Genomic DNA, 144,179 nt, shown 5'->3' on the forward strand with positions numbered 1-144,179 from the left:
ATCAATAAATATATAAATAGGGATCAGATAATTGGAAGAAGGCAAAGTACACTGAGCTAGAGGATGAATTACAAAGCAACAGGTGGCTAGCGAGGTGTGAGCCCATTGATGGGATGCAGAGGGTTCACAGCAGTCTGTGTGGGGCCTACAACATGCACAGGGCCATCAAGTTGGCCACCAATGAAGAAGTTGCATCAAGGTGCCTGTGGTTCAGGAGAGGAGAGCTGTGGGTGGCGTTGTGCTACCTGGACACAAGCTGGGGTTTGATCAACCCTGGCTGGGTCGCCTGGGCAACGGTGTCTGATTGTTGAAAGACCCGAAATACCTAATGAGCCCAGGTAACATCGCTGATGATGTGTCAGCTGCATCACAAGATAAAGTATGTCACAAGTAGATTTAGATTTGAAATTTAGCATTTAACACATATATTTAACACTGAAAAAGTTTATTTATTGCTGTAAATCTGTAAAGTAACTTTTCACATGAATTCACACTACTTTTTGAAATCTTGTTTGAAGGTTGAAGCTAAATGCTGCAAAATGTTGTTAATAGGGATGTCCGATATTATCGGCCCTCCGATATTATCGGCCGATATTCACTTAAAAATGTAATATCGGGAAGTATCTGTATCGGGTTTTAATAACCGATATTGTTCTGTAGGCTTCAGCATTTCCGAGCCTGCATGAACGCAGCATGGGACGTTTACCGGCGCACGCTTGATGACGTATAACAACAACGACACACTAGACACAACAGTAGGAGATATGTTATGTTGTTACCTAATAGTTTTGGTGTAAAAAGCCTGCATATATCGGTATCGGGTGATATCGGTATCGGAAATTAAGAATTGGACAATATCGGAATATCGGATATCGGGAGAAAAGTCAATATCGAGCATCCCTAGTTGTTAATATCAGCATGTGCCATTTCATAGACAGACTGCATCTGGACTGCTCACATGTGACACCTTGTAGTTGGTCTACTCCTGAATTAGTTATTACACCCCCCCTTTACTTCTACCAAGGATTACTACGGTATTACTGCAGTTATCATCTTAATTGAAACTAGTGACATCTGTGTATTAAGACAGACTTGGAATATTTCAAATTGCTCATGAACAATTATGGCCTTACTTGTGTTCTTCTTGCTCTACAAGACAAGAAATTATACACAAAGCTTAGCATTAAATGGAGAAATGATGTGAATCTCAAAGACAATATTAAGGTTTGATGCTGCTGCAAAAACCAACAGTGAAACCACTGTGAGTTGGTAAATGTGGAGAATGGAGCTCCTGCCAGCTGTTGTATACAAATCAAAAATGAACAGCGAGGGTCCCACAGAGAGAGAAAAGCCTGCTGACACAGTAAACCTGACAGAGACATGTACTACAGTGAGCTGTCTTCCACTTCTGTTCCCTCCTCTTCTGCACAGGCCACTGTGTGATTATGCATGTTCCCTCTTCAGGAAAATGAATAGTAATGCGCTGCCCAAAAATGTGAAAGTGCTCTTCTGTCAGGCCTGATGGAAACATAAGCAGCCATGTGAAAAATATTTGGGCCTGCTGCTAAAACGTGTGGACAAACAGCAGCAGCGAGGATGTTTCAGTAAGCACTTGGATGAGACGTCCCTGTCCGTAATTTAATAATGCAAACTAATATGACACATTCCTTTCATTACTGCTGACAGCCACCTACAAAATGCAACACAAGAAAATGAATGTGTTAATGAACAACACATGCTGCTTGTCACAAGGTTTAATTTAAGAAATGATGAAATGCACTGTGTTAATGTTTTAAAATTGATATGCCAATGTCCCATGTTCATAAAGAGATAATGTTGATTAAGTGAATAAAATCATGATTATTGGGAAAAGTAAATAGATATCAAAGACTTCAAATGCTTATTAAAATTGTTGGCATATGTGGCACTGGATCTTTCATCAAAAGCCCCAGATCTTTTTTAAGCTTTATTTTTTTAAATTATTATTATTATTTTTTATTTGTATTATTATTATTACTTGTAAATCATCCTCAGACCGATTAATGGCTCAGGAACATATAGCCTATTAAAGGGGAAATAAGCTATCCATCAATCACACCCCTATTTTAAAGAAAACCAAAAGAACAAATGAAATTTGCCACACTGAACAAAACTGCACCGCCAACTAAACAGGTAGTCTGATTGAATACAAACGTTTACATCGAGCCTAGCAGCGCCGCCTAACATCAGTCTGCTGTAGCTTAAAGTAGCCGTATGTAAGAAATATATTCCAAGTAATCATAAAATGGCCCTGATATGTCACCTGACATTAAGGAATCATGTTAATTTCAAACACTGATATCACTGACAGTAGTAGTCCAGCCAGAATATTCACATTTGAAAAGCTAAGTGGCAGCCCACAAGTAATGTTTATGTTGTCATTTTGTGTTTTGGCCTGATGCGCCACCCACCACCTATCTACCAATCACCAAGTCAGTAGCGTTTCAGCATCCAAATTGCCAGTTGCCACTGAAGTGCAGCTAGGAACAGTGCAGATAATGTCTGATGTTACAAAACCAAAAAAGCTTCGCTATGACTCTCAAATACGTCGTGACAATTTGAGAAACAAAACAAAAGGGGTATGTATAGGAGATGCCTTTGAAAGATGGAGACGGCTGAAAATGCAGTCAGACAACTCTACACCGCTGTCTCTGTCACACAGCACTCAGCTGCACCCGCTGATACGGAGGAGAGGAGCAGCTAACTCACTGTGTGTGTGTGTGTGTGTGTGTGTGTGTGTGTGTGTGTGTGTGTGTGTGTGTGTGTGTGTGTGTGTGTGTGTGTGACGGTGACGCTCTCCTTTGCCCTCAGACAGTCTGTTCAATGAAGGAATACTACTACTTTATTACGCCTCCCTGTTATTTATAAAAGTTCAAAACACTGAATGGAGGACAGAGTTGCTCCCTCAGAGAGCGGCTACAAGACAATGCTGCCCTTTGTCACCGATCCTGTTCATAATCTTTATGGACAGGATTTCTAGGCGCAGCCAGGGCGTTGAGGGGGTCCGGTTTGGGGACCTCAGGATTGGGTCACTGCTTTTTGCGGATGATGTGGTCCTGTTGGCTTCATCAGACTGTGACCTCCAACTCTCACTGGATCGGTTCGCTGTCGAGTGTGAAGCGGCCGGGATGAGAATCAGCTGCTCCAAATCCGAGTCCTGAGATCCTGCCCCAAGTGGAGGAGTTCAAGTACCCCGGGGTCTTGTTCACGAGTGAGGGAAGGATGGAGCAGAAGATCGACAGGCGGATTGGTGCAGCGTCTGCAGTAATGCGGACTCTGCACAGATCCGTCGTGGTGAAGAGAGAGCTGAGCCGAAAGGCAAAGCTCTCGATTTACCAGTCGATCTTCGTTCCTACCCTCACCTATGGTCATGAGCTTTGGGTAGTGACCGAAAGAACATGATCGCGGGTACAAGCGGCCGAAATGAGCTTCCTCCGTAGGGCGGCTGGGCTCTCCCTTAGAGATAGGGTGAGAAGCTCGTTCATCCAGGAGGAGCTCGGAGTAGACCCGCTGCTCCTCCGCGTTGAGAGGAGCCAGATGAGGGGGCTTGGGCATCTAGTTAGGATGCCTCCCGGACGCCTCCCTGGTGAGGTATTCAGGGCACGTCCCACCGGTAGGAGACCCCGGGGAAGACCCAGAACACGCTGGAGAGACTATGTCTCTCGGCTGGCCTGGGAATGCCTCGGGATCCCCCGGGAAGAGCTGGACGAAGTGGCTGGGGAAAGGGAAGTCTGCTTAGGCTGCTGCCCCCACAACCCGACCCCGGATAAGGGGTATTATAACTCTGTGTTTCTGCTTATTAGACCGATCGCACCCCCCGCCCCCGGACAGACACCTAGTGTAACTGTGTAGTGTAAATGACTTTCTGCAGGTTGGGATGTCTGACTGTGGGTCGCGTCCTCACTCCGCATTGTGTATGTTGCGCTCGTCACGCACAAGCAGATTCACGTCCAAAAACTGACAACCCGCGTGAATGTCAACTCTGGGAGGAAGTGGCGAGGAGTGACAGCTCTCTCCAGTGTTTTGAACGTGGGCTGCAGTACCATTTCTAAACGCTTGGTGTCAGAGGTACATACTTGAACTTTAAGTCACTGTCTGATCTTTCTCAGTCATTGAGTGCTCATCAGTCAGAATGGACATAAGAACGTTTTTCAAGAAAACTCGATCCAGCCATGTCGTGTTACCAACCGCTGCTGCAGCATCATCCAGTGATCTGCCAAATGCTGTTTCAGGTTGGTGGTAATGTAAAGCTAATTTTAGAGCCTAGCCTGGCTGCCGTCGCATAGGCTAACACTAACGCTATAGCCAAAATTATTATGGGATGTATTAAATATCTCTTGCAGTGAAAATAAAACCTTATTTAGCAACATTGGATCATAGGCTACCAATCTTGATTATAACCATTATAATGTCAAAGAAGTCATCATTATGGTCCACTGTCTGGCATAGTGATGTGTAAAAAGATAAAGTGTTTAGTTATGACAGTCAACAGGCTATAATATTTTCAATTTTTATAGTGAAGTGATTTGAGTGAGAGTTTGTCACCATTCACTCATTTTGTCCAAGATGGAGCAGAGCTGTGATGTAGCAAGAATATCTTTTTCAAAGATTCAAGATTCAAAGATATTCAAAGATATTGTTTAGTTAACAATAATATATTTTATGGTGTGGTGATTTGAGTGACAGTATGTAATCATTGTTCTTTCACTCAATTTGTTCAATATGACGCAAAGAGCTGTGATGTAGCAAGAATACCTTTTCATAAATTGCATCTTTTACTCTTTTCATTAAATAATTTTGCTTCTCATACTTCTATTTAATGATGATTGATTAACATGACAAAACAACAGTAACAGTAGTCATCATAATCATTTAGTGAATGAAGACAACATGAAACTGAACAGGGATGTTGAAGAGTAACCTTGAAGGTGTTTTAGACTGTATATAAGAGCTATGGTAGCTAAAGGTACCTGAAATAGAACTACATGAGTGCTTTCAGTTCCAGTGAGCCACCTATTGACCTTTATTAGGCATAAGCCCTTAATTGATTATACAATAACTTGAATTTATTATATTTTAAGTCTAAAATTTGCCATTATAAGTCTCTTAAAAGTCCCCTAAAGCCACTATTTAAAGGGGTTGTTGTTCAAATTGTTCTCCAGGGGGAGCATACCCCTGGACCCCCCAAGTAAGCCCCAATGCTTAAGCCCCGGATGTCTACATTGTCTGGCACCACCCCTGATTGTTGGGTTTAGTTATCACTTCCTCTTCTTGAAAGTGTCTCACAGCAGTCATTGAGTTTCTGTTTAATTTAGCAAACTTTGTCACCTGATTTAAAATATGTTTTGTTACTCGTCCTTCTTTATCTGATTTCTTAACTCAACAAACTTTAAAAAGGTTCTTTCTTTTTAATAGGTCAGTTGTGCCAGCAGATGGTGCTGTGGGAACATTTGTCTCTATGGAACAAGTCTGTCAGCAGTTGTTGTTATTATTTAATAAGCAATCAATCTGTCCATAGTCAAATTGGGAGGGCAGAAAGAAAAGCAGGAGAAAAGAAAAAAATCAAGCTGAAAAAGAAGAAAGAAATAGAACATAAGAGGAGGTCATCTATGTGCCATTTTTTTTTCATCATCTAAACTCCAATATTAACCAAGTATATGCTTTTTTCTCAGTAACCACATATATAATATACTACTGGAGCAAATCATAATATCATGCCACAGAGTTCAGGGTCCACATAAACCCAGAAGATAGGAAGAGCAAAACGAAAGTAAAGGGAAATAAAAACATACCAGCTCAACTCATTACCTTTCAATCCTTTAAAGACCAGCCGATAGAGTTATCATCTTCTAGTGAACTCCATCGCTACATCCCATGCAAAGGCCTGTGAGGTGTTGGTGTCAATTGTCATTTTCAATAGTGTCCTGAACTTCATCTGCAGTGGGGAAAGGCTTCCTAACAGGCCTGTGTCTCTACTTGCCCTAGAAGATCTTCTTCCTACTCGTTGCATTGAGGATGACTTGATGGTGTGGGAACCAATGAAAACAGCCAATAATTGGCCTACAGTGGTGGAATTCACCACCAACACTAGACTCCTGCCTGAGATTACTGAGTTTCAGATCCTCACCATGAATAACTAATGTCCATACTGGTTCAAATTAATTATTTGTTTTGTTTCTCCCTATATTCAACAAAATTGGCATTATTATGCCTGGATTAGTCTTCTGCGATAGTGGGTCAGCCCTAATATGAATAATTATGGATTTTAAATGCACCTCTGGGGTTGTCAAAAAAAATGTCATTATGCTGTTTAATGACACTGAAGAGCTTGGACTTGAACTAAACGTTGTAGCAACATGTTCAAGTGACCTTATCTGATTCTCTCCTCAACTTCTGTCATATGAGACTCAAATGAAGACATTTTCTTGTCTACAGAACATATAATCAATCTTAGTCATAGTTCTCAACAATCACAAATTTTTCCATTTTCTTCTACAGCATACACTGCCAAATCTATGACTTGTTGTGCTGTTGAGGAAGTGAGGCTACCCACATTATCATCCATCTTTTTCTTTTTTTTTAACTTGAATTCAAGTAATTGTTTACATACATCAATAACTACTGATTAACTGAGAATGAAACTGTTGCCAGTTTTTATTTACTTTCCATTATCGTGATTATCTTTATATTCAATCAGCCCACATCTAAAATGTTCTTCTTATTCAGTCTCAACACACCGTTAGGAACTGCAAGCCTGTGCTCAGTATTCAGGCTCGCTTTTATTTAGACAGTTACCAAACCCCATCAGCAGAAGCTCTCTCTGTCTTCAAAAATGATAAGTAGTAAGTAATATTGTGACATTAATAAGTGAATGGCCTGATTAGGTAGCATGATTCATATTTTCAAAATATCATGGACTACTATCAGTATAATACCCTCCAAATTACATGACTGTTTTGGAAGTTACCAGATTATAGTGCTGAACTTCCTCCTCCTTTATGTTCCACACATTCCCTTTTGTTTTAAGGTAATGCTGTAAAAATTCTTCTTTTAACGCTATGATTTGTTAACTGGAGACAGACCTGATAATTTGTGTAATAGCAATGAGTCAGTGCAGCAAACTGAGTAATTATATACAGTGCCTATAAAAAAGTATTCATCCCCTTGGATGTTTTCCCATTTTATTGCTATTATAAATGGAAACATGGTCAATATAATTTGGCTTTAAAAAATAAAGGATTTACAAAAAAAACAACTCTTTAATGTCAAAATGAAAACGATTAATTAAAAATATATAGTGTAAAATAAGTGATTGCATAAATATTCACCCCCTTTAAAGTGACTGACCTAATTAAATAGAGGTCCAGCCAATTGATGCTAGTAGTCTCACAAATAGTGAAATGGAAACACCTGAGTACAGTGAATGTGTCTCAAGTGATTGTAGTATAAAGACACCTGTGTCTGGAAGGTCCAGTCACTGGTTCATCTGTATTCCTGCTACAATTACATCATGAAGACAGAACACTCCAAGAAAAGGTTATTGAAAAGTAGAAGTGAGGGGATGGATACAACTGAACATCCCCTAGAGTTCAGTTAAATCCATCATTTAGAAATGAAGGAATATAGCATAAATGTGCCTAGAGCAGGCCGTCCTCACAAACTGAGTGACTGTGCAAGAAGGAGACTGGTGAGGGAGGCCACCAACACACCTACGATTACTCTGAAGGAGTTCAAAGCTTCAGCAGCTGAGATGGGACAGACTCTGCATACAACAACTGTTACTTTATGGGAGAGTGGCAAAGAGAAAACCACTGTTTAAGAAAACTCATTTTAAATCTTGATTAGAGTTCACCCAAAGTCATGTAGGAGACTCCAAGGCCAACTGGAAGGTTCTTTGGTCTGGTGACACCAAAATGGAGCTTTTTGGCCATCAGACTAGACGCTATGTTTGGCAGACACCAAACACTACACATCACCACAGACACACAATCCCCACCATGAAGCATGGTGGTGGCAGCATCATGCTGTGGGGAAGCTTCACAGCCGCAGGCCCTGGAAGGCTTGTAAAGGTAGAACGTAAAATGAATACAGCAAAATATAGAGTCTGATCTGATTCAGTCTGCAAGAGAACTGTGGCATGGGAGAAGATTTATGTTCCAGCAAGACAATGACCTGAAGCATTCAGTGAAAACTTCACAGAAATGGTTTAAAGACAACAAGGTGAATGTTCTAGAGCAGCCGAGACAGAGCCAGACCTCAATCCATTGGAGAATTTGACTGGACTTGAAAAAAGTTGCTCATGCCTGATCCTCTTGGAACCTGACAGAGTTTGAGCAGTTTTGCAAAGAATAATGGAGTAAAATTGCAGTGTCCAGATGTGCAAGCCTGACTGAGACCTATCCACACAAACTCAGTGCTGTGATTGTGGCGAAATGGGCATCTATTAGATACTGACTTGAAGGTGTGAATATTTATACAATCACTCATTTTTTATTAATTGATATTTCTTTGGAGAAATCTGTTTTCACTTGGACCTTAAACTGTTGTTTTTTGTAAATTATTAAAAAAAAAAATTGTTTTTATTTTTTTTAAAGCCAAATTAAATTGACCATGTTTCAATTTATAAAAGGCAATACATCCAAGGGGGTAAATACTATTTATAGGCACTGTTTTTCTATATATTGGTGCTGTTGAAGCATGAAGAAGAGAGAAGCAAGAATTATATGCTTCAAATATATATATTTTACTCATCAAATTTCAGAGCAAAGGCTTTAAAACATGTTCATACATGTTTTTATCATGTTATTATTGTGCAAAAGAGTACACCTTTTTATGTCATATATCTTATGAAAGCATAGGTATGCATTTTGCAGCGCTGATTCATAATTATAACACAAAAACTACCATGTGGGTTTCCAGGTAATCACTGTGCCTGTTCGTGTTATATTAATATAATATCAATATGAAATTAGGTAGAAATATTAAGCATTTTAAAGGTGTTTCTGCTAAATGTCTGTATTACTCTGTTAAAACAAACTACCTACTACTTGCCTAGTTATACTTACCTAGTTATACATTACTTACCTAGTTTTGCTAGTTATGTTAATACCAAGCTATTAATTATCATTCTATTATATTATTGTTACCTCTTTACTGTCAAAATATCACCCGGTTATTAGATTATTATTTGCAAACTAGAATGTAAAGTGCTACTGACCTATAATAATAGTAATATACTTATGAGCAGAATATGCTTATTGTCCAACCCTTTTAGGAAAAAAATAAGTTTTCTGCTCGACGGATGTTGTTAATGTAAGCCTCTACAAGCCAGTGGCACTTCAGGTGTAACATTGAACTGAATGTTCAGATATTTATTCTTGAGGGCTTCTCCTTGATCTGTTGTAGCTTGTTTTGTTCCAAATGTTTATGTCACTTTGGTCAAAAATGTCTGCCTTATGTATTAATGGAAATGGAAAACGTGGATATCCTAGGCGCAAACACACACACACACACACACACACACACACACACACACACACACACACACACACACACACACACACACACACACACACACACACACACACACACACACACACACACACACGCACAAACAATTTCATTATAAACAGATGTGTCATGTGATGAGTTATGGCTATGTTACATCAGAAGCAGTTCCCTTTGTGTGAGCAGCTGTGTAAATATGCAATGACTGTGATGTTTGACACTTTTTATTTAAGTAGGAAAAACACAAAAATGAGTCCTCTTTACCTGTTTAAAAGTGCAGTACAAAATCACGTAAGTATCACTTTTAATTATACATGTACAGGTTTGTGGTGGAAACACAAAAAATGAGGACATTAAGCTGATCCCAACAAAACAGAACAATCTGTGGCATCTCGTCCTTTTCAGCATCTTCACCCCCCCATTCCCATTTTCTATTTCTCCAGCCTCACACAGCTCACCTCTTTTTTCATCTGCACTCTTACTAATCTTCTGTATATGCAGTAGGAAAAAAACATTTTTTTTTATCTTTAAAAAATATTTTTCTTCATTTCAGCATATTTAATTATAGTATATAAGACATTTCTTTCTGCTGCCTTCATTAACAGCTTCTTCATAAGTATAATGAAATTAATTATATGGAATGATTGAATTTCATACTCTCTCTCATTTACAAAATAGCAATTCTCTCTCTTTATTTCCATCATCCTTACATTCCCCGAATATAGTCTTTTTTCACCTTCAGTTTATGTCCATGATGTCTGCAGGAGGCCTGAGCAGGAAAAAAATGAGACAATGGGCCTGGGGAGTTCTCACAACTAACTGGTCAGATTAGTTCAAACCCCAAAGAGGTTTCCTCTATTAGAGCTGTTGTACACCAAGTCAACAGCTAAACACAGTTTCATGTTTAGTCCATTGTGTTTACACAGCAATTCCAAAACTATCTCCAATTAGGAGTGTACCTCAGGATAAATAAAAATATATAAATTAGAAGTGGGTGTGTTAAAGGGTGTGACAACAGTGGCCACATCACATTCATTACCTTCATCCCCTCTGAACATCAGGCTCTCTCCATCATGATGTGCTGACAGCTTGGGAAGCCTGTTATTATTCGAATGATTTATCAAGGTCTGGGATGGAATTAAAAGTATGAATATAGCAGCTCAGTTATGCTGCCAAGAGCACTTTTAAAGTTGCATTCATGTTTCTGGACATGCTGATGGAGAGGCAGTCACCATGTGTACTTCACATAAACTATACATAGTGTGTGTGGTTTTAGGTGGCATCGTGCTGCATCATTTCCTGTGAATCCCTTGTTTGTGTAAAGGCAATTTGAATCCTGTACGCGAATGGCAGACTACACAACTCATAATGGAAACTACTATAGAGGGAGTTAATGGTAGAATGTTCATACATTAAATTACTATTGCTGGATAATGGCATAAATACTTTCAAAATTGGGGTTAATAGAAAATCTTCCGAATTATGACTGAAAATACTAAAGTAATGCAATTAATACAATACAACTAAAAGTAAAATTGGGTCAAAGTGTATATTGAAGCCTATTTCCTATGTTATGTATTCTTGTAAAAAGTTTAATTCAAATAATTGTTTACGAGCAATGATTACTGAATAACTGAGAATGAAACTGTTGCTAGTTTATTCATTTACTTTGCAACATACACTGGCAATTATTCTATAATGATCCTGTTTACAATCCACAAATGAGTTGGTTTCTGGATACACCACTATAAAGCAGTCCAGCAGTCTGGATACTGCTGGACTGGCCCTGTACGGCACCTCTTCTCCTACTGCGATACACAGAGTTAGCATAATCCCACAGTGTCTCAGGAGAGGAAAAATACTGTCGCCAGTGCAGAGGAGCAATTCATGCTGCCCACAGGTATGATAATAGAGCCCTATGCATTCTTGGTTCTGTCATGTGAATGTATCACAAATGTTTAAAAGTAGCCTTCAAAGTGATTCTGCGGCTCTAATACCAGCTCAGGAAACGTTCTCAGCAACCAGAGGGCTTCATTTTGTCAGATTGCAGGTTTTTAAAAAATCCTACAAAAAGTTCTGAGTTGGTCTGTTAACAGCTTTAGATGGTTTGTTTTACAACTGGGACAGAGGTTTTTCAATACATCTTCCAACCAACCCTGGAGTATCAGGGAGGATGTGATCTATCTTTGCACTGCACAAACCTTAACCTCCTACTTTCTATACAAAGAAGCAAATGGATGTACCCATTTTGTCGATAAATGAAATGTTTTTACTTGTTCTTTCTGTTGATTTGGGTTGCTGCACCGACAAGGCACGGACCATGAGAGAGACTCGGGGTTTGTTGACCCCTTAACATGAACATAGTGAAGTGTCATCCAGTCAGATGTATTCTGTCTACGTTGGGTCTTGTTGCCATCCCCGTCGTTGTGGCACATATTTGCAATCAGCCCATGTCAATTATATCGCCTCAGTGCGATATCAGGAAGTTACTTGTGACTTGGGATTTCCTCCTTCCTGAGGTCTGAACATCTGCGGCTTCCACAGTTTCCAGTGTCTGATTTTGAAAGTATCATTTTCCAATGCACTGCTATATTTCCAACATGATTTTGGATGGATTGAGACGTGTGCGTGTGTGCGCTCTCCTTGTGTCACGCAGAACTGAGGCTGTCGAAACCACAGAATTTCCACCGTTTCTCCAGAGTTGCACCGACACCACTCAGCTCCTGCTTAAACATACTGGGTAGACGGACCATCAGGCGCTCCAGCTCTCCTGCTGATACCTGAGAGAGGATGTGAGGGATGGCAGACATAGAGAGATAGAGAGCAACAGAGTAAAGGAGATGAAAATGTTATTGTACCAAACTAAAAGCAGTACATTTTGAAGTGGGCATTTATTGACCATGCTTTTAGAGAAACTTTTAATAAACCAAGCAAGCAACTATTTGAGTTTGTTGTATTTGTTTCATTCAACATAGTGCTTTTTCACCAAATCTGGTGAATCAGGGAATCTGGTGAACAATCAGCAGTTCTTGTGCTTTTTCTCATTCTTCTGTTTACTTGGAATATAATTATATAAACACATCAAGCTGTGGTTATCACAGGAAGGTATATATAATATAATAGCATAACAATCCTTGGATGCTTTAGGGACATTAAATCATGGTGAAAATCAATTTAAGTCAGTCTACTCCTTTAAAACAAAACAATGTATCAATCAATTAGAAAAAAAAACAAACAATCAGCCTACATTTGCACATTAAGGGTCTGATTTACTAAAGGTCTGCGTGTGTAGAAACGTGTGCAAACTTGACATCACCCGCAAAAAATGTGCAAGCTGATCTATTAACGCAGCGCACTGAGGTTTGCGTCTTTCAACTGTGCAAAATAATATGCGCTGTCCATTTAGTACGTTTGCCATAATGAATGTAATATGAGACGTTTCAACCCCAGTGTGCAAAATACAGGGAGGAGAAAATGTAAATATGTTATTTAGTACACGCATTGTGATTTATCAAACCTGAAGGTAATTTTGGTGATGATAACTGTGTCTATAAATAATATCTTTGAAGGGCAGGTATTTACCAGCTGTTACTATGGAGACGGAGGCACAATGACAGAATAAGCACAGGACAGATTTTTTCCACCTGTGTTAATATCTTGGAGTGGAATATTTGTGGTTTTACTAACAGCATTGACTTCATCACTAATACTCTCCATATGTCGTTTTTTCTGGTAATATTTGTTTTTGTTATAACTCAATATATTTGTTAACCTCTTCCACTAGAACCTGATCACATTTCATTTTGCACTTGCAGCTTTCTGCTCGTCCAAACTCTCCATTAAGACACAAAACCCTCATTTAAATACTGCTGTCTCCACCCTGTTGCACCTGTTTTCATTTACGCAATTATTCTTAGTAGATCACCCGCAAAACACACACAAACTAAACGCGCAATCTATTGCACTGTGCACGCAATTGAGTACCCTTTATTTGGGATCTTAGTAAATCAGGCCCAAAGTATGGTAAGTTTGTAGCAGCAGGGGCTTGAATTAACTAATATTGGTGAAGGTGAGCCTGATATTGGTGTGTTTCAGCTTGCAGTGCTGTGCAGAGGCCACCTGTGAAATCAGTGAGCAGCAGCCCTATGGACTAATGTTTCTTCCTAAACCTTTATAAATATTTTCTATATATTGTATCAAGCATATTAGTGGCATAGCTTTATGGCTACAATGTTGTTGGCTCTGTCAGTCACCAACTTTGATCCAGATGGAAGCTACTGGATTGATTGTCGTGAAATTTGGTATACACATTCAGGATGAACTGTAATAACTTCAAGTCTTCCAAGTCTATTAATCGTCTCTGCTAGTGTCTCAGAGTCCTGTTGTAGCTTGAAAGACTGGAGCCTTGTGTCATTCATGCTGACATGCACAATAATAATGAAGGCGGTCAGGTGGCAATGAGAGCAGAGGGGAGTTCAACAGTGTCCACACCAGGTAGACAGTAGTTGGTGTGTAACACAAAGTTTACAGTTCAGTATGTTTTTGGTACAGCAGAAAAAAAGGGTAGAAAATAACATTTAGTTTTTTATTTTCGAAAATTTAAACCCCTCCCTGAGCTACTACCTTATCGTGGTTGAGGGGTTTGCGTGTCCCAATGACCCTAGGAGCTCAGTTGTTGGGGTCTTTATGCCCCTGGTAGGGTCACCCATGGCAAACAGGTCCTGGGGGATGGATCCTGACTGTTGTTTGTGCCTATGGTCCAAACAGCAACTCAAAGTATCCACCCTTCTTGGACTCCTTGGAGGGGGTGCTGGAGAGTGCTTCCTCTGGAGATTCCCTCGTTCTGCTGGGAGACTTCACTGCTCAAGTTGGCAACAACAGTGAGACCTGGGGGGGATGTGATTGGGAAGAACGCCCCCCCCCGATCTGAATCCGAGCGGTCTTCTCTTATTGGACTTCTGTGCTCGTCACAGATTGTCCATAACGAACACCATGTTCAAGCATAAGGGTGTCTATATGTGCACTTGGAACCAGGAAACCCTAGGCCGCAGTTCAATGATTGACTTTGTAGTCGTGTCGTCGGACTTGCGGGCGTATGTCTTAGACGCTCGGGCGAAGAGAGGGGCGGAGCTGTCAACTGCCTGTCGTGGCGGCAATTCCCGAACCCGCTGGTGGACACCGGCGGTGAGGGATGCCGTCAAGCTGAAGAAGAAGTCCTATAGGGCCTTTTTGGCCTGTGGGACTCTGGAGGCAGCAGGCAGGTACCGACAGGCCAAGCGTAGTACAGCGGCAGCGGTCGCTGAGGCAAAAACCCGGACATGGGAGGAGTTCGGTGAGGCCATGGAGAACGACTTCCGGACGGCTTCGAAGAGGTTCTGGACCACCATCCGGCGTCTCAGGAGGGGGAAGCAGTGCACCGCCAACACTGTGTACAGTGGGGACTGTGCGCTGCTGACCTTGACTCGGGACGTTGTGGATCGGTGGAAGGAATACTTCGAAGACCTCCTCAATCCCACCCACACGCCTTCCGGTAAGGAAGTAGAGCCTGGGGACCCGGGTGTGGGCTCTCCTATCTCTGGGGCACGACTCTGCAGCATCGCGTGGACATCGAGGGCAGTGCCTCTGGATTGGCAGACTGGGGTGGTGGTCCCTCTTTTTTAGGAAGGGGGACCGGAGGGTGTGTTCCAACTATAGGGGGATCACACTCCTCAGCCTCCCTGGTAAGGTCTATTCGGGGGTGCTGGAGAGGAGGGTCCGTCGGATAGTCAAACCTCGTATTCAGGAGGAGCAATGTGGTTTTCGTCCAGGTCGTGATGAGAATCAGCACCTCCAAATCCAAGTCCATGGTCCTCAACCGGAAGAGGGTGGAGTGCACTCTCCAGGTCGGGGATGAGTATCTGCCCCAAGTGGAGGAGGTCAAGTACCTCGGGGTTTTGTTCACGAGTGAGGGAAGGATGGAGCGGGAGATCGACAGGCGGATCGGTGCAGCGTTTACAGTAATGCGGACTCTGCACAGATCCGTCGTGGTGAAGAGGGAGCTGAGCCGAAAGGCAAAGCTCTCGATTTTCCAGTCGATCTTTGTTCCAACCCTTACCTATGGTAATGAACTTTGGGTAGTGACCGAAAAAAACAAGATGCGGGTACAAGCGGCCGAAATGACCCGCTGCTTCTCCGCGTTGAGAGGAGCCAGATGAGGTGGCTCGGGCATCTAGTTAGGATGCCTCCCAGACGCCTCCCTGGTGAGGTATTCAGGGCACGTCCCACCGGTAGGAGACCCCGGGGAAGACCCAGGACACGCTGGAGAGACTATGTCTCTCGGCTGGCCTGGGAATGCCTCGGGATCCCCCGGGAAGAGCTGGACGAAGTGGCTGGGAAGAGGGAAGTCTGGGCTTCCCTGCTTAGGCTGCTGCCCCCGCGACCCGACCCCGGATAAGCGGAAGAAGACGGACGGATGGACGAAAATGTAAACATCCAACCAGTGGCAGATTTAGATATGGACAATATGGGCAGCCCAGGTCTGGGGGCGGCACAGGGCTTTTGCATGTCACGTCAATGATATAATGTCTCCAGGTGGGTCAATTAACATTGTTGCAGTGGACAACCTAGTTTTAGTTTGTGAACTAGCAGGCTTCAACCTGCTGAGAACATGGGTCGTCCACTAATCGGAAGATTGGCGGTTGGATTCCCAGCTCCTCCAGTCCACATGTTGATGTGTCCTTGGGCAAGACACTTAATCTCAAATGGCTCCTGATTGCTGTGCCAACGGTATATAAATGGTATATGAGCAGGTTGGCAGCTCCTGTCATCAGTGTATGAATGTGTGTGAATGGGTGGATGTGACACCCATTCACCCATTCACGCTTTGAGTGAATTTCATCTGAATATTGCATATTTCCATCCATCTGTGAACAAATATCCACTTGTTGCTGAGTTGTATGATATTTTATTTTTAAGGACTTGCGTTGAAGCTCACACTGGTCTAGGCATAGCTAAATATTTGAGAAGCAAGCATGTTACCTTATTTACCTTTGTGTCGAGTCTCTGTATGTATGACCATAGATACTCAAGGTTGGCACCAAATGGATGGACATGAAGGAAGGTCGATATAATACCTGCAGATTAAAAACAGCTCAAGTTAATGTTAATACTTGTGTGTATTTATTCTGCAATTCCTGGGGGGGGGGGGGGGGGGGGGGGGGCAACAACAAAGAAGAATTCTAAACTTTCAGATTGTTTGCATATTGTTGTAACAGGTACTATTTAATATGCAAAATGAAACATATTGTTTTGCTATTCATGAGAGAGAGAGAGAGAGAGAGAGAGAGAGAGAGAGAGAGAGAGAGAGAGAGAGAGAGAGAGAGAGAGAGAGAGAGAGAGAGAGAAAGAGAGAGAGAGAGAGATCCACCTGAATGAATATTAGATGTTAAGGTTCAGATAATCTGTAGCCTTCAGCACAATAAACAAATAGCAGGGCAACCACATAAAAATACTGGCCGGACCAGAAACCACTCTTTAGTTGATTACTTCTGAGAGGTCCTGCAGAGGTAGGCAGTCATGCAGAGGGAGGGGAATGGGGAGGGGCTGGGATGTGGTGGGGGTATAGAAATAGAGTGGTGTCTCCTGGAGGATCCCACACAGCCAATATTTATTTCCTTGATTTATGTGGTGAAACACTGGCAATTACAAACAGGCCTAATTCAATTTCTTTCGTTTTAAAGGAAAAAGCTCAACATATACAGGGTCTTAGTAGCTCAATTCATTTCTTCTCATAAGATTTCCTGTTTGCTGTAACATTTTACACAGTTTATGCTATGTTTAAGGTTAAGGTTCATCTTTGAATTATCCCTGCATACTCTAATGACCATTTACAACTGAAAGTTTGGGTTAAAACCTTAATGTTTCTTTTCTTATAGACAAAATTATGCTAGATTTTCCCTGCTGTAATTAAGCAGAGATATCCCTCATAATGCAGTCAGCATCCAGCCAGGGAGAATTAATTGTGTTGAAACAAATACAAGTTCTATTCCTCTCTAGCTCAGGATTCTCATCATGTCTATTATGTTTCTGAGAGGCTGTAAGAGCAAACACAATTTTGATTCACTGCTAAAATATGTGGTTGACAGACTAATCACTGTTGCAAAGATGCACTCAGAAATATGTTTTTCTTCTTGCTCCTACAGTGTGATGTTTGAGCTTCACTGTGCAGAATGATGTATTTGCAGAGTTTGACAGTAGAAAGCTGTTTTCATATTAATCTGCTGAATGTGGAAAGTTTCTCTGTGCTCATCTATGAGCAGGATTTGTGAAATCACAATTAGTTTGGAACCAACCCTGGTCGAATATTCAGCTTACACAAGTGTGATGTGGACATTGGGGCGGCTGTGGCTCAGGAGGTAGAGCAGTCGTCCTCCAATTGGAATATTGGTTTTTGCGATTCCCGGCTTCTCCAGTCCACATGTCAATGTGTCCTTGGGCAAGACACTTAACCCCTAATTGCTCCCGTTGCTGTGCCAACAGTGTATGAATGATTAGCTTCTTTTGATGAGCAGGTTTGCACCCTGCGTGGTAGCCCCTGCCATCAGTGTATGAATGTGTGTGAATGGGGTGAATGAGTTGTAGTGTAAAGCGCTTTGAGTGGTCGAAAAGACTAGAAAGGCGCTATATAAGTACAGTCCATTTACCATTTACATTTGAAGCCTCCAGTACACATACACTGAGAATGGACTTTGCAGTCTATTAAGAGACATCTTGTGTCCAGCAGGAAAACCTGTGCATAGAAATATATATTTGCATATTTAGAGATTCTAGATTTTTAATGAGGGAGGAGTGGATATCACTTTAGGGATTTTAATATGGTAATTACATTTTTTGTGGGGACCATACCAGACACAAATTATTGTTCAAGAGTGTTTCTATATCAATATTTAATCAATCAACCTTTATTTGTACATATGTATTATTACATGTCTAGAGGGGATCTTTAAGGTTTATGCAGAGACAGCATGTTGTACTCTGCATCACTCATAAGCAAGCAAGCCACAAAAATGATTCAGTTTTTGTCAGAACAGTCTATAGATTAACTAAGTATTATCAAGCTTCCCAAAACATCTCATATCAGTTTACACTCTTATGCAGATGACTTCCAGATGTATTTCTCTTTTGATTCCAATGACTACAACCCTGCTTCACAGAGATTCAATCAGCTATCACAAACATTTCTTCAGTGAAGCTCAGTTAAATCAGTTACACGACCGTGGTGGGGCTGATCACCAAAGGTGATGAGTCTGTGTACAGAGAGGAGATACAGGGGCTGACAGTGTGGTTCACAGAAAATAGTCTGACTCCGAAAATCAAAAAAAAAATAAAAATACAGGATGTCCATGTTCTGTACAATAACAATAAAGTAATCTTTAATCTTTAGTTCTGACCCTTCCCTTAATCATGTCAGCCCCAAGTAAATTGTCTGTTCTTATACATTAACAACTGAAAACAAGCTTAGCTTTTGTCATTTGTATTTTGGTAATATCACCCATGCTTCCTGAACATTAAAACCTTACCTTGAGCCTTTTGCCTATCTGCCTGAACCAGAAAACTATCATCCATGCTATTTCTTGCTTAGATTAGGGCAACTTGCTTTAGTGCTGTCTGAGTCAATACAACCTGTCCAAACTCCACGTAGTCCAGAATGCCACAAGACTTCTCACAAGATCCAACATAAAAACCCTGTTTATGACTTTGAGATCTTAATTATTACTTTTCCAAGGCCATGGCTGAAAACCTTGTGTCACTTTCGCCTTTTTTACATTTTTCTGTTCAATGAAGATCTCACAGTAGCAGCAGCCTCGGAGACTGGAGATTCCATGCAGCCAGAAAGGAAGATAGAGAGCTGTGCCTTCTCTCTCTCCTTCACATGTGGATTTTTTTGGCACCACAAAGAGAGATAAATGTGCTGCTCTTTCTTCTGCTTACCTCAGCTCTGGTCAAAGCAGTAGCTTTAGTGCAAATACAACACAGCAGACCTATGCTTTTCTCAGCACTGCAGCATGTACTGTATAACAAGACGATAGAGAAAGAAAAGCAGCTGAGATGATTTTAGTCCAGCTGCTGTGTGGGTCTTGCACAGAGGAAAATAATGGAAGACAAAAGAGACATGCACCAACCAACCCAGAGGTGATTTCTCTAGAGAGGTCCTTTATTACAAAGATGCTGGAACTTTGTTCTCTATTATAATGTAAAAAAAACAACAAAGTTAGAGGATGTCATACTGTGTGTTACTGCTGCAGCAGTGTACTTTTATACACGGAGCTTCAACATCTGCTGTGTGTCAGTTTGGTCTGTAAATACTGAAACATCACAGCAACTAGTGTCTGAAATACTTCTGATCTTCACACTGAATCAGCACCCACCTCTGAACTCTTCTCCTTTTCTTTTTATATCTCTGCACAACATACAGCAGTAACAACCCATCAATAATTAGCTGCAGACACATCAGCATGTGCTTAACAGAGCTGTTTAGAGGACATTATCGTTCATAAGTGTGGACGCTCACATCGTTGTCATTATAGTTATCCTTATCCTTATCATTCTCAGTGTGGACGGCCCTTTGCTGTTGGAACACAGCATTCATGAAACAAAGTAGTTCAGTAATGTACATTTCCCCACAAGATGTGTACATCATGAGGTGCAGCACTAGAGCTTGTAGGATTATGAAGGATCTTCACCCAGAAATGGACTATTCCAGGTTCTATACTCAGTCCAACGGAGAGACTCCATGTCTATACAGAAAGTATAAGCATGAGCAGCAGCAGATGCTCCATCTGTTTGTCTATACAGGAGGTGTTCAGGTACAGTGTTGAGTGTGGGTCACTAAGGGCCCCATCTTGCAGTCAAAGGCGTGTTGGTCTCAGGCGCGCAGGTGGTCGAGTGGTTTAGAGCGCATGTCACGTACGCAGCGGACCCCGGTTCGATTCCCGGCCAGCGGACCTTTCTGCATGTCACACCCCCCTCTCTCTCCCGTAATTTCCTGTCTCTCTACTTTCAAATAAAGGCGTCTATGCCAGAGAAAATCTTTTTAAAAAAAAGGCGTGTTGGTCTCAAAATGAGGTGTGGTCAGGCGCATTGGAGGCGTGTTGCTATTTTGAGGTAGTGGAAAGTGATTGCGCTACTGACAAAAAAAAACACGTCTGAAGTCACTGGCGCATATTTCACTGTTATTTTAAGGGCCCATTATTAAGATTTTAATATGTTCCTACAAAGGCAGTGCACAGCGTATACACTGTATTTGTTATGCACACACGGCAGCCCAGCAGCACACATACATGCAAAAAAATAAAAGTAGCTTATTACATCAACATATTAAGAAATACATGTCATATTGGTTGGTCATAATATTTATCATATTTAATTAATTGTAAAAATAACAGATTAAATGAGAATGAGCCTTCCACTACTGTGTATATTTATTAGTGTGTTTGTGTGTGTGTGTGTGTGTGTGTGTGTGGGGGGGGGGGGGGGTCAGCACCTTGGAGAGTGCTGCTGCGGACAGTCTGTATGAGTGGTTAACATGATTAAAACAGTTTTTGAACAATATTTAACACATATTATTGAGATGACATGGATCAGGTTTATAATTTAACAATTAAAACCCTGCTGAGTTTACCTGTTACTACATGACTGAACAAAACAATTTTTGAGATGTGAAAATATGCAGCAAAAAGCCAGTTGTTGGTGTTTTTGTGGAGAATGGGTCTCAGAACCACGTCTGCTTCTGGAATACTCCACTGCCACTTTTTGATTTTATCGTCAAGAAAAGCATCTGAACATCTGAGGTTAAAACATCTGTATTAATCTGTTAATGAATGTGGCTGATTCTTACAGTGTCTGTTATCCACAGCTGTTTATACTGTAGGACTGATATGTTGATAAGTCTGCAGCCTCTGAGATGCTGCACAGAGCACAGTGCCATTACACACAGCTGTTCACTGTTTATTAAATCAGCTGATGACACCAGGCTGCTGCAGTATAACCACAAACACCTCTACACTAACAGACTGGTTGGTTATAACTCTATATTCTTCATTTTTATGAATTAAATGTGAGGTTAGCAGCTCATCAGCCAATTTTTTTTTCTCGGCCAAAGTAACTTGCGCTTTATTCTTGATAAATATTCTTTTTCCGCCATTAAAATAGAAAAAGTGGATTTGGACATGCCTTAGAGGAGATCCCTTTGTGATCATTATAAACAGGAAAAACAACTGTAACTATAGCACATATTTCTTGTGCACTTAACAGATAAACATTATTGGCGCGCAGGTGGTCAAGTGGTTAGAACACATGCCACGTACGTAGCCGACCCCGGTTCGAATCCCGGCCGGAGGTCCTTTGCTGCATGTCACACACCCCTCTCTCTCCCATGTTTCCTGTCTGTCTACTGCTCATTAGGCGTCTATGCCAAAAAAACAACAACATATAATCCTTGAATCTACCAGAAACGTGCACGTCCTCATCATATTTGATTGGCCAGTGCAGTGTGTTAGCATGTTGCCAGTTGATGTTGTGAAAAAGAAAATATGCTCAAATTGTCATCAGCATTTTAAAGTGAGTTTATCATCGGTTTAGCTGATCAGATAGAAAAACTGTATTACCTTTGGTGATGGTGCAATAGCATTGTATTTGTTCCAAAATCATTTTGAGTGTAATGGCTTCAGTTTAAAACTGCTACCTTAACAACACATACCTTTGTGTATCTTCATGCATTGCCAGATTAAAAACAACCTGAAGTAATTTCCATGGAGGATGAATTACAGACATTAACAAACTGGCACCCTCTTGTGGCTATCACACCCAGTTGCAAACCTGGTGATTTTGCATTTAAAAATCTGAAGAGGAGGGAAACAGAAGTCAAGAGCTACTTTTATTTCTATCCATTGATTTATATTAATTTGGAAAAAAAAACCCGACTTTTTTTTCTCCCATGTGTTCCATATTTGGGAGCAATCAGTGAAACTTCTCTTTTTCAATCGGAGGAAGTGTTTGACCAGCTGGAAGCTTTTCTTTTTTGGTTCATATTTACCTAGGAGCAGCGCCTCTTTTTCTGATGCGACCCCTCCTCTCATGATGACCTCACTCCTCCTCTCTCTACTGTGGTACAGTGAAGGTATACACCCATTGACCCCCTGTGAAACACAAATATTGCACACATGGGTGAAAACATAAAAGCAAAATGTATGCTCAAGAACAATGCAGAATATAGACAAGCAGCAATACACATGGATACATCATGTGTGTGTTCATAGAAACTAACATCACATACTGTACACGCAGAAATATTGAGATGGAAGAACAGAAACTTAAATATACAAACTATACATACACACACATTTCCATGTAAGCAAAACATCATCATTTAATAAAGAGCATCATAGCTTTCCACTCAAAATAAGTTCCAGGGTTTTCAAGATAAGAGTGAATACAGGCCATCTCAGTGTTGCATGTTTTATCTATGAATGCCCTTCTGTCTTCAATCAGTTTCCAGTTCAGCAGGTTTGGGGCTAAAAGTTCATCTCCCATTACATATGTGTATGTATGTGTAAATACTGACTTCCCCGGAGTCTTTAAAAAAACAGTGAAGTACTGTGAGAGACTGCAGAGGAGACTTAAACCACCACAAGAGCCACAAGCCACTCTGACCAAAATAACACGCCTGAACTGTCTACACTCTCTTTCTACCACTAACATTTACACTAATGTGTCATTTCAACACTCATGAATTTTAACCTCTGAGACCCAGTTATACTTTATTATTTGATGTTTCTGTATATTAGGGACATAATTTATAAATGGTAAATGTTACATGTCACGTTCACCCATTCACACAGTGATGACAGGAGCTACCACGCAGGGTGCCAACCTGCTCATCAGGAGGAAAATAATCATTCATAAACCTTTGGTGTAGCAACGGGAGCAATTTTGGGGTTAAGTATCTTTCCCAAGGACACATCGACGTGTGGACTGGAGGAACCAAGAATGGAACCGCCAATCTTCCAATTGGTGGACGACCACTCTACCTCCTGAACCACAGCCGCTCCATTGCACAAAATTGAGCTTTAAAAATGAGTAGGACACTTCCCACAAAAATGTCACCTCATTCAACATCTCCTGACGACTTGCAGTCATATTGACAGTGTAAATTAGAGAGAATTTAAGTTAAAATTAGGATTTGATTAAATACAGCGTTTATTGTGTTTTAAAAATTGAGTGTGTGCGCTCAACTCTCAAGCATTAACAGCAGTGAGCCTCTCAAACCTTCTTCTGTTAATACTGCTGCTGTTCTCCTTAGAAACAGCATTAATGAAGGCTTTTGTATCGACCATTTATAGAACAGTGCCCGTTCAAAACATGCCTGTTCAGAAAAGGCTGATTGTTTGAACACATAGAAAAATGAATACAATTGATTTGAGATGTGAATGAGTTTAAACACCAACAACATAAAAGAAACTAACATTCTATTATGGACAGATGATTTAAATAATAGGCTAAGTACTGTAGGGTCAGAGTTAGTGTTGCTTTCGTCAATGAAAATTATGACTAAATATCGTCGTCAATGAACCTTTATCACGTGACGAAAACGAGACAAGACGCAACGTAAATGCTGGTCATGTGACGATAACTATAATTAAATATATAATGCAATATTGTTGATGAATAAAAACAAGACTAAATGAGGTTTACAAAATAAAAACTCTGCTAAAATGTCTCTTCATTTTCGTTGACTAAAACGAGACGACACGAAATGTTATAACATTATTTTGTCTCCTTTAATCGCGTTGTTACTATTATTTTGCAGTATTTCTGTTTCCTGTTTCTCACTTCGACGTCACTTCCTCAATCCCCACTCGCAGCATCATTTAGAAGATGCAGCTGCGGTAGGTTAGTGTTAACGACAGACAACTGACACAGAGAACGGGACCGATGGCCGGCCAGCCGGGGTTATTCTTGAGTCTATAAGGTAACAATAATATAATAAGACAACCTTTGAATTGTGAAATGGGTTTAGCTAAAAGAAAATGTTGGTTTCGTCTATACTACTAGGTACTTATACTATATTGAATGGGTTAAATAGAATTGCATTACTAAAAAGAGACTAAAATACCATTTTTATTTGACTAAAACTAGACTAAAATGTCATCAGTTTTCGTCAACTAAAACTAGACTAAAATATTCACAGATCATTTTGACTAAAATAAGACTACAATGCTCAGACTTTTAGTGGACTGAAACTTGACTAGACTAAAAAGAGTATGAACGTGACTAAAACTAATAAAAACTAAAATGACAGCTTGACACAAAGACTAGACTAAGACTAAAATTAAAACAGGCCGCCAAAAACAACACTAGTCAGAGTGTCAGCTCTATTTTCACTGTCCACTTTTCTCTGACATGTGTCAAAGCTTGGTTCTGGTCCCCTGACATGCAGGAGTCAGTCAGCAGTTCCTATACAGAGCAGAGCAGAACAGAAAATATTATTAATATATAGTTTTTTTCAGTTTTAAATGTCTGGAGAGGATCTTAAGTGAAGCAAAAAAGCGAGTTTAGAGTTTTAATTTGCTTGACTGCTTATATAATAAATCCTTTTATTGAGTCCTTGTGACTGAATTTATGATTGTGCTAAAGCTGTGCTAGTGCTAACCGTTTCTTATGCTATCTTTCCTTTTCTAGTGGTCTATATGAGTGGGAGTGATACAATGTTGTTGTTTTTTAACTTTTCAAGTGCAACGTTTTGAGTTGAAAAAATTAAAGTTTCATTGAAATGCTGTGGAAAGAAAAAACTGTATAAAAACTAATACAATTTCAAATCCATTACTACCATGTGACACTGGGGCGGCTGTGGCTCAGGAGGTGAGCGGTTGTCCACCAAATGGAGGATTGGCGGTTTGATTCCCAGATTCTTGATGTGTCCTTGGGCAAGATTCTCAACCCCGAATAGCTCCTGATGTCTGCGCCAACAGTGTGTGAATGTGTGTGTGAATGGGTGAATATGACATGTAGTGTAAAAGCGCTTTGAGCGGTCAAAAAAGTGCTATATACAGTAAGTACAGTCCATTTACTATTACTGAACATGTTCCGCATTCAGAGATAAGACTCCTTATTATCAATTTGCTTATGAGGATTTGACACTTGTCTTTCCCTAAAACATGCTCTGGTGTGTGCTTATGTCTTGTGTACAGTGCAGTTTTTACCCTTTCATGTAGCTCTCCATTGGTCCTCTCCACCGCCTCCCCATTATTGTTCAGCAGCTAAAGAGACACAGAGAGAGAACAGGACCTTTGATCAGTCACAGTGAAAATCAGAGTGATAACAAAAATGTGTGTTTTTTAAGCTGTTTGATATATCTCTGCGACAGGAGAATGAAACAAGCACAAACTAACTGATCAAAATGTATGTAAAAACATGTATGATTGAAAAAGTGATATACTTGACTTTACTCATTTCTCATATATTTTGTTAAATTTTTTCTTTCTGTTGTATTCGTACTAATTTGGAAGATGCTCAGTGTGAAATTTAAATTCCTTTTTTTTTTTTTGCAGAAAAAAGCAGCATGTGTACTAAACTTAAACAGTTTGGGGAATGGGCTTATTTGCTTTCTTTCTGAGAGTTAGATAAAAACATTGATACCACTCACATGTCTCCGCTGGTTGCATGTTAACCTGTCCTATCCAAGAAATAGTTTGGCACAAAACCTCCCTTAAAACTTTGAATAGTTTTCAGTTATCTTATAGATCAAACAAACTAGATACAGGTTCTGATTGGTAGATTTTGTTTACTTTGAATAAAGCCAGGCAAGCTGTTTCCCCGTTTCCAGACTTTGATGGTTTGTTTCTTTTCATCCAATTTACAGAAAGTTACAAATGATTCTGATTTGGTTTAAATGATCACTTGAAACACTCTCATGGCAAAAGTAAACACCACAACAAAAAACAGTCCTGAGTTGCGGCTTGAAACGAATCACTCACAGTTGGAAGTAAGAGTTTACATTGGGGTTGGTTGAGAGCCTGGTACATCTCATACAGATGCTAAAGGGTACCTCATGAATCTGTATCAGACACCGACTTGCGTGACAAAGCGTTGGTATTTGATGCATTGGGAATGAGAACAGACTGTATATGCTACAGTATACATGTGAGCCGTTAAATCACTAAATAAAACATGTTTCTCCACCTCCACCTTCCTTTCCCTCATCCTCCAAACCTCCTCGGCCATCACCACCGGCTCGTACAGGAGACATATGTATGAATAGATGCATTATGTCAAACCACTGATCAAGCCTCACATTTTATTCAAACCATGCCAGTGTTTTCTGATACGCAGATGAATATATGCTTTTTGAAAGAATAAATAGACACAGATTGAGAGAAAATTGACAACAATCTAATCCTAATTAAAAGAGCAAATTGAAAAAGAGAAAATTGACAACAATCTAATCCTAATTCAAGGAGCAAAACTGAAAAATACCTGGATTTACCCAAGACAAGGATGAGTAACAATTTGCAAGAGGTAGAAGCAACAGATGCAGAAAACATACATAACATCAAATGTTCGTTTTGCTGAAATTGTGAGGACAATATTGACTTAAAGGTCTTTCTCTGTGGGTTTGCATATAAAACCCTGCAAATGCAAATCTAAGACCCCACTTACACTTGCTCACTTCATGTGTCTTGGGTTGAAGAGAAAGTTGAGATCAGATCTCGAAAAAAGCTAAGAATACAGGTTAGACAGGTTACAACTTGATATTCATTTGATGTTGAAAAGGTTTAAATGTGCATGGTTCTCCTAGATATAGATATAATTTTTATTCTCTACTATTACTGTGTCATTAAGGGCAATCTGGTTCCCAGGCACACACTGTATGATGGTGTTAGCATGTTTCCATCTATTGGATTGGTGACAACATTTTTGTAGTTGAAAGAGCAGCTCTTCCTGTCGAATAAACTCAAGTCAAGTTAGTGAGTTCACAGAAAAACAGGTCATTTTGACTGTAAATATTACTGGGGATATGGTGAAAAATGACCCACATACCCACTCTGGAGTGGAGTAAAATCACTGATCAGGGAAGTAAAGTTAAAGTCACCTCACCGACACCAGAGATATAAATCCAGTCTGAATAAGTAAAATGAAGGTTTATGTAAACACATCTAGATTTTATCTGGACATGAGAACCAAAAATGACCAGTATAAACAGTGCTTGAATGGTCAACACCTGCTCCTGTCCTTTCAACCTCCTTCATCCCTTAATCGTTGTGAACCTGTGTATGTGTATGTGTGTGTGTGTGTGTGTGTGTGTGTGTGTGTGTGTGTGTGTGTGTATGTGTGTGTGTGAACCCTAACCATTCAAAGCAGAATGAAACTACAGTCTGTAAAACTGTCGGTTAAATGTGTTCATTGTATGAAATATCCCGGTAGTGCCATATGATATTGATGTGGATGTGTTAGGATGCTGACACACCAAGCCAACTTCAAAGAACTGTGTAGCATCATATCATCTCATGTCAGTGTGAGAAAATACCTGCAACTATAAATCTGATCTGCTTTTGGTGTTTTGCTTGTGAAAGAAGCAAAAAATAAAGTCAAACTGTAATTCAGTCAGAGACATTCACATCAAGGAGGTGATTATTTGATTAAGCAGGGATGGATCTGTTCTTTCAAGGAGAGCTCAAAGAATCAGAGCCAGGCCAACTAGAGTCAACAATGCAGGACACACTACAACAACTTGAGACCCCTGAAGGCACATTCTGGACTTGGTGTTTAAGGTCCTTATGGATATTCTGCTGACAGTTTTGTAAATTGGATTGTAGTACATTACCACCTGTGATAGACACCTGCACACGCATCTCAAAACCTTGGATGGGAAAATAAAGATTTTGCTTCTTAACCTTGTTCTGACTCAAGACAACTAGATTTGTATTTGCATTTCATAATTGCATTACAAAAACATAGTGAAGGGATAGTCTGATAAACAAAAACCTAGTTATGACGCCTCTTTTACTCCCTATAACAAGTCAAAGTCGTTTTACTGCTTTCTTTTTAGTTTTAGTTGTCCAGTGGGAGGTACAGGCCCACACTGTTTAATAGTCTGGTTATTTGTCAGGACTAACCTGGGTTATCTGGAGGACTCACCTTGTCTCGAAGGGTGAGCACCTCGCCCTGCAGTTTGCGATGCTCCTCTCTTGCCAGCTCCAACTCAGCCTCCTTACTCGTCAGCTGCTCCTGCAGGCTCAGGAGTTGCTAGAAGACAAACACAGACATGCATTTATTGAGACAGAATTAAAGCATGAGGAAGCGTTAGATGAATATACTCAAACCTTAAAACCTGAAAAACAACAATAATAATGATAATAATAATGATCTGAAGTATAATCCAGCACCGTCACTCTGTAACGTGTAGTTCCTGAATTTGTAATTTCCTGTTTTATTTTGGTAATCACCTTTGTCTCTCATTTCAGATCTTCGCTTCCTGCCCTTGTGTGTGTGTGATTACCTGCCCCGCCCTGATTGTTGTCACCTGTGTAGCATTATCCCATCTTCCTTTATGTATTTAGTCTGTGTGCTTCCCTTTGTCTCTGCCAGTTTGTCTTTTCAGTTCCTGTGAGCATCCCAGTCCTATCTTGCATCTTTGACTTTGGTGCTCTATTAAACTACTTTGATTTTGGAACCGTGAGGGAGTCTTGCTCTTGAGTCTTGCTCTTGAGTCTTAATCAATCAATCAATCAATTTTTATTTGTATAGCGCCAAATCACAACAAAGTCATCTCAAGGCCCTTTACACATAGAGCAGGCCTAAACCGTACTCTTCAGGTTTAATTTTAAAGAGACCCAACATTCCCACATGAGCAAGCACTTGACGACAGTGGCAGGGAAAACTCCATTTTAACGTGAAGAAACCTCAGGCAGAACCAGGCTCAAAGTGGGCGGCCATCTGCCTCGACCGGTTGGGGTTGAGAGGAGAGAGATGAAGGATCACTGTCAGTCATTACAGTACGAACTGGCCAACATGGACTCAGCAGACTCCGATCCTGTGCGGGTTGCTCTGCCTTTGTTATTTCTCACCAGCAGAGCTGAAGCATGGGCTGCGGCCGAGTGGAGCAGAGACTCAGCCATCTGCAACTCGTTGGCACTGTTTTTCTGAGACCTTCACCAAGGTTTTTCAGCACACAGTTCCTGGCAGAGAGGCTGCCAGAACCATCTCCAGCCTCAGACAAGGGGAGAGAAGAGTTGCTGATTATGCCATTGAGTTCCGCACCCTCGCCGCAGACAGTGAATGGAATGAAGCTGCTCTGCTGAACTCCTTCCTGTTCGGACTGTCCGATCTGTTAAAGGATCAGTTAGCTCCACTTGATCTTCCACCAGATTTGGACTCTGTGTCCTTCCTGGGATTTATTGTCTCTGAGGGCAGTATTCAAATGGACCCAGCTAAGGTTAGAGCAGTCTCAGAGTGGCCCACCCCTGGAAGAGAGGTTCGGCAGTTCTTGGGGTTTGCCAATTTCTATAGACGCTTTATTAGAAACTTTAGCTCTATTGCTGCACCTCTGCATGCTTGAACCTCTCCTGCTTGCAGGGGTGGACCCCTCAAGCCGATCAGGCTTTCCAGGCTCTAATGGTCCGGTTCTCCTCCGCCCCTGTACTGGTTTTACCTGATCCACACCAGCAGTTTGTGGTTGAAGTGGATGCTTCAGTTGTCGGGATTGGAGCGGTTTTCTCCCAGGGTTCCAAGAAGGACAACAAGGTGCATCCTTGTGCTTTCCTATCCTGCAAGTTGTTTCCAGCGGAGAGGAACGACGATGTGGGCAATCAGGAGTTATTGGCTATTAAGGTGGCTCTGGAGGAGTGGAATCACTGGTTGGAGGGAGCAGAGCAGCCTTTTCTAGTATGGACTGATCATAAGAACCTAGAGTACCTACGTACAGCCAAGAGACTGAACTCGCGTCAGGCAAGGTAGGCCCTTTTCTTTACTAGAAAATCGCCCTGGCTCTAAGAATGTGAAACCTGATGCTCTGTCTCACAAGTTTTGCTCTGCCTTTGCCCCTGACTCTCCCTCCCACAATCTACATCCATCCTGTGTGGTGGGGGCTCTCACATGGGACATTGAGGAACGAGTCAGGCAGGCTTCTGTTAACGTCCCGATCCCGGAAGGTTGCCCCCCCGAACCAGTTGTTTGTGCATTTTCCTCTCCGATCTCAGGTGATCCACTGGGCTCACACCTGCAGTCTCTCGTGTCAACCAGGAGTACGAAGGACTGTTTGTCATCAAGCAGCGGTTTTGGTGGCCCTCCATGGAGAAAGCAGTGGGGGAGTATGATGCAGCTTGCCCAGTTTGTGCCCGCAATAAAACCACATGCCATTGTCCTGTGGGTCTCCTGCGCCCGCTTCCAGTTCCGCTTTCCGTCCATGGTCTGACATCTCCCTGGACTTCGTCACTGGTCTGCCCCCCGCAGGAGGTAACACTGTCATACTCACGATTGTGGACAGATTTTCCAAAATGGTGCATTTCATTCCTCTGCCCAAATTACCCTCTGCCAAGGAAACGGCGGACGTTGTCCTTTCCAATGTTTTCCGTATTCATGGTTTCCCCAGTGACGTTGTCTCAGATCGTGGGCCCCAATTTGTTTCCCATTTCTGGAAGGAGTTCTGTGCGCTATTGGGCGCCACCATCAGTCTCTCCTACGGTCATCATCCGCAGTCGAACAGCCAGACGGAGCGGCTCAATCAAAAGCTAGAGACTGGATTGCGCTGCCTTGCCTCACAGAATCCCACTTCCTGTTGCAAACATCTCATCTTGGTGGAGTATGCTCACAACACACTGCCTTTTTCTTCTACCGGTCTCTCTCCATTCCAGTGTGCTTTTGGCTACCACCCCCCCATGTCTCCAGCCCTGTAGGGTTAGTCACCGGTTCCATCAGTTCTGGCCTTGGTTCGCCGGTGTCGACGGACTTGGAGTGGGGCCCAGCAAGTCCTGCTCAGGAACTCTCCTCGCTATAAGAGGATTGCTGATGGCCGTCAGTCCCCAGCCCCCCCCCCCCCCCGTATCAGGCAGATCAACGAGTCTGGTTGTCCACCCAGGGTCTCCCTCTGCGCATTGAGTCCCGTAAGTTGGCTACTCGTTTTGTGGATCCATTCCCCATATCCAAGGTAACCCTGTGGCTTTCAGGTTGAAACTAGGACCATGAAAGTACACCCTACGTTCCATGTGGCCCGGGGGGTGAAGCCGGTGAAGGAGAGTTCTCTCTTAAATTCCTGCTGCCCTGCTTATCTTTGGTCCACAGAGACATCTACAGAAAGATAAGAAACTCATTTACATGACATACTAACACTTCTTCCTGTCTTTAACAATGTACAACAACATTACAAAGTGTGGAACACTTTTACAAAGCTTGAGACAAATTTACATTTTAGAAAACATTTTTACATATCATACAACAAAATGACATGAGCCAAACACTTTTACCAAGCACAAAACACATTTATATTTTAGTAAACTAATTTACAAGATGTGAAACACTTTGAAAAGGTCCCCAAACAAATTTACAAATTCATGGCCACCGTAATAATGATATAAATGCTTCAGTTAGGCTGTAGTTGTCATGACATGACAATGTAAAAGCAAAGGAAAACAACATTAATAAAATATATGAACATTTGCCACATATAGTATGAAGGTTTATGCAAAAACATAATCTGGGCAACTCTACATGTCCCACATGTCTATATTTATTTAGCTAATGCAATATATATATGTATATTTAAAATATATGTAGATTAAATCCCAGGAGAGGCTTACTGTGTTGACCAGTGAACAGTTTGTGTATTGACATGTTTCAGGTTAAGGTTGTACAGGTGCTGAGGGCTTGTTGATAGACGGTTTTTACACCTCAGTGAGAGGGAAAGGAGCACAAACTATTGGCCAGATTGAAAAACAAGTGGATGATGTGTGACAAGTGTCTTCATTCTGCATAATGTCTTGATGCAGTTGGGTTAGTCATTGTCTTTCATAACAGTCAGGCCATTGTTATTTAACTTACCTAAATATGTATTTATTGTCTATGGATATATATTATTTTGATGACATAAAATGAAGTCGTTTTTAAAAAGGATATTTTAAGAGCTATTTGTGTCATTTAAGCATTTATTTTGTTTGTCACACCAGCCTGTCTGTATTGAGGGAACAAAAACAACAGCAGGTGACAAACAAGAAGCGACAGTAGTGTGATGTTCAAGTCAAGTAAGCAACACATTTACAAGCCAGCAGTGCAGGGTGTGTGTGTATGTGTGTGTTGGCGGTTGTGCCTAGTTCTATCAGAGCTGTCACTTTAGATAGAAAAAGACAGGAAGTCAATTCAAATCAGGCTAACTTGTGACAAACTAGCTCTGCTCTAACAAAGCTTTCTCTACTGGTTTATGAAATCAGTGGAGCGAGGGATTATGGGAGCACTCTGAATCAGCAGTGAAAAACACAAGGGGTTTTTTCGTTTGCTTGGGAAAAGTAAAGTAAACTCAGCTCCCTGCTCTTTTCTGATAAAATCCCATCTGAGCTCAAGTGCCTTGCTCATTGTCATTGTTACATTGATGATTGAGGAAGAAGAGAGGCTGACCTTTAATGCATGTTTTCACTCAGGCAGTCTGATGCATATGTGTGATGAATATTTGGCTGACTGTATGCAATGTCAACTAGTTTGACTGGATCACCTTTTAAAGCTGACTGGCAGGTAAACTTTGGAAACTCACACACTGAAATGGCAAAATAAACTGGTATAAAAGTCAGAAGCTAATATAATAAAAGTAACAATTAAATTATACTAATGCCCAAAATAACATTATTCACTAGCTACATGTACAACAAAAATTAAAGTACTATATCATAGTAAAAATAATGTGTGATGAAGTCTCAAGATATAAATACAAACCTAAGTGACAAACTACAAGAGAAGGTAACATTTCTCACTAAATGAAAAATATCAAGTTAATAACACTAAAGGCTCAATATTGTGCAAGTGCAACAACAAGCAAAGCATGTTGTTGGGATCATGGATAGTGTGGGCATCTCCAGGCACACCTGCTATTTTGGTTTATGTATATGCAGCAGCATAAAGTACAATAGGGCTGAGTGAAGGTGACTATAGATCAGCAGACATGGTGATTAATAGATACTCTCTCAGCCAGTCACATTACAGCTCTCATCGCACTCATACAGTTAGGTGTGATAATGACAGCTCAGCAAATCGAAAGCTTTTCTTTAGGATATGTCTGAGTGGTTCACTGTGTGCAATTCTCATATCTACAGGTCATTCTCTCACAACAGTATTCATTTTTGGTGGCTTCTATACAGAAATCAGGTCTTCAGATGATCCATTGATGCATTCATTTAGTCTTGTTGAGCAAAATAGTTTACACTGCTTCTCTAACTAACTGACGGGTTCATAACATAGACTGTATATAAGAAATGGACGTAACATCCGTGACGTCACCCATTGGTTTGTGGACTGCTGCTCGTAAGCCAATAGTTTCAGATCTGGGCAGCACCATCTTGAACATTTCCGGTGCATGCCGGGAAAAATAAAAACAGGGATTCTACTTATATGGGCATCAGGAGGAGCATGAGGCGCGCTCCTGAACCTGTGAACCAATCAACCTGTCAATCATGACGTAGCCACGCCCTAATGCATACCCTGCTTTATCGTCAAATATAAAATCAGGGAGGCCAAAATTTCACAATGAACATCATACTGCATTGAAGAAGGCTTTAAACTAGCGATTGAGACCATAAACACATTTTGAAAACATTTACTGAGGTTAGAAATCAAGTGAGAAGTTGGTGAATTCTCCATTGACTTGTATAAAGACGGAAGTCCTTTTGACACCAAAACGGTCACCCCCTGGTGGCCTTTTGATAGAATGCAGTTTTAAGTTACTTCCGCGTTGGCCTCATTTCAGAGGACCGGAGCTCCCCGCCTGGTTCATTATCATGATCATTGTGGAAATCCTCACATACAAAATATTAAAGCCAGCAGAAATGAAATGTGATATTGTCACAACATAACTGATAAGAGATAAATGTTTAAATTCAGCCACAGTAGTAACATCAAAAAACTGTAGTGAATTTTATCACGTGTACTGTGTGGTATATGTTTTATTTTTTTAGAAGCTTGCTAATTAAGGACCGAGCCAAAAGGCAAGGGGGCGAGGAGGGAGGCAAGGACCCTATTGATATTATATCGTATATTGTATTCGATAAAATTGAAAAACAAGCAACATCAAACTCTGTAGCGCCACCGAGAAACACTAAAACGGCTGATAGGAATGTCGTAGAAAGATCAAACCAAAACTAAATTTTTTTTCTTATCAAGACTTACAAATCATGCACTGACACCCCTGACCTAAATCCAACAGGAAGTGCACAACTTGCCTTTAAATGTATGATTATCGCCGATTTATGGCCTCCTACAAACGTTATCTTGTACGAGGGCGTTCATCGTAGAGACTTCAAATTTGAATTGGTGACTTAGCACATCCTGCTGAACAAAGTTTCTGAACAACTTTTTCATTACTCGTCTGGTTTGGATTTTAGAAGCCCTCAAAAATCAAGTGCCCAAAAACCCGCGCCAAATGCTCCGAAAGACAATGAATGGGAGGAGAGTCTAATGCCACTTTTTTTTTTTCTATAGATTTTATTTATGAGTTTTGCATTTTCACAGCATGGAGAACAAAATAGACAGAGCGACACAACAACATATAAAATACTTAAACAAACAAAAAAACAAACAAACAGAAAACACACTGCCAGCTCACAGTAAAAATGCACATGCATGTCAATCCGTGCAATTGCTAAAATGTCCCTAGGTGAATAGAGCGTTAGGGGTTAAGTCCATGTAACTAAGACAGAGAGGTCAAGAGTCTAATGCCACTTTGACCCTTAATTTGACCACCTAAACATGCTCCAGAACAGACCAAATTTATCACCCACATCAGGTCTGGCCATTAATTTGCTAAAATTGAAAATTTAACCTCAAAAGTGCCAAAATGTGCTCTCTAGTGCCACCTAGAAACACTAAAACGGCTACTTAGACTGATAGAAATGTCATAGAAAGATCAAACCAAAACTCAATTGTTTGTCTTATCAAGACTTACAAATCACGTACTGACACCACTGACCTACATCCAACAGGAAGTGCACATTTTGCCTTTAAATGTATGTTTTCAACTATTTTTCAGGCATTTCAAAATATATATATTATTCCTGCATACTTTCAGCTATAGACTCCATTCAAAAGTAAAAATGTAGCCACAAGTCTCAGTTATAGATGTGTGTAATTTGGTCTGGCTATGTTTTATACTTTTTGATCTGCGGACCCACATGTGCACCCTGTTCCTCTCCCATTCAATCCGGACTCTGCCTGCTGTCTGTGTTGGCATGCGATCCAGTCGTTAACTACCATGGCAGCGACTGTGTGTGTGTGTGTGTGTGTGTGTGCAGCTGGCTCATTTGTGCTCTGCAGTCATCCAGATTCATTTGTGGTCTTAGTGTGCCACCCAGTGGAGAAAACTCATTATACCTGATAAGGAAAAGGTGCCTCAGTTTTCTGTTTAGTTAGTTAGTTCAGTTTATTGACTGTATTATTATGATTTTAGATATATGTGCAGTCTGTCAACTATTTCACTGACATTGCTGTCAAAGTTTATATCAAACACGAATTACATGAGCATGACCTACAAACATCTACAGGTTTCACTGGAAATAAGTTCCTCTCCTGTTTGACTCATCAAAGTGTTGGCAGTTCATTTCAGTTGCTCAGTCTAAATGTCTACACAGACAGACAGACAGACAATGTGTGAGTGTGTGTGTGTGTGTGTGTGTGTGTGTGTGTGTGTGTGTATGTGTGTATGTGTGAGTGTGTAATGTATATCTATTTATTGCAGTGTCCAATAAATGCTCGGGTCTGAAGGCATCTAATGGAAACCTTTCCGCTTCGCCAAGGCCTGACGTGCACGGTGCGAGGTCCCGCCCAACGCTGCTTGCAGCTTTAATTATTAATTATTATTGTTTCCTTGCACTTATAAGAATAAGAATTGCATTTCAATTTTGTTGTACTACAATGACAATAAAGACATTTTATTCTTTAAAAGTAAAAACTAAAACGAACTAAAGTTTTCAGCTAGGATTTCTCAAACATGTTTGGGGCTGAGTTTTATTATCAGGTCACCGTTTTTAAGTCTCAATGAGAAAAGAAAACAGAAAATGAGCCTTATCAGACTACACACATTCACTGTTGGACAAGAAGAGGAGCAGTGGGAGTTTTCCTACCTGCTGCATGTTGTGCATGTTCTTCTGCAGCAGCTGGATCTGAGCCTCTGGACTGTGTGAGTGTGTGTAGGAGTTTGTCAGTGTTTTTGTGTGATCATCATCAGGACGGCTGCCTTTGCTCTGCTCTTTTCTCAGAAGCTCCACCTCGTTCCTGTAGGCGTCGAGCTGCCAACGCAGGGAGTCATTCTCCTCTTTCAGAGACACCTGAGTTTGATCGTACATTCCTGGAGGAGAAGAAATTAACGGAGAGGACTGAAGAAGTCATCAACTTTATACACCAGCAAACCCTGTGAACTTTTTTTTTACGTGTGTTGCTGCATGTTGGGAAAAAAAGAAACTTCCCAAGCTAAGGCCTCAGTTTTTGTGCAGGTTCTATCATACCATTTTCCTCAGTGCGCATCTTCTTGCAGGGATTTTCATCCAAATCGTCATCTGACATCTCCATCTCCTCCTCTCGTCGGATGCCCATGATTTCTTCACTATGGGCGTTTCTCAACTCCTGAAACATCACAAACACCAGATACAGTACAAGCAGCTGTAGTCACCACGATGCATACTGAAATCATAAAGAACTATGAGGATCACCAGGGGCCAGATGCATAACACTCTGTGTAGATTCATTACTAAAACTGTGCTAATGCCCAAAGCCAGAAATGAGCATTACGCATGGTCACGCAGTACTTCATACGCTCAATACTATTATTTATTACATGGACCCAAATCCATCACTGATATCACAGAAATGGAATAGTAATAGTTGGGATAGTTCGTAGCTCTCAGATCTAAACCGACTTCATAAGATGTGACAAAAGGATAAAATAAAAAGGAATATTCACAGCAAAATAAAATGACACCTATTTAAGTCAAAAGAATGATTAAAAATGTAATCACACAAAAAAGAATAATTCTAATTATATATAAAAAGCCTTTGATTGGCATTTTACAAGTCTGTGTCTATATGCATCAATAATCATCTGTCTCCAGGTGTTTGGGGATTAAAGAGTACTGTAGAGTCATATTAACCATGAGGCATCAAGTAATAATTTGAATGAAAAAGTAGCATGTGGGGTAGACACCCCCCGGTAGTGTACCTTCCATGGTAATAGACTTTTCCTCTTCCAATTGTTATGCATTTGGGTTTTTTTTGGTTTGTTTTTGTTTAAAAAAAAAAGGATTATTAAGGGTTTCTTACTCAAACGTTTCTTGAAAGGTAGGTAGGTAACTGTTATTAGTTACATTTAACTGCTGGAAAATGTTTTGACTTTAGCTAAATCAATAAACCTCTCAATATAAGTTGGGCACCTTCTTGTTATTCACCTGCAACGTGAAATTACATGTATTTGATTCAACAATGCAGTGTGATATGAGTTACATTGCTTGTTGTTCATTTGCATACCCTGCTTTTAGTTGGGCTAGAGCCTCTGCATCGTCACCTGCTCTGTGCCAGCACAGCGGTCTCAGTCTCACAATCTAAATGCAGCCTAAAAGTTCTTCCTTTTCTCTGCTTTGCTTTACTCACCTGTGGGTCAGGTGAAACACTGGTGAAGTTTGTGTGTCCAGATAACAGGAAGTTAATTCAGCTCTATGTTAACCTTTTCAAAAACCTGAATGAATCTTCTTTAGAGCCCAATAAAGATCAGAAAATTACTCCAAACTGAACAAGAGGTCTAAAACCAAAAAGTTCAAAAGTCTTTTTGCAATAGTTTCACACCAATATTTGACATGCTACCTTTCCCTAGTTCCATGTCTGCACTCTTCTGCAGGTCAGCTGGTCCAGAAGATATGTTTTATCACGTTCAGTATGTGTATATGTGTGTAAGTATTTTTTCACTCTCCAGCAGGTGACAGGTAGTTGGCCTCCCATCATTTCAATCCTGGATTGTTTAGGAGAATCTTATTACATGGACATGTGTACAAACTTCACTTGTGTTCCTGACATGAAACATTTTACACAGAGTACTGAATGTGATACATGCAGTGTTTTTGCCCTCTACAGGATAACAGCTGAATATGAGAAATACTTGATACAGTATAATCAATAATTGCTGAGATTACCCATCTATTATTTACTGAAACAATGGCAGACGTTTATAAAGACAGTTCAATGTTAAAGTCAATGATCTGGCTTGCTTGGAATCCTCAGACCCTGTAGATCTTTGGCCACTATTGTCAGTTCAGAAAAAATGGTGGTGCCATTACCAATTCCTGAACTTAACACCAACATAACTTTTTTGGAAATGAGTATGTTATATGTAAAGTCAATTAAAGCCAGCTTAGGGTATTTCATGCTGCTGAAGTACAGGCTGACATCATATACACTATGATATGACTTATAAAGACATGCATTATGAAATAAAAATACAAAAATATATATTTATAATAACAATGAGCTGTATATCTCAAGCATACAATAACAATAAACAAGGACAAAAAGAAAAATAAGACCACTTAAACTTAAAAAAGACAAGGCAAGGTATTGGTAGGTAAAACAAAAACACTTTAGGAGAAATCAGTATCAGTATGTCTTATAGTTTTGTTTTAAAGTGTTTACAGATTTATAGTCTTTTAAATACATTCTTCCTCAGTTTAAGGTCATACTAAGCAAAAGCTGCCATATGGAGAACATTTACAAATGTACAAATGACCTCAGGCAGTCAGACCTTTTCTCAGCTTTTGCTCCAATAACTAGAATATCAGTTGTATCTTGATTCAGCTGTAAGAACGTTTGAGTCATCCAAAGACTTACTGTATGTCAGAGATGCATGTGGTCAAGTTGTTCATAGGGCTTAAGTTATTCCACAATTAGACATTGTTGACCTAGCTGTTAAAATTGATGTTGCCGTTTCTAATAATGTGAGCACATGTGCTAGTACAGTATGTAGAGGTGGAAGAGCACTGGGCCTAAGATGTAGCCCTGAGTGACATCACATGTCAGATCTATATTATCAGTGAGATAGTTGCCCATGGCCACAGTAAAAGCAGAAGTCAGCTAGATGTGGAGAGTTTGGAGATGTCATTTGCTGAAAGAAATTGAGAGATTGAGATTATTTTACAGTAGTGAGCCAAGACCTGCCAGGAGACTAGAGCTGAAAAATAGTTTCTTGGCTAACTCTAAAACATTTACATTGCAGTGTGAACTAAAATGTTGATTGCTGTGTACTATCCCTGCCAAATAAATCTTAAAATAAATATTTTCCAAAAGTACCATAAAAAACGGTGTATAAGACGCACCTTTGATACAAATTTTTTTCATTTAAAAGTGGGGTGTGTCTTATACTGTACAATGATGCTTTTATTGGGTCTTTTATATGTTTTATTTCTCTATATTATTTTGTTTTTTATTGATTTTATTGCTTTTATTGTTTGTTTGTTTTTATTGTTTCTGATTATTTTACTGTAAAGCACTTTGGTAGGCCATTTGCTGTTTTAAATGTGCTATATAAATAAAGAGGACATTGACATGTGTCCTACACAACAAACAAATACAGAGAGGTTGGATCTGGATATGATCATAGCTATGTAAAGACCCGTCCACCCTAAGAATGATAACTATAACAATAAGTATAACTATAATAATGATGTGAGCATCCACATTTATGAACTATAACGTCCTGTAAACAGGTGTGTCAAACACACACTGCACGCTCCAGCTGTGTAAGCAGCTAATGACATGGATATTGATGACGCTACCGCTGTATGTTGTACGGCGAAATAAAAACCAGCCTTACAGCGACTTGGGTGAAATGTTTGCGCACAGCGACAGCTCTGATGAAGAGTTTTTGGGACTCAAGTGAGTATACAGGTTAACACTGTATGAATATGTTACTGTATTCTTTTTAAAGGTTTAATTGAAACTCATAGCCTAACCTGAACCTGATCTCAGTTAATATAACGTCCAGTTCAGTAAAAGTCTGTGTAAAGTCAATTCATTGATTTACTTCTAAACACATTATACATGTTGGAAAATGGTTACAGAAAACATGTGAAAAGGCTGATAACTATGCAGGACTGAACTGTTGTGAGATAGAGCCTGCTAGAAATGGCTACACCGTGACTTAGTGGCGTACCCTCGTGACCTTGGTCCCTCCCCTACTTTATAAGACTGAGGCTGTGTCTCAATTCAGGGGCTGCATCATTCGAAGGACGCGGCCTCGCGGGCTTCGATGACCGCGTCCTTCTGAGGAACCTCCGAAGGATGCATCAACCGTTGTTAAATGGGACGGTCTAGCCTTCAAAGCATTTCCTGGTTGCGTCACCAGCTGTTCCCGCCCATAAGACGAAAAAAGACACACAGAAGTATAAGACAAACCGAAGAAAGAAGACAAAATGAAGAAAAACTCAACGGAAGTGTTAGATTGACCATGAGCGGCTGGACGATGCAGTAAAAGAGCAGTCGAAAGCGATGGTACGGTGCACCAAATCATGGGTGTTTATTCACCAAAAACCAAAATAACAAATACATACAGTGGTACAGCATGGCAGCATTATGGATGAGAGACCTGACCAGCAACAAGGACGGATGGAAACTGGCCCCTTTTATACCCCATCACTGGCCTACTTTATTGGATGCTTCCACTCAAAGGTTCATTAACAAAATATATTATCTCACAGCTAATCACCCCATACAATATCACCAGCCTACCCTTACCTAATATTTATCCCTACTGCTGTACTGCTATTTACTCCTCCCCAGAATAAACACAAACCCACTACAATAAATATACATATATACACCAACTACCAAACCCCCTCTTCCTATCCTAACACTTGGTCTCTACCAGAACCTTTAAATTGGTGTGCGTACCCCAGGGGACTCTTTTGGCCGAACACTCTGAAGGAGACACCAAAAGGACAGGTAAGAATCTACACAAACAACTCAAACACAGGCAGCAACTTTAACACACTAATAAACACTTTCACATTGCAATATTAAAACACATTTATGTTGTGTATGATGAGACAAAGCTGAACATTTCCACTGTTTATCAATTATAAATACTGGAGGTACACACACAGTATTATATAATCTAACTCCCTCTCTCCCTCAGGTGAAGCCGATTATCGCACCTGGCAGAAGACCACATGCATCACAACTCATCATTTCCCCAATGGTTTAAACTGTTCACCCACATGCTTCACACATTAAATAAAGATCAATGTGCAAATATGCAATGTGCAAACTGCTAATAAAGTGCAACTATCACAATGAAAGTGCCATGTGCCATTATTAAAGTGCCTAATGAAATTGTTTGGTTAAAAGTGACATTAATACAAAGACCCAGTTGTGCCATATTTACAAGGCCAAAGCCATCAGTCACTAGTAACGAAGCGCTCTTCGTTACAGGAAGAAAGACGAAAAACACATAAGAATAAGACAAACAGAAGAAAAACTCAACGGAAGAAAGAGAATTTTTTTAAGCCATTATTCCGCGAGGCCGCGTCCTTTGAAGGATGCAGCCCCTGAATTGAGACATAGCTAATGTGTCCATGTTTCGGGTAGAGGTGGTGACTTTGATTGACAGGTGACACTTGGTAGGGGGCGGGGTTTCAGCAAACTCGGCAGGCACGCCCACAGCGTTTGGGAGCAGACAGAGGCTGATTTTTACACAACTTTGAAGCCTAATTTCATATATTTGGCATTCAAATTTGGCAGGGTGGTTAACAACACATTTTTCTGTGGTATGTCAAACTCAGAACACATATTTATTCTTACTTTACACATCCTTACCGGACCATTAACCATTAACCCAACACACTGTTTCATGTAATATGTATGTTTTGATCGTGTTTCAAATAAAAGTAAATTTAAAAAGTTTTGAAATAACTTGTATAAATATTAAATGAATAACTACTGGTGCATTCAAATAAACCAGTCTTTAATAGAAAAGCATTTTTCCCCATATGAGACCCCACCAAAAATAGACTGTGTATTATACACCAGTCCGACTCATACACCGTTTTTTAGGGTACTTGAGGTAAATCTACATCTTCCGTTTTACTGTGGAGGGCAGGGTTTGAGTACGAGTTCTTTTTTTTAACCTATGACAGGAGCTGAAATTGGTGTTAAAGAGTTAAAGAGGTGACAGCATTTTCAAAAGGCAAAGACCATGTAGGTCAGATAAATAATGTGTACAAGACTTAACGTAGCCAACCATCTCACTTGCTGCTATGCCAACTCTATGTACATATAAGTTTGTGATCAGTGGCGGCTGGCCAATAGAGGGCGATAGGGCTCCGCCCTCCCCAGTGTTTTTTATTACAAAATTAAAAAATTAACAATAATCACTTATTTTAAGTAGATTGTGTGTTTAAATTTGCAACAACATATCATATTTAAAATATAAATCATAATTTTCAGAGACAGAAGAATCGCCCAGTCAGTGCAGCAGCCAGCCAATTACTGACAAGAGATTCGCACATAGCAACAGGAATTTATCCAATCAGCGCCGTTGATTCTGATGCCTTAAGGGCGATAAAGATAACGCCCCAAGGCAAGTTGCGGCCGCGGGTGAGAGAATGGGATTTCTGGTGACATTGCTGCTGTGATGTGATGTCTCTGCCACAAGGGGGCACTGCTGTAACAGTCAACAGCTTTGTGTGTAAAAATGTGTAAACTTAATAAGTTATTTGTTTCAATTTGGTTCTAAACTTGTGTTTGTGCAATATTATTTATGTTTTGTATAAGAATTCCTCAAGTTATTAATATTGGCATTAAATAATTACTATTTCACAGAGCACTGATATCCAGCTGTTTATGTTCAGTTGTTTTGGGATGGTTATTGAAACTGAGTTAATAGGCTATATGCACAGCTCCACTACTTCCTGTACAATACAGCTCCTTTATTTTCCTGTCTTACATTATTTGACAAACTGATTAATCCAGGTGTGTCTGACCATTGTTGTTGTCACTAGTGATGTCAAACACACCTGGATTAATCAGTTTGTCCAATAATGTAAGACAGGAAATAAAGGAGCTGTATTGAGTTCAGGAAGTAGTGGAGCTGTGCATAAAGTTCATAAAGCACAGCCCCACCTAGAATATTTTTCACCAGCCGCCAATGCTTATGATCCATAAACTGTGGCAGGCTATGATGCACAACATCACAACATCTTACAAAGCAGGTCACAATGAACAAGCATCTTTTTTGTAAAGGTGACTGTGATCTTAGTGCATCCTGGGATGGACTATGAGGACTTCATGAGCACTGTCAATGCCTGTCACTGTCAAATCAATACTGTTGCTACAGAGATATGGGTGCATTTACACTTACCACAAACAAACCTCAGAATGGTACTGTAGCATGCAAGGTGTACTGTGCATCAATTAGTCTCTTACCTCGTAAAATTGTATATACAGTTATACTGAGCTCACTTGGATGAAGCTTCAGTGAGAGTTAGGGTAATTATATATCATATAGGATTCACTTAGAACCCTGCAGAAAAAACTACAGGGTGCTCCATCAATGAATCCGCATCCATGATTTGTATTGTTGCACCATGCCCCCAAGGGCTGAATGAGCCGAAAATGGACAAATCCTCTCTCCTTCATACAAAGCATTCCTACTTGTTATCTAGATTTGACTCTGGATGAATAATTGATCAGAAACTTCACCCGAGAGATCACTGTTGCCATAGCAGCACCTCACACTTTCGAGGAGGCGTCAGATTTTTGTGTTACATAGGGGCTGGGAGGAGAAAAGAAAAGTGTACAGGCTCAGGCTATCAGAGGCCGATGTTTGTCTGTCTGTCTGTCTGTCTGCGAGGGTGCAGCATTCAGAAAAACAACAACAAGAGCACTGAATACAAGAAATCCAAAAGGACTGTCTGTCAGCTTTCTCATGGGGACTCAGAAATGACAACAGGGAAGAAAGTGGGCTAGGGTGGGAGGAGAAAACAGTAAAAGGTATACCAACCTCACACTGCTTGCGCCAAATGTCTATGTTCTTGCGTTGTGCTTTTGAGAAATGGTCCCATGCCTTTTGCCTGGTGGCAGCGGTGAAAACGGCGTTGATCTGCTCGACTTTGGGGTGAACAGGAAGAGGAGGAGGAGGTAGGGTCAAGACAAAACAAGCCATTTATGTAGCGTTGTAGCACTGGCTGAGGCTCATACAGCAGACAGAGGAGAGACCGTGGACATACACTGACCACAGGCAGCAGGCAAGACCTCCTGATGTCAACACTGCTTTCATGTTAAAGGAACAGTTCACTCTATAATTAAAACAATGTCATCATTCGCTCAGGTCAAACTATGAAGGATTGTATATCTTGCAGCCAAACAGCAAGTTACACAATGTAGCACCATTTTATTTCTCCCAGAAGCATTGCACAAAAATTCATCATCACGATTTTTTAGGTCTTTTTAGGTTTTTTATATCCTGAGTATAATACAAAGGTGGAAAGCCATTCAACTCTGTTTTCTACACTGCAAAGGGATTACTGTCTGACTGCATTTCATAAATCAGATTAGGACTTCACTGGAGTCTTGGGCAATTTGTAGAATTAAGGAGAACTAGTTTCCAAAAAGCCCTGTCTACATAAAAGTAGCATAATCAAAACCTAAAGTCCTCCTCAAAAATGTGTGTTGATGTATGTGCAGAGTTTGTTTTCACATTCATCTGCTGAAAGAGGAAATGTTGTCTGGGCTCACCACAATTCTGAGTTTAAAGCATGTACAAATGAGCTTGATTTGTGACATCACAACTAGTGTGGAGGGTGTTGATGGCGAAGTATGATGTGTGGATGGACTTTTTAGTGAAGTAGGAGACACAATCTGTCCAGCAGTCAAACGTTTGAGATGAAATGATGAGATGAATGATTTGCATATTCATAGATAGAGAGGGGAGAAGAAGATGTCATTTTAATTTTTTTTTTTTTTTCAAGATAACTGAATAATTTATTGCGGAAAAAACACATAGGACAATTTATTTTTCCTAACAGAGTAAATGTAAATGTCCCAAAAATGTACGGTGGAGAACTTTAAGACACTAAAAGGCACAATCCAAATATATGACAAAAAAGGTAGCTGCAGTATTAAAACTGAAAGCACAGAGTTAAAATCTGCTTAAAAAACATTTTGAAATGATCATATTTCAGTAGTTATTAGTTGAGATCATTACATTAAAAGCATCTTTAAATTGTATAACATTGTACTGTACTTATAATATTCAATATAACTGACTGCTTGGTGTTAGTGTTGCAAATCTCTCTTCAGTGTCAACAGTTTACAGGCATTTTAGTAACCAATTGATAATGTGCTCAGCTTGTCTTAACACCACTAAGACGAGCAGTTGGTGGTGATGATGCAACATTCATTTATCAGCCGGAACACCTTGAGAGAACTCACGCAGGCATGATGAAACAGGAATGGGCCTTCACCAAACTGTATACGCATAGTTGGAAACACACATTTGTCTAAAATGTCCACCAGTTAGGCAGCACGGTGGTCTAGTGGTAAACACTGAGGGCTCAGGGTTTGAACCCACTGGCCGACTGGGGCCCTTCTGTGTGCAGGTTTCATGTTCTGATGGAAATGGTTTGTGGAAGAACTGACTGTCCTGTGTCTTCGATTTCTGTACATATTCATTTGGCTCTGCTGTGACCTGAGAGATTTGATGAAACTGTCTGTTACATGCTGCTCACACTGTAGCATGCAGAACCTGCACTGTGATATACAGCTGTATAACCATTTGTGCACTGATCATGAAGTTAGAGGATGAGATGAAGGTGAATATTACAGCTTCTTACTTATTCTATTATTTGTGTAGTAGGGCCAACAGTAATGACTGAAACATAAATACTAGTTTTAGCATGGGTGAAAGTCACATGACCTTTGATGATAAGAGCATTGATGCAAACTGCCAATCAACACTACTACAGTATCACACTTGTTTTCAGACATTAACTATAGGCAGTACAGCTGGCCCTATGAGGCTGGAGCGTCTAATAAACGTTTGAGTTCTGACTTTCCGAGCAAATGATGACATAATGACAAAGTTTATCTGCAGGATCAATAAAGCAAATGCTATTGTATATCACAGATTTGTCTTTACTGTAATTCAAAATATTAGTTTGATAAACATTCAGTAGAAATACAATTTTATGTGATTATACATTATGGGAATGGGGTGCAAATTCACAAGGGGTGGGTTAAGGAGGAAAATGGACTGGACCCCTAATGAATGGTCCATTATGCTTGAAGATGTGTACCCACTGAAAATATAATAAATACTCTTGTGTGGGTGACATGTGTCAGTTAAAGTGGATCATGTGATGACCAGGTCTCCCTCCTGGTCAGTGCTTTGTACTTACATTTCATCACCTGCAGCTTTAGTTCCTTCAAGACTGACAAGGCAACATTTATACAGAATGGATGTTTTTTGGTTGGATTCAATACACAATATGGGTGTCACATGTCATATTATTTGTTTCAGTTAAGTGGAAGTTGTAATGTAATTCATTTGTATGCACCAAAATAAGACTGGGTGGGAATTGAATTGAAGTATGCAGTTAGAACATCCATACATTCTGTGTTTAAATGTTGACCCTCAGCTCTGACATTTTATATGCTGTCAATCATCTCAAACTTTTTCAGCAGTGATGTCACTCTTACTTGTCAAACCTGTATGAATATAAAGCATCATCAACACATTTCATGCATCCGTGTAGTTTCTGTACTCAAGACTTTCTCTGATGTAGCCACAAGATCAACAGACAGACAGACAGACAGACAGACAGACAGACAGACAGACAGACAGACAGACAGACAGACAGACAGACAGACAGACAGACAGACAGACAGACAGACAGACAGACAGACAGACAGTACTATACTTACTCCTGTGAACTCCCTCACACAAGCCTCCAGCAGACTTACAAGACTTGTTTAAATGATGACATGCACAGTGAACTGATGGCAAATATCCATTTTCTTCTAAATGAGCTGCTTTGTTAAATACATGTTTTGATATCAGCACTTAAACACACACAATCAGCAGTCACCGAATCACTTTGGACATAGTGACTAAGTTCATTCATGAGAAATGATGTCATCCATAGCAAAGGGGTCAGCCCTCCTATTACACTAATTTCTCTCTGATGATGTTCTTTATCTTTAACTGTGGTCATTGTTTGACTCATCACTGTTGCAAAGCTGCATGTTCCAAGTTCAACGCTGTCAGGATGTTGTTTTTTGTGGGAACAGTGAGTGTTCTTATGTTTATATTCTTATCCTAATTCTTAATTCTTATACGATCTGTCTAATCAAGCTTTCATAAAATAGCTCTCCTCTCAGTGAATGTTTCTGCCTGAAGGTCTCCTGCATCGCCTAACACCGTGAACACACCGAAGAGCGGCGACAGGTTTGGACACCACAGGAGCTCTTGTCAATACAGGCAAAAATAGGAGTGATTTGCTAAGTTAAGGGACTTAATTAAATGTTTTTATACCTTTTATTTTTTGTCCAATTACTTTGTGTCTACACAGAGTGTCTCAGCTGCATTTTGGAGTTGTCTGTGTCACATATGTCTGATGGAACAATATGCCTCTATGTTAATCAATACAGCCATCTACACAGCCCGTGTATCGGCGTGCAGGTCATGTGCATAACTACAATCCAAAGCATATTTTTAGGCTTCAGGTCTATTTTTTTCCGTTTTACACATGTAACTACAGTCAACACAGTTGACCTATGTTTGGCACTGTACCTGAACACCTCCTGTGTAGACATACAAACGAAGCCCTCACTGCTGCTACTGCTCTGCTTTCTGTGTATACACAGAGTGATTTATTGCTCTGAGAAACTTGATTAATATGGCCCGAGGTTGACACAAACAAACTGAATAATCATGTAGCTTCGTCTGCCAAATGTGATATGTCAGCTGTGTTTCTGTGACTGCCCCCTTGTGGTCAAACATGACTTAATGTAGCTTTAAATGGGAAGACTTTGAGAGGTGACAGTGAATGAATAATGGTTAACTAGAGTAATTTCAAAGTGGAGTAACATGCATTCAAAATAGGAGCTGTGGTTATCAGTATTGTGTGTTGGCATTTTTTGAAGCCTGGGAAAAGATCAGAGCGTTGTCACACAACTGACTCTAAAACCTTGTGCAACTGACCTAATCACAGTGCACTGAAGATATTGGAGCTGATGGTGAGACAGATAGTGGAATGTTGCCATGGAGACTGGGCTGAGATCCTTGCAGAGCAAATGACTTGCATCCGGGCAGGCTTTAAAATGGATGTGGTAAAAATGGCTTCATGGTCTGTACCTCCATAATCTGTGACTGCATCACCCTGCGGTAATGTGAGGGACTGTAATGATGAATGCAGTCACACTGTATGGTGATGCTGTAGTGATGGGGCTAATCCTTGGAAATACTTGAGTAATTGGCATGAATACTGTACTAATACTATTTACAACAATGGGATACAAAATAATCAAAAATACATTCTGGTCAAACCCTTATTATCAGTGTTTGAAAAGATGTCACTGCTCTTGTCCAACAGCTGACTTCATGACTTATTACCCTGGATTCTTTAACCAAGTATTATAGCTGAGCTCAGTTTAAAGTATTTACAAATTCTGAAATGACTGATTTAGACAGATACAGCTAATTCAAAAGTAAAGGTGGTCGTTATGATATATAGTGGTTTAGAAATTAGAATTTAAATTATGCTTAATAAATGCAGTTCCAATCTAGACTACTATAACAGTTAATTCTGAAATGAACAGTTTGTAAAAAACAAAACTGTCAAAATTCAATTCAAATGATTCGGTATTGTGATATCAGTTTTGCCATGGACCACTTGTTGTGTTGTCTTTTTTCCACTTTCCTTGAGTATGATGTCCTGCACTGGCTTATTGTGGGGCACAATGACTGTGAGTAAAGACACAGCAGTCTCTGGCTGCAGGAACTGACCTAAACCTTTTCTCTAAAATAAGTTGTTCTTAAAATTATATTTCTCTTGCATTTTATGCATTAAAGGTCCCTGGCTGGAATTGAACCAGAGACTTTGTGGTTATGTTGCATGCGCAGTAACTATATGACTACTGGGGAGATCCACCTCTGTTATCTGTCAAGCTTAAATTTATAATCTTTATCATTTCGACACCCATGGTTACCATGATAATAGTAAGTTTAATACAACAGCTGTTCTATCTATTTATAGAACAGCTAAACAAGCACATTGTTTTAATAAAGAAGTCAGTCAATAATAATCACAATCTGATTTATGCTGTACATGCCACAACAGCAGGGGGCAGTAAAAGAAGTTGGAGGTATGCAGGCTGTCAACTGCAGCTCTTCATCTAACAACTCACTGTAGCTTCTGCATTTTATTGCATAATACCCCACACTACTGACTATTTCTTGATTTTTAATTTGAGCAGTTTTTTGTTAACAAGCTAGTTGGATTAACTTTTCACATAAACACATTTAGTCAGAACTCTACACTAAGTTTTTCACTGTCATGATTGCTGTTATGACCATAATTCAGATCTCCATGATGTCAAAAACTTTAGTCTCAGAACTATGACTGAATTCATATAGAAAGTTGACCATAATATATGAAGTCATTTGATAGTACGATTACACATGAAATGATTAAATGATGAAGCATTATGAAAGACAGAACAAACTGACAGACAGTCATAAGAAGACATTACCTAATTGACTGTTCCAATGTGGCGCCATCTGCCTGCAAGGTTCTGTCAGTGCGACTGTATGTGTTGAAAATAAATAAGCCTCCTTACACTGTGTTAATATGGCCACCAAGGCATTCTTGAAGATCTCTTTGGCACCCTCCAGCTCCTCCTCATGCTGGGCTTTCTCACTCATCAGCCGGCGAACGTGGCTGTTGGCTGACTGGATCATGGAGTAGAAGTGATTGGCGGTCCGGCGGTTGACTTCACCTCGGTCGATCCAGGTGAACAGCACTGCTGTGGCCTCACTGAACTTGTGGTCATCTGTGGGAAAAGGTAAAGAAGTGTGAGGTAGTCATAAAGGCAAGAAAAACTACATCCCACCTGACCACAATACATCTGCAAGTCTCGATAATTCATCGATTCTGATCATTCTCCTCAAAACTGAATAGTCTCAATAGTTTTAGCATTGTGATATACAGTACACTGCCTGGCCCAAAAAAAAGTCGCCACCAAAAAAAAAAGGTCACACACTCTAATTTTTTGTTGGACCGCCTTTAGGTTTGATTACGGCACGCATTCGCTGTGGCATTGTTTCGCAATTTCACAAGATTTATTTCCGTCCAGTGTTGCATTAATTTTTCACCAAGATCTTGTATTGATGATGGGAGATCAAGACCACTGCGCAAAGCCTTCTCCAGCACATCCCAAAGATTCTCAATGGGGTTAAGGTCTGGACTCTGTGGTGGCCAATCCATGCGTGAAAATGATGTCTCATGCTCCCTGAACCACTCTTTCACAATATGAGCCCGATGAATCCTGGCAATGTCATCTTGGAATATGCCCGGGCCATCAGGGAAGAAAAAATCCATTGATGGAATAACCAGATCATTCAGTATATTCAGGTGGTCAGCTGACCTCATTCTTTGGGCACATAATGTTGCTGAACCTAGACCTGACCAACTGCAGCAACCCCAGATCATAGCACTGCCCCAACAGGCTTGTACAGTAGGCAATGGGCATGATAGATGCATCACTTCATCTGCCTCTTTTCTTACCCTGATGCGCCCATCACTCTGGAACAGGTTAAATCTGGACTCATCGGACAACATCACCTTCTTCCATTGCTCCAGAGTCCAATCTTTATCAAATCGTAGAAAAACAACAGTAGAACTCAGGGTTATGTTTAGCACGGGCATATTCCAAGATGACAATGCCAGGATTCATCGGGCTGAAATAGTGAAAGAGTGGTTCAGGGAGCATGAGACATCATTTTCACACATGGATTGGCCACCACAGAGTCCAGACCTTAACCCCATTGAGAATCTTTGGGATGTGCTGGAGAAGGCTTTGCGCAGTGGTCTGACTCTACCATCATCAATACAAGATCTTGGTGAAAAATGAATGCAACACTGGACAAAAATAAATCTTGTGACATTGCATAAGCTTATGGAAACAATGCCACAGCGATTGCATGCCGTTATCAAAGCTAAAGGTGGTCCAACAAATATATTAAAGTGTGTGACCTTTTTTTTGGTGGCAACTTTTTTTTTGGCCAGGCAGTGCATTCATGCACTGTAAAGGTGTTTTTTTGGAGCCAGCTTTCATTGTAATGTGCGTTGGCAAAGTCATTATTTCGGTAAGTTAATAACCAGTCACTGTCATCTATTACATGACAAAAGATCAAAGGTGAATTCCAATAACCCCAACTGAATACTGTTATGAACCTGTAATTTCCTTAAAGATCAATTTCAATATTTCAAAATTCAATTTGAATTTTAAATGTTAAAACTCTTATTTTAAAAAGATGCTCATGGTTCAATTTTACATCAACATTGACCTGGAAAGATTTTTGTACCATTGAGTGCAATACCAAAATTAGTGAGTGAGTTAGTGAGTGAGTGTCTTTTTCAGTGAGTGAATCTTGGGATTAGAGCAGAAGTATCTAGTTTAATATCAGGAGATGTGATTAAGCATTAAGACACTGTGGAAAATGGCAGTAATATCTGGCAAAGCATGTGCATTATAAGAATACTGGTAAACTACAAAGTGTGCAATATGGAAGATTATTCTGTAATGTACAAGGCCTTTTCAAATATAAAGCACATAGAGTATAAATGTACAGAGTAAATCAGAATAGATATGTGACTACACCAGACAGTGACACATTAAAATAAGAAAGGTAAGATCATAATGAAAAACAATGTGAATGTGTTCATACTAAATGTAATACATGTATAATTATACACAAAGTGTGTAGAAAGGAAGACACATATAGTGATCCAGAGAACACAGACCATAAAAGGACAATACTTTTCTTCTTTTTTATCTCCTTATACATCATCCTCATCCATTTCAAGGACAGAAACACCGAGAACAATCATCTTTCCTTAGTTTAAGTAAGTCACAATGAAAAACAAAATCATTTTTCATGTTGTTATCATGTGTTTCTGTGTCTGTTCCACTATTTGCCCTTACACATCGCTGTACTATATGTTATAAAATGAATTTCCACATTTTTGAAAATGTGACAATCCCACCTTTTTTATTTCCTGTGAAGCTTCACTTAAGAGCAGCAGAAAATCTTGTGTTTGCTAACCTCCATTGATTTAACTTCTCACTTTGCTGCAGTGATGTTGATGTGTACTCCAGGGTATGTTAGTACACTGTGACATCACTGTTGGTGTGGTTACCAGTGCAACACACGCTCAGTGAATCTAGCTGTGGTCAGACTTCTAAAGGGAAAGGACACTGAAATAGCTTTATACACTGCTGTTTGGTCACTCTTTAAAATAACATGATTCATTCCTGCACTCAGGTGAGTTTACAAAATAATAAAATTAAATAACAATAACAACAATAAAAAATAACAAGCTGGTTCTTCCTCTTTGTGCTCATTCATCTTCCCTGCATGTGGAAGTGATGCAAAAGAAGGGAGTGATACTTTATATTATGTCATATAACCTTTGTTCAATGAGGATGGTTAAGAAATTCAAATTAGTAGCAGACATGAAGTAAGGGAACACACATTAAAACACACCATCCTTTGGCAAACAACATACAACGTACAACATCCCCATGATTCCAGTGTCAGGTATTCTTTATCCACCAACTGTTTAACTCCCAAATCACGTCCTCCTATTGTCAAGTTTCTACCAGCATTCTGTTTCATGCAACATAAGATTTTGATCTGAAAGCTGTTTCATGGGACCTTTAACATTTAGTCAGGCTAATCAAACAACAGAGCAGCTATAGTGAGGCTTAAAATACTTCTCTAGGGGTATTCACTGTTCATGGATCTGTAAACCATGTCACAGCCACTGAGCACAAAAGGCAGTTTTGATATTCAACTTTTCAACCAATACTGCATTTGGTTTCAGTCATAAGAAGTGCTGAGTCTCTATGGGCCTCCGTCTAGTGTGTTCTCCCCCATTTGAATAATAATTGAGTGATGCCATAGAGCCGCAAACGACAGCAGAACAGAGTGAATTAGAGAGTATTTAATGAGCTCAATACCCACTGCAACACAACCTGTAAAAAGACACTTTCCCCTGCACAGATAAAGCCCCATTCATACACAGCAGCAGATTACCGTCACATTACAGCGAGCACAATGAAGAGCAGCTGAACAGGGACGACTGAGGGAATAATGGAAATGTATTTCCCCTGCTGTTTGAGGTGAAGAATGAATTCAAAAAGGTTATTCAGAGAAGATACATGCTTGTTTATGTTAGGTGGTGGGTGGATGGGAAAAAAACTGCGTAGAGGCTGAAATTTGGATTTTGTAGTGAAATTAAAGATGCAGAAGCAAATATGAAGAAGTTAAAGCAACATCTGCAGCTCTGATGTTTTGAAAATGCAGCAGTCACACCACACTTTTTAATTTCACTTCCCTTGTTTTAGTTTTGGTGTGCAATGAACATATTAAGGAGAACAATTGTGTTTCCCCCCTAAACTTTATTTTAAAAAACTACAATTTGAAATATCATGCTGGCCAGTGTGTAGCATCTTATTTGTTGTAAGGAGGGGCAAAGCAGCAGTCACACTATCATAACATCCGGTTTTATATGCTCTGCACTGTACAAATGAGAACTCAACTCAAAGAGCTTCTAAAAATGAGCCATAAACAAAAGTAGCAACTGAATGCCACAAGTCACAAGTAGTGACACATCCTCAGCTAACATCAAAACATTGCATTTAAATTAATGGAAATATTACTACAGGATCACTACAGTTGTAAATGGTATATGAAGGTATTCTTTATGAATTGGAAGAGGAAATGGAGTTAGTGCTGCTTTAATGATATACAGATACTAATTTGACTTTTTCTGTCATTTCTATTTCATTTTATTTATTTGTTGGTGACCGTATACAATATTAACATGTTCAAAAAGTTTTAGGTTAAAAAATTACATTACCCTTATTTCATCCAGCAAAAGGACGTCAAGAACAATGGATAGTAATGTTGTTTAGTGGGCCTGATCACAGCAGTAAGGAGTAGAGTGCTGGATTTGAATGGGTTTACATTGTTCTAAATTGCAATGGTTAAGCCAGCAATCCTGTTCTTCCAAAAACACAGTGAAGCCTTCTCCAACCGACCAGATACAGTATAACTGGTGTATTTTCAGCTGTCGTAGAGGAGAATAAGTCAACGATGAGGAGGAGGAGGAATGACATTCACACACCAAAATTTCCCTCTGTTCAGGGACTGCAGTGGTTAGGGTATGTTGTTCATGGTACCATATAGACAATGAAATATGATCCAGGAAATCAAGTTGGAGCTACAAAAATAATGCATTTTAAAGTTGAAGTTTGTAACTCTGACACCAAGCGTTTAGAAATGGTACTGCGGCCCATGTTCAAAACACTGGAGAGAGCCGTCACTCCTCGCCCCCTCCTGCCAGAGTTGACGTTCACGCGGGTTGCCAGTTGTTGGACGTGATCCTGCACACACGCGAGACGAGCGCAACATACACAATGCTGAGTGAGGACGCGACCCACAGTTAAACATCCCAACCTGCAGGGTGGGGGGGAGGAGTTACACTAGGTGTCTGTCCGGGGGCGGGGGCAGGGGGGTGCGATCGGTCTAATCAGCGGGTTATAAGGACGTAGAATCCGTGTTTTTATTTTTCCCAGCATGCACCTGAAATTTTCAAGATGGCGCTGCTCAGATCCGATACTATTGGCCTCCGAGCAGCAGTCCACAAACCAATGGGTGATGTCACGGATGTTACTGCTTGGAAGCGAATAGTCTCGGATCTGGGCAGCGCCATCTTGAAAATTTCAGGTGCATGCTGGGAAAAATAAACCCACGGATCCTACTTATATGGGCATCAGGAGGAGCAAGAGGCGCCCTCCTGAACCTGTGAACCAATCAACCTGTCAATCATGACGTAGCCACGCCCTAATGCATACCCTGCTTTATCGTCAAATACAAAATCATGGAGGCCAAAATGTCCCAAATGAACATCATACTGCATTGAAGAAGGCTTTAAACTAGCGATTGAGACCATAAACACATTTTGAAAACGTTTACTGAGGTTAGAAATCAAGTGAGAAGTTGGTGAATTCTCCATTGACTTTTATAGGGACGGAAGTCCTCTTGACACCAAAACGGTCGCCCCCTGGTGGCCTTTTGATAGAATGCAGTTTTAAGTTACTTCAGCGTTGGCATCATTACAGAGGACCGGAACTCCCCTTCTGGTGTTAACTCTGCTGTGCTGTTTGTCTGCGTAGAGTTGCCGTAGGTCTTTTCTTTACTGAAGCAAGTGTGAAGTAAAGCTGTTGTGTTTTCCACTCTTCATTCATTTTTTCTCTGCTCAACCCTAAGCAGCATGTGTCGGTAAGTAATACTCACCTGTGTAACTTATCTGTGATGTTGTTGAGAGTCATTTTGAGTGTATTGTGTGTAAAACCACAAGTTATGCTAAGGCGTTAGCCCGTCTATGGGAATTTCTATGTTAATTAGCATTAAGCTAATTGCTAAGTTTAAAGGATAGTTGAAGAATGAGGATAATTAATGACTGAGCATTTGTTGGTTTAAAAGAGAGTACACCGTATATTTGTAACATTTTATTTGTTTTTATTTTGTATTGCAGTTTCACAATACTTCTAAGTAAACATCTAAAAACGTACCTGCTGACTCCTGGATGTTTATTGAAGGAACCTGTTTAGCTATCTGTCGAGCTAGAAATCAGCTACATCCTGGGCAGAAGGGCAGAATACCTGGGTTGAATTACCGAGTTGATAACCAGCTTCGTAGTACCGTTTATCAGGATTGTAAATGTCTGGGTAAATCAACCCAGGTAACGGAGAGATATCCAGGGTATGTTAATCCAGCTTCGTAGTACAGGCCTCTGGATGCTGAAACGCTACTGACTTGGTGATTGGTAGATAGGTGGTGGGTGGCGCATCCGGCCAAAACACAAAATGACAACATAAACATTACTTGTGGGCTGCCACTTAGCTTTTCAAATGTGAATATTCTGGCTGGACTACTACTGTCAGTGATATCAGTGTTTGAAATTAACATGATTCCTTAATGTCTGGTGAGATATTAGGGCCATTTTATGATTACTTGGAATATATTTCTTACATACGGCTACTTTAAGGCTGATCAGAAGCCAAAACACCACGTACAGGTTTGTAATACTCACAGACAGGATTTTTTATCTTGAGCTCATTAAATACTCTCTAATTCACTCTGTTCTGCTGTCGTTTGCGGCTCTATGGCATCACTCAATTATTATTCAAATGGGGGAGAACACACTAGACGGAGGCCCACAGAGACTCAGCACTTCTTATGACTGAAACCAAATGCAGTATTGGTTGAAAAGTTGAATATCAAAACTGCCTTTTGTGCTCAGTGGCTGTGACATGGTTTACAGATCCATGAACAGTGAATACCCCTAGAGAAGTATTTTAAGCCTCACTATAGCTGCTCTGTTGTTTGATTAGCCTGACTAAATGTTAAGGTCCCATGAAACAGCTTTCAGATTGTACTCTTACATCGCCATTTGGTGTGATATTGCATGAAATACTATGCCAGGAGGGACTTGATCAGTACCACCTGTACCTGTAACCTAGGGCTGGGCAATATAGATAAAATCATATATCACAATATTTGATACCAAATACCTCGATATTGATAGTGCAACAATATTGTAGGGATGAGTATTGGTGCTTTCACAAAATGTTTGCACAATAAGATTTTTGAAAATTAATCTAAATCTAAATGTTTAACATTCTCCATAAATACAACATTAGGAATAAGTCCAGCCTATTTTTGCCACATGCCTCCAGGGATGGTAATGTCTGACAATCTGTTAGTCGGTCTACCACTTTGGTCCAGACTGAACAATCTTAATAACTATAGGGTGGATTGCCATGAAATTGCATCTAGACATTCATGTTCACTAGAAAAATGAAACCTGCTAACTTTAGTGGTCCTCTGACATTTCCTGTACTTCCACCATGAGGTTGCATTTTAGATTTTTATTGAATCAACTACCTTAGTAAACAATTATTCATTTCTCACTTCTGAAGATTTTGGTGATCCCTTAACTTTTCTCTAGCTGGTCTTCATTAGGAGAGGATGAGAACACTGAGATTATTTACATTCTGATGTAGTCAGTAGCTTTGTAGTTACGTGCTTTGTATGCTGCCAGTCATTCTGTGCTGTACATAACACAAATTATTCATCCTTGCATGTTTGGTCTTAAAGCCCTCTCGCAAATGTTATAGGTCTGTTCTGTACTGTATTTGCTATAAGCCCTGTAGCAAATTCACAAGGCTAAAAAAAACAACACACCAACATAGTTGTAGAACTGGTTGTACAAATGTGTTTACAAATTGAGCAGTTTCTAATCTTTATTTTCAGCTCACTGTTGAAGAAGTAGACATTCTGCTTCTAAGGGGTTAGTGATTATGTATACAATCACACCTTTGACTCTTTGGCCATGATGTGGCTTTATAGAAAACAGAAACAAATGCTGCCTATAGCTCAAGAACATGCCTGATAATCATCACTTTTTAAAAGTTTAATTCAGTATCAAAGTAATCCAGTGATATTTGTCTGTACATCTATGGGTACATCGCAAACAGGAACTGCTAATAGCTAATTTAGACAAATAGCAAAAAATGTAATCAAATGTAGGCTACAAAAAGGTCTCAATTTTGCCTGGGGTTGTGAGGGACTACAGTGACTTTGAAAAAACCCTGCTCTATAGCACTATCTGTAGTTTTGGTCTGTATAAAATTATTTGTTGCAACAAAATGCATTTGTTGAGCCTCTCTGAAGTTCTCTTAGAATCACAGTGCCATAACTATAGCAGCTGTAGCCAATATGAACAGACTAACATATACAGTCACCAGCAAACATGGTCTGTTAAATCATCTTTACTATATTATACCTGTGTTGTCACAGTGTTTGCCTACTTCACACAGTTGTAGACAAACAGAGTTGTTTGTGTCAGTCTGTTCATATCGGCTACAAATGGGGATGAAGAATATCAATAATTGTGCAGGTTCTTCAATGATTCATCTGCAATTGTTATTAGGTGACTCAGCAGGTGGGATCCAGTGCTGTGCGGCAGATTTGATGCTACACACACACACACACACACACACACACACACACACACACACACACACACACACACACACACACTGCTGACTGCAACCAGAACAACACACGTGCCGACAATCAAATCTAAAGCGTTGTTAACAGTGAACTCTAACTTAAGCCGTACATGATTATAGATTAATATACTTGATATATGACTATGCCTACTGATTTCTCAGCAACAAGCATATAAGACTATTTGCCTCTGTAGAAGTGCCTCTGTGTTTTCATTATCACACTGAGTGTGTGGTCTTGACTTGGGATGGGAATTGATAAGAGTTTATTAATGCCAATGCCATTATCGATTCCCTTATCAACTCTTGATTAACTGTTTTATTATCTCCACTGTTTATCAATGACCTTGCATGCTTATGAATATATGAAACATAACTGGTAGATGAGATAAATGGTCCACAGCCAGTTAACTGAATTAATTAATGAATGAATTCATCTGAAAGCATCTTACGGTCTCCTGTCTGTATGAGGATAACACAATGAGAGGGAGGTGGTGATTAACCTCTGTTATTAACATTAACAGTCGTTCAATCAAATCATGTTTGCAACTGCTGCTGTTTTTGAATATGAATGACAAGATAGCTGAAGATTACTTTTGTGTGTTGTGCTGTAGAAAGTCTGGAGACAGTTCCACCTTTTCCGTTCCGTCAACACAAAAGGAACATTGATAAGAGGAATTGATAAACTCAGAGGCATACCATTCCAATGGATTGGACAATGTGGAACCGGCTCTAAATTGGAACCGGTTCTCAATTTTGACAGGAATGAAAATATTATTGTCTATTGTCAGATGTCATATATTGGGACACGTCAGTTTATTAATTAAACATGTAATGGCATTTATGTCTATATATACAATCATAAATTAATCTAATCAGTCATTTTCCTCAGCCTGCTCACCTTTTAGTCTCTCTGCTAACATCACCACCTCGTGTTCAGAAAAGTGTATGACAGGGGGAGGGGACAGCGGCCTCAGGCGATCTTCATGGACCTTGCGGCGATGTCTTTCTTCTCTGGCCAGTAAGCGTTGTTTACACTCCCATTCATAGAAGTCATCTCTTGCCTGGGCAAAGTCAACATGGATCCTCCCCGAGTCCTTTTTATCAGTGCTGGATCCAATCCGCATTCGATACCCTGGGAAGAGAGAAAACATTCTAGTTACAGGCCAGAAACTTAACATGTAGCTGCTTCCAAGATAAGGAATACAATTTCCATGCAAACTGTAGATGGTTTAAATAGTGCTAAGAAATAAACTACTAATTTCATTTCATTAACACAGGAACATTCGGGTTGCATTGGTATTTTAAAAATCTTGTTGCATTTCCACCAGTGAGCTATTCTTTCCACTCTTGAGGAAAAAAACCCTAAAAAATGCATTCTCTACAGTAGATTCACTGTCACATTCCTAATATATTTGTCCACTTATGTATGTTAATAGGGGGGACTGTAAAAGTAAAATTCATGGAAGAGCTTCAGTGTTGGATTGCATTTGATTAAAATGTTTAGTGAGTGTATCACTGTAAAGCGACTCCTTCTGTCATTCACAGTAAAAAGTGGGAGAATGCACAACAACATATTTCAGAAGCTGGAGAGAGAGAGAGCACATGCACATTTTAAAAAATGACAGGAAGCTCAATACAAACATTTTGATCGATTCACATAATTACCATTAATTAATCAGAATGCTGTTGATGTATCCCCAACATTTCAGTTGCAATACTTTTTTTCTATTAATGCACACAGTAGGTGACTAAACCAGCATGTTTGTGTGTGACTACCTGACAGATAAATAGCCTTGTCCACCATGAACTCTTCACTGTAGCGGATGTGGCAGAAGTTCTTCTTGCTCTTGCGGATGGCAATGATCTCCCCACACTGGTCAAACACTTCCCTGACGTTATCTTCTGTGGCGTTCTCCGGCAAGCCTCCAACAAACACCGTCTTACAGCCAGGGGGGCGCTCTCGTGTGGATGGGGGGGGCAAGTCTGAAGCACAATGCACTGTCAATGCAATGTCACCTAAAATGTTTTTTATCATTTGTGACTAAACAGCTAAATCATCCACATCTTTCTTAATATAGGACTTCTCACAGCACAATACACATCTGAGCAAAAATATGTGTGGCTTGAGATTTGTTTAAGTATTAAAATAATGTGCTATGATTATTATTAGAATTAGTATCGTATACATATTTGTCAAACATGATCAATTAAATGCAAAAAAACATTAAAGGTCACATATTCTGCACATTCCCGGGTCTATATTTATATTTTCGGGCTTCGCTGATGTTTATTTAAAAAATAGGAACAGCAACTCTGCTGTTAGATCTAGCTTCTTCCACCACACACACCGTGACTTCTTCTTGACTCAATTACTGCCATTCCCTCTGTAAGAATCAGTCATTCAGTTAATCTCACCTGAGCTCTTCTAACCTATCAGTGCTCCTCATTCCACACTCCCAGTTCACATCTAAACTTTGGGAGTTTGCTGTCCACTATGAGATCTTCCCCCACTTCGTTACAACCAATCTTTAAACCCAATCATAAGGTGGGACAGTTACCCTTTTGGGTACTTTTGTGAGCTAAAGTCATACTGGGGAGCAAAGCAGAGACTGAGAGAGACTCTGAATAGATAGATAGATAGATAGATAGATAGATAGATAGATAGATAGATAGATAGATAGATAGATAGATAGATAGATAGATAGATAGATAGATAGATAGATAGATAGATAGATAGATAGATAGATAGATAGATAGATAGATAGAAAGCTTTATTGTCATTATATTAAACATATAATAAGATTAAAGGTGCCACTGCATTTGTACTTTTAAAGCAATAAAAAAACAAGACAACCAGTGCTGCAAACGTTCTTTTTGGAGGACAATTATGGCGCTTTTCCACTACACAGTTCCAGCACGACTCGATTCGACTTGTTTTTTTTTGCGTTTCCACTAGGGAAAGTACCTGGTACCTGGTACTTTTTTAGTACCTGCTCTGGGGAGGTTCCAAGTGAGCCGAGCCGATACTAAATGTGACGTCAACAGACTGCCGGCCACTGATTGGTCAGAAGAGTTGTCGCTGGAAGAGTCATGAGCCGTCCCACACAAGAATCAAACCTGGCATTTTTAAATACCGGCAGCAGTGTATTTAAAACCAAATTGAGCCATACGGCTCAATTTGGTTTCTTTGTGTGACAGAAAGCCTCATACAGCAGCAAGTAAACCACTGCCTCAATGTCCTCCATTGTTTATGTGTTTTGTGTCGCGTATAAAACGAAGTCACGGCAGTTTCGCGGAGCCGTGCTATGACGACCCCGCCCACGTTGAGTAGGTACTTTTTTGTAATGGAAAAGGTCTGTTCTGGAACCGTGTCGAGTCGAGCCGAGTAGTGCTAGAACTGTATAGTGGAAAAGTGCCATTGGTATATTTTTTGAAGGTAAATATGCACAATATGTCAAGCAATGGGCAGTAAAAAGATATGTCTGAGTTAGCTGTTGACAACAACACAGAGAAATGTATAAATCCTAATCCTGTGAGAAACCTTTTATAATGGAAGCAGATTATTATTGTCTTCTTTGAAACCTGTTGTAACACATGTGTAGATGTAACATCTAAGACGTGTCTCGCCTAACACTGAGACTTTACAATTGATATTCTCTTGTAGAGTAGTGGATGGTGCTCCTGGGCTGGGGTTTGGCTTGAAATATTTAAGATATTTATATTAAAGAGTATGATTGCTGTGAGATCTTACTTGGGTTCTGAGGAAAGAGGGTGCAGCTCTTGCAGTGGATAATCTCCTTTATGACAGGCATGTCTGGGGGTACAGATGGGGGAGGGACAAGGCTGATGCCTGCCATCATGGGGTTTATGGGTGCAATGAGGCCCATCCCTGCATCAAACCTCTGAAGAACCAGAGATTCTGCAAGACAGAATGACACAAGTTAACACAACTCTCTTATTTCAAATGAACCCTGACACCAGAATCTTTTGTGCTGATTTTCCTGCAAAACTGATAGATTCTCAACATCATTTACAGCATACATTGAATACAGCATTTACTAAAGGAGTAGACAGTGGTTTTGCACAGGAATACACTGAAATAACAAGTGAGCAGGAGGAACAAAGTGTCAGCAGAAATACTGCTGCCCACACAGTCACAACAGGAAGGAGAGTGAAGAGATTCAGATTAAAGGAGAAGGACTCTGCAACACAACAAAAGGACAAATGTCCCATGCAGTAATTCTATAGAAAAATATATTTATTTTCCTGCTCACTTATAGAGGACTGAAAGAATGCAGCAATCATTCTGTGTGAAAGCTTTTACTCCTGCTGCTCTAAAGAGTGCACAGTAAGTCTTTGCTGGAAACAATCATCAGCACAAAGCAAGTGAGACATTTTATATTTTCCAGTTTGTTTGGTGTAAAGAGAAGAAGACCAAGCCTCTTAGGTCTAATCTACAATGACTGCACCCATGGTAGCAGCTCTGTGTGACTGCACACAATGATAATGCTATAATGTTGATGTTAAGCATGTTTAATCATTATCATATTCACCATCTTAACTATCTAACATTTGCTAATTAGCACTAAATGCAAGAAATAGTCAAGGGTGATGAGAATGCATTACTTTTTCAGGAATTTAGTCCAAAGGACTGATAAAGACAGCTCATCATGAACATTAACATGACTTTCTCTGGCAATCCATCCAGTAGGTGTTGGGACATTTAAATGAAATTAAATCAAGACCACACATTTGAACCTTATGGTGGTTCTAAGAATAGTGAAGGGCTCTCTAAAGTCATTGCCTGGGAACCATGATGTTATGACACAATGCTTTTGAATACATTTTTATCTTCAGGATGATTTGCTTCCCTCTTGGTCTGCCCTTACTTTGACCTTGCAGTGTTTTTCTGCTGCATAATGACGAGAACAAATGCATTACAATGTTGGTTCACTCAAATCACAAGAAACACCTTGGGTCAGATGCCACTAATCATTTCTAGCCATATAAATACTATTAACTATTAACATGGTTAATAGTAAATAATATTTTGTGTTTTATCAGGAAATATATTAAAAAACTAAGCACTGAAAAATTAAGTTGAATTTGGATCCTGAGTGTCACCAACAGATCAAAAATGGTTAATTGACTGTACTTATATAATGCTTTTCTAGTCGTTGTGACCACTCAAAGCATGTTTACATTGCTTACTTAGCACTATGGGTCTGATTTATTAAACATCTATGTTTGCAATGTTTGCAGGCGGATTTACAAGGTTTGCGTCTTTCAACTCTGCAAGATAGTACGCGCTGTATATTTAGTAGTTTACCATAATGAATATGTAATATGAGACGTTTTAACCCCAGTGTGCAAAATACAGGGAGGAGAAAATGTAAATATGTTATTTATCACACGCATTGTGATTTACCAAACCTGAAGGTATTATTTCTGATGCTAACTGCGTCTATAAATAATACCTTTGAAGGACAGGTATTAACCAGCTGTTACTATGGAGACGAGGAGACGGAGGCACAATGACAGAATACACACAGGACAGAGTTTTTCCACCTGTGTTAATATGTTGGAGTAGAATATTTGTGGATTTACTAACAGCATTGTCTTCGTCACAAATACTCTCTATATGTGGGTTTCTCTGGTAATATTAGTTTTTAGTTATAACTCAATATATTAGTTAACCTCTTCCACTAGAACCTGATCACATTTCATTCCAAACTCTCCATAAAGACACAAAACCCTCATTTAAATACTGCTGTCTGCACCCTGTTGCACCTGTTTTCATTTACACAGTTATTCTTAGTAGATCACCTGCAAAACGCACACAAACGAAACACACAATCTATTGCACCGTGCACGCAATTTAGTACCCACTATTTGGGATCTTAGTAAATCAGGCCCATGTGTACATCTATATTGTTATCTTTATTTAAACATGAAAATCATTGAGGTCTGGTCCTCATTTACAATGAGGTGAAGTATAATAAAATAACCGAATATACAAGATAAAAGGAAACAATCAATTGAAACAAGTATAAGTACAGTTAATAAAGAATGCAAAGATACAAGATATAAAACAAATCAATTAGTGGTTGGTGATCATAGATTTAAAATGTTTGTGTTTTAAAATGTTTTAAAATGGGTTACTAGAGTATCAATTTTTAGGGTGCACTGCAAAGAGTTCCAAGTGGTCAGAGTATAAAAATAAAAAGCAGAACAGTACAAACTCCATGAAAGCAAGTCATTAAACCAAGGACCAATACATGTGATATGAAATGGCAGCTTCCTAATAAGGGCCTTTTAGATAAATACATACATATGCTTATCAGGTGTCACAGACAGAAAAGACCATTCAGCCTTTTCATACAGAATACAATGATGAGTTCTATAAGAATAACTTAAATACAGTTAAGTCCATAAATATTTGGACACTGACACAAGTTTTGTTATTTTACCTGCTTACCAAAACATATTCAACTTACAGATACAATGAACATGGCTTTAAAGTGCAGAATCTTAACTTTCATTTGAGGGTATTCACATCCAAATTGGAGAAAGGGTTTAGGAATTACAGCTCTTTAATGTCTACCACCCTCTTTTTGAGGGGACCATAAATAATTGGACAACTGATTTAAAAGCTGTTTGATGGACAGGTGTGGACAATTCCTTTATTATTTCATCATCAATTAAACAGGTAAAATGTCTGGAGTTGATTCCAGATGTGGTCTTTGCATTTGGAAGTTGTTCCTGTGAACCTTCCACGTGCAATCAAAAAAGCTCTCAATACAAGCCAACAAGGTTTTAAAAATGAACATTTTATTTAGGATTATTTAGTTTGTCCAATTACTTTTGAGGCCCTGAAATAAGTGGACTGTGTATAAAAATTCTTGCAATTACTAACATTTTTAAACTCTATTTTTGTCCAACCCCTTGAATTCCAGATGAAAGTCTGCACTTCAATCACATCTTGATTGTTTCATTTCAAACCCATCGTGGTGGTGTACAGAGTCAAAATTATGAAAACTGTGTTACTCTCTAAATATTTAAGGACCTAACTGTAAGTGTAAATATAAAACTAAGAGCAGAATGATAAGCAGAATCCGAGGGCTTAAAGGTAAAGGCAGAGGCATGCTGATAAATCACATCACCATAATCCAAGACAGAGAGAAAAACAGCTTCAACAGTCTCATTCCTACAAAACATAGCAACGTTAGTTCTATTTCTACATATAAAAAAACAAACACAAAAACATTATCTTTTTTTGGACAAAACTATTTATTTGAATGTGAATTTGTCATCTATCCATACACCAAGATATGTACATTCTGTAATTCTCTCAATTATGGGTCTGCAACCCATGCAGAGCAACCCAGTCTCACAGCACAACGTATCACAGCTACGTTGGTCCACAGTGTAAAACGAAGCCATCTCACAATTTTGCCTCATAAATAGTGAGATGGCTACGTTTTTTCTGCCTTATTCTTTTCTATAGGACTGTGTTCACGTCATGTGACATTCAAGTTTTTGTCTGAGAAAACAAATCAAATGGCTGACATTCATTTAATTCTCAGTGTAAAATGTAATATTTTAAGATAGTTTCAGCATTAAATTGTGTTTTGATGACATCTCTAGTGAGAAATATGCATTTTGTTTTCACAGTCTCTGTTCAGTGAATGTATATGATGTCTAGTTTATCAGTATTACCAAGTAGTGCCACAAAATTGTAGGAATACAACGTTTTGTCGTGGATGACGTTTGCTGGTAATGTTTTCTAAATACGTTTCCATTGTTTTTCTACAATATTAATTCAACAACCTTCTTGTCTTTATTATTTTTTTGTGAATATTCTGAGATGAGAAGAGATTTAGAAAGTATTCATATTGGTGACAGGCCGGTGAGGTTACATTTAACAAGTGATTTGAGATCGTTAACAACAAATGATGTGTGTGTTTTTCCACTGGACGTGCTCATTTTAATGAATAGATTCATTTATAATTCATGTGTGTCTTATAACTTCACTGATATCTTTTGCGCATCATAACCGCTTTTTGATCAGCTGTCTGTCATTGTTGGGAGGACGACCGGGGGAATCCTGAGTGACATTTTAACCCAGCTGTCACCTTATGTTGTTTGAGTACTTTTTGTGTGTCATGCCCATAGACATAATATAATATAATATAATATAATATAATATAATATAATATAATATAATATAATATAATATAATATAATATAATATAATATAATATAATATAACGTCTATGGTTAAGACAACATCACTTTATGGCAGTTTTACGACAGTCAGGTTGTTTACGATACTGCCCCTAGTGAGAATCGTGGGCTCAGATGGTCAAAGCTGCATCAGAGTCAACATGTGTGTGAAGCATGTCCATGCTCTGTACCTCGCTTGCTCATTTTGCCTGATAATGTGATGTTTCCTTGCTAGGTGAGCATTAATGTTAAATGTATAATGTTGTCTGCATTGTAAGAATAGGTTGCCCTATATAGGCCCCATGTTCCCACAGGGTTAGGGTTATATTTTACAACTACATTCATTACATTCACCCCCCAAAATTTTCCCCACACTCATCCGGGTCTACGGCACCCAGTTTCACACGTGAATCTTTTCGGCCCAAGTGGGAAACAAACCCCAGTCTCCAGCATGATAGTTAGGCATCAGCACATTTGATATAACTTCAACATTTAAATGTGTGAAATTTGAAAATTCGGCTTCATAAGTCCCTGGTTATGCCAATGCTAAAAAACCATGTGCCGTGCTGTATCAGATGGATTGGTCAACCCAATGAGGAGAAAAACCTGGTCTAAAAAAAAAAAGACGGCCCAATCAGGACGGCGTTGTGCCCGCCCCAGTGCTTAATTTGTAAATGATTGCTCATGAGGGACTTTCACTCGTAGCCTCACAGAGGAACCAGGACACCCCACATGTCTGTGGGACAGAGGGCTGTGGGAACATAGGGTCTACATTTTAATAATCTCTTAGAAATGCGGGAACATAGAGCTGTGGGAACATAGACATGCTCCTATGTTTTGAATTCAGTCACATCATAGCAGAGTGTTATCCTGCATGATGATGTCTACAAAGGACTGATAGAGAGCACAGGCATCACTGTCTGGTATGGGAATACCACACAGACAGAGAGGAAGGCTCTGCAAAGAGTCATAAAGTCTGCAGAGAGGATCACCAGAACTGAACTCCCCTCTATGGACACAATCTACACACAGCGCTGTCAAACAAGAGCAGAGAGAATCATCAGAGACACACTACATCCAGCTCACTCCCTGCTCAAACACAAACAATGCACATACAACCTCAGACACAAAATGAACTACCTCACATTATATCCTATCATATTTATTTTATTATATTTATATTGTCTTCTGGGCCTGTGCAATATACCTATGCTTACAACAATGCTCTAACTTTCCCTTTACACAGGGTTTTTATGCACTTTTTTATGTCTAGAGTATGTGTATGTGTTTTATGAATGTGTCTTTCTTGTGTTTCTTTTTAAATTTTGTCTTGACTCTCTGAACAACCACACACACATTCCTATGTGTGCAAGCACACATGGCTAAATAAAGTTGTTGAATCTTGAATGATGTAGGTTTATTCATCATTTTATTCAGTTATGTGAATATTGTTTTCTGTTGCCATGTACGTTACATTATGTTATATTCTGTACTGTGTGAGAATCGTGGGCTCAGATGGTCAAAGCTGCAGCAGAGTCAACATGTGTGTGAAGCATGTCCATGCTCTGTACCTCTCTTGCTCATTTTGCCTGATAATGTGATGTTTCCTTGCTAGTGCTTTGGTGTGAGAGACTGCTGCTGTTTCCCTGTGGCCACAGAGGAGGATAGTTGCCTGTAGCCATCTCTGCGACTCCTGTTTGCTCATCCCAGGAGAACCTCACACATACACACCCCCTTCACATATCATACCTACATAAATAAATAGAGCTCTATAAAATTTTATTTTTCTTTTGCTGGCCAGCAGTTATTTTTTACTAAGGACAATTAAAGGATATCGTTGCGATATTTTTTTTAATTTTTGGATTGAAGACCGTTTCAGGGTTTTTTAATTTTTACTTCACGGACTGAGAAAGGACTCTAAATAAAAGGGCAAGTAATAATTTGTCAGGTACAATTCATAAGGGGACTTAAGTAGAACAATAAGTTCATTGTTAAAAGAGAAGAACATCTAAATTCTATTTGTTTCATAAAAAGAAAATCATTTTTTTTGTATGTTGATTGTGTTACATTTAAAGACAAAAGGGTGAAATCTTACATATGACTGTCATTATACTGATAACTTGTTACTGAGTATTGCTTAACGGAAGTGCACGTTTTCTGTGGTTGTGACTTCCAGTGTCATTTGAAAGATGAGGTGAGGTGTATTTCAGTCCAGCAAGTGTAAATACATCTGGATTGATAGTAAACTGCTATCAGGACTGAATTCTGCTTATTGGTTACAACATCATGCGCTCCCATAAGGAAACCCCTCCGCCACACTGCCCCCTCCCACCCACACACCTTTTTTAAACATTTCATTAATAAAAATCAAGAGTTTTGGTTACAGGAAGTACGTCACTTGCCTTCGTCTCCTTCGTCTTTCTTTTCACAGACAACACATGACAGACAGACTAGAGACCACACGACTGTCTACAAAGTATAAACCAACACAGTGTCACAGCAGCTGGTGTGATAGTGACGAAATTATGACTCAACATTTAATGAGATGTTATTCTTGTTCTTTGAATGATATATTTATCATTTAGCAACACAGAAACATGAACATGTCCTTGATAGATCAAAATATGATTGATTAATGTTAAAGCCATTCTATCAAATGAATTCTCCCTGGAAAATAAAGGTTTTTGTCAGGTTTTGATCAATAATATTGAGCCACGCACTCCAGTGTGTGTGTCCACATGTGTGTGCATTAAATCTCTATATCTTTGCACTTGTCACTTTCATATATTTAATCAAACTGGAATTTACATTTGGCACTACATCCAACCCCTACTGTTGCAAAATCATAAAAATACAAAAAGTATCTAGGCTTGTGTAAATAGCTTATACATGACTGAAAATGGGTTGGTCTTTTAATTCAAACCCTAACCCTAAATCAAGAACTTCTGACCTTCTTCAAAGCCTATAGTACTGCCCTAGATTGTCATCAGTAGTATTATAATCTCCTAAAGTGACTCATTTTGGTCCCTAGTTCAACAAATAAACAAAAGCTTCATTTTATCAACTGGTCCTTCAAAGAGATCTTGGAAACTAAGCCTGGGATATGGCTTGGGTTCATGAAATGTGAAAATTAAAACTTTGTCATAGAGCTAAACCAATCATTCGAAAGGCCTCGGCCTGGAGAGTAACATATGTCAGTATGAAGACTCTATATGGCTCCTGCTTTAAAATATTGACCGTTAAACCTTAAACTTGGTGCTTATAGAAAGCTTAAAGTAGGGTTGTAAAATAGAGTTAGGGTCACTTCCAGAAGTCCTGCACTACATCTATAAGATTATTAAGTGCAGCTTGGAAAATGTCAAAGGAATGTTGCAGATTCTCCACAGCTAGCTGAGCTGAGTCTGCAATATAATTCAATATTACATGAATGGTGAATAAATGTGCATGGCAGTTAGTTATTTAAAAAAAAATGTATTTATAAGATTTCTTAGGCACAGACTCCTTTATTTAACTGTAGACAGACAGGAAACAGGAGGGGGGGGGGGGGGGGGCAGGCATGACACCCTTAGTTATCGGTTACCAAGTTCACTAACTGCTGCCAATCAGATAGGTATTTTCAAGTGCACTGGCACTGTAACTAAAACTAACATTACTACAAATATGTAAAAATAAGGAATGATCTAATGATAATAATTGGAAAGCCATCCATTTTTCTGCTATCCAATATGCAAAAATGTACAAACAAGTGTAGAAGTGGTATATGAAAATAAAATGAATGTAAAGTTGAGAAGAAATGGAGTACAATGCAAATTTGAATTTGAGAAAAGGTGACAGAAATGCAAATTTCAGTTGCTATACCATGGATGTTTGGAGTATTACCTAGGCACTTGCAGTGGCTTATTTTAAATACACTGAATCATTTAAGTTGGCAACAGAAACCTTGTGCCTTCAGATATTGTTGCTTTTTACTTGGCACAACAACTGTATACACTTTATTTTGAAGTGCAGTAATACAGTACAGTCACTTTCTGGAAAGATATTGTCCCAGTTTCCATTGAGTAGAAAAGGTTTGTGAGTATAGAACATTAAGTTACCTGGTAATGTTACGTTACCAAAGTGTTACACTACAATGTAATGCTGCTCGGGTTAACTTCAGTTCATAATGAAGTAGAAACATTTTAATGAGGGAGATGTTGTGTTTACTGACCCATATGCAACTGAGATGGACTCTGATTCTCTGTCATAGACACTACACCCCTCACCAGTGGGTGGCTCTGTAAGACTGTGTACATGATAGAGATCGCTGTTAGGATGAAAAGGTGTGTTACCAATGCTAGCTGTTGCTGAGGTCTGAGTTAAGTTGCTCAACAGTTATTTTTCTTCCCTGTGGTTCACTCTTCAACATAACAGTGCTTCCATGTGGGGAGAGACAAGGTCAGAGCCGAGACCCCAAATACCAATGTTGTGCATACTCTACAATCACATAAAAATCCATTCCATGTGAGTTAGCTGACTGAACTTAAAGTTTTGTTTTTCAAAGAGACATCCTGTGGTAGAGATGCATCAATAGGCTAATTGGAATGCATTCAGAGGCTGTTTTTTTTAAACAGGTATTGTTTGGTCAGCACAATAATTTGCATCATTTTCTCATGTGTGAGGGTATATAGTGTGCAGTTAGCTAAAGAGCTGTAAAACAGCTTGTGATTTGTTTTGTAAAAAGAAAAAAAAACACTTTTTTAAAAGATCTTCAGGCTTATAGAAAAGAAAAAAATATACTTGGAGAGATAATCTTCCATAAATCTAAGCATTTGTTGCCAGGGTGCATCCAGCGATTCTTCAGGTCTTAGGAAAACTCATTAAAGCCTTGTCTGCGATAACCCAGACAGGTAAATTACACATCTTCGTGCCACACATTCATCATAATCACATAAGGCTGGTTTCGCTTGGAGCTTTTTCTCCCAGAGCCAAAATGATTCAAGCCAGGTTCATTTCTCTGGCTCCAAGCTCTGCTGATTCTGCCAGAGAGCGAAACGGAGGAGACAGAAGAAGAAATACAGAGAAAGAAGCACACGAGGGGGAGAAAAATGAATGTCAGAGCCAAGAAAGGCAGAGAAAGGCTGTGACAGAAATACGCAGTATTTATGCTTTTAATTGTGATTATTTTCTAACTTTTTTTCACCAGAAACATTGAGAGACAAGAACTGCATCAACAAAATTGGAGACATCTGCTGGCAATTACCCTGAAGGTGAGATCTCATATATATGTCTCGTATAGACACCCAGACTTACACTATAGTGAGGACTGAAATTCATTCTAATTCTGATCTTTAAACCACATCTAACCCTGAGCTAACCTCAACGGACTATTTTCTACAAATGGTTAACAAATGTGAAAACTGTGTCCTAGAGTTAACTGAGGAAACATGTTTGCTGGATGGACTGACTCTTTATCACTCACTTATCAGATTCACGTGTCCCCTTTTTCTGTCTTGTTACATGTGGGAACATTTTAAAGAGGGATGAAAGCTGCGGTTGTTGCCAGAGGTGGAATTTAATCAGCATCACATCATCACAGTTATAATATCATGTCATTTTAAAGCTACAATTTTTCATGTATTTTTATTTAAAATATGCTCCCAAGCACATGTTCATTTGGACTTAATTTGGAAAGGTGTTATTGACTCAGTCTAATTTAACAGCCTGGCAGCAGTGCAGCAATATTTTCTTCTCAAGGTTTTTAGTGAGCCTCACACTTCTAACCAATCAAAGAAGGCCAAAGCCAGGAGAGGGAGCTCAGAGCTCTCCTACGTGAATGTGCTTCCGGTGCACTCCTCCTCTTACACTAAGGTTCCAAGCTAGCATTAGCTGCTGGCAGAGGTCACTATGGCTCTCAATATTCCCGTTACTTGCAATCAAAGACCTCCGCACTTTCTTTCCCCAGGGCAATTGCAAGGATCCAAGTGAAAGGCTAGGTGCTCATGCAAGTGGTAGCTTGAGTTCCAGGACTAACATATTGTAGCTTTAATATTTAGAATTTGGTTCAGTGGAATAATATTGTTATGTTGCTGTCTGTCCCTCTTTAAAAAAGTTCCTCTCTGCTCAGTTAAATCCATGCATTCAATTATTCTGGGCTTAACACAAAAATTCCTACTCAACAAATTTCCCTGCATACTCATTTAATAAACCTCCACATTACAGCATTTATACAGTGACAAACCCGGGCGCCTTTATATAATAGAAAGTCACAAAGCTCACACAAATCCTCACGTCTCAGAAAAAACAATTTCATAAATAGATTCCAAAGTGAAATTAAGCCCAGAGAAACAGAAAGTGAAGTGAAATCGAGTGGCAACATGCAGAGCTTAGTGTATGTTGGTCTGAATATAGGGGTTATATTGTTTGAACAGTATTAGATATCTAAACAAAACTGAGGTATTTATTACATCCAGATGCTTGAACTCCTATTGTGTGGAGCATTTCTCCAGCCCTTTCTCTTTAGCAAAGTGTCATAGTTTGATATGTCTGGGAAAATCTCTGCCTGCTAAATCTAACACATCTCTGTACAGCACTTTAAATAACATTTAAAGCTTGTGATCTGTCCATGAAGTTGTCTTCATGGTGTACACTGGTTCTCTATGGGAATCTTTAACTGAATTTAACATACTACTGCAATGTTTTAGGTATACATGATTGAAATGTGCTGTTTGGTCAGCAGGTGCAGATACTACGTTTACTGCTGTACTTCAAATAATACTAAAACTACTGCTATTACTATCACACCACTGCTGCTGATAATAATACAAATATACTCTAATACTGCAACTATACAACCACTGTTGTACACTACTAACACTAGTGCTGCTTCTACTATTACCATTATTGTTGCAATAACAATAAAAACACTTTTACTGCAACTATGACTCACACTGCTATAACACCATCACTGACACCAGTGCTTCTGCACTTGCATTTTGCCACAGCAGCTGCTATTACTGCTAAAAACATGTTATTACAACTAAGTGTACTACCCAATTACTTCTACTATTACTACTGCTGTTGTCACTAGTACTGCCACACTACAATGGAAATGTCCACAATAAAATGTTACATGAGAACATCAAACCTTCATACAGCAAGAAGAACAACTATTGCTATGAATAGTAGCACTTGTAGTAGTAATAATAGAAGTAATAGCAGTGTAACTGTGTCTTTCCCGGAAAGAACATATTAGGTCAAAACCCAAAACTGTGAGTCCGAAATGTCTATTTGAAACTACTGAGCCGGACACATAAACAGTGAAAAGTGAATGTTGATGTGTTGCCAAGCGCTTTAAGTGGTCAGTAGACTAGAGAAGCAATATATGAATGAGGCCATAATGGTAACTACTGTACAACACACACACACACACACACACACACACACACACACACACACACACACACACACACACACACACACACACACACACACACACACACACACATACACACACACACACACACACACACACACACACACACACACACACACACAGAAAGAGGATGCAGACACACAGATAACAGATGACACATCTTGAACATAGGGGTGTATTTAATGAAATGTGATTTTATGTCACTAGCTGACCCTACCCATGATATAAAACAGGTCTTGACCTAGCAAAGTGATATCATAGTAGGAGGTGTGAGTTTGGATGTCAGTTGACACAAAATTTGCCAATAAGGTTGAAACTTTTCTCCCTATGAATGGGTGAGGCCACCAGTCCTCTACACCTCTACATCTCACTACAATTTCCTCAATATTTTTGAAGCCCACACCCACTTTTGTGCAATCCAATCAAATGCCAGATTTAAATCTCTTTAAATCTAAATATGTGGTAGGTGCATCAATGTAAAGCATTACTTGGATATTATACATCATAGATCTCATTGGAGGTACCATGGCATAGAGGCTGACAGGAAATAGGGAGAGAAAGAGGTGAATGACATGCAGTCATGGAGTCAAACCAGGGATGCTGCGATTATGTGCCATGCGCAGTAACCACTTGGCCACCAAAGCACCCCTGCCCCAAAAGCAGCACTGACATATTATGATATGAATATGCATGGCAGAGAGCCTCAAATCTAAAAGAGGCAGAAAAAAACAGTGGCTGATGATGCATTATACCGCTCCTCCCCCCATTGAAGATGAGTTGAGAGAACTGCTTACTGACGTTCTTCTGCGTTACGTTAAACTCAAATACTGATGTACTCTGTCACTTTTCCATCTGAGAAACAAAAATGGCTTTAAAATAAAATGTCCGTAGTGTATTTCTTTTGATACCATTACAAATTAAGAATATTTTGATTGATTGATTGATGAATTCTGCATTTTTTGTGTCAAACATACATTTTAAGTAGTTTTAACAGCGGCAGTGCACTCATTGATTTGAATGACATCTTAAATGTGTGAGTAATATTGTTTGTTGTCCGCTTGTGATGAATACTGTAACTAGTGTGGGAAAAAAATGTGTTATATGAACGAGATTATAATGTAAAAATATTACAAACTTTGGATTGCCTTGGTGGCTGAGTGGTTAAGGGACATGCAACGTAAAGGCAGCATCCGATTCCGGCAAGGGACCTTTGCTGCAGGTCTTTCCTCTCTCTCTCTCTCTGTTTCCTGTCATCCTCTATGTCACCCACTGACAAAAAAAAGCAAAAAAGTCCAAAAAGAATTCCAAATTTTATCATCCCCTTCAAGTCTGCAGACCACCACTAAAAAGACATCTGTGAATCTGATGATGGCATACCTTGAACTTCAAATAAGGTCAATTATTACTCCATGTATTGTAAACTTTAAACCGTAACAGTGCTGTATTCATTTAAGTTTGTAAGAATGTAGAAAATGATTCCACTGCTTTTAAAAAATTCTGTCAAGAGATTTCAGAATGTGTCTCATGGAGATCATCCAAACAAGATAAAAATAAATAAACTTTATGTTTGCATGCAAGCAGTTTTGGCATCCAAAAACATCTGGGGCCTCATGTACAAAGACGTGTGTGGATTTCCTACTGAAACATGGCGTACGCTCAAATCCAGAAAACATTGTACGCACAAAAACATCCAGATGTATGAATCTGTGCGTACGCATGAATCCAAGCACATTTCCTTTGTACATCCCAATCAACGTGGAATTGAGCGTACACCCGACCCCTCCCTGTCCACGCCCCCATTTAAATACGCAAATCATATTGAAATGGGCCCTGCCCCTGAGATTCCCCTCTCTGCACGATCAGAAAATTTAAACAAAAGAATGAGTAAGACGGGAAAAAAGAAGAACTTTACAGAAAGCGAGTTGGAGACGCTACTCACTGAAGTGGAGGCGCGCAAAAATGTACTCTTTGGCACGCTGTCCTCCGGCATAAACAATAAATGCAAGAGGAGTGAGTGGGAGAGTGTGTGTGAGGCTGTCAATGCTGTGGGGTCAGAAAAGCGCACACACGCTGAATTGAAAAATCATCACAGTGGATGTGAAGCGGAGGACGGCTGCCCAACGCCAAAGTGTGGCCAAAACAGGCGGGGGGACAGAGAAGAGGGGCTCACCCCGTTTGAACAGAGAGTCGCCCCAATCGTGGGTGACACTGCTCTCTCAGGGGGGAGCACATGTGGGTGACTCTGATTACCCCCAAGGATCACACATTATTGTTGCAAATGAATGCAGGGGTTAATTACATGAGTACTCTGCACACAGAGACAATCAGGGGCTTGTTAGAAAGATCTGAAGCTGTAGTTTAACCAGCAAGTCACTAACTGTAACCACTGACTAGTAACGATGCTGTGAAGACGGGATAGTATTTGGGGGCGCACATGCTCAATACGCATCACGGGGATTTATATTAGGACAATTAAACGAATAAATGATTTACTCAACAAGAAACCACCCATCGCGCACAGTGCCGGCTTGTAGTCTGTTCCCAACCATGCTGTTACTCAGAATGTATGAATTGTGCATTGAACCAGGCCACCGTGCCACAATGTTGGTTAATTGCATTTTCACATCACATATGATCTGTTCATTGATCGAATGAAAATGTTTCCTGTTGACATATACAAATCCATCATGTGATGGTGCTTTTATAGCAATGTGTGTGCAGTCGATAGCTCTGATAACATTAGGAAAACCGACTCTCGCTGCAAATTGTGCTTTAATGTTGACCTGTTCAGCTGCATTGTATGGGAATCTGATATACCTAGCTGACATGCGGATAATTCTGTCCCACACGGCTGGCATGGCTCGGCTCACGGTCGACTGGCACAGTCCCGATCGGTCGGCCAGCTACCTCTGGAATGCCCCGGTTGCTAGGAACCCCAGTGTGGTCAGCACCTGTATGGATACAGGCAGCGCATGGCTCCTCACTGTGTCGTGCTCCAAGGCCGGCCACAGCTCTGCGCACAGTTCCAGGAGGATTGCCCTCGGGAACATAAAGCGGCTGATGAGCCAGTTGTCATCATGTGCCAGTAAATCCTCTGTCTCTAAACACACGCTCTCTTCGTACTGCACCATTTACAATGTCTTCTAATACTGCTAAAGCAGCCAATGTTGTTAACGATATTTTCTGCACCACTTTGTGCATGCTTTTATATCCACTCGTGTAATTGCAGACACGTGGGTGTGTTATTGTTCATGAGTGTTAATTGTTCATGTTCTGATGTGAACATCACTCAGTCTGAGGATTGTTTTCACATTTATTTATTAAAACGGTTTCCCAGCATCACCTCTAAGTGTCGCCAAAGGATCAACAGCTGTAGAAACGTGAATACGCCAGCCATGAAGTTGGCGTGAGGCACCGCACATTTCCACTGTCATTTCACTCTTGATACATCTGAACTTTGCCGTGAAAAAGAACGTACGCCACGTTTTTGTGCGTATGCACCCTTTGTACATGAGGCCCCATCTGGACATTAAGTTACAGATGAACTAATTACCAAGCACAACACTGGAAGTAAAATCAGTTATGTAAAGGTACCTGAAACCAAGTGCTGCCCGCTGATGCCCATGGGCATGATGCCCAGATTGTTCATGGCCGTGGCCCAGGCTCCATGATCACTGACTGGGACACTCAAGTGGTTCTCACCTAGACTGCCTACACCATCAGCTACACCACAGAAGAACAAACAGAAAGACATCAGAGAGGAGATTGATGTTAGAGGAGAAGTAATAGGTGTAAGTAAGTAGTAGTTGTAGGAAGGTGGTTGTTTTTTCTGGAAATGGGATTGTCATTTTCAAAGTGAAATTTTACTTTTGTTACGTACTAGTGGCCATAGCAGGTCTTCTGTTCTGTCCTATCTCTGCAGTCCTTTCATCAGATCCTTCCTCTGGCTGACAGAGGGGAGTAGGGATAGATCACTGGATGGGTGAACAGACGGGCTCATCCAGCTGAACCAACAATCACGGCCCACCTGCAGAAAGGGAAAGTATAGATGATGGCAAAATCAGAAAAAAGAGAAAAAAATCTTTGAGAGCAGTGATGAATTATGTAGCCTAGAGTTGATGCAAAACCCAAGAAATCTTTAGGTAATTAAGAAGCAAAGTTACAATACCAGCTGACTTTCCAACAGGGAAATCTGCTTAAAACACACACACACACACACGCACACACACACGCACAGAGACACACACTTGGATGTTATGTGTGTAAGTGGGTTTGCATCTCATTCATTACAAGTTCCCCACCCCTGTGCTGTTGTATTCTCCAAGCTGTCGAAGCCACATGGAAAACATCAGAAAAACAAACTGACAGCACTCAGTGGCTCATTTCTGTCTGACAAGCCAGGATTCAGCTCAATCCACATCAGTTATTAGCAGTGGTCACGGAGGGCAGCAGCACTGTTGTGTTTGAGTTGAATCTTGGTGCCCACTATGATTGTTTCCTTTATAGATCTGATACTTTATATACTGAAGGGAATAAAGATGAGATTCCAGTGATAATGTCAAATTCTTGAATTCTGCAGTGCTGAGGCTTTATTTGTCAGAAGTAGACTCTATCTGTTCCACAGTCTTTGATGTAGGATTGAAAGTGTAGTACTGTACTGCTGAGTGTTTGGTATGCCGGACACGTTGCACTCTCTCTTTCAGAGTCTCTGTCAGCTCACTACTCTGCAGTAATCACCATTATTCACATCTGACACCAGGAAATCAACTGTAACCCATAACACATCCTGCTTTAATTGAGACAAAATCATACTAATGACTTTTCATTCATGACTGCACACCATATCAACACTTGGAGTCAAACCCCAAAATGTGCATTGTCTTCAGTGAAATGATTGATCTTATGAATGGCTAAAATGTGGTAAACATGTTTATTGTAACTGCAGGACTAAGAACAGTTTGCCACCTTCACAGTGTTAACACCGATGAGGTAGCCAATTAAATACTGTGTGATGCACTAAATAATATATAATATATGAACATTGATTAACCTACACACCACAACACAAAAGACACACAGGTCAGATACACCCTCATAAAGACAGACGTGTGTTTTCTTACCAGTTGTTCTCATTGACATAATGCATTACCTGAGCCCTATGTCAAATCTTAACCTCGTGCACAGTGGCGCTTCTAGCTTGAATGACGCCCTGGGCGAGACACCCCCCCCCCCCTTATATGTCCACAAGGACATCTAAAAATATATGTTAAATATAAAAAATGTAACAAGATCTGTGGAAAAAAAGAATAATATAATAGAAAAAAAAAAAAATAGAGAATAATATTTCTCAATTGCACAAATCCTTCATCAGAACAATGGAAACACACACAAGAGAATCCAGTTATTACACTATTGCACTTAGAACAGGAAACACACTATTTAAAGTGCACAATCACCACCTCCAACATTGCCACAAGACAACAAACACAATTCTGCACAAACTATGACTGTTTAAGTTATCAGAACTTAGAGAATCACAAGGACATCCATAAATATACACTATTAATACTTAATAATGTTTGTAGTTTGATATACTGTAAAAAAAAAAAAAAAAAAAAAAAAAATTGACTAATCTTAGCAACAGCAACAAGCTTTGACGCCGCTAATCAGGAAGTACCCAATTTAGGACATTGGGACTTTATTATCATTCATGCAGGGGAAAATGTAAATATAAAAAAACCTTGCTGGGTAAGATTTTGGAATAAACCAACAGTTTACAAGAGTATAAATAATTCTTGCATGTCCTACAAATTAATCTACATTACTTTTGTTTTTTAGTCTTATGTAATACATTTCCAAGGCCCATTTCTCTGTCAAAAGCAGAAAGATTGCTCAATGCAATAGAAAAGAGAAAACTCTGAGGTGGAGGATTTTTCTGATTGTGATGCTGATGAAACATCTAAAAGTAGTTATTGATGAATTTTTAAGATATGGGTAAATCTGACAGATTATTTTCTTATACTGTAGCTCTTATCTGAATTATCACTTTTTTGACAATGTTAACAAAAATTGAAAATATATAAACTTCATAAATGTAGAATTTACAGCTGAGCTGTCATATTGGATTGAATGAGATTGCACAAGTGGTGTACCTATTGAAGTGGCCGGTGAGAGTTTATAGCATGATGAGAGAAAAACGTTTATCGTTTCATATTTTGCTGTATCGCTTATATTGTCAAATCATACTCCTTATTGCAGTATTTTTCATCATTTGGAATCTTTTTTCATGCGGATTATGTTATTAACTTTGTGATTTAAATTGTGACAACTTTCCCCTGTCTGTGTCTGTGTCTGTCTCTGTGTCTACAGAGGACTCAGCTCCGCCCCGCTGAGACAGCGGAGAGGATCAGCTAACGTTAGCTTCTGTCGACTTTGCTGTCATTTCTCTTGGCACTACTCTCCTCTGCGCTCAGAGAGTCTGTTCTGCTGCTACTTTATTCAGTCGAGTGGAGAGAGAGAGCGGTGACAGTAAGAAAGCCGGTGAATCAGATAAATAAAATGTTATTTTCTGATTGCTTCACAGCCGGTACATTCAACAGCACATAAACTTCCCCACACACCTCCACCCAACCCTGCACACCAGTCTGAGTTAATATAACAGTCCAGTTCAGTTAAGCAAATCATTACCGGACCATTAACCATTAACCCCACACACTGTTTAAGGTATAATATGTGTGTTTTGATTGCGTGTTTAAATGTAAATTGAAAACATTTTGGATTATAACCTTATGTGTTTATAAATGAATAACCACTGGTGCATTCAAATAAACCAGTCTTTAATAGAAAAGTGTTTTTTCCAGCATGAGACCCCCCAAAAAGACTGCTTCTTATACACCAGTGCTACTTATACACCGGTTTTTACTGTAAGTACTTCGTCCACCACTGTGTATCATCAGGTTGTAAATGGGCAGTTTCTCAGGACATTTACTCAGTGTACTCATGCACACAAGATGTCTGTAAAACACACAACCAGGACATGTATTAAAATGTATTGAGCACATTCATCCTCAATAGACGATGCACCTTTTTGATTTTAAGCACCTCTGTTTTATATCAGTAGCCAGGTTTACATGGAGCCTAATATTCCGATTAGAATCGGTTTAGAAGCACAAACCGAATGAAAATGATCCATGTTAACACCTCAATCGGAATAAACAGGCCCAAACCAAATGGAATTTCATTCGGTTTCAGATGGGTATAATATTCCTTTTCCCAAACTGATCAAAGGTAAAATTTTATCATTTAAACTGTGAAACAGAAAGTTGTCTCACTGCGTTGTTTCTGCGCATGCTCTGCCTTGACGTAGCCTAAATGCGCAGTGACGTTTCCTCACTTGTAGATTTGGTGGCTTCCAAGCAGTGAAACTGGTCCACAATGGAGAGCTTGTTTCTAATTCAAACTCTAAAAGACTTAAATATTATTACACGTTAAGATGGAAGAAAAACAATAAATACTGAACTGTTCAAAACTGAAAGAAGCCGGGATAGACCGTAAACAACAGCAACTACTGTGCTAATCAGTTGACAGATCCCAATCTTAGGTCAATCACGTGATGTTTACATCAATCTGCACGTCACACAGCTGCATAATGTCTGTTCTGATTAAATGCGGTGGCGCATGTAAACAGCAGATCGGAATAGATCACGTCACATGTAAACAGTTGTCCTGAAATCTTCAATCGGAATCGGCGACTGTGGCTCAGGAGGTAGAGTGGTCGTTCCTCCAATTGGAAGATTGGCGGTTCGATTCCCGGCTCCTCCAGTCCACATGTCGATGTGTCCTTGGGCAAGACACTTAACCCCTAATTGCTCCCGTTGCTGCACCAACGGTTTATGGATGTGTATGAATGATTAGCTTCCTCTGATGAGCAGGTTGGCACCCTGCGTGGTAGCTCCTGCCATCAGTGTATGAATGTGTGTGAATGGGGTGAATGAGTTGTAGTGTAAAGCGCTTTGAGTGGTTGAAAAGACTAGAAAGGCGCTATATAAGTACAGTCCATTTACCATTTCAATAGGAATGAAAAAAAGTCTCCATGTATACCTGGCTATTGTTGGGTTTTGGACTTTTAGTCAGACAAAACAAAAATGACTGAAGAGGTCACCTTGGGCTGTGGGAAATCGTGAGGGTAATTTTTCACAATTTTCTGAAGTTTCATAGATTGATCAATCAATTTATCAAATAATTACTGACACATTAATACATCATTTTTGTATTGGGGGCTGTAATAGTCACCATGGCCTCTAGAGGTCAGTAGCAGGGCTTTAGATTGTTTTTTTTGCTGAATGTTATTTATTGTAGCATTGCAACGCAACACAATACAACATTACCTTTAAATCTCAATAGAACAGAAACACACATTTACAAAAATCACAAGAAGTGGCATAAAATAACATCTAGTCAAAGAGAACAAAAATGAACACATGTTGAGTGGGTTAGGTTAAAACTAGGTTTCTGAATTGTCTGCTACATGCAGCGCATGGACACTGTCCTCCTGCATGAGCACAGGCCTGGCAGTGAGACAGAGACATCAGGTTGATTTGGGGATTATGTATGACACTGGTAGAGGTGCTACCATTATGCACACGCGGGCAATAGGGTTTAATCCCGGGAAACGGGATTCCTGGGAAATCCAATCAAAACCATTTCATGATCCCCGGGAAATTTGATGACTGGAAATATTGATATTATTATTTAAAAATAAAAACATTGATGAAATATATTCACTAAGACGTAGGCAGACAGTTTACTCTCATAAAACATGCACACGTGTGAATTTGCGTGGTGTGCACTGGTAAAACAGCTGATCAATTAACACAACGCACTATGACAAAAAAATTTGCCAAATTTCAGACAGAATAGGCTATATATAAATATTAGGGCAATGTGATTAAGGTTAAATTGCTCCTCACTGATTCACTCACTGTCACTGACTGACTATGTAAACTGTGCACGACACACAGTGTTGGTATGAGAGGAGTCTTACTGCTGTATATATATATATTCCTGCACTGTCTGTTCATTGTTGGACTTTTTTTCCAGTCCTGGATTTTGATATGAGTAGCACAGAGCGCATACACCAAAAGAAAAAAAAGGGTTGGTTTTCTATCACTTATATGCACATCATGTCTTCTTTTTATAAAGTCACTGAGGTTGGAACAAGTAACGAGCCTGTTTTGACAATGTAAGGAGTAGAAAGTCCAGATATTTGTGTTCAAATGTAGGGAAGACAAATAAAAAGTTGTCAGAAAAATAAATATTCAAGTAAAGTAGCCTACAGATACCTGAAAAATCTACTGAAGTAGCTACAGTAACGGAGTACAAATCCTCCCACCTCTGGTGGCATGGTACCGTAATAGCTTTCCTGTTATCAAACAAGAGAAATATGCCTTCCCTGCCCTATTAAAGATGTTATATTGACTTCGAGTGATCATTTGCGCTCGCAGCCATTGAATAGACTTCATTTAACTGAATGACTTAGAAATCGCCAAATTACTTACTTTAAGGGCTGATTTCCATTGGTAGTCCCCCTACCAGATGGTACTGGCAAAATTCCTAAAACATTAACATACATCTCCCGTTTTCATTTACAATTTCTCCTCTCTGCCATCGCTTATCAGGCTTGCTAATGTTACCTGCAGCTCTGTGTGAGAGGACCAAACAAGGCTGCAGCTTAAATTTAACTGACTCAAAATCTTGCATAATATGTCATGAATAGGGAGGCGCCTGAATTCAGAATTCATCTGAACTGAATATTCATATAAAGTATTTACGTAAAATATGTGTGTTGTTGAAAAAATGTGTGTGATGTGTTGTTGTGTGTCTGTTTTAAAATTGTATGCCAGTATAAACCTATGTGATTATGTTAAAGGATATAGGATTTAGTGTGTAGTTACCCAGTTCAGAGTTTGGGATTTGAGTGGTCCGAAGTGGCCTTCAGCCCAAATTGTTCTTTTTCCACCAATCGGTCCCTTCTTTTTTTTTTCTGTCTGTCCATCATTCCCTCCTCCAAGAGCCAACTGGACTATGCCAAATTCTGCTGAGTGCTTCTGCTCACTTTCATGTGTCATGCAATATTAACAGCTGAACGCATGTCCTGTTTATTATTCATGGGATCACTTGACATCTCTGAATCACAAACACACACACACACACTAAAGGCTGGTGAGTGTGGACCCAGTTGCAAGAAGGGGAAGCGAAGCAGAGGTACAAATCCAGTAAGGCTTCTAAGTTCTCTAATCCAAGTGGAGGCAGGTGATCATACACAAAAAGGGCTATCAGAATCAGGCAACCAAAACAGGCAAGGAGCAGGCAGAAAATCCAAGGTTAAAAACGAACCGGTCTTTACACAGAGAACAAACAGGAATAACGTGAGAAAAGCAAATACACTGAGTAACATAGACAATCTGGCAAGGAAGACATGGTGAGCAGGGTTATATACACAGGGAGGCAAGACACAGGTGAAACAAATAGTTAATCAACTAAGGCGGGAAAAAGAACAAAGAGGGGAAGTAAAACTGAAAACACAGGGGAAGACTAGACTTTCAAAATAAAACAGGAAGTGTACAAAACAACATATAATACAGAGTCTGACACACACAAACAGACACATACGCTCACATTTGCATACTGTGGAATGCTGATAAAAAAAAAACGCAAAGTGAATGTAGAGACACATCCATGCACACCTACTGGGAGAGCTGGATTAGTATGGTGATTGTACATAAACAAACCATAGAGACAAAAGAACTGACCTTCAAACACACAAATATAGTCCAGGCCAGTCAGATTCTTTCGATGATAAAAAGCAGTCAGTTTTGCTAGTTCTTCCAGTGAGGGCATGGAGTCTCACAATTTCAAGTTTTTATATTATTATTTGTGCATACTGTATTTCACATTCACAAAGCATTTGTGATAGACTGCAACTAACAATTATTTTCATCATCGATTAATGTGCTGATTATTTTTCAATCAATCGATTCATGTTTTAGTCTATTAATCTTATGCAGCCTGCCAAGTTAAGAAATCAAACAGGAAATGGAAATTTCCTGTTTAATTTCTTAACTTGCAGTTGCTATTGCTCGTTACAGTAAACAAAAGTCAAAAGTCACATTCCTGAATTTACACAGCTTGCTATACATTTCAGTTGTAAATGCACATCCACATATTTTCTTTTTGATCAAATGTTTAATTTTTTTTATCAAACTTTGTGGAAAGGACAATGTACAATAACAGCCAGTGTAACACAATCCATAACAATTAAACGCAAGAGAAACAACGGCAAAAAACAACCTCAGAATCAAAATGCTTCTCTGCCCATTTAATACAAAGTTCCAGTTCTATTATGTGTTTGGAACATCCCACAAATTCCATATGTGTTAAACATCTTGACGGACCACGGCAACAGACCCTGAAGTAAATCTGTAAAAATTCAGACTTTGAAGAGTCCTATTCTCAACAGTCAAGTCCACTGATACATGTCTACATATACTCACATACAGGTTAACTGTCTGCTTCAGCTCTTTCCTGTAAACCTGCATGCATGAGATAGCAAAGAATTCAAAATAGCTATGATCATTTCACATCATGACTACTACTGTCATGAGTTCAGAGTCCACAGATGCTGGGTTTTAATGATGGTAGTGAGCAGATGAAAGCTTCATGTCTAGGGAGTCATGTTTTCCTGCTTGAATTCACCCATACAACCCTACTAACCCTAACCCACATTTCTGTACTTACAGCTTAAGGCACTACATGCAAGGCAAGCCTATAAATACATGGTAGGAAAGCAGCTGTTATAGCTTTTTAATGCTATGCAACACTATAAATTTGGATGTTGCACTAAGAACTGTGGAAACACATAACAAATGCTTTAAGATGACATTACAAACATTACTGAGTCACTCTATATTTTTACTTGACTCAATTAAACATTAAACATTTCAACATACTGGAAGAAACACTAACTAAAACCTCTAGAATCTGATTGATATCGCATCTAATATATCAGTCAAGACAAAGTTACAATACAGATGATTCAATCATTGCTCTTCTGGAATGATGATGTGTGTCCATGATGCGTCATTGCACGTTGTCAATGCTGACAATGTTAACACACACGTAGCAAGGTAACAAGCTGCTATTTAGCACATTTAGGACACTAGCTCAGTCCAAAATGTGTCTGTTCAGAACAGGCCCATTGCTTGGCTTATAGCTGCTTCTTCAACACAATAATATGAATATAGTTGATGTAAGGTGTGGAAAACTACATATACCAACAAAATGGAAGAAACTAATATTCTATTAAATTCAAATGTTACAAATAACAAGTACCCTAATAGCAAATAAATGTTTGTTTCTCATTTTGAGTAGTGTAAAAAAAATGTATGTTTGCACCAAAGATTTGTGCCTTGTCTGTAGTAGCGCTTCACAATCATCACAGTCTCAGTGCATATGATACAAACTGGTTTTAACTGCCCATGCAAGTATTTGTTCTGTTTTAAGTGCCTAACTACAGTCATTGTGTATTGAGCTCTGAGTGCTTTCAAAACACTGGTGTCCCACGCTAAAAATGTAACTGAATGCCTCCCGTGTAGACATAACAGTTCACTTGCTGTTGCTGCTGGTCTGCTAAACGTGCTGCTAACGCTACCCTATATGTCTAGATACAGAGTAACAGTGTCCATTCTCCATTTTTCTAATTTTACAGCACTAGCCCTGATATGCTGGAGTCAGTTGGTAGAACCCTGAAGCTCCACCCTGCCCCTGCACAGAATTGAACAGCTTGCTGATCGCTGCTTTATTCGAAGTTTATTAATGTTCGTTAGGGCTGCTCGATTATGGAAGAAATCTTAATCACGATTATTTGGGTCAAAATTAAAATCACGACTATTAAAACGATTTTTTTTAAACTTTAGAAACACACTGCATTTATTGGACATTTCTTGTCCATTCGGCTTAATTAATTGTCTCTAAAAAGCAGCAGCCTTTTATCTGCCACTTAACACAACACACAGCAGAAAATGTGCGGAGATATTAGTGCTGGCCGAGCGGGTTAAGATGACGAAAGTTCACACAACACATCCTGTTTTTTAATAATTAGTCAGTAAACTCAGCATCGTCTGACGCAGGCTGGAAACTGTACACTTTTATTTACAGTTCAAACATTTTCAGCTTCTGTCAAACTAACTTCCGGTCTAAGCGTTTCAAAATAAAACCTTTAATATTGTGCGCTTCACATTATTATTAACAAACAAAGTTGTGGCTTGTAATATTGGAGGGACGGAAATATGCATGCGCAGCTTTTTGCAGACTGTTTCTATACAACGTAGCACAACAGAAAAATTACAATAAATAGTTTCCCCACGATTTTATTAGTCTTGAGATCGTTTGGAACAAAAATCGTAATCACGATCAAATTTCGATATAATTCACTTTATTCCGCCTCCCTGTTATTTATAAAAGTTCAAAACACTGAATGGAGGACAGAGTTGCTCCGTCAGAGAGCGGCTACAAGACGATGTTGTGTTAACTGTGGTGGAGTGAGGTAGAGAGGATGAAGAGGGAGGGAGCGCTGACAGTAAGAAGCCGGTGAATCAGATCAATAACACGTTATTTTCTGATTGTTTCACAGCGGTCACGTTCAACAATGAGTAATAATAACATACACATTAGCCGGTCAACTTACGCTGTGCAGACATGCCAACTCTCCCGGAAGTTCCGGGAGTCTCCCGTATATTGATAGCGTCTCCATGACACCCGCAAATGAGACGTATTCTCCCGGAATCTGGAGTGAACGAGCAAGAGCACGCACTAGAGAGTGACAGCGTGTGTGTGTGTGTTTGTATGACTATAAATGCAGCACATGTGAGAGCAAAGCGTCCTTATAACTCTGTGTTGCCGCTTATTAGACTGATCGCACCCCCCCGCCCCCGCCCCCGGACAGACACCTAGTGTAACCCCCCCTCGGAATGGACCTCCCTGAAATGACTTTCTGCAGGTTGGGATTTGTGACTGTGGGTCGCGTCCTCACTCCGAATTGTGTATGTTGTGTATGAAGCTATTTTACTTAGCATTTAACATTATTAAAAACATACCATCTGAACCTTCATGTGCACAGAAGCACACATGTCCACACATGCATGAAAAGACATCCATATTGAGCTCATGTGTGCCATTACACATCACTTTTAACCACGGAATATTGTATCAGCCACAGAGTGTGATACGCTGGCTACTTTACACATTCAATGTCCATTTTATAATTCTCATATAATTCATTCTCAGTCATACATCAACTATTTACACAACCCTGGATATGTTTTGTATTTTTATGATTATGCAACAGTAGGGGTTGGATGTAATGCCAAATGTAAAGTCCAGTGTGATTAAATATATGAAAGTGACAACTGTAAAGATATAGAGATTTAATGCACACACATGTGGACACACACACTGGAGCGTGTGTCTCAATATTATTGAGGAAGACTTTTAAAAAAAAAGATGATTTCATATTAAATAGCCTCAGCCACATCCTCTTTGAAATATGAAATTAAATGAGCGTTTGGATTCAGGTTCCAACTAAAGGCGGTCATTTGAAAAAGAATGAAGCCCACTAAACAGTAGTGGAACACGCCCCCAAACACTGCTCTTCCCTCGACTTCGGCCATCAAAACCTGACAAAAACCTTTATTTTCCAGGGAGAAATAATTTGATAGAATGGCTTTAACATTAATCAATCATATTTTTGATCTATCAAGGACATGTTCATGTTTCTGTGTTGCTAAATGATAAATATATCATTGAAAGAAAACCTCAAACGGCAGAAAGTTGACAACATTTGGGCGGTGAGTCTTCCAGTCTGCTCACCGGAATTTTAAATTAAAATACATGAATAAAAACAAGAATAAAATCTCATTAAATGTTGAGTCATAATTTCGTCACTATCACACCACCTGCTGTGACACTGTGTTGGTCTAGACTATTAATTAATAAGTAATTATTCATTCTTGCTGTAAATATTATGTCCATTTATTAAATCAATCCAAAGACCACAGGAGTCATATCAAAGACATTTCTGGTTTGAATCACTGAGCATTGTCATTTCACACAACCTCTTTGTCCACGCTGAGTGCTCTTCAATATATTCAACTTAAAGACTCTAATCTATGGACAGAGTGCAGGGCTTGCCATTTCCAGTGTGCCTGAGACTCCCTCTTTACCCTTCAATGGAAAGACAGGGTCATGGCCCACATATCAGTCAGCACTTGGTGCAGCAAATTACTTCTAATAAAGCCTTTAGCAAGGCACCATTAACCACAGCGACACAGAGCGGGAGAGATGGACTGTAGCCGTGGCAGCAAATCCAATCAGCTCCAATCAAATCATTGTCCAGAGAATCAGCCCAGCTTAGACCCCTTAATGACCAGTAAAAGAAGTGTAGCATTTTGCATTTAACATTCAAATAGCCATCAGCGTACAATCTGCTGAAATAGAAAATATCTTGGCAGCTTTTCAGTGGCTTATCAAAGACCACAGCTGGTTTCAATGACACTCTCCTGTGTTTGAAGACAAATCAGTTACAGAAGCTGCTGTTGTGTAAAGCTGGGTTGAAATGTATTCAAAAAACAAGTAGTTGATTAATCAATTAGTCAATAGATTGAACATTCTCAATCTCTCTAGTTAACCAATTAAGTAATTTATCAAGCAAAAAATGACAAACATCTGCTCTCAAATGAACATTCAGGGCCCTATTTGAACGATCTATAGCGCATGGCATGAAGCGCATGCTGCAACTGCCTTTAGGGCCTATCCAAATCCACTTTTCTATTTTAAGGGCGAAAAAATGGTCACTGCGCCAGGCACATGGTGTAAAAGGGTCGGACTTAAGTCTCCTCATTAATCATAGGTCTGTTTTGGGCGTAACACGCGGTAAACCAATCAGAGTGTCATCTCCCATTCCCTTTAATATCCAGGCGTGCTGTCCCCTTGGCGGATTGTTAGTTTGATGGCTGATTTACCAGGATTGGTCACATGACTGCATTGACAGTTTCATTGATCATTACTGCGATTGACTGATTCTGATACATAGTGGCACGTCATTGTGACCTTTTTTTTAAATATTTTGATGTACATCATAATAGAAATTCACATTGTGGTCCTTTTATTTGTGATGTTTTGCATGTTTGTGTAATGCTGCTCGCTTTCCTCTGCCTCAAAATAGCAATCAGTGAATTATATTAATTATCTCATTACAATGGCACCTGTCAAGAGGTGGGATATATTATGCAGCAAGTGAACAGGCATGTTCTTGAAGTTGATGTGTTGGAATTAGTGTAAAGATGTGAACAACTTCGACAAGGGCTAAATTGTGATGACTAGATGACTGGGTGTTAGCATCCCCAAAACGGCAGGTCTTGAGGGATGTTCCACATGGTATGCAATAGTCTGTATCTAAAAAAAGTAATCCAAGGAAGAACAACCAGTAAACCAACCCGTAACTGGGTGATGAGCACCCAAGGCTCACTGATGTGTGTTGGGAAGTGAAGGTTAGCCTGTCTGATCCAATCCCAAAGAAAAGAGCTATTATTCATCTAGTTACTAAGTCAAGTTAATGCTGGCTATGATAGACAGGTGTCACAACAGGACCTACACTATGTATGTGGGCGTCAGAACTGAACCATGGAACAATGGAAGAAGGTGGCCTGGTCTGATGAATCACATTTTCTCTTACAGGTATATCATATGGACAGCCAGGTGCCATGTGCGTTGTTTACCTGGGGAAGAAATGGCACCAGGGTGCACTGTGGGAAGGAGTAAAGTCGGTGGAGATAGTGTGATGCTCTGGGCAATGTTGTGGTGGGAAACCTTGGGTCCTGGCAACATGTGGATGTTACTTTGACATGTACCACCAACCTAAATAGTGTTGCAGATCAAGTACACCCCTTCATGGCAGTGTTTTTTTCTTGATGACAGTGGCCTCTGCAGGATAATGCCACATTGCAAAAATTGTTCAGGAACAGTTTGAGAAACTTGACAGAGTTTAAGGTGTTACCTTGGCCTCCAAATTCCCCAGATCTCAATACCAGAGGAAACCTTCAGAGGTCTTGTGGAGTCCAAGCCTCGATGGGTCAGAGCTGTTTTGGCAACACGAGGGGGACCAAGACAATATTAGGCAGATGGTTTTAAAGATAGTAAGTGATTCTGGAGAAAGATTGTTCAGTAAACTTTTTGTCAGATTCAGTGAATATCTCTTAATGGTCCATTCTGTGTGTGCTGAAAAAAATCTGGTAAATTGAATCTGTGAATAGAAAGCAAAAAAAGAACAAGCCACACAACACTATTCCAACCAATCAGCAGGGGGCATTCATGGTCATGCACAGGAAGGACGTTCATCAAAGCAGCTGTCTGTCTGAGGACATGACGGTCTTCCGTCTCCAACACCCATTCAATGGTGTAGGAGGGCTGGCAAACCGTATACTGAGAGATCATGTTGAGGCCAATTCACATGGGAAGGGTTACACTTCCACTTTATTAAATGTATTATTCCATACTGAATCTGAGACTGTCTCACAGAGACTCACAGCTTTTTTACACTTAAGTTTGTTTCTGTCGTGTTTGTTAGAGTGTAATCTGAGCAGGCAGCTGTTTAAATCACAGAAGTATTGCACTGTAAAAAATGTTATTGACTGTATCAATGAATCAGTAAATACAGACACAGTCGGCTTCTTTCTGAAGTTGACATGCACATTTATTTGTTTCAGTAAATTTTTGCTGTCAGTCAGCCTGGTGTAGGCAGCTGGGCTAGACGTTGTCCTCTCAGCTCCCTGTTGCAGCTGACAGACTGCTTCTGAAAATGCAGATTGAGTGAGAAGTGGGGAGGCTGCAGAGGCAGAGAGCTCATGAAACAAGACAATCTCTTTTTCTGCTCCTAATAAGGTGTGAGGAGCACAGAAGTGACTCCAGAGCTGACACACCACTCTGGATTCTGTCATATTTCTTTCTGTGCGCCGACTTGACAATGCACATCCATGAATTCGGGGAGTGGATCTTTTGAATCATAACATTCTTTTAAAACATTTTATTGTGGGTTATGATTGATTGTATGTGACGCTGAACGTATGTAGTTGTATGTATGTATGTATGTGATAATATGCCTGAATACCACTGTGATGGGCAATTTCATTGTATTATGAATACAGTGACAATAAAGGCATCTTATTTTATTTCATCTTATCTCATAATGGGAGGGGTGTATTTGTTTGTGTCTTTAGTTCAAATTAATAATCAACTCTACTTTTAATGTTATATTTTTAATAATAATAATAATAATAATAATGCATTTTATTTAAAGGCGCCTTTCAAAGCACTCAAGGACACCTTACAAGGCACATAAAACACAACAACAGTACATCAAACAATATAAATCAGGTAACGTTTAGTGCAGAGATAAAGAATAAATATGAATGTGACTATAAAGTGCATCAGTACAATAAATAAACAAGAACGTGATGCATAGTTAGTGTGAGACAGAGTATGCCACTCAATGCAGGATTTATTAGGCTCGAATAGATTCAATGCTGTTACAGTTCATGGTGACTGAATTTGGGGGAAATTCTTTGTTTTAATATGATCCCATTAAAAAGGTAAGATCAGAGATTTACAGTTTTTGTGTAAAATATCAGGTCAAAGCAGTTCTATTCCAAAGATATCACCATTAGCCTTGAAAACTGTGTAGCCGATTAGATGAACCTTTCAGCTAATGTACAGTATATGTCACCGTGTCGGTGAGGTATTAAGAGTGCTTCATGCATCTCAGTTACAATGCTGCTGCTCTTTATTCTTTCAATCAATCCACTGCAGATTGCTTAAAATTCAAGCAATGCCATTAGTGTGGTTGCGCCTAGTGTTTTGAATCCATTTAATCCACTTAGGGCTTGAGCAGCTGGGGAAATCGCAGCAGAGAGGGAGGGTCAATGTAGCTACCACTTAAAAAAAAAAAGTACGACATGTGAAATAGGAACAGCCTCTTGTGTTTTGACATGGACACAAAAAAACAAACCACAGAGGAAACAGGATGCTTTTCAAACAGTCCACCAATCACTACTATGTTCTTTGATAAAAGCTGATATGTCCATCCTCAGATGCCCTCACCCTCCCTGCAGGAAATGTACACATGGTGTAGCTGTAGGTGTCTATGTATTGTTACAGAGATATCAACTGAAGTTAGCATACTAACCAGCTGGTCTTGACCTGTCCTACCTTGTAATACTACTTGTAACTAAGAGAGTTATAGTTAGTCACTGAAGCGATCAGTCTGCCCTCAGTTCAACATGAGAGGACAAAGAAGTATCACTTCCTCTTCTAGGTTATATTAATTCAAGCAAACGTTAGGTCAAGGTTAGCATTAAATTGATATTGCTATCATACAAAGTCAAAGTCCTAGTTACCTAATTTGCTAGCTAGCTGAGCAGTGATCATGCAATATTGATGCAATTCAAACTTAGCATAGCATAATGTAACATAATGGACACACCAGCTTTCTGGTGATATGCTGGCCCCAATTGATTGTGTATGATATTATAGTACCTTTTTTTTAATACTTTATGATATTTTAGATTTTTGAAAATCGCAAACAACAAACATCACAGTACATAAAATAAATTAAAACAAAACATCATGGTCAGGCACAATATTATAGTACCTTATGTACCTACCAGAACACTGCCCTCGACTAGACTGCCGGGGGACTCCCACTCCCATTATGCACTGAGCTCCTCTCTCTCTCTCTATCCATCCATCTATATCCATTAACATTCATGTACCACTAATACATTCAATAACCTAAACTTCTTCCCCGGAGTTGTCTGTGCTTTCTTGTCTCACAGGTAATCTGGGCCTGTAGACGTCTGGATGACAGATTAACACTAACCCTAACCCTGCTTGCTCATGTGGGAATGTTGGGTCTCTTTAAAATGAAACCTGAAAAGTACGTTTTAGAACTTGCTCTATGTGTAAAGTCCCTTGAAATGACTTTGTTGTGATTTGGCGCTATACAAATAAAGATTGATTGATTGATTGATTGATATGAATGTGACAATTCTTACATATTGTACCTTTAATATTTCTTGTATATCAGGCTCTGCTGGGGGAGCTGTGAGTTTAGGGACAGTTTGTGTCAGGCTTGATCACATTTGTTCTTAAGAATTACATGAGCAAAGCCACAATGCTAAAACAAAATGAAATGCATGTTGTTGCCATTAATTATTAGAATCTTAATGTGATTGTCCTGACTGGACTAAGGTATACTGACATTCAAGGGGGTGGTAATGTGGAGAAACATAAAACATTTTGCGCATATATTTTAAACATTGTAAAGGACAAAATTGAACTAAAAACAATAAATACAAAATGTTATTCCCCCTTATGTCTCCGGGTGCTCAACCTGGGCTAAATACTGATTTGTTTTTCTCATGTACTACATAATAAGTCTTCTGTGAGGTGAGTTTTTTTATTAAGGATGTCATGTGTCATTTCCAAATTGCAGAAGCTGTCATGTTCTGTCTATACATGAAGCCTGCTTTCTGTTTTTGGAGAACTGCTCTTTTTTAATTTGTTTTCTGTTTTCTTGTACACAATTGGGGTGAACACACTATCCACCTTTCCACAGTAAATGACACAACAAGCAGGCAATATGACGGTTAGCTTAGATCAAAGATCAAAGGTGATCTAGTAGACTCCAAGTCAGATGGATTCCTTTAAATAGACTCTTTCTTAGAGTAATGTACAAAATATATAGGCAGCTGTATTATGTATGTATGTATAGTTTTCTTTTTGCAAAATCAGTTGCCACCATAAGATTTTATCATCTGCCAAGTTTAGTTCTGAGAAATTGAGATTCAACACTTGACCTGAGCCCTAATTATGGTCCAAATTATACCCAGTCTGATTGAACCACGTACGGTCTGTGTGTCAATATGTCAAATATTCTAATGAATAAGAATCGATCTGAGTATGCTCAGTATAAGCTTTGATAATCACAATGAGAGAAAAGACCCTGTTTACATCTGGCTTTATCATGTGTCTGGGGTAATCCAATCACAAGTGGACAGTATAAATACAAGTCTAAATGACCACCTAGACGCATTGTGATCTGATCACTCAAACCACTTGCAAAGGTGGTGTGAGACACATTTTGACCACATTTGTATTGTAATCCTGATGTGTCCCCACAAGGACATAACAGGAAAATATGTTATCAATGTAGGATGTGGCGATTGTTTTGGTAAAGTGTGCCAGCAAATGAAAATAAGGAGAGGATCACAAATGTACATTGTCGGAGTAATCCTTACAGTTGGAATAGCCCGTACATGAATATTAATTCTTATTCCGATTACTGTATAAATAAAGGCAAAAAAGCCCAAAATAAAATCTAGAAAAAAAGAAAGAGAAGTGATGTAGGCAGCAACGAAATGTGTACACAAGAAGTCAGCTCGAGATGCATAATAGAAACAGGTGTGAACGGCAATGTGTCTCCTCTGTCAACTTGCGATTGGATCACCTGAGAGGTTTATTAATGCTAGGTATAAATAACAAGAAACTAAGAAATCAGTAGCCTATAAAATATTTATACTGATAAATTACATTTATTTTTTGGAATTCAACTGACAGATATCACTTTTGAAATGATTGTCCTTTTTCATGTGAAGACCATGACACAAGAGGTCCGTTTACTGCAAACCATACACACACGTTTTAACGGTGAGTTCAGGATGCATTCAGGCACAGTACAGTGTGGAGGTCACCTGCTTCTTGACAGCCCAATACACAATCACAGTAGCAACCCTTATAAAAAGTAAGAAGACAGATGGTTCCAGGCTATATACATTAAGCACGAGTGAAATGCAAGGAATTACACAGCCTCTGTAGAAAGCTGTGACTGTAACACTATTGGCTCAGACACTTTATGTCTTACTTTTAATATTTTTCAGAACTGACAAGAAATGTAGACATCATTTTGTGAGATACAAGACATCTCACAAAATTACTCTCCTGCAGAATGACCAACTTCATTGAAAGTATTTCAGCTGGTTAATGTGAACCAGGCATTTTGTTGACTGTGACCGAGCCGACCAGAGCCTGAGAACCTGAATGAGTTTCAGCTGATTTTTCACCTCATGTTACACAAATGTTCACACTTTATTATTATTTTAGCATTAGCACTTATTGCAACCTGTTATGAAAATTGCAGTGTGTGTAACTGCTTGTTTAATGACATGAATGATTAGCTTAAAGTGACAAATGGCTACATCTATTTACATGACAAGCTTGTTAAGAGGTGGGAAAGAATGGCAACAAATCACCATCATTTCTCGTCTCACATGACTAAATGATGTGGGAAGCATTAAATGAAACTCACTTGAGAAAGCCCTGGATATGAGTTCATACTTTTGTGTCCAGGTTTAAATAAAACAGTCACATGTTTCACATAACTTAATGGCATTGATATTATATATATATTTGTTTCACTCCATGTTATATCATGTCATGTCATGTCGTTAAAAGAAGACATTTTATTTTGTCAGCTTCTTATTTCCTACTAGCATAACCCATGATATCATGGACAGTACAAACATACACTATTGTTCTACTAATAAAAAGCACTGACAAGAAATTCATTTTCTCAGAAGGTTCTGGTTTTTGATTCGGAGGATATTCTTCATTGATTTTGCCAAGTTATAGCACAGATTCAGCTGTGACTGTATAGACAAATGACACAAACACTCAATTTCTATGTAGTTTTGATGTAGAACAAGCTGCAAAAACTATTTCATATATTCTGTAAATACTCCGACCTGAAACAAACTGGAACCTGTCTGCAGAAGTACAAAACTGTCTATAAAGATGCCATGAAAGATGATACATAAGTCTGCTCAACACTGCTGGTCTACATTAATCAGACAAGCACACACACACACACACACACTCACACACACACACACGCTGATGCCCGCTGACACACACAGCCACAGGGTAGTGTTGTTGTTGAAGTGTGTTGTATTTGATGATGGTAATGAGGAGTGACTACTCAACGCAGCAGACAACAGCACACCAAGCAGAAGATACACTGACACCAAACACTTTGTACATGTGAGTGATTCTGTTACTTCAGGCCAAACTATGAAGAGCTGACCTCCTCCAATGAGAAGCTTCATTACATATTGAATGTAAAATGTTTAGGCTGCGATGAGTTTGAATTTAGTCATTGGTTTAAACAGACTAAAACCAGCGCATAACATTTAAGTCAGTTTGTGAGTGAGTTAGAGTAAAATGTTAAAAAGTATAAATAACATTCATCTCTACAGCGACAGTCTGACAGTATTTGGGGTTAAGTATCTTGCCCAAGGACACTTCGACATGTGAATAGGAGGATCTTAAATTACGGATCTTCTGATTAGTGGATGACCCGCTCTACCTGCTGAATCACAGCCACACATAACTGCTCATTTATCTGTCTTCTATCAAGGAAGAAATCTCTGTCTGTGTTACTGTGTGTCTGTATGTCCTTCATGTATCTCTTGAACTGTTCATCTGATCGACTCCAGGAGCAGGGTGGAGCTTCAGGGCTCTACTGAGGTAGAAAGGTAGACTACAAAAACAGAGCTTTTAATCAGTCATGGACACAGTGACCTCATGTCTAGACAGAGTGTATCGTTAGCAACACGTTTAGCAGACCAGCAGTGAGTGACTACACAGGAGGCGTTCAGGTACATTGTGGAGCATGGGCCACCTAGAGCTGAATAAAAAATAACTGTAGTTAAACACTTAAAACAAATACATATGTTTGTTGCATATATTCGGGGACTGTGGTGTTTGTGAAGCACCACTGCATCCAAAGCACACATCTTTGGGGGCAAACATACCCACTCAAATATGAACTGAAGGCACAGAAAATAGGAGCAATCTTGTTTTTTTTTTTGTTTTTTTTTAATTGCTCATTCATTAAATGTCACAAGAAAAGTTTTTCAAAACTCCAGGTGACAGCTTCAGGCTGTTTGTCTTGTCTCACCAAACCTCAAAGATATTCAGTTTAATGATATAACAAGAAAATAAGCAAATCTTGATACTTGAAAAGCTGCAACCAGTCAATACTTGGCATTTCTGTATAATTGACTTTTAATAACAATTAAGCATTTACCAACATTAAGCAACTAATGGATTTATTGAGTAATGGTTGCAGCTTTATAATTTTTCCAAATGTCAATGTGCATAATAAACCACACATTGGTTTAATGATGATAGACACTATTGTCCTACAATGAAGAAGCTACTCCTAGCAGGAGGAAGTGAAAACAATGGACAGTCCTGTCTTTATTCAGGAGCAAAAAGCCTGAAAACATGACTTGTAATACACAATGACATTTTTGGTCATAAGAAATGAGTAACTGCAGACCACGCTCATTTGAACTTTGTACGTTTGGGATTTTGACTATTTTGGTAGGAAGTGTGCAGTGTTTATTATTGCACAGTACTCCAAGGCAGTATCACACACCGTCATATACATCTCCAGGGTAGGGAATTTTAAATGTCACGAGACTCTGTGTGTATGTGTGTTTGTGTCTGTGTGTGAGTGGGTGGCATAGCCTCCAGCAGGCAACAGCAATGAGTCATAGAGAATGACCAGATGGTGTGCAAAAGAAGGGAGTAAGAGAGAAGAGCAACAAAGCAGAAGAGAGAGGGAGTGACGGAGGGGGGAGAGAGTGTTTTGTAGCTAGCATTCCTCCAGCCGTGACTGCTCTCTGCATTTTAAACACCTTCCCTTCTGTCGCTCACAACCCCAGCTCTGCAGGATGGACCAATTAGCATCGCTCTCTCTCTCTCTCTCTCTCTCTCTCTCTCTCACACACAAACACACACACACACACACACACACACACACACACACACACACACACACACACACACACACACACACACACACACACACACACACACACACACACACACACACACAGAGCAAATAAATCTTGCCTATGAATATTTACACTTGCCTGTCAGACAGACAAGAAAGACTATTCACATTTTGACCACAGAGAAAGATGTATATGTGAACAAACTAAATCATCAACTAGCACCTTTGACTAGTTTTCAGTCCAACTCAATAGAACTGAAAAAGACGAGTCAGACTTAGTCTTAGAGTATAGAACAGAAAGCAACAAAATCAAATCAGTAGAAGAGAATTACTCACACAGGATTTGGAAACAAGACTATACGTTCAAAGATGCAGCAAGCTTACATAAAAAGACAATGTAAAGGCACGATTAGATGCAAATTACCCCAGGACAGTGTGAAGACTGTTTCTCTGTGTGTGTGTGTGTGTGTGTGTGTGTGTGTGTGTGTGTGTGTGTGTGTGTGTGTGTGTGTGTGTGTGTGACACCTACAACAAAAGAAACAAAGAAGCAAGCCAAGGAGGACAGTAAGTGCCACATCTTCTACTGTACTGTTAGTGCATCTTGTTTGCGTTTTACTTTAAAATAATTTATTTTTGTTTATTCAGCCTCAATAAAAAAGGGAAAATACAGACTGCTTTTGTTGTTACAGTAAATAAGGAAATATCTCAGCTGGATCTAAGGGTCCTAGACCAAACTATGAACGACATCGCACTAAAAATGTATGTGTCCACATACTTTTTCCCTCAGTGGAGGAAAAAATGTGTGGATTTTCATTACCAAAAAAGAAAAAAAAGAAGCACAGGGAAGTAATGATGCCATAATTAGAAGTGAACTGACACAGAATCCAGTGTAGAACATCACTCTGTGTGTGTGTGTGTGTGTGTGTGTGTGTGTGTGTGTGTGTGTGTGTGTGTGTGTGTGTGTGTGTGTGTGTGTGTGTGTGTGTTACTACAGTTATGTGATCACAGCCTTTTATTACGCCCATGCTAAATGGATTGACAGAAGCAGCGAGCTGAGGCGCCACCGTCTGTTACCATCCCCTCTAATTACAATCAAGGAAAACTTATGAAAAGTGGCAGAACTCATCATAGAGCCTCCTCTGTGCACTCATAACTAGAGTCACAGCCGATACTGAAGCCACTCCTCATGGCCAATCATAACTCTTACTTATTTGGATTGGACTTGTCCTTACATAGGATTTTGTGCGATAATTCAGGAAATTTCCTTTGAGGACTTTTATATGTAAAAATAAGAAAACTTCCAGTCCACAATGCATCTACAAGTCAATATTGGTATTCAGAATATCGGTCTAACCATACTGAGGACATCTGCCATGTTAGACGCTGTGAATCAAATCTTGCTTTAACATGGTGTACCCAATCACTGGGACAAATAACATCCAGATGACACTGATGATATCAGATAACAAGATGCAGCAGATGACAGGGGACTTTATACAGCAGTGTAATTTGACTGAGGGAATTTCGTGACATCTTAAAAGTGCAGAAATAACAATGACTGCAGTGATCACAGTGTATTCCAGATAGAAGACCCGAGTCTGTGAGAATATCAAAAATAACAGCTGTGTGTTCAAGACCTCTAAAAGGAGACGATCAATTGGTTCAAGACAAGATCCTATAGCTTGAATACAACTGTTTTGATTGCTGGTATTGACAGGACTGCATAAAGACAACTTGTCATTTTTACATTTTGTTTCAGAGACAGACAAACAAATATAATGTGTTCTGTAGTGCACTTTAAAGTTGCTTGTATACACATTTCTTAATTTGGACAGAACCAGACTAGCTGTTTTCCTAACTTTATGCCAAGCTAGCTAACCAGCTGCTGGCAGCAGTTTCATACTTAACATACAGACATGATATCTTCTCATTTAACTCTCACCAAGAAAGCAAGTTTATTTCCTGAAGTGTCAAACTATTTCTAAAATCATGAGCACAATCTTTTTGTGATTTTCTGTTATTCATACACTGTTTTTATGATGGATTTCTATGTTAAACATGGTCAAAGTTCCAACAGTGGAGGTTAACATACAAATGTTCCCAGCCAAGTCAAAAGCCAGGGCTTCAGCCAGCTCTGAACGTGTTTTTTTCTACTTTACTGACAAGCTGACATCAGATAATCAATAATGACACAAGATGTCAACATGGTTTTTAAATGTATTGTTAAAAAAGGAAACATCATAAATGTTCTTTTGTCTTAGTATGCTGGAAAGACGTGTCAGTGTCTATGTTTGATTGACAGCAGCTGCCAGAATTCCAGTATGAAGCTGCACAGAACAAAGTAAACAAACTAATTCATGAACAGACAGTGTGTAGTTATCACCACACCAGCATGGCCTGAAGGCTAGAACAGGCATGAAGTGTCATTTGGGACATGTGCTGCAGCTGTTCAGCTGATTGGCTATCTACAATTTACAATTTCATTTAACACATTTATCCAAGGCAACATACATCTGAGAGTTGATGCAACACAAGCAGGGATCTAATCAGGAGAGAAGAACACAAGTAAGTGCCATAATACTACATTTGAGTCTTATATGACACAGATGCCAACAGGCAGTGCATAGAGGCAATGCACAGAGAAACAGTGGAGGGATATGAACAGCACGGTGACATGCTGCTTTGAAGACCAGTTCTAGATCATCTGCAGAGGTTTGAACATACATGCGGGGAGGCCTGCCAGTAAGGAGTTGCAGTAGTCAATGCATGATGTTACGAGAGCCTGTACCAAGAGTTGTGCTGCTTACTCAAACAGGTAGGGTCTGATCTTCCTCATGTTGTACTGGGCAAATTGACACGAATGAGTAATTGAGGCCACGTGGACCTTAAAGGTTGGTTGGTCATCAATCATGGTGCCCAGGTTTTGGGCAGACTTTGTGGGCATGAGTTGGATTGCTTTGAACTGGATACTCATCTTATGTTGTATAGAGGTTGGGATGACGAGGAGTTTGGTTAAGGTAAAGATACTATATTTGTCACACGTACAATTGTACAATTAAATTCTATCTCTGCATTTAAAGTATTCTTAGTATTAGGAGCACTGGGCAGCCACTGTGCAGTGCCCAGGGACCAACTCTAGTTCTATGTCAGTTTCTTGGAGATGTTAAGCTGAAGGTGGCATTCCTTCATCCATGCTGATATATCAGTGAGGCATGACAAGATCAGAGCTGAGACTGTATGGTCTTCTGGAAGGGACCATGCATACCATAAGGGAAAAGAGCTGGTATAATCAGCACAACAATGGCATGAGAAACCATAGGAGCAGATTATTGCACCAAGTGAGGCGGTGCATATTGAGAAATAAGGGGACCAAGCACTGACCCTTGTGGAAAAAGTCATGTAGTTTGAACAAAGTTCAAACCCTAGCCCCTTCACATGTAGTTATCTACCTGCTAACTAATGTTAGTGGTGCACTTTTCCCCAGTGAATGTTTGGTGGCTCAATCAACAAGCTAAGGTGCAGGACAAGACGTCTTCATGTTTGTAAGTTAGATAAGAAGGAGCCTTCAGCAAGAAAGCTAATATGGTTTGTTGTTTGGAATCTGTGGCTGTTGTGTGGCAGGATGCTATCAGGTGTGACCATCTGCTCTGCCCATGATCGCACAACACTTTATTGCTTTATTTAAGATTTGATTAGATTTGTTGTATCAAAATAAGGAATCTACCTATGTAAGTGGGGAACTAACAGTATTTCATGGAGTCATCATGAAACCAAAAGAATATAAAATACTAATTTCTAAGTGATCTCTGTGCTTCCCCCGGTTCCGCGTCCTGTCACACTACTTAAAATGTTTCCTCACTAGTGTTACTCCAGGTGTAGCGATGGATTTCCTTGGGACTACACAGCGTAGAAGTCCAAGCCCGCCCAGCACACTCAGCAGGTGTTCATTGTAACAAGATACTTTGTTATGGATGTCTGAAAGAAACTGTTGCTCATACGCACGCCTTCCACTTTGGTCCTTCACTTTCTTTCTTCCACTTTCCAAACACTTTATATTCACACCATTCATTTCACTAACATACGATAGCACTGCATTTTTGTTAGGAGAGGCCAACGCAAACGATGGTCACGCCACCATGAAGGTGATTACAACTTTTATCATATCTGCTATTCAACAGATGAACGTGACTGGAGCATTATGGGTGTTATCCCAATTGTGATTAAGGATATGATGTTTGTATTCTGATACAGTGTTTGCAAATTAATTGCAGTGCATAGTAGAGTGAGTATCAGTTCCAGTAGTATCCAGAACATATAGTGTGTCTGCAGAAACCTCAACATCAGGTGTATATTGTATGACCACCATTTAGCATGGGTGGGATAGACTTTTAAAGGTAAACTGGGTTTCCAAGCAACCACCTAGCCCTGCTCCGGATAGAGTAAATTTGCAAGCACACTCATTTTGACAGTTGGAGCTCTTTTTATTTTCTTTTGTTCTTGTGATGATTTCATTAACTGGCAAATTATTTAGTGCAGCCTTGCAGCTTCAAATAACTGTGTTGGATTGAATGCTTCATGGTTGAAAATATCTTTTAACACCAGTGTGAAACATCAACACAAGCACACACACACATATATAGTTTACACAGACAGAGATAATAATGAGTAATCAGGCAAACACTCACAATAGAAAAGTCTATTTTAAAGACTTTGTATTGACTTAAATCAGCGTCACACATGATGACTGTTGACCAGATGAAGAATATGGGCATGATAACTGCACAGCCGAACAGAATGTGAAGTTAGCTTCAGTTTACAAAACTGATTCACCTCAAATTCCCTTTGTAGGCTCTATAGTGCACATTACTCACACTGGTTTCCTTGTTTTTTCCTTTAGTGTAAATGTAACTGCATATAAACAATGAAAATGGCTGGTTGGCATCCAGGTTTTTGGTACAAGAACACATGACAATTAGCATTCTTGCAGGATATGTGGGGTTGTCTACCACCATAACTTCAGTCATTACTGACAACTGGAAATACACAATTATATGCGGTTTATCCAGTATTTGTTTGCTTCAGCTAGTCTTCTGGTTTGTCCCAAGATTAAGATTCATTCTTTCATTCAGTCTTTGCCTTAAAACTAACAGAATAACTCCAGTCTTAACCTGAAACCAATAAAAATGCAGCTGCAATGAAACCAAAACAGGCAACAAAAGTCCCCACTCTGCAAGCATTTCGATGGGATCGCTTCCAGAAATCTGATGAGAGATCCAGATGTTTTGGCTTTCACTTCTGTGTGTGTGTGTGTGTGTCTGTCTGTGTGTGTGTGTGTGTGTGTGTGTGTGTGTGTGTGTGTGTGTGTGTGTGTGTGTGTGTGTGTGTGTGTGTCTGTGACTTCCTTTCTTTCTATAGTGTAGATGACCTCAATCTGGGCTCTGCAATTGTGGTTAATGTAGTTTATTCACCTATCTCCCTCTCTCCCTCACTCTCACACTCTCTCTTCCTTCTCACACACACACACACACACACACACACACACACACACACACACACACACACACACACACACACACGCACATCGATTCTTTGTAAAACTTTACCGTTAAAGTAGAGAGAACTAGAAGAAGAGAACTCTCCCAAGATAAGTCACGGTAATTTACTGTTTCCATTTCTGGTTAAATCTCTCTCCAATTGGGTCAGTAACCATCTCAAATGTTTTGTCAGTGTCTCTCAGTGTTTGCTTTAGTGCTTCATGACTGTGACTGGATGAAGTTCACTATCATGGAACAATCCAGACTCTGAGCTACAGGCAATATCAATTCACTTGAACAGTAAAACTGAAGTCAGCAGGACTGAACTGTAAAAACAACACAATAAATCTGTCAGCTCAGACTTTACACTGTATCTCACAATTCACACTTCTGATGTGTCCTCCACAGTGGAGGAACGATCTTTAACCATATTGTTCTTTTGCCATACCTGTAACTTATCGATCAAATAAAAGATCAATGCACAGACCTCTCAATATATCTCTTAGACCTGCCAAGACAATTTTTTAAAATACCACTTCCACTTCAGTGACCTAGATGTATCAGATGCAAATCACTGCTGGTTTTTTTTATGTATATAATTTGCATAGCTCAAGTAAGGGATGCACTGATATGAAAATGACACCCTTCACATTGTTTACAAAAAAATCTGCTGCATCCATTGCTGTTAGAAGGTGATTTATGCTGATATTTGTCCATTTGCCTTAACATATCTTAGCAAGGAACACAATTTCACTTAGTCTACACATTAACCTACCACTACTGCTGAGTTTATAGGTATAGTTTCTATTGTTTACACAACAACAATAAAACTTTAAGCAAGTTTGAAAATATTTGAAAATATAGCGTCAGTATAGCTGTAAGACCCTAACCAGCTTAAACAGACTATTTTATGGCTATGGTGAAATATTTTAGAGATGGTTAATACAACTGTTCTCATTATAAGTAAAATATTACTTAATGGTGTACCTATCTAATAACAATAAAGGCTGAATATGAATATGGCTTTTGAAACTGTAGAAGCAATATAAGAAGAAGCAGTATAAGATAAGGAAGGGTTTTTTTTTCAACTGTGAATCATGCAAAGTTACTAGTGGAATCCCAGAATCAAATTATAGAGCTGGAAATAAGCATAAAAGGCCACCTTTAAGTTCACCAAAGTGTTGATTATCTTTCAGAAACTGACATTGATGCCTGCTTTCCCCCCAAACTCTTTTTACATTTGTAACACAACTATTTCTGTCACTGTTATCCCTTTATTTCACTGTCTATCACATCATTGACTGCCATGCATGTCACACGTGAACTGAAATATTTCACATGTGAACCAAACTTCTACATTTGTAAATGGCATGTGTATACCGTCAATGATTTCAGTTTTTCACATGAACGTATAAATAAACATGAAAAAACATACAACAGAAACATTTTGCGTTTGATGTTTTCATTTCACATGTGATGAAAGACTTCAATTTCAGTTTATGTTAAAAACACATAAAGTATATAACTTGTAAAGTACTGTATATCACTAGTCATTTTAATTTCATACATGATAAGATCTTTTTAGCTTTACATGTAAATGCAAACTTTTATATGTGAAAATGATCATTTCCTATGTGAACTGAAACAACTATGTAATATAAATTCAAGTTTCACAAATGAAAAACTAATGTGCACCTCACAATTCCTGTGTGATGTGTGAATACTCAGAAACCTGGGACACTGATCCCCATTGTTTGTCCAAAAATGAAATGAGTTATGAATGCACCACATGTAAAACATTCTAAAACCGTGATGAATTAATCAGATGTGAAATGTCCCAAAAACCAACTAAAGTTGACAACGACTATGGTAAGACAACATTTGAAAAAATCTAAGAAAATCCAAGGACTAAAAAACACAAGGCAAAATATCACATGTCCAAGATGCTTTTTTCATGTGAATCTGTATCATGTGAAACATCACAAGTCAAACGTGACATGTTTTCTTTGAAAGGAAGGATTCACTCACAGTGACCAACTCTGCAGCTCTATGGAGCTTTTAGCCTCTTTTTGTGTCTAATGTTGGTTGTTTTAGTCTCAGTGTTTCCAGCAGGAAAACTATGATGAACCCCACGATACACTTTGCCCCAGCAGTAAAGAACAGACAAAGAGACTAGCTGGTGAACATAATATAGTGGAGCATTTAGCAGATGAGTCAGATATGTTTCTCAGGAGGAGATGTTATGTCTTTATTACTTAGTGCCAGTGTAAAGAACTGACAGTATGTTCATATGCATTTTACACTTTTAAATACTGAAAAATTGCACAGACCATCTACACAACAGGCCAATATAGTTTAGCATTTTAATACTTATATATGTATTTTCTATCTTCCAACTTTTTCTAATTCTTATGTCACACTTGTTCCAATTGTCCTTTCTTGTAAACTAACCTTTTAGCAGAGTACTGTGTCACCCTGAATATTGTATGAGCATGGACAGTGTTTTCTTGGCAATGGCGATGTGTTACTGTTATGTGTTGAAAAGCCACATTACAGTACTTACATGTAAAAATGCTTTTTCACAGCAAACATTTGAAACACTTGAACACAGACAGAACTGATAATACAGCATTACATTAAAGTCATTAAAGTCACAGTAAGTATCTCAGTCATCATGCACAATACAAATGGACTGCACCTATCATTAATGGTAGTACTGTAGCTGCACCCGCATTTGACATGTCAAAATGTCCACAGTGGAAAAGATCTACAGCTCGGGAAACCAGCTGCTGGATGGAGTCCAAAGACAACACCCAACATTTCCCTTTCAGATTCCTTTTTTTTACCACAGCTTGCTGTTGCTGCAGAGGAGCCGAACATCTAACAAAAGCAGCGGTGAATACACTAGAAGAACAGCCCAAGTAGAAAAATCACAGCATTGCCAGCCGGTATATGATTTGTTAATTTTGAACAGAGGCAGCACACTTGGGTTGTTGAGTGGTTAAAGCGCATGCCACATAAAGGCAGTGTCCCTGGTTTGAATCTGGGCACAGCAGGTCATTCCCCTCTCTCTCTCTCCCCGTTTCTTTTCGGTCTCTCTGCCAGGTACTGTATTTACAAATAGAGACAAAAAGCCCAATAATACATCTAAAAAACAAAAAATTAATAGGGGGAATGGCCTAATGGGCGTATTAGGGTAGGACAGCAGTATTATTATATAGGCCTAGCCTAATTCTTATTATTATAATTGCGATTATAGTTTTGATTTGATGGAATTACTATTAGACTAAACATTTTGTGTAAGCCTATTCTTTTACTTGCTGTGGAAATTAAACATTTAAATAGTGCTTATTTTTCAAAACACATATAAACTTCACCTGGAATTATGTTCAGCAGCTGAGCATGGTGTAGTTAGTGCAGGTTAATTTTCTCAGTCATATTACCCACTCCCAGGTTACTCCAAACATCTATAGTAACAACCTGTAGTCATGTCTGCTCTAAAATATTTTGTTACAGAGGTCTGGGATGTATTTTCAGTAGCACAGATGCTCCTGATCACATAAAAGTATAGGAATAGTATAGGAATACTGCAAGCAGCAATGTGTCTCTATGATCTTCTCATTCTTCCAGGACTACACGTTGCCACTTGTCACTTTAATCATGAAGGTGACACTACTCTGTATATTATATAGAGGCTACAATATAATATAAAATAGTTTAGAGAATATTATAGATCTAGGAAGAGCAGGAGTGAGATAAAAGGTGCAATTATAAACCCGTCTGCTACTTCAGCACCAAGGACAGCACTGACAGATTTATCAATGCACAGCACAGTTAGGCTGCTGATATTTCAGGGCCATGGTCAGGGCCATATTCTAACTCGCACAAACTACAATCTGATAAAGGATCAATGAGTCAGGCAGACTAACAACCTCTCTATACCACCTCTGCTACTAGGGGATGGAAGGGGGGGGGGGGGGGGGGGGGGGGTCATTTTGCTATAACATCCCCCCTCATCCCCTTCAAACTGCCTACTGCAGTCAGCACACTACAGTCTCAGTAATTTGGATAATATTGCCATCTGAAAATACTGAAAAGCAATAAAGTGTGTTCAGCTGGATTGCTACATGGTGCTAACTGAGGCTATTTTGGTTGACTCTCTGCTAAAGCTGTTGCTCACTACCCGGAAACACACATGCAGAACTGGAATCCTTCATCAACTGCACACCCTTCTACCCCCTTTTAGTTTGTGTCCTTCATACTGGTCAGTGTTTATATTCCACTGCAGGTTAACGTGCAGGATGCACAGTGCAAACTCACTGACCAGATACTGTGTGCACAAAGCTGGACTCCTTAGTCACTGTCCACGTCAACTATAACAAAGGTAATTAAAGCCACAACCTCCCCATATATAGATGATATATTAAATGCCCGACCAAAGACAATCAATCAATCAATCTCAATCAATATTTATACTATTATATTTGTATTACTTATTATTATTATATAATATTAATATTTATATAGTACCAAATCACAACAAAAGTAATCTCAAGGCACTTTACACATAGACCGTACAAGAATACTTGATCACTGTTACACTACAATCAGTGGTGTGGTACCACACTGTCCTCTGCATTGCTCAAAAACAAACTTGATTCTGATTCTGATCAATGCATACACACTCTTACGTATTTATTTACTTCATATTCAGTGGTACACATAACCACAAAGCTATGAAACAAAACACACACATATACTACAACAGGGTGGTGTCTCACTGAAGAAAACATTGTCATTAAAATCAATTCCATAAAGATGGAAGAAGAGGAACAATCACACACAGGCCTTCAGAGATTTGACTCTAGGGATTATTTAATGGAAGCACTGTTGCATAGAGGCGTTTATTCAAAGAGCAGGCAGAAACTTCTTCTCATCTGATTCACCCCAGCAATTAAAGAGCAGCCAGATGCCTTTGGGGGAAGGGAGAGGAGAGGGTGAGAGAGACAGAGAAAGAAGGGAGAAGGGAGAGAAAAAGAGAGATCAGAGAAAGCATTGACTCAAGAGGCGATAAGGCTTCCTTTTATGCACAGAAAGCCCCCTTTCCTTCCTCCTACATGCAGATAGATTCTCTGCCAGCCAGTCTTGCATGACGCTATTGTCACATTCTGTATCTATTCACACCTCAGCTGAGCCAATGTGTCATGTGGAATGCATGTGCAGAGAGGTTTATTGTGACTTGATTAAAGAGATCAGAGGTGGAAAGGCATCATTTTATTAAAGAAAAAAGAAAACCTTGCTTTCAGCTTTCTGTGTGAATAACAACCTCATATTCATAGAACGCATGTCTGTGTAGAAGCTGAAAATGTCTGTGGATGTAATTCCTTTTTGCTGAGCATCAGACACTGGTTCATCATTGTGTTACAGACTCTCTTCTCCTATTTATTTCATCTGAGGTGCCACCAGTGATTCATGCCAGACTGCAGGATATAAAGCCAATAAGGCCCTATGTGATACACATGGAGGACACAACAGTTTGTTGATTCATGCTGTACAGTGTGTTGTAGCAGAAGACAACCAAGTCTGTCTCTAGGACAGTGGTTCCTAAAGTGTGTGTGTCCATTAACTCCATTAACTACATTTTGTTATGTTTTGAAACATCAAAACAAAAGATATAATCAATACACATAATCATAATCACAATTAAAAACAAAACTGTTATACATATACACAATACACAACATGTCCTCCAAATCACACAACAAAATACACTCACACAAGTTTTTTTCTGATCTGATGTCCCTATCAGCAGGCATAGGCACCTACACCATTCAGTCAGGGAGAGGCCCCTCCACTCTGAAGGGGGGAGCAAAATAGCGCTTTTGCGCTTCTTGCTCTAAACATCTAAATGCTGTAAAATATTTAAGGAAACATAATAAACAAAATATTGAATTAAAAACAAAATAAATATCTCTTCTAGCTGCATTTAGATAGTTGCATTTGCTACACGCCTGAATGTGCAACTCAAGGGGTATATTCCAATCAGCACTTAAAATAGTCTACACTACGCAGTGGCAGCCACAATCAGACAGATAATGTGGTGATAACCAGCAGTCACTTTTCTCAAATGTATGGACTAAAAAAAGAAAAAAAAACCCACAGCTACAGCACAGCTACTTGGCAGTGTAACCATTAAGCGAATGGCAGTTAGCTAACTATGATTAGGATTAGGATTAGGATGATTATTATGTTCATATTTTTAGAGTAAATTAGGCTAGGGGAACGTTAGGCTTCATCGTCTTCATCTTGAGCTATTAAGCAAAGCAGAGAGCAAAAGAGTTAAACTTTACTTTGCTATCTGACAGCTTGGCTGAGTTTCAGCCATAGACAAAGTTATAAAAATGGAGAAAAAGTTCATTCTTGAGGTGTGTGATTTCAGTGACACCTTTCCTATGTTTGTAGAATACTGAAGATGAATGACAGGATGTTAAAGACAGGAGAACCACAGAATACAGCCATGGACAGCAGCATATTACAGAGAGCATGTTACCTCAGGTAAGGAACAAGGACAAGGTGCATTAAACATTTGTGATGATATATGGTCAATCTATAGTGTTTAAATCACCTCACAACTTTGTATTTAACTGCTCTTGGATGCTTTGTGAGATTTTACATTTAAGTAAATTCAGTGCAAGTTGTGACCAGTGCAGAGCTATGCTCTACATACCAGTGCTCGGTTTTTTTCAGGCGGACTGCAAGTTTTACACAGATGTCTAATATGTCAGGGTGTCTGCATGTCCTTAAAGTTATATTAAAAGTTGGCAGAAATTATTTTCTAGAGCTTTTTTTTATTTCTTATAATTTTAGTTCACCATGGCATGCATTAAAATATTGGTTACTGTTAGCATCAGCAAGGGATGTGCCACAATTCAAAAAGTAGCCTGATATAACCATAAAACCAAAAAAACATTTCACTTCTTCAAAAGGTTAAAAACTAAGTTCTACTACCAATTCAATATTGCTTTGAAAAGTCCGGAAATGTCTTAAATAACATTTTACAAATGTCAGAGCTTAAATGTTATTAGGCTAAACAAAATTCATGAGGTCTTAATTTCAACATAAATATGTTATCTGATTTATTTATTCATTTCTGCTCCAGCACTAATTTGCAATAGCCCATACAATCTATGTCAGATTTTGACCCCCCATATTTACACAAAGTTAGGCGCCCATTCCAGCAGGACCGCATCATTCCAGCCTCCAGCACTCGAAAAACACATGAACAAACAATAGACTATGGGAGCTGCAAAGATGTGCTGCCACTCAGAACGGCGCATGCGTGAAATGGACCTCCACTCACCCACAGCCACACCCACAGGATCTGTGGTCAGGTGACAGAGTAATTGAGGTCATGCAGATGTTCTTCTGCAGTAATTCATGTATCTGACACTGTCATCTCTGCCAGCTTCCATAAAGTATTAGTACCTGCTGGAGGACAACCTCCCAGACCAGAGAAGACACAAAAACACAACTCCATCTGAAGATCAAATGTGTGTGAGGAATGCATGTGCAATATGTTCAAATATATGTATTCTCTCCCAAGCAGATGAGTGGTAGAGAGACAGAGTGAAAGAGAAGGGTAGGGAGGTCTGGGAGTGTGTATGGGGTGGGGGATGATGTATTATATGAGACAGCAGCAGAAATCTCAGTATGTCATGTACATTCAGATCAGAGAGGACACCTCAAGGTTGAACCACACAGTGACAAATTATTCACCAGTAAGAAAAGAAAAAACACATGCACCTCTAACACACCTCTCCCACAGACTCTGGGGTAAATATGCACAACCCCTTCATGTATTACTGCTTTGTTTAAGGCCTGCAGTTTGGCTTCCTTTTTCAAAAGACACAGAGAGACAAATCATTTCTATTAGTACATGTTGGTAGTAGTTTACTGTGAGGTAAAGTACACCTAACAGAAAACATGATGCAATGCACTTTCAACCACATCCGAAAGGGAGTGGGAAGAAGTCAAAACTTATTGAATCCCACCGCTGCTTCCTAAATCAATGCTTGCTAGCTCCTAATTTAATTATTAATTAATGAATTAACATCATACAATATCTTACTAATATATATATTATATGTAATGTTAATATATACATCTATATTTACTCTTATCAATAGATAAATCATTGCTACATTTTTCCATCAAAAATAGCTATATACATATACATACATAAACATATACACATATATACATACAAAGATACATACATACATACATATATTCATATATACACATCCCCATATATACATACACATCCACATATGTACACATCCATACGTAGATAGATATACATACATACCCACACATACCAACAACATGCACCAAGTCAGTTAAACCCCTCCATCCCTGTACCTCATACAAATCATTTCTTTATACCTCTTTTTAAACTGTATTTTGTTTGGACATTCCTTGAGCTTTAGATTCAGACTGTTCCATAATCTCACCCCGCAGACAGAAATACAAAAACTTCTCTTCGTCGTACGTACCCTAACACAGGGTCACAATCCCCTTAAGTTATAGCAACCATCTCTTTCAGTGAACAATCTTTGAATATTTCCTGGTAGTTGATTATTTTTTGCCCGAAACATAATTTGTGCAGTTTGTAATTCTACCTGGTCTGCAAGTTTTAGTATATTCGACTGTAAGAATAGTGTGTTTGTATGATCCTGAAAACCAGCGTTGTGAATTATTCGATTTGCTCTCTTCTGTAGAATAAATAATGGATGTAATGTACTTTTGAAGTTATTACCCCAAACCTCTGCACAGTAACTTAAATAAGGAGAGACTAATGAACCGTAGAGAATGCGGAGTGATTTATTATCTAGGAACTGCTTTGCTTTATTTAATACTGCAATGCTTCTTGATACTTTAGAATGTATATGTTTTATATGTGGTTTCCAGCTGAGTGTTTCGTATATTATAACCCCAAGAAATGTATTTACAGCAACTCTTTTAATAATAACCCCATCAATCTGTATCTTAGCTTGTGAATTCATTCTGCAATTACCAAATATCATTATTTTAGTTTTGTTCAAGTTCAGTGATAACTTGTTTATGTCAAACCACATCTTTAGTTTGCATAATTCAGAAGACATCTCGTCCAATTACAGCTGAGAGTCATCACCAGTACAGAAGATATTTGTGTCATCTGCAAACAGAATAAGCTTCAATATCTTAGATATATTGCTTATATCATTGATATACATAATGAAACATTTGGGGCCCAGCACTGACCCCTGGGGGACGCCACAAGAAATGTCCAGACATGCGGAGCAACTGTCACCCAACTTCACAAACTGTTGCCTGTTACTTAAGTAACTCTCGACCCAATTAAGAACTACCCCCCTGATACCATAACGTTCCAGTTTTTTTTATTAATATGTCATGATTTACTGTGTCAAATGCTTTCTTAAGACCAATGAATAACCCAACCGCATGTTTTTCATGGTCTATAGAGTTTGTGATATCTTCAATTAAGTCTAGTAATGCCAGTGATGTTGAATCCGTATTGACTGTCAGTGAGGAGTTGGTTTTTTTCTATGAGTTTGTCCGGTCGATTGTTGAAAAGTTTATCAAGAATTTTAGAGAACTGTGGAAGTAAAGAAACGGGTCTGTAGTTTGTGAAGTGGTGTTTGCTGCCAGGTTTGTATAGTGGTATGACTTTTACCGTTTTCATTTTATTAGGGAATGTGCCTGTTTGGAATGATAAGTTACAGATGTATGTTAATGGTTTAGAAAGTCCCTCAATTCCCTTTTTTATTATACTCATATCTATATCATTACAATCCACAGACTTTTTGTTCTTGCAGTTCATGACAATATTAGTAATTTCCCTTTCATCTACTGCTTGGAGGAACATGGAGTAAGGATTTTTATTTAGTAACTTATCTAGATCTAATTCAGCTGTCCCATTATCAGGGATTTTTCCTACCAACATTTACAAAGAATTTATTAAAGCTATTTGCCACAACATCCATATTATATTCTTCTTGATCCTTCACAATAAAATACTCTGGGAAATTAATTTGTTTAGATCCATTTTTTATAATATTGTTCAGTATGCTCCACATTCCTTTAATATTATTTTTATTATTATCCAATATTTTCCTGTAGTATTCTTTCTTGCTATTCCTTATAACATCAGTTAGCTTATTTTTGTATTTTTATATTTATTCTCTGATTCTTTAGTTTTCTGTCGTAAAAAGTCTCTGTACAGCATATTTTTCTTTTTGCAGGCATTTTGTAAACCCTTTATTATCCATGGACACTCGGCTTATTTTAGTTTCCTGCTATATTGCATTATGGGACAGTTTTTATTATATAGTATGGTAACTATTCTAAGAAATTCCTCATAAACACTAACAACATCTTTATTTTGATATACGTTCTGCGCCAGTAAGTCATTTAAAAAAAAAATGTCTTCCTCTGTTCTCAGTCTCCTGTATTCTTTTTTCTAATCCGACTTATTAATCCTATAGTTTCTGTCATATACTGTAAACACTGGTAAGTGATCACTAATATCATTTATTAATAGCCCACTAACTGTATTATGTTCTATGTCATTGGTGAATATATTGTCTATGAGAGTGGCACAATGAGATGTGATTCTGCTGGGTCTAAGCTCATACTAAACATAGTGTTGATAAATTCATCTGTCATTGTATGTTTTTTTTTATTGAACAGGTCAATATTGAAATCTCCACAAATGAAAATTGTTTTGTGACTCATTTTAGCAAAGGTTTCCTCCACCCAGTTTTTAAACATATCAATACTAGAGCCTGGTGCTCTGTATATACAGCTAATGATTACATTTTTATTTTTTTCCTTATAAATTTCAACTGTTATGCATTCCAAAATATTATCCACTGCTGCAGACATATTGTCCAACACCTTGAATTTCAGAGTTTTGTCCACATACATAGCAACTCCTCCTCCCCCTTTAGTTTGTCTGTTTATATATCTAAATTCATACCCTTCAAGCTCAAAGTCGAAGCCTTTATTCGCTGTAATCCATGTCTCAGATATGGCAATGATGCTGAAGGGTTTTGTGAACTGATGTAGATACTCCTTGATTTGAATGAAATTTGCATAAAGACTTCTACTATTGAAGTGGAAGATGGATAGTTTGCTATCTGTTTTAATTCTCCTGTTGAACTGTTCATCAGTATAATAGTCACAGTTATTGTTGATGGAAGAGAAGAAATTGTTATCCGGGTCAACATCATATTCCAAATCCCATGTATTATGATCAGTGTATTCAAAAGTGTTCATTTCCAGATGATCTTGTTCACTAATTCTCTGTGTCATGTGGTTAATGAATCCAGATGCAGAAAAACGATTTTTTTCAGTGTATGTCATGGTTGTGTGTAAACCAGTTACTTGTTACCTTATTGTCCAGTTCCTGTTGATCATTGGTATTTTTCCAGCTCCTCCATATTTCTGACAACTATTACTTTGGCATCTTCAGGTGTTCCGTTCAGCTTAATGAAGATTTTACAGATAGTAGACCAAGTGTTTTGGGTTTTCCTTCTTTCTTAGGTAGCGTGCCTTCCTGGCTATGTCGGCATTTTTTTGGTCAGGTGCTCATTCAAGAAGACATTGGTTCCCTTAAGCTTCCTTCCCTGTTTTAGAAGTGCAGTTTTGCTTTTCCTGTTGACAAACTTGATGATGATGGCTGGTTTGTCGGTAGCGTGTCTCCTGTGCAGAGGGTGGCATGCCTCGATGTCATCACTGACCACTTTTATCCCCTTGGACTGCATGAAGGCAGCCACTTGCTGCTCCGTTGAACTGATGTCCAGTTCACCGGGCTCCCCCCCCCGTTGTCAGCGGTCACCGCCCTCGCGTATGACCGGGGTTTCACGTGGAGCCCAGTAATGATCACATCATTCATCCGGGTGTACTGCTCCAGGTCCTCAACTCTGCTCTCCAAGTAGGCAAGCCAAGCGGCTTCTCGGCATTTTGGATGCGTAAAGCCTTCACCTCCTCGACCAGGTCCAGGATACTTTTCTGCTGCAGCCTGACAGTAGAAAATATCCTCCGTGAGGAAATCGAGCGACTTCCTTATGTCCTCGACTTCCTCAGCCGCTATGGTCTTCTTCGGTCCCATGTAGCCTGTTGTTGTTGGCTCAATGTGTCCCAAAAATGTGTCCCAAAACTTGATTAAAAGTAACTTTCTCACCGAGCTTCTCCCAAGCTTCTCACCGAGCTTCTCACCCGGTGAGAGATTGAAAAATACATGTAAATAAATATGTTACAAAGCTTGTTTTGTAAGAAAGTGCACTTTATTTCTTATTTTTTGATTACATATATTTTAATCTGACTGCTGGCATACTTCACCATCCAGGCAAAAGAAACCTTTAGAAAATCCTAGAGGAAGCACTGTGAATGTCTGTTCTTAATTTCATGTCAGTCCATCCAATATTTGTTGAGCTATTTCTTTCTAGACCAAAGTGGTGTACCAACTGACCAGGCAACCAACCATCCATTGAGTCATGCCTCAAGTTTGGCTAACATATAAACACGTGAAAACCTGAATGAGACTATTACTTATTTAATTGGACTGATAGCCTGACCTGCATCATTGTGGTGGTTTTTCATGAAATCTTTAAATTCTCACAGTGTGCAGGTCTAATAGCCAGTAAATTCCCCTTCATGACTGCTGCAGTACTGACATACAAGGAGTCTTAACTTCCCATTTTAATGAGCCCACAGCAAAATGAAAAAGTTGCCCAGCATTGATCTGTTTTCCTCAGGATTTATAGAGAGCAAGAGGGACAAGTAAAAATGTCATATTTTCCTGCAGCTGGACAGCCGGCAGCAGCTAGTCTAGACATGAAATCACCAACCACAGGATGAGACAGGATGAGAGAAAGACTGGAGGTTCCGTGGCATACAAGGTTTTATATGTAAAATAGCGAATGCACATTTTGGTGTTAAGTCTGCAGAGTTGATCACAGTCATCAACCATATCATATATACCATAACTGGTTTTCCCATTACCCATTACATTGTGAAATATATTTGCTAACTGGACCATGGATCATTTTATTTACCTTATGTGGTTGTAATCAGTACAGTGTACAGTTCAACTGTTTAAGTGGTTTGACTTCTATGTTTATAATCAAACTATCCTCATCGTCCTATAACTGTAACTATTTAATAGCAATATTGAACAAGAAAATACTGGTGAAAAAGGGTAAATCTCAGAGCAATCTCAAATAGTCCATGAGGCACTTTCAACGTGAGCTAGAGGAGGTAAATAGAAACAGACAAGAAAAACAGAATGCCACATCATGCTATGCAGAATGCATCACTTGCCGCCAGTTAGGACACTCTAACAGAAAACAAAGAAATCAAACAGTTGCTGATACTCGCTGGTGTAGCATTCAGTTAGGACATGGTGTTAAGCTGCAAGTACAGTGGAAACTGCTTATAGTGATCACATTAAAGATGTTTATTATAACCAAATTTATTATTTTTATTACATAAATATAATGTAATGAAACAGACAGTTTCACTTTTTACTGAATTCAGTTGTTTTGATGCAGCATCTCACTGCACTTTCACTGATGCATCTCTTTGGCTCCCTTTTGTGTCCCGCAGGGCTCAGTTCTAGGCCCTCCTCTCTTGTCTCTCGATTAGCTTAGACTTGGTTCCATACTTAGAAAGCATGGCATTTCATTCCACTGTTATGCGGATGACAGTCATATTTATTAAAAAGAATGATGCATATTCTGTCAGACTGTTACTCAAGTGTCTTGACGACAGAAATGCCTGGATGTCTCTTAACTTTTTAATTTTAATGGAATTTTTTCTGGGTTCCTTGGCCCAGTATATCAAGCCAACCATCACAAACCTAGGGGTTAAAGTGGAGTCTGATATTAAGCTCGACAGTCAGATCAGGGCAGTTAAATCAAGCTTTCTCCAATTGAGGCAGCTGGCCAAAATATAACCAATTCTTTCAAGGTAGAATTCTGACAGTAATCCACGCTTTTGCTACCACTCAGCTCGATTACTGTAATGCACTGTGGGGGTTAGTGGGTCCTACATCGCCTGTCTCCAGGTCGTATGGAACGCTGCCCCTTATCTTTTAACTGGTACACGTAAACACGAGCACATTTCCCCCATTTTAGCCTCACTCCATTGGTTGCACATACTTTTTAGGATCCATTTTAAAATTATTTTATTTGCTTTTAAATCCCTTAATGGGTTGTTTGTTTTAAAGTGTTTTACAAATAAAGTTGGATGGGATTATATCCCAGGCTTTTTGATCCATATAAGCAGTTGATCACTATAAGCCGTTCAACTGTTGTTACTTTTTATAAGCATGACTCACAAAGAGTATATATTGATGAATGAACTCATCGTATTGATAATATTTTTCATGTTTTACATCCTATTCCTGTTTGCTTCTATTTTCCACATAAGGACAATTTGTTTCCTCTGATGGAACATCCTCTCATCTAATGATTCTGTTCCTCCACCCTGCCATAACAAGTCAGCGCTGCTTTCCCCTGCCCTCTCATCCAACTGCGTTTTTCTCACTTCCCTTTCTGTTTTCCTGTGTCTCACTGCTTTTTCTCTCTTTTCTCTCTTTTCTCCCTACCATTCACAGTGATGAAGTGGCCAGTGAGTAGCCGTGTCTGCCGGTAATCACCACAGTAACTCATAGCAGTGCTGCAGCGCCAGCAGCACGTCATCCATCACCGCCTCTGCTGCTGCAGGAAACTGATATATCAAGATGTTAATTCTGGCCCTGCTGCTCCTTGTGCTCTTCTGCTGTCCCCTCTGAGCAACAAAAAGATGGAGACGATGGGGGAGGGGAGGAAAGGGGAGAAGGGAAATAATGGGGAATGGAAAGAGTAATGAAAGGTGAGGAAGAGAGAAAAGTGGATGGAGAAATTCAAAAAGAGGAGCAAACAAGGAGATGGGGTGAAGAGGTAAATGAGGATGAATAGAAAAGGTGGAGGAGAGGAAAGTAATTTTTTAAAAATTAAATAATGTGGGAATACAGAGTAGGAGAAAAGAAGACAGACTATATGGTGAATAACAAGATAAAAAGGGGAGGAGCTGTGACAAAAGAAGGAAGTAGGAGAAAAAGAAGAAGAAAAGTTGTAGAAGGAGAAAGATGAATGTACGATGATGATGGTGCTAATCAAGCCTATTGCTTTCTCCCAGCCAACAGTGATTTGCCTCTGGGTGCTATACACACACACACACACACACACACACACACACACACACACACACACACACACACACACACACACACACACACACACACACACACACACACACACACACACACACACACACACACACACACACACACAAACAAGAACACTGTTGCCCAGAGACCAAATCTCATGAGAACATAAGAAGTAAAGGCTGACAAAGAAAATAAGACAATTTTATGACTTACTGTTTCACTGCAGCAGCTCACTTCTGATGCTCCCTGTGGAGACAAAAACAGAGAGTTCATCAGTATTAAACATCTTGTGCCAAGGCTTTCATGCTGTCCTGAAGAAGTGTGTGTGTGTGTGTGTGTGTGTGTGTGTGTGTGTGTGTGTGTGTGTGTGTGCTGAGATCTCTTTAGATTTCAGCCATGACATCATCTCAACCATCCCAATCCTCTGAAGCAACACACTAACTCTGTGATCACATGGCTGGTGGAGGAGGTGAGTCGCTAATAAATTGCTATAAGATTTAGTGCATCGTGGCGAGAATACTGCCAAACTCACACATTTACACACAAGCACGCGCACACGCACACACACACACACACACACACACACACACACACACACAAACACACACACACACACACACACACACACACATACACACTGAGGACCAGCTGGGCAATGCTGATCTTTCTAAAGTGTGAGCAAGAAACACTCACAGGGAAACAAAAGCAGTAAAAGCTGATCACCCCACCCCCCCTCACAAATGGTGACTTCACCTAAATCACCCAAGGATAACAATGTGAATCAAGATCATTCAATGAGAAACAGCTGAGAATGATATCTCAGAGTATTATTCCAGTCATAAAACGTAACATACCCTTCAATATAATATGAGAAACTACATAATCTGTTGCAAAATTAACCATATTTATCATTTTGTGCATAAAAGTGTGTATAACAATATAGAAGATCGTCAGTTCATCAATTATCAATATGTTTCGATGAATTGACAAACTGGATGGGAAAACAACAACTGCATTGGTCTTAAACTAGCGACGACACTTGTGCTGTTTGCCAGGCATAAGATAGGTTCTAATGGAGCATTCTGAATAATAATGCTGCATTCAGTCGGTATAATGGATCTCTAATCTGTTATTCTGATGGTAGCAACACTAGCATACGTCCAAGAGCATGCTAAAGCTAAGTGTCAAGTCAAGTCAATTTATATAGCGCCAAATCCCATCAAAAAATGATATCTTAAGCCACAAAGAGCAGGGGCCTGTTTCAGGAAGCAGGTTTAACTAAAACCTTAACTTTAGTTTGACTGTCAAACTCAGAGTTTTCGGTTTCAGAACAGGTGATAACAGTTAGTTCAATCAACTCTGAGTCAAAGTAACTCTGAACATGATTGAACAAAGGGCTCAGTTCTCCTACTTCTCCCCAGTGGAGTTAGAAATATTAATGCATGCAGATGATGAGCAGATGAGTATATATATAAAAAAAGCAATACAGTAGCAGCAACAAAAGAACATGAGCTGATGTGGCAGAAAATTACCAACCGAGTCAATGTGTGAGTATTAATGAAAAAAAAGTGTTCCACTTATTCAACATTTATATTCTGTGTATGTATGAACGCGGCACATTTAATATTCATGCAGACCCCAACAGGTACAAAACGTAGACCTACTTGGCAGCATCTGAAGATATATAATATAAAAATCTAGCTCAAACAAGTCAGGTATCATTTCATTACAAGCAATTGTGATGTTGTTTAGCCTGCCCTCATTAAACAGCATTCAGAGGCTACATTCAACATGTGATATATTTCAGTACTTAGTGAAATCTTCTAAGCAAAAAAGAAGGTTCAGCCATACCAACACTGCCAGTATTTAATATTGTATATTTGAAAGCAACACCTAAATACCTTTATACATACAACACTAACAAAGTGTAAACGTTTCAGTACAAGAGACACATTGCTTTTTTCTTTTTTTTTTAAAGATTTATGTTTGGGCACTTTCACCTTAATTTAACATTAGCTGGTATAGAGGTTGACCGGAAACAGGGAGAGAGAGGGGAAAGACCTGCAGTAATCGCAGGAATCGAACCAGGGACACTGTCATTATGAGGCATGCGCAGTAACCACTTGGCTATCAATACCTTTCAAATATTATGTGTCTGTCAGCCTGACAGACGGTTGCCTTGGTAACATGCTCAGCGTCACAGATGTTACATATAAAACTGCCATTGGCAAAGAAAAAAACAAAGTGCAACACAAAGAACTTGCTCTGAACTGAGAGCATGTCCACGATGTGTCGTACACACGATACGAGGGCTGAGAATATTGTTCAGATAAATGATCGATTGTACAGAAAAACGGAAACACTCAAACAGAACATCATCAGAGAATGATAAAACATCCCAGCAGGGTCTGATCACCCTCTGACGGAGATTTCTGCTTCGTATTTGTGCTTCAATATTAACTAACTCTTTAAGAAATGTCTGACAGCTCCTTCAGTCTGCAGGCTTCAGTTAAAAAGGAGGAGAAACTCAGGGTTAGTTGAAGAAAACCTGCCAGCGAGCAGGTTAGGTTCACAGAGTATGTTGCCATGGTAACTGACTCAGAGTTAAGCTGAACTGGCTTTGTGAAACCGAAAAACCAGAGTTTCCCTCATCTCAGGGTTAACTAACTCAGAGTTTTCACTAAACCTGCTTTCTGAAACGGGCCCCTGGTCTTAAATATGCACTTGATAACATAATATCATGCTAATAGCCTGAGGCTTGACTTATGGTCGATGAGTTTCTCATGATGTGTTGTCCTGCCACCTTAGACCTGCTCTATGTGTAGAGTGCCTTGGTATGACTTTGTTGTGATTTGGCGCTATATAAATAAAGATTGATTGATTGATTGATTGATTGACATCAAATGTGTTTAGTTGTTCTAAATGGCCACACTCCAAGTCAGAGAAGGGAGGGGATGGGGGAATATATGATATTTATTCCTTTTCCTCATATATGACACACAATGTGAGTTGTGTCATGAATGGAAAAAGGAGAGCGAAAGAAGTGGAACTCCTTCCGCACAGCTGGCCAATCTTTGTGTGAACCGGGTTTGACTGTTGGCTTGTCACAGTTGTGAAGTTACAGAAATGTCTGTGCTTAGCCAGCTTCTTTATCCTTTGCTGGAAAGTTGTTCTGCTGTTCTGAAGGAATAAACCGGCCTCTTGAAGATAAAGCTGACAGGTCATAGTTAAAGGGCCCCATTTTAACAAACTATGGCGCAAGTGCCTTTGGGGTGTGTCCAAATCTACTTTTGCTATTTTAATGGCAGTCAATGCGCCAGGAGCATGGTCCAAAGGGGTTGGACTTAAGTCCACCCATAAGTCAAAGGTGTGTCTTGGGCATAACAAGGAGTGTCATCTCCTATTTCTTTTAAAAGCCAGGAGCGCTGTCACGTTGGCGGATTGCTATTATAATGGCACATTTACCAAGCAATGTGTGTCAAGAATAAAACACAAGTTACTTTTGCTGAAAAGAAAGTTGGCTGATGAGCTGCTAACCTCACATTTAATTCATAAAAATGAAGAATATGGAGATATAACCAGAGGTGGACAGAGTACACAACTTCACTACTTGAGTAAAAGTACAAATACTCCTTGTCAAATATTACTCCAATACAAGTAAAAGTATTTGCTTAAAAATGTACTCAGGAAATACAGGAAAGGAAAGTAACTTTATTGTCATTCTACATAAAAAAAAAAGATAGAAAATATGAACGGAATATCTTCAGTTAAATAGACACTACAAGAACTTATATTGACATTTATGGATAAACAACTTATTGGCTAGTTTACTTTACTTATATCATGCATCACAGTCACAGCCAAATATGAGCCGGATAACCCACATCAAAGACCTCTCTCTCTCTCCCTCTCTCTCTCTCTCTCTCTCTGTCTCTCTCTCTCTCTGTCTCTGTCTCTCTCTCTCTCTGTCTCTCTCTCTCTCTGTCTCTGTCTCTCTCTCTCTCTCTCTCTCTCTCTCTCTCTCTCTCTCTCTGTCTCTCTCTCTGTCTCTCTGTCTCTCTCTCTGTCTCTCCCTCTCTCTCTCTCTCTCTCTCTCTCTCTCTCTCTGTCTCTCCCTCTCTCTGTCTCTCCTCTCTCTCTCTCTCTCTCTCTCTCTCTCTCTCTCTCTCTCTCTCTCTCTCTCTCTCTCTCTCTCTCTCACACACACACACACACACACACACACACACACACACACACACACACACACACACACACACACACCTAACCCCTACCTTGGACTCTTTGATATGAATTCTATAAAAAAACATGAACAGAAAGTCAACTTAATCATTTAACTGCACTGCAACAGTTTCCATATTTTACAAGCACATACAATTACGTCTAAAATGTTCATCTGCAATTTAACAAACATTAAGCTAGTTAACGTTAGTAGCTACTTGGGTTTGAGATAAGGCCACGGCTGCTCGGTGGGAGTTTCTCCAGTTTCTTCCTCCATTTCTTCGTATGGCATGACATAGTACAGGTACGGCAATACGACTAAGACAAACTATACGCGAATCAGCAGAAACAGTTTATTTTCTCAGAATTTTGCAAAAAAAAAAAAATCATCAGCTGACGTAAGCTCAAAAGTAGCGAGTAACGAGAGCATCAATAGCAATGTAGTGGAGTAAAAGGTACAATATTTGTCCTTCAAATGTGTGAAAGTAAAAGTATCCCCCAAAAATAATACTCAAGTAAATTTACTTCGTTACTGTCCACCACTGGTTATAACCTACCGGTCTGTTAGTGTAGAGGTGTGTGTGGTTATACTGCAGCAGCCTGGTGTCATCAGCTGATTTAATAAACAGTGAACAGCTGTGTGTAATGGCATTGTGCTCTGTGCAGCGTCTCAGAGGCTGCAGACTTATCAACATATCAGTCCTACAGTATAAACAGCTGTGGATAACAGACACTGTAAGAATCACCCACATTCATTAACAGATTAATACAGATGTTTTAACCTCAGGTCACCGTGCATACAGCTGCACCACACAGACATTGTGGCGCTTTGTTTTTGTTTGTTTACCTTTTTATTACACTTTGAGTTTTCTTTAAAAAAGGTTTTGTTCAGTCATGGAGTAACAGGTAAACTCAGCAGGTTTTTAATTGTTGAAAGTATCTAAACCTGATCCATGTCATCTCAGTAATATGTGTTTAATATTGTTCAAAACCTGTTTTAATCATGTTAACCCCTCATACAGTTGTTAGGACTGTCTGCAGTGACACTCTCCAAGGTGCTGACCCCCCCTCCCCGCCGAAACAAACCTACACAGTAGTGGAAGACTCATTCTCATTTAATCTATTCTTTTTACAATAAATTAAATATGATAAATATTATGACCAACCAATATGACATGTATTTTTTAATATGTTGATGTAATAGGCCACTTTTATCGATTTATTTTGTGTATGTTTGTGTGCTGCTGCTCATTGTGAACCCGCCTATTAAATCTTAATAATGTGCCCTTAAAATAACAGTGAAATATGCACCAGCGCAATCGCTTTCCTCTGCCTCAAAATAGCAACGCACCACCAATACGCCTGACCACACCTCATTTGGAGACCATCGCGCCCATGGGTGCACAGACAAGTGCATTTGGTATTTAGACAACGTGGGCACAGGGCGAGAAAATGACAACTGCGTTATTCTGAAACCAACAAAGACACATGCGTTCAGCCCACCATCCACTGTGCGCTGAGTGCTGAGAGTGATGGTGCCCGAAGAGTCTGCACCCTAACCAGGTAATAATACATGTAGACGGCACGTAAATAAAGAAACAGCATTACAGCTACAACAAAAGCATATTGCATATTGTATATTGCATTGTAGAGTGGATCATACAATTAGGACTAACTGATGTGTTTGACACCATTTCAGGTAACATTAGCTGGGGTGCTCGGGCACAAACCTCCCAAAATCCAATAAAGAGCAGGACAGAGCTGCTGATGTTACCCTAAAAACACAAATTCCAGTATAGGCTCACACACAGTGGTGAAACATTATACAGTGGATGTATCAGTCATGAACAGGGCTGTTGCTTGTAACCCCATAAAATATAGTTTAATAAATGCAATAATTAAATCCAATCCTTATCCTTTTTCTCATGTTAAAAGAAAGCGTCCATCCTCTATACTCTTTATATCCAGGGTTTCTTTTACCACAGCTCCATGCACATCGCTTAAACATGTGGAGAAATACAAAGCCTGAAAGACCTGCCATGCTTAGTTACCGTTGCTAAGCTATGATTGGAATAATCAATGTTCAGAGGAGGGGTTTATCAAAATGTCAATTATCATGCTTTCAGCACAATATAACACCAAATGAAAATTCTAAGGGATTGTGACAGGATGTTTAAGTGTTGCAATTTTTCAATTATTTGCTGAATTACTAAACTATACAAAAAAGAGTTTATATGACATTAAGCATAACATAAATTGGTGGTTGACAGTTATGTAGCAGCATGTAAATAGGAAGTGACTGATTACTGTTCAGTGTTCAGCCAAGTGAACAGCACAGTGTGTTACTGCTAAAACAGTCCATATGGCAAAGAGAGTCCCATGCCAAACCACACCGAAGCAGTCCAGACTAGAATGAACCAGCACAGCTTCTAGCAGTTCCTCTCTGCATACAGACTGTAGGATGCTGTTACAGGCTGAGACTGGACACCAAAGAACATGTTACTACACAAGAACTGATGTCTCGACATCCGGACTTCTGAAGTGTCATTTCAACCGTCTACTGGATAGATGATTGAAAGTGAGCTGAAAACAAAATCCATGACTTTACTACAATAGACTGGATAAATGCACCTCTTGCTTCTGTGTCAAAATGTTAAACTGGAAAAATACTCCAGCCATTTAGTATTGCACTACTATATATTTTGGGTGGAATTGAAAGGGATATAATTCAAAAAGAGTGTTTGGAATTGAAGCACCACAGGCAAATATAACCTGACTTTTAGTTAATAGTATTGTTTAAGCTATAAAATAATGGATTCTATATTTCCCGTATTGCCCAGGGATAGAATATTTCATGATGTCCTCTCTGCCTTCACATCCGGGAAGTTAATAGTCTTGGCTAAGAAATAGTGTGGCACATAACCCCTGCAAGCAATGTTGGTAAAAAGATTGAATTACCTTTAGAGCCAGGCTAGTTGTTTCCCTTTGTTTCCAGTCTATTTGCTAAGCTAATTTAGACAGTGGTAGCATATGTATTTACCATATAGACATGAGAGTGTTATCAATCTTCTAATCTATCTCTTGGCAAGAAAACTCAAAAAATATTACCATATGCCATACCTTGAAATAGGTTATATCTGAAATTGAAACATTTTCATCTCGAGCACCTTGTTCTCGGTTTGAGCCACTCCATTCATCCCCACTGGCACCTTTAATTCACTGCATCTGCATTCATGCAGCTTCTATTTTTTATCTCTTTATTTTGTATACTCCTGAATGACAGCACTCATCACATTTGTTTTACAAAATGGTAATCATAGCCATCTAAGAATGTTAGTCCAAGTTTTTATCCCTCAGAGGACAAGACAGTGAGAGACTTAACATTTCAATTTTAATATTTAAACTCTGTAGTTTTAGTGTTTTTTCAACCATGGAAGATATTTGCACTTTATCAGTGAGGACTTTGTTCCACTAAGAATCTGCTATAAATCAAGTTGATTTTTTCTTTTTTTCCTGAGATCTAACAGTGAGGAGGATTATACATTATAGTACACACAAGGCATTGCAAATGGCTGAGGAGAAAACAAGCGACTGGTATTGTGTATTATATCATATTATGAAGGGCAACATTATAGGGAGGTTTTGTTTCTGTATTTTGTCCTTCCTCTAGCTTATTACACAATGTTCTTTTGTTTTTAACATATGTGATGAATTGTTAATGGCTTTGAGATGTTTATGTTGGATGGTTAACATAACCTGAGTCATAGAGCTTATCAGCCTATTAATGTGCAAGGATGTATATGGGTGTGTTATTCATTAAGACATAACAGAGAACTGAGTAGTCTTAACGTTTAGTCTTAACTGATTAAATGATGTGACTTGGTGTAAGTGTGCAGCAAGAGTTCCTACTTTTTCATTGATGTTGTTTCCTTATAGCTGTGTACCTATGTGATGTGTGTATAATGGTTTTCCTTCAACAACTGCTCTGATTTAACACATTTGTATTGAGTTCCTGCTAATGCATTTAAAAATGAATGGTAGTGAAAATTGAGCAGCAGGTGAGCTGTTAACCTTCACTCTGAGAAAATGTAGTCTTTGTCCTTCTTCCTTGTTAAAATTCATCCTTGTTAAACTTGTATTTCTGTTCTCTTAGTCTCCTGTGGGTTTTTTCATCTCCTTGATTTCACTAGGCCATTATCACCTGAATACCACCAACCTGATTTGTTATGCAAATGACTGCATCAATCTGCATATCACTTAAGGAAATCGTCTTTCTGCTACAAAGTCAGTTTGCACTTGTGAATATTAGAGTGGTCTATGTAGATCATATAGCACTTACACCACTTACTTTACACCAGTTTTTCTAAATGGTCATATGAAGTCCCATTCATTTAAAGGATACTCTGTTTTTTATCAAAGATTAGAAAGAAAGAAACTAAACTGATGATCAATTTATACTGTTAATAGTTATTGCCTGTGTCAGATAGCTTTTGTCTGTCTGTCATAGATCATTCATTGTTGTCCAATAACATTGACTATGAATACATGTTATACCTGAAGACGGTCAGTGACTGAAATGTATTTATGTATGCAAGTGAAGAAGGTGTGCAGGTGTTCTGTTTTTACTTTTTAATACATGTTCACTCCACCAAGGCCCCTGTGAACAACTAGTACTACTGCTACTACTCAGGTGTGAAAGAGATTTTTTGATGAAGGTTGTGAACATTAAAAATGGTTTTCTGCTTCCCTCAAACATAAAGTGATCAGATGTCTGTGAGTTGTAATTATTTCAATCTTTAATTACATTCAAATGTTAAAAAGCGAACGATAAGATTCAGTAAGGTATTAAAAGGATCTTGATTTGATGAGGATTAGTCACTGTATTAGAACATGCTATCAAACCTCCACCCCTAGCAATACATCTTGCACATAACATAAAAAACAAATGCCCTTTTTAACATTGGAGAAAAACAGATGTCAGACTATGTCTGAAATGTATATCTGGTAAAACTATGAATAACCTTGGCTTTATGTTGGCACAGATGCTTGAGCAGAATACTAAAAGCCAAGTGAGGAATACATGACAGCACTGGTCTGCTTTCCAAAATAAAGCTCCATGTCTCTGGAGGCACGCCTCTCTATTCCTGGCACATCACCACACACACAATAGCTATTGTCTCCTGAGACAAAACAACCAGTATTTGTGTGTTTCCTTTTTACGGCCCCTCTGCATTGTATTGTGTTTATGTTGATCAATCACTAGTGCACTGAAGAGCAGGGTGAGCAGGGAGAGCTGGGCGGCAGCGGTTGGGGCGATGTACCCACATCCCACCTATTGGCACCATCCGTGTTCCAGAGCACCCTCGTATAAATCACTGTTAATGACACCGAGACGAACAGAGAGGAAAATTACCAGGCAGGGGGAGGAGAGGTGAATTTCACCTGCCTTCAGTAGGACTGGAAAAAAACTATAAAAGAGAATTTTGTGGTTTACATTTAGGTTCTATGTGTTTATAATTGACCTGTATTTAACCAGGAAATCCTGACTAAGAGTAAAATTTGAGCATTCTCATCAAAAGGAAGCAAGTTATAGTTAAAAATAAACAAAATATACAAAATATGTAAATTTTGGCGCTGTGCAAAACGTGTACGCAAAACAGTCACTGAAAGGACTGTTTATTGTATACATGTATATGTTTTATTGTGCGTGTATGTATATATATATATATATATGTGTGTGTGTGTGTGTATAAAAGTTTTTTGACTACATTTCCCTACAAGTTCCCTGTTATAGGCTAACATGCAATTTTGTAAATTTACAGTTTATTTCCGTTAATTTGCATATATTCCTGTTAATTCCCATATATTCCTGTTAATTCCCATAGAAAGTTTCCAATTAAAAAAATTCCCAGAAATGTTGCAACCCTAATCTGGCAACGTATCCTCATCTTCTGCTCTATGATATCATATGAAAAGTTGTGCACTACTTTTCGTATGATATCATATGAATTTAAATACATGTAGTAACACGAGTGATCAGTCTCACAGCAGTTTTTAAAATAGCCCCAAAATGTAATCTGTTGATTAAATCCAGTAATCCAAGAATATTATGTATTACTTTAAAAATATAAACGCTATATTATTCAACATTTAACCAGGATATTTTAAGCCTGTTGTGTCTTTATAAGTCCTGGGAAGGCCGGATAATTCACTGATGTATTTATATCCTCAACATTTCTTAACACAAAAACAAGAAAGTGTCCTGTATAACTTAATGAAATGCTGGGTGAATGTTATGACCGTCGGTTTTAATTAATTATGAATAAAATTGTCACTGAATTATCCGGTCTTCCCAGGACTTATAAAGACACAACATACTTAAAATCCCCTGGTTAAATGTTGAATAATATAGCGTTTATATTCTTGGATTACTGGATTTTAATCAACAGATTAAACTTCGGGGCTATTTTAAAACTGGTGTGAGACTTGGTTGCGCAAGCACACTGATTACTTGTGTTACTACATGTATTTAAATTTGTATGATATCATACGAAAAGTAGTGCACAACTTTTTGTGCGATATCATAGAACAGAAGGTGAGAACAGCCTGAATCTGGAGTAGTGACTCTTGTTCAGCAGGCTCCTTTCCTACAGAGGGTTCAGTGAGTCACCAATCCATGAGTCACCTTCACTCTGTTTCTTCCCTCCATCTTAAATATGTGAAAATGCAGCCTGAATACACATAAACGCTTTGGAAAGAATGTTCTTTTGGCCAATTTCACCACCATCACAGGCTGCAATAGTTTAGGAGTAACAGCAAGGCCTTTTTAAATTGTGTGTACCAGTGGAAAATAGCTCCCATTAGGGTTTTCCTCAAGTACAATGAGGACAGGCAGAGTGTGTGACTTGATGTGATGTGCAAAGAGAGGCTGGTTTTCTTGGTAAGTGTTAATCCAAATGGCCTGTTATTCTCACTTTACCTCTGGCAGACAGACTGGCTAACTGCATGGCTGGTTGGTCGGTTTATGTTGTACTACACCTTGAATGAAATGGTTATTTAAAAAGGTTTACAGCTTTGCTGAATGATTGAGCAGTTATGGTAATGAGTGAATGCGATGCTAATTTGATATAGATATGACATGACACAGTGACTATGCTAATGAGCTGCAGAGACAGGCAATGTCAAAAGGTGCATTTTGTTGACTTGATGATTTGAGTTATCAATCAATCTTTATTTGTATAGCGCCAAATCACAACAAAAGTCAACTCAAGGCACTTTACACATAGAGCAGGTCTAAACAGTACTCTTTAGTTATGTCTTTTTTCTTTTCTTTAAATTCTTTTTCAAAATAAATCTGGCCTAAAAGGCAACACAAATTCATAGCTACAACAAAAAGTCCTGTACTGTATCATATCAATTCATTAAGTCTCAACTGAATTACTGCAGCTACATATTTTTCCTTTCAATAGGCTAATATCTTCTCTATAACTGTCCAGATGCACTCAAGGAATATTTGCAGAACCCTCCAGCTGATCTCCCATCTGCATCAGTCTGAAGCAGCTAACTGATAATACACTGCTATGTTTCATTATTATTGTTGTTGTTGTTGTTGTTGTTAAATGTTACAATTACATATTGTTACTAATAAAATGTAGGTCTGAGTCAAATGTAATAAAGTGTATGTGTACAAGGTAGCTTTATATGCAGTATAAGGACTTAGTGCAGTGGTGTAACAGTATGGATGTACCGTACTGTATGTTTGAATACATATACAATCAAATATATTGTATATATGTATTATTAAAGGGAACATGGCTAACTTAACAATTAGCAATATTAGACAGGAACCAACTATATGAATTGATGATGTGGACAGGACACATTAAACCTAGAACCACTTATCACTAAAAATCATTTAAACCTGGACTCTTGACCTTTTTCATTGATGTTATTGAACATTACTGGTCAACCGTTCATTTATGCTTCAATTGTGTTTATTGCCTGATGTATTGTAATGTATGAATCATTTTATATCCTTACTGAAGGAATAATAACTTTATTTGTATGTATGGTTTAGACTTACCTGCAGGTGAAGGAACAATAAGCACAACATACACTGCTACTCCTCTACAGCCTGCCGACAATCCATCAACTGGAACTTTTCCTGAACTATGTGAGTCCATAAAGGCAACATCTATAGATCCTTCTGACTGACAAGCCCTGTCTGACATTTAAAAAGGGACTTTTTTCTAATATTTTATGTTTTGTTTTTGTTTTGTTTGTCTTGTAGCACTTTGAGTTTTGCTTTGGAAATGTAAAGTGCTTTATAAATAAAATGTATTATTATTATTATCATTATCATTATTGTTATTATTATTATTATTATTATTATTATTATTATTATTATTATTATTATTATTATTATTAGTAGTAGTAGTAGTAGTAGTAGTAGTAGTAGTAGTAGTGGTATTGTTATTATGATTATGATTATGATTTTTATGATTATTATTATTATTATCATTGTTGTTATTATGATTATTATGATTATTATGATTATTATGATTATTGTTGTTTATTATTATTATTATTATTATTATTATTATTATCATTATTATTCAGTTATTATTCAGTTCCCTGCCTGAACATTTTCCATGGTAAATGATCATTTGAAAATTGATTGGATAGTTAAGAGCCTTGCTGGCTGGTTGGCTGGTTAGTTCAGAGCTGCCTTACCTGTTACTGTTCCCATAAAACAGACATATACACGATTGTCTCCCTTCCGCCCATCATTAGCTCCAAAAACAGACATGGATAGGTTGATTTGCCCGCCTGCTGAGAAGCTCGATGAAGTGACACTGAGCTGTAGGATACACACACACACACAGAGAGAGAGAGAGAGAGAGAGAGAGAGAGAGAGAGAGAGAGAGAGAGAGAGAGAGAGAGAGAGAGAGAGAGAGAGAGAGAGAGAGAGAGAGAGAGAGAGAGAGAGAGAGAGAGCTAATTGTCCATTTCCTCATCTGCAGCCCTGCAGTGTTATGGATTCCTGTTTGGTTCAGTGATATAAATAGATACAGCGGTGTATAAATAGAAGACACGTCAGTATGTATATCCTGTAGCATATTGTTTATCTGCTACAGAAATGGGGAGGATAGTCTCACTACAGAAGAAGATTGTCAAAGAATTTAGCATTTAGCATTAGCAAATGACTGACTGCATTTGAAATGACCCTTCTTGACTTGAGAGCGAAAGTTGATTCTTGACCTTGGAAATAGTAGTTGAGACCAAATAATCTCAATTGTTATCATGTGACATAAGTATGTCTGGAAAGATGCCTAGAGGCAGTGAAGCTGAAGAGGGAAAGGAGGGGAGGCAGGGCAGGTGTCACCATGACAAAATACTTATCAGGTGACAACAAGGCTTTCAGTGGGCTTTCAAAATCATCCTGCACTATCATGAAGTTGCCTATATACAAAGAAATAAAGAAAGAAACAAAGAAATAAAGGTATATATGGAATATGAAAACCAAACAAAACTCCTGGTTTACAGAGCCGTTGTCTTCCCCATCCTGCTGTATGGAGCCTCCAAATCTGAGTTGCTCCGCCAGAAAAAAAGTGGACTGCTACCTCTCGGTTAAGACTGAGTTAATGCCCAAGTAAAAGAGGTTCAAGTGTCACAGGGTCTTATTCACGAGTGAGGGTAAGGTGGAGGGTGAGCTTGACAGGCATATCGATGCAGCATCAGCAGTGATGTGGGCATTGTAGTGGTGAAGAGAAAGAGTTGAGCCAGAAGGCAAAGCTCTCAATTAACAAGTTGGTCTACGTTCCAACCCTCAGCTATAAACACCACCTTTGGATAGTGACTGAAAAATTAGATTACGGACACAAGCAGCCAAAATGAGTTTCCTCTGGAGAGTATCTGGACTCAACCTTAGAGATAGGGTTAAGAGTTCAGACATCTGAGAGATGCTAGGAGTAAAGACACTGCTTCATCACATTGAGAGGAGCCAGCTGAGGTGGTTTGAGCGCCTGGCGTGGATGCCTCCTGGAAGCCTCCCTCTAGACATGTTTCAGGTATGTCCAACTGGGAGGAGACCCCAAGGCAGAGCCAGAACAGACTGGAAGGTTTACATATCTCTCCTGGCCTGGGAACACCTTGGGATCCCCCAGGAGGAGCTGGGGGGCGTTGCTGGGGAGAAGGATGTCTGGGTGTCCTTGCTCAGCACTAATGCCACCGCAACCCCTTCCCAGTTAAGTGGTGGGAAATGGATGGATGGAATTTATCCTGTTTCCCTGGCCTCTGTAACTCTACATGTTCAGTGAAACAGGAACTCTCACAGTGAAACTCAGGGCATTTATGAATACTACCTATTTCAAACAGCAAATATGTTTTTATCAAAATAATTAAATGCATGTTATGTTGCTAATGAATACATCTAGAAATTCACAAAATGTTGTTATTGGCATATCTGTGAAATGTTCACTAACAACATTAATCATTTATTTTCCTACAATTACAATTCCTACAAATACGACTACAAAATGTTACAAGTTTAGGGAGAGATGGTTGCTGGTATACTATTGAAAATGCGTACCGGCGTCCTGGTGGTCGAGTGGTTAGAGTGCATGCCACATAATTGTACGAATCCGGCCAGGGACCTATGTTGCAGGCGATTCCCCTCTCTCTCCCCCTATTTCCTGTTGGAATCTCTGCCAGTTACTCTCTAAAAAGGTAAAAAAAAGCCCAAAATAAATCTTTAAAAAAAAAAGTGCCTTTGTTGTCTAAACCTAATCCAGTCTCTGCAGTCCTGAGATTTGCATGACATACACAACTATAGTATAGTACAGTATAGTAGTATATAAACGTAATTTCTAGGAGGCAGAGTTTACACATTATAGATAGTTATCGTTTCACAACATATAGATGGCAGGAGATTTCTTTCTATGGAGATTATTCTTCAATAATAATTAAAAAAAAATAGACCATAAGAAAATTGTGGTTGATTATGCATGTCTCATGGAGTTAATGTATTTTGTAAAACAATCCCCTCCACACGTGTCTAATACAAAAAAAATCTTGTAAAAAACATTACTATTATATCTACTCCTCTTCCCTCACACAAATCCAACAATCTATATATTTGTTTTCAAAAGGTTGACTGCAGGTTTCAAGATGTGTCCTACTTCACTGGAGAGTCCATTCTCAGTGTATGTGTAATGGATGTTTCAAGTTCTACATCGCACTTGTGTTAGTCGCATATTGGACTAGGAGTTGGACTAGTGGTGATGTCATGAATCATGCTTGTAGGCCCATCCTTAAACATTGGATTTTCAATGAGCATAAAAACTTTCACTCAGCTGATACATGGGACAAACATCATTCTGCACAGTGAAGTGAAAACTCCTTTATTTTGCTGACATGATATGAATCTCTGCATTCATTACAGAAATAAAGTGATCAATCTACACATCTACCTCAAGGCAAGACAACATACAATACATACAGTATTTTTAGATCAGAAATCAGAAAAGATCAGAAAAAGTATATATAGCAGTGTTTCTCACATTGGGACTGCTCATAAATCATGTGTCAAATTATAATGTTAGTAGTGGGACAATTAATGTGTATCTGTTGCCTCCTGAAGAGTCATGTTCACAGCTGAACACAGTGTTGACTTTAATCATGTCCAATTACAGCACATTCCAGCATGGTCACATACATACATCCCATGGACAACTATAGAAAAATATCACCTTTTGACGTTTGACTCAAATTGAATTCGGAAATAAGTCATCATGGAGTTATTACTCTCTATGAGACACAGCTGATTATCCCTGTGTGCTCAAATGGAAATATCCCCGAATGAGAACAAAGAGATTTCATGGCAGCTCCATCCTCCACCACCAGCCTCTCTCTCTCACACACACACACACACACACACACACACACACACACACACACACACACACACACACACACACACACACACACACACACACACACACACACACACACACACATACACACACACACACACACAGATGTACACAGGCAGGATTCCCATAGGACGTCCATGGAGACTCCCTCCAATAAGGAGGATTATAGATTTTGCCCTGTGCACCCAAGTGTTTCCAATGAAATAACGGCCTCCTCCTGCATAAGTCATTAAAATTTAAACCATCCCCCCTTTCAGCTGAGTATCACTGTACTGCTCTGCATGCATTAGAGTCTTTGCATGGAAAAATAACCCTGCCGTGTGTCTGTGTGTGTGTGTGTGTGTGTGTGTGTGTGTGTGTGTCTGTGTCTGTGTGTATGTGAACATCTGCATGCAAGAGTGTGAGAAAATTAGAAAGGAAGATAAGAGGAAGTGTGAGTGAAAATGTGTTTTTATCCTCTGCAGCCCTGCAGGCTCAGTGTCTGGTTAAATACTTCACATGCACACGCACACGCACACGCACAAGCACACGCACACACACACACACACACACACACACACACACACACACACACACACACACACACACACACACACACAAATGTACTACAAATTTGCAAATTACATGAGGTTGCAGTGAAAATTCATAAGATCTGAACTAAGATGGAAACGTGAAAGTGAGTATTAAAGGTCTAGAAGCTAAATTAAAAAGATTAAAATATCTAAATCAATGTGATAATTGATTGATGATTCAGAATTTATGATCAAATACTCAAATCTGCTCTTCTATGTTTTCTTACAGTCACATTTTAACAAGAAAGGAAAGAGAAAACAGCTGACAACACCCCAAACCAGTGGTTCAAAAAGGACAAAGTGAGCCCATAAATCTCTAACTAGTTGTTTTAATTAAAGGTAAAATTATACATTTACAAATTCAACTTCAATGACAAAATGAAATATGTTTACACAAGACATTTAAAACATTTATGGAGATATGTGTCATTTTAGTGAAGACCATCCCATAAAACTTTTTCAAACAACACAACCATTGAATTGAAGGTGGCATAAATTGTTGATTCTGTAAACCAGGGGCAATTTTAGACCCTTTTTAGGGATGCTCTAACACCCCTAAATTTGATCTCCCCTACAAATAAATAATAAACCCACCATAGTCTCTAAAAATTGTGTGGGAAACACTGAATTATTAAACACTTGCAGGGCATTGAATGTCAAATTGTCATTAGGAGCTGAGCCCCTCTGAAGGTCTGATCTTAGTCCTACCATAGCCCCTGCTGTAAACCATCCTTTTTTTCACCAACAGTCATACTGCAAATCTATAAATCAATACGGGTCAAAGTCACAAGAGCAATAACTTTTCTTTAAATGACCCAAAGAAGACCACACTGTTAAGTACCATTGTTAAAAAGGCTGTGCCCCTGTGCACCATTCGATCAATTCTCTCATTTCCGACGCTGTCCTTTTCACGTGAACGCGTCATGCTCAATAAGACCGTGAGCCAGGGCCTCAAAATATGGAAACCGTTACCGAAAAAGTGGCAAAGGCTACCATACCTTTTCTGAAAGCCTGGAATCTCAGAACACTGATAGCTGAAACTCTATATTGGACATATTGGAATATTTTATTTTGTTATGTTTGGTATCATTTTAAAGGGGAGACTCTGAACTTCCATCTAAATCCTTTTGTGAACATTTTGGATAAGTACAGCCAACCCTGGAGCTCTTCAAACTTTTAATCACACACATTTTCCTGCCATTTCCGCCTAAGTCATCTTTTGTATTTTAATCCTGTGACACCAGGGAGCATCAGAGAAACAAAATCCAAACACTGAAATACTGGCATGACTGTAAGGATTCAGAAAATATATCATTTACCCATATTATCTGATTTGGAGGGGGTGATTTTTTTTTTGTTATATCAGACAGAAACATGTAGTGTACTATTACCCCTAGGCTAATTTGTTGATATGTCGAGTTGAAAGTCTGAGGTAAATATTTTTTAGAAAAAGTTATTATTCATCATTTTAAGCATTTTTAGATAGTTCAAAGGGTCCTTAATACATATCCATCACATATAATTTATATCAGGTCCCCACTTTTATGGAATTTACATTAAAAAATGAATGCCTTGTTCTCGGGCGAGAAAATACTGGTAAATATGGTTAAAAAATATCACCACAAAACTTTCCCAGTTTATCACATACATTAAGACAAGTATTGCTTGTATTGCAGGTTTTCTCAAAAGTAATGGCTAAATATACAAATGAGGCTTCATTTACTAAAATAGGCGCTAATTTGGAGAAATATTCAACCTTGACATGTATAGATTGGATGAGGCCACCTTAAAAGTTATCATGTCGGTTTAAGCAGTTTAAACATATAATAGTATAGTCAATCGGGACACTCAGACAGCTGGAAGCACAAAAGGGTTCAGCTTGAACCCAGCAGCTGTCTCAAGATATTACCTTACTGCTGAGTACAAAAGCACTTACCTGTCTATATTGAAAAGCTCCCTGGGACTCCAACAAAGTGACTGTTCTCACAAGGACCACGGACAAAGCAGAATTGCCAAAGATGAAGAACACATTACAAGCACTGTGGATCTGTTGGATTGTAGTTGGATAAATCCATTTGCAGGTGGTGAGTCCCTTGTTTCTCTGTCTACTGGAAGTACAGCACCAGCAGATGTTGCTGAAGACCTTCTGAATGCACACACCATTGGCGAGAATGCCTACAGAACCTTCTCTGCTGAGCGTGTTGAGAGTAATCCTCCTGCAAAGCAGTTCCATGCACCACTCTCCAAGAAGAAACTGAAAACATTCTCCTCAATGCAGGGAAAGGCAAAGACATGCAAAACTGGGAATAAAGAAGTTATCCTCAAAGCTGATAATCAAATATTTGCCCACATGGTACTGATTGCACAGAGTAGACAGCTCAACCTGAAGGAGGTGTAATCTCATCCCCTTGGACCACTTCCGTGGGCTCTTGCTTCATCAGATGGCAATGTGAGGAAGACTTGCAAATCCTCACTTGCCAAGCAACTGCTCAAGTTCCCATGTGTTGCTGAATCATTGCCATTAAATTCCACCTGCGTAATAGATGGCATGGCACTTGTTCAGAAGCTGAACGATGATGGCAAGACATTTGCTGGTATTGCAGACTATGTCTTGTCCACTGTGCTAGCTGAAGCAAGTCACAGCACCCGTGTTGACATTGTTTTTGATGTATATAATGAGGCTTCTATCAAACACATGGAGAGAGTGGCCAGAGGTGCAGACTCAGGCACATAGGTCAGACAGATCACTGCAGGGCACAGAGTTCAGCAATGGAAGAAGTTCCTACAAAGCAACAACAAAACAAATCTTGCTACCTTCTTACTCAAAGAGTGGGGCAAAGAACAGTCTAGAACAAGAATCTGTGAAAAGGTTCTGTACACTACAACCAAAGATCAGTGTTACAAGCTGACCCAACAGGGAGTGCACAAGGTAGCAGACCTGTCGTCCACTCAGGAAGAGGCTGACCCCCGTATGCTACTCCATGCTTGCCATGCTTCAAGGACTGGTCACAAATCTGTCATCCTTGTGTCTGATGACACTGATGTCTTGGTGATAAGCCTGGCTACCAGTGATGCACTCACATGTGACCTGTTCCTGAAGTCAGCGACAAAGAATCGCACCAGTTACGTAAACATCTCACAACTCGCTCGTGGTCTGGGTTCACAGTTGTGTCAGGCTTTGCCTGGTTTACACGCATACACAGGCTGCGACACTGTAAGTGCATTTGCAGGTCGTGGTAAAGTGTCAGCCCTAAAACTTCTTCAGAAGAATGAAAACTTCTGTGAGACCTTTCAGAAGGTTGGGGCAGGCTGGACAATGACACTTGAGTTTTATGCAGCCTTACAGGAGTTCACATGTCAAATGTACAGCTCCAAGTCCAGAATCACCAACATCAATGAAATGAGGTATGCACTTTTTTGTGCAAAGAAAGGCTTAGAATCCTGGCAGTTACCTCCATGCTCAGATTCTCTCAGGAAGCACTGTCTCAGAGCTAACTATCAAGGTGCTATCTGGAGAAGATGCCTCGAGAACAACCCTGAAGTTCCTTCCCCAGTTGAGCATGGGTGGTCTAGAGTGGACCAAGATGGTGACTTGCAGCTCTCCATAGACTGGTTTAATGTCTCCATTGGTCCACAAGCAGTACTTGAGTTTCTGTCCTGCTCATGCAAGAGGGACTGTGTCACTCCATCATGTCAGTGTGTTGCCAACAACTTGGCCTACACTGACCTATGCCATGCAAGACAGTGCAAAAACCAGAAGGATGAATTTGCTGATGAGAAACAATCCTATTCCTCTGCTGTGGATTCCTACGAGGAGTTTGATTAGTGTCGTGGCCTTGAATGATGCAATCTGTACGAAAATGTCATAAAATGTCATTGACCATGCCTAAAAGTCATGACCTTGACCTTTTACAGTAATGGCAATGTCATAATTGGGTTTACCACACCTTAAAACATAGGAATCCATGTCTCATTTGTTATTTGCTATACCGTTTTTTAGATTTTCAGCTATGTCAGTGTTCTGCTTAATTTATACGCATTATTTTCTCAAACGCCATGTCTGATATAACACTGAAAATCATCCCCTCCAAATCAGATAATATGGGTAAATGATACATTTTCTGAATCCTTAGGGTCATGCCAGTATTTCAGTGTTTGGATTTTGTTTCTCTGATGCTCCCTGGTGTCACAGGATTAAAAGACAAAAGATGACTTAGGCGGAAATGGCAGGAAAATGTGTGTGATTAAAAGTTTGAAAAGCTCCAGGGTTGGCTGTACTTACATGTGATAATTAATTCCTAAATAAGTGAAACCATCTGGAGATAAAGCAAACTGTGTATGAATCGTCGGATACTCTCTCTCTTCTTTGTTTAGTAGTGACAGAGTACTTTTATTGTTATTGGTTTTATAGCCAGAAAATTGTCCAAATGTGTTCAAAAGTTGATGAGTACTGATTTAATTGAAGTATTAAGGTTTGTTAAGAACAAAACAATATCATCCGCGAAAAGGGCTAAACGATGCTCAGTCTCTCCTATCATGATACCTGTGATTTCAGATGACTGACGAATGGCCATAGCTAGGGGTTCAATGGCAAATAGAAATAAAAGAGGTGACATAGGGCAACCCTGATGGGTGGATCTACAGAGTTGAAAAGGTTTTGAAATTTGGTTGTTTATTATTATTTCAGCCGTTGGTTCAGTGTACAATAATTTGATCCATTTAAGATATTCTTCCCCAAATCAAAATCTCTTCAAGACCTCAAAGAGGTATCCCCATTCGATCCTGTCAAATGCCTTTTCGGCGTCTAATGACAGTATTGCATATCCTTTAGTGTCTTGTTTGAGAAATAATACGTTCAGTAGTCTACGTGTGTTGTGAAATGCTTGTTTACCTAGTACAAATCCATTTTGGTCATTGTTGATCAGATGTGGAATAATCGTTTCTATCCTTTTAGCTATGGCCTTACATAAGATTTTGGTGTCATTTAGTTTGTTCTTGTTGATAAAATCATTAAGTAGCAGCAGAGCAGCTTTCTTCCAGAAGCAGACATAGTTCTGAGACAATAATTTGCTTTGTGCTGCATATTTTCTTGTCTCCTCCCATCACCATGCATGCAGCTGTACACTACAAAACCACACAGACTTTGTGTCGCTCTTCTATACAGTATAGGGTGAAATACAATGGGAGCTAGATAAAGAAAAATAATATTTTTTTTATACAAATGCTCTTGTCATTATAGCAGAAATGTTTGCATTAATATAATCAAGGAATGGTTTCCATATTCTTTCAAAGGCATTAGTTTGGTAGTTAAGGAGACAGGTCAGAGAGTCCAGAGGTATATATTCCATTATTGTCCTATGCCACGCCACAACTGAGGGGCTTTATCTGAAATCAAGTGCTGAAGAATATTTTTCCTGACACAAAATGTCATAACATTATACAGTTTTTTCTGATATAAGTCAGTTACACGGCCACTGGGAAGACCGAGAAGGAGGGAAACCAGGTTGAGTTCAAACTCCTTCTTCAGAACCTTTTCAAATAAGACATCACTCCAATATTTTTGTATTTTTACACAAGACCAGAAACAGTGAGTAAGATCACCAATTCCCATCCTACATTTAAGACAAAATGGAGAGACATCCTTTCTATATTTGGAGAGATGGTTTGATTCTCCTCAGTTATCACAACACCCAGCTCCCTCTCCCAGATCACTCTCAGTGCCCGAGCAGCGACCCCTGAGCAATACCTCAGTCCGGCATAAAAAGGTTCTAATGGAAGCATCCCCATGAGATAGGAGCACTCGTTTTTCCATCTGTGGGACATTTATATCAGCAAGCAGCGATGTGTCCTTTATAATAAAATCTCTGACCTGAAAATAACGAAAAAGATCATTTCTTGATATGCCATATTTTTCCATAACTTGGTTGAAAGTCATGAGGATAGGACCATCAAAAAGATCACCTAAGGAAGAAATATCCCCTTAGGTGTCCAGCATTTGAAAGCCTTGTCCAAGGTCCCTCGGAGAAAGTCAGGGTTATCAGTGATCGGGGTGAAAACTGACATGAGCCCTGATCTGCCTTCCATATGATGTGTAATCCTCCATGCTCTAACAGTTTGAATTGTAACCGGGTTGCTGCAAAGCTTTTTAATACACTTCAATTAATCCATAAAAAGTAGATTTTTTCAAGGACAATTGGATAGGGACTTCTCGATATCAAGCCAGATTGAGAAAGCATTGTTTTTAATCCAATCAGCTATATATCTTAGATGGGCACTCAATTGACATCTCTTAATATCTGGGAGATCCAGCCCACCTATAGCACTTGGTAATTGCAATACTGACATCCTAATCTGTGGTCTTTGTTTACAGAAGAACTAAACCAACCATTCCGTCTTTTCACTATTTTCTGATTGAATAAGATGGGAATCATTTGTATCGGATAGAGCAAACGTGGAAGGGTATTCATTTTCAGAAGTGAGATTCGGCCCAGCCATGATATGGGAAGATTGTTCCATCTCTCAAGATCTTGTTTAATGTTATCGAATAGTGGGTTAAAGTTGGCTTGAAACATCTGATTAAATGTTGATGTAATATATATGCCTAAATGTATAAAACCTGCAGGGGACCACTTGAATGGGAAAGGATTAGGGTTATTTGGCTGTCGTCGCAAATTACCCAGAGGCATCGCCTCTGATTTGAAGAAATTAACTTTGTATCCAGAAAAGGCACCAAACCGGGCAATAATCTGAATAAGACGAGGGACTGAAAAGGTTTATCTTTAATAACAGTGTTGGTTCTCTTTATGACTTTGTTCAGTTAAGGAGTAACAGGTAAACTCAGCAGGGTTTTAATTGCTGAATGTTTT

The 144,179-nt window shown here is 39.3% G+C and overlaps 1 protein-coding gene across 1 annotated transcript; it reads right to left on the reverse strand.

Moving 5' to 3' along the window:
- Positions 1 to 12,194: 12,194 nt before the first annotated feature.
- Positions 12,195 to 84,212, reverse strand: enox1 (ecto-NOX disulfide-thiol exchanger 1). Its single transcript, XM_062432203.1, has 15 exons — positions 84,201 to 84,212; positions 78,690 to 78,756; positions 78,404 to 78,532; positions 62,924 to 63,091; positions 60,949 to 61,155; positions 60,071 to 60,304; positions 50,644 to 50,856; positions 44,807 to 44,913; positions 37,275 to 37,392; positions 36,894 to 37,117; positions 28,720 to 28,827; positions 25,785 to 25,841; positions 22,619 to 22,721; positions 16,573 to 16,658; positions 12,195 to 12,326 (listed from the first exon to the last, which is right to left on the reverse strand). Exons 1-15 carry the CDS (start codon positions 84,210 to 84,212, stop codon positions 12,195 to 12,197), a joined length of 1,965 nt encoding a protein of 654 aa, XP_062288187.1.
- Between the last annotated feature and the right edge of the window lie 59,967 nt (positions 84,213 to 144,179).

Source organism: Scomber scombrus, chromosome 13 (genome assembly GCF_963691925.1).
Source record: "Scomber scombrus chromosome 13, fScoSco1.1, whole genome shotgun sequence".
In the NCBI taxonomy this organism is placed as follows: Eukaryota; Metazoa; Chordata; class Actinopteri; order Scombriformes; family Scombridae; genus Scomber; species Scomber scombrus.

Bases quoted from the DNA above. Each gene is read 5' to 3' on its own strand.
- enox1 (XM_062432203.1), bottom strand. The intron at 37,393-44,806 runs GTTGGTATACCT...GTGATGTTTCAG, and splicing joins TTTGGCGCAAGCAGTGTGAG to GAGTTGAGAAACGCCCATAG. The intron at 16,659-22,618 runs GTAAATATGAAC...TTTAATCTGCAG, and splicing joins AAAAGAGGCGCTGCTCCTAG to GTATTATATCGACCTTCCTT.